This window comes from Diadema setosum, chromosome 18, assembly GCF_964275005.1.
Source record: "Diadema setosum chromosome 18, eeDiaSeto1, whole genome shotgun sequence".
NCBI classification, from domain to species: domain Eukaryota; kingdom Metazoa; phylum Echinodermata; class Echinoidea; order Diadematoida; family Diadematidae; genus Diadema; species Diadema setosum.
The window spans coordinates 6,137,520-6,281,698 of NC_092702.1; the positions used below are offsets into that span (position 1 = coordinate 6,137,520).

At 37.8% G+C, this 144,179-nt stretch overlaps 1 protein-coding gene across 1 annotated transcript; it reads left to right on the forward strand.

The window, feature by feature from the left end:
* Nucleotides 1-11,627: 11,627 nt before the first annotated feature.
* On the forward strand, nt 11,628-86,843 carry LOC140241949 (myoferlin-like). The gene is made up of 51 exons (XM_072321695.1): nt 11,628-11,721; nt 16,357-16,412; nt 22,843-22,934; nt 23,957-24,062; nt 25,329-25,398; nt 26,060-26,174; nt 26,951-27,137; nt 27,991-28,053; nt 32,494-32,694; nt 33,695-33,732; nt 34,274-34,356; nt 35,682-35,785; nt 37,178-37,246; nt 38,157-38,200; nt 38,630-38,706; nt 42,461-42,561; nt 43,097-43,300; nt 43,992-44,204; nt 45,178-45,284; nt 46,529-46,724; nt 47,567-47,722; nt 48,374-48,517; nt 49,785-49,868; nt 51,053-51,132; nt 51,903-52,020; nt 52,508-52,610; nt 53,651-53,775; nt 54,867-55,031; nt 55,720-55,783; nt 57,115-57,192; nt 58,060-58,241; nt 58,946-59,098; nt 60,329-60,427; nt 62,239-62,400; nt 62,626-62,788; nt 64,088-64,224; nt 66,165-66,194; nt 66,616-66,645; nt 69,522-69,629; nt 70,802-70,927; nt 71,572-71,733; nt 72,359-72,450; nt 73,018-73,188; nt 73,599-73,753; nt 74,209-74,437; nt 75,324-75,419; nt 78,682-78,820; nt 79,590-79,689; nt 83,901-84,106; nt 85,546-85,655; nt 86,666-86,843. The coding sequence occupies exons 1-51, from the start codon at nt 11,628-11,630 to the stop codon at nt 86,841-86,843; spliced, it is 6,165 nt and encodes a 2,054-aa protein (XP_072177796.1).
* The last annotated feature ends 57,336 nt before the right edge of the window (nt 86,844-144,179 follow it).

Here is a 144,179-nt window from a genome sequence, read left to right on the forward strand (position 1 = left end):
AGATTTTATTTTCAAGTCGTTTGGCCGTCTAGCAAAGACTTTTTTTATTTCCATGAAATAGAATTGGCATTAACAGAGACATTTTCCTACAATGTGTATAATTATCTTTAAAAAGTGGTGCACAGTCAAAGCGACTCGTAGGGAGGTACCCGAATTCATCCCTATACCCTCACGGCTCGGTACAAAACATAATTATACACACGTGAATACAGCTGTTTGAAGCGAAAAAACTCTGTGCATAACGTCCCTTTAGTTTCATTTCCATTAAAATTCAGTGGAAGTTATAGAAGAATTTTTGTTCTACAATATCTATAGGGTGAAAATGGTTCACATAAGAAGGCAACTACGTGGAGAGCGCCCAAAATTACCCCACCCAAAGGCAGTCTAAGACATGCAATAATCATGTACCAACGCAAATACATAATGATGTTCTATGGGTACATGCCTTTAAACAGTCCCTTTGGTCCTCTAGCAAAGAAACTTTTATTAAATGAAATTCAACGGAGTCAACAGACGATATATTGCTCTGCAATTTTGACTTACACTGACATAGTTAAGGGTATCATTCGAAGGGAGCGTGCTATATGGAAAGTACCCACATTAATTGCCTCTATACATGACCCTTTGTAACGCAAATATCAACGCAATTACAGTCGTTCCAAAAGTGCATGTCTAAAAAAAAAAAAAAGTTCCTTGAATTTTATGACTATCACTTGAGTTTTACGTTTATGTATAATTATCGTATGGTGCTATAATCATTGTAAATTCTTTTCATTCGACATAGTTTTACGCACCTCATTTTCTTTTACAAAGAAAGTGATGTCTCGATCTGTTCTTGTTGAAAATGAAATAAAAATGAAATTGAATTGTATTGAACTGGATTCCTGCCATATCAAGACACTTTTTTTTTTCTATAAAAGTTGCCGGGGTAGAGATGAAATAACAACATTGATCTACAATATCTATGCAGTCCAAAGGGTTCACTTGCAAAGACCACCTTATAAGTAGGAGAGGTGCTTAAAGTAACTCCATGCATCCTAAAGGCGATGAAAAACATGCAGTATACAACCGAGAAAAATGTTCCATGGTTACATACCTCTGAAAAGCTCTTTCGCCTGTGTAGCACATGCGCTTTTATGTTCGTAAAATGCTATTAAGGTGATATAGGACACGTTGCTTTACAATATATATTTTGTCAAGCCCTTGGGAAGTGCCCAGATTACCCCTACCCTGACCGTCGTGGTCCTGAAACAGATTAACAAAACATGCATTTATGCCAAAGCAAACTCACTTGTACATGCATGTAAAGTCGTTTTGCCGAGTGGCAAGTAAAGACACTTTACTTTTCATGATTTTTGAATGGTAGAGACACTGCTTTGCAATCATAGTCAAAGGGGTACACATTCAACGGCAACCGAGTGGGATGTGTTCAAAATCATCTAACCCCACGGCAATATAGAAACATGCACTAGCATATAGCACACAAATATGTTTCAATTTCCCATGCCTTCACATTTTCCCGATCGTTACGGTTGTAGAGCAATTTCCCTTTTGTTTGTAAGAAATGCAATATGATTACAAAAAGAAAAATGCTCTACATTAACTACATTGTCAAAAGGGTGAACATTCAAAAGCAATCTCTTGGGAAATCTCCAGAATTACACCGCCGCTCAAGACCCGTAATTACATCACATGGATACTATGAACGCAAATACCGACGTTCTTTCGTGCATGGTTTTAGAAGTAGTTGCAGCAATACAGCTACACACTTTTATATCACTGAATGTCGTGAAAATGATAGGAAAAGCATTGCTTCAAAGAATATCTATTTAGTGGGAGGATGCACATTAAATGCCAATCCTGTGGGATGTGCCCCCAAAGTGCACCACCCTCATGGCAATAATATTGAAAACATTGAATATCATGAACGCGAATACACTATATATATATATATATATATATATATATATATATGTTCCAAACATACATGTTTTCAAACATCGATCGTGCCGTAAATCAAGGGCACTTTTGTTTTCAAAAATACGTTGTAATTAATAGAGGAGACATTGCTCTGCAATATCCATATCGTCAAGAGGGTGAACGTTAAAAGAGAACCCCATGGGAATTGTCCAAAGTACACCTACGCCCAAGCCCCCTTAAGACAAAATATAGATATTAGCAACACAAACATCGTTGTTCTATAGCGTGGATGGTTTTAAAAGCAGTTCCGGCAATATAGCAAATACACTTTTTAACAATGAAAAGTCATGGAAATGATAGAAGAAGTTTAACTTTACAAGATCTATGCAGTGAAGATGGTGCACATTAAATGGCAACCCTGTAGTATGTGCCAAAAAATATCCCACCCTCACGGCAATATATAAGACATATGAAATCATATAATGCGAATATTATGTTCCAAACGTGTATGTCTTCAAAATGCCATCGTGCCGTACAGCAAAGGCACTTTTGTGTCCAAGAAATACAACTTATTGATAGAGGAGACATTGCTCTACAATAAATATATTATCAAAAGGGTGAACATTTAAAATTAATCCCTTGGGAAGTGTCTAAATTCACACCTAAGCTTACGCCCTCTTGTTACAGAGCACATATATTAGCAACGCAAATACCGTTGTTCTAGCGTGAATGGTTGTAAAAGTAGTCCCGGCAATACGGCAAATACAATTTTCATCGACGGGAAGCAATGGAAATGATAGAAGAGACTTAACTTTACAAGATCTATACAGTGAAGAGGGTGCGCATTAAACGGCAACCCTGTGGGATGTGCCAAAAATACTCCACCCTCACCGCAATCTAGAAAACATTGTAATATCATATAACGCAAATATAATATGTTCCAAGCGTACATGTTTTCGAAATTCCATCGTGCCGTATAGCAAAGGCACTTTTGTATCCAAAAATGCAACCAATTACTAGAGGAAGCATTGCTCTACAATAACTGCATTGTCAAAAAGGTGAACATTCAAAGGTAAGCTTTTGGGAGGTGTCTAAATTTACACCTACGCTAACAGCCTTTATTACAAAATATGGATGTTAGCAACGCAAATACAGTTGTTCTAACGTGAATGGTTTTAAAAGTAGGTCCGGCAATGCAGCAAATATACTCTTACATCAATGAAAAGTCATCGAAATGATAGAAGAAGATTTACCTTACAAGATCTACATGATAAAGAGGGTGCTTATTGAAGGGCGACCCGGTGCCGTGTGTCCCCAAAATGCCCTTTATCCTCTTGGCAATATAGAAAACATATATTATCCTATGACGCGAATATATAATATATTTCAAACGTACATGCTGTCGTGCCTAATAGCAAGGGCACGATTGTTTCCAAGAAATGCAATGTAATTAATACAGATTGTCACATAGTTCTTTTCCTCAAATGTGACATCCATCATGTCCATATTAATATATTTTGATAAACAGAATACACAAGCAAAATGACACTTGACAGATATGTTGAAATTGCGCTCTCATTCCATTGCGTAAACCTGCTTCCGAAGCTCTTTCTCGTTGCCATGGAAACAATTTCGGTGACCATGGATAGCCTTACAATGAGTTGAGTCATCTAGTGACTGGATACGTTTACTGGGCACCTGCTTATTTGAAAGTTATTAAGCTTAATTTATAACTATTTGCGTAGAAAGAATTACATCTTATCATTTAGGGGTTTTTTTCATGAAAGCGTTACCATGGCAATGACTATATTTCCCCCGTATCAACACATGAGTAAGACGGAAATTGGTTCGGCACTTCGCTGAAACCAACAAGACACATCATAAAACATATATTTAGGAATTCTTATTATATTTCAACAAATTAGATGACAATTATAAAAATTATTATGATTTTTTTTTTATTTCTACTACGTCAGTGTAAGGTTGCTATAGAAACGCTATTGGTATGCGTACAACTCACCAGCTCAACTGAAAATGAGCATAATTGATGGCTGATGACCTGAGGTACATGAGAAATAGCATTACTGTAGCTAGAATTACTTCCTTTCCGAAATATTCCATTTTTATTATTACAGGTGTCGAAGTGACAATTACTCTGGCAAAATTGCAGTTCTTAAGAGGCCATTTTGATGACGTCATTTGAGCATGTTCCGATTAGATTTCTTTGGGTAAATTTCACGTGGGATATTGTCAGGATGTATACTTTTTAAAAAAGTTAAAATTTGCTTGTTATACGATAGTTGCCAGTTGAGTCTTTTTTTCAGCCACTTTTTGGCCATCGTCTGCAGGCCTACTATTTGAGGTTTTCGAATGCCCGCGGTAGGCAGTGAATTCTATCGAACCACCCATGTTTCCCCACGGGGGGGGGGGGGGGGGGGGGGGGTTGTTCCCGGATATATCAATAATTAAAATAATAATGATAATCATCATCATAATAGTAATGATAATACTACCAATAATGATAATAATAAACAAAAAATTGTACATTTCTCGATTTTCTGAGCGCAAATTCATAAGGGACATTATGCCCTCTGTGTTATGCACTACATAAGCACTGTTAATTAATAATACAATCATAATAATAATGACAATAATAATAGTGTCACAACATCAGATCAAGCCTCTACAACGTCTTCAAAATGCTGCTGCAAGATTACTAACCTATACTGGGAAAACTGCTTACATTGTAACACTAGTGTCACGTAATCTCCATTGGCTTCCTGTTGAAAAGGGAATTACCTGTATAACCACCCCTGCAAGCTTCGATCGTATATAGTTCTTTAACATTTCAGATACCTAAAGTTAAGCATTCGTGAGAAACTCGTTCTTTTCCCCACACTGGACCAAAAGTTTGGAATAATATCCCTGTAACTGTTCGCGGAATCATTGGAATCAGTGGAAATAATTAAAACATCTCTATAAAAATACATCTGTCTGGTAAAAAGTAAAGATGTCATTTCTTTTCTTCTTCTTTTTTTTTCTTTTTTCTTCTTCTTGTTCTTCTTCTTATTATTATCATCATTGTTATTGTATTATTATTATTATTACTATTATTTATTCGACCAGGTAAAGCATATAGGATACAAATCATAAACATTACAAACATGAAACAAAAACCAGAATGAACATTACAAAGGATACACTGTACTGTACACGTTACACAAAATGAAAATGTAATGAATGGAGACTACATGAGGGTCAGGGCACACAAAAGTAAATACTTTACTATTGCCCGTAGGCATGTGAACCCACACATGTTGCCCCTAAGAAAAATTTAACAATCATTAAAGAAATTATCACTCAACCCCTGATTCCCACCCCTTAACTCCATAGTCCACATCAAACTTCAAAATATAAAAACAATACAATTCCAATGTTTTCATTTCATTTCATTTATTTTCCACATCCTGATAAAAAACATTTACAAAAAATACAGGAACGATACAAACACAGTAGGACATTGGAACAATACAAGAAAAATAAGTCCAACTTACAAGAATTTTACAACAGACAAACACAACATAAAAGCAGTTATTTCAGTTTGTGGGGGGATCAACATAGACCGTTGGTCTTTCTATGGCTGATCCCAAATGTTATAGCAAAGAATAGTTACATTGATGCAATACACACAAGAAAAACTATACTACAGAAAGTGCACAATACATATAAGAAGGCAAGAGTAATCAAAGTGTGGTGCGTGTACACTGCATAAAACTTCAAATTTATAATATATCTTTATGAACAAGAAATGATTTGTATTTTCTTTTAAATATTGAAAGTCTATTAGACAGCTTTATCATATTTGGCAAGTCGTTCCATAGAACAGGTCCCGTATATTTGAAAGTGTATCTTGAAATGCAATATTTAAAGTTTGGGATATACAATCTATTCATCGGTCTAGTATTGTAATTATTCTTATTTTGGATGAAGGAAGTATCAAGAAACCCTGGCAAAATGTTGTTTATATATTTGTACATGAAAACAGCGAGAAAAAATTTGTTCATATCAAAAATCGTCAATAAGTTATGCTCTTTAAGTAGAGGACCTGTGTGGCTAAAAAATGGTCTATTACTAATCATACGGAATGCACGCTTTTGTAAAATAGAAATACGCTGTAAAAGATACTTTGCACAATTTCCCCATACTATGTTACAGTAAGATAATCATCCAGTAATATAATCATCCAACCCTTAACTTCATTTATAAGTATATTCATACATTAATTTCAAAAACTGAAAAGATACAGCTTCAACATAAATGTAGGCGATTTCCTGGATTTCCACCCGACCCCCAACCCTAAACCTTTAACCTCTTAAAACATAATCATCGTCGTCAGCATAAAAATGAAAATGAAACACATGCGTGCAAATCGAAACTAAAACTATCACTCAATGTGCTTAATATCCCAGCAAACACCGAGAAAATAAACTCGGCTAACAAATATTATTAATTATTATCATTATTATTATCATCATTATTGTTATTCAGGGATATGTACCTACAGGTGTGGAACACGCATATCGCGAAAGGGTGTCGAAACCATGAAAATCGGAACGGGAGCATCTAAACTCAGATCAATAAAATTGCAATCATAAATGATAATTGAAACGTTTTTTATTTTTGTATTGGAAGTACAACTATGCTTACACTTGTCATGACATTAATGCCTCTGACACTACTACCTCTGACATCTTTAACTCTGGTATATGTAATCCCTGACATTTTGATCTCTAAAATTCTTACCTGTGACATTCTCACACCAAACTAACAAGAGGTAGACTGTCGTAAGAAATGCTTAAACTTAAACTGCTTAAACTTTCCTCTTGTTTGGAAGGTTTTATGATACTTTGTGTGCTCTGATCCATGAAAGTAGACTTTCGAGTTCAGAGACTAAGGCGTGAACTTAATTATCAGATACTGGGTGTGAAAGGGGACTTTTGAGTCGTCCGCAAACAGTATGAAAGAGAGAAACTAAGGAGAAAGTTTACAATGGGCCGAGTAAGCAATGTACTGGGGACACCGCAGTTTACTTCTTTGGAAAAACAGCGGTCATTAATCAAAAGAAATTATTTGACAGTTTTTAAGATATCCAAAACAAAGAAGCCCAAAGAAAAAGTTGGGAACCACCTTTTATTAAGGCCGCTTTGTTTTCTTTTTCTTTTTTGATATCTGTAATTTCAAAACCAGATTTTTATCAAATAAACATTTGAGGTCCTCTTAGAATTGTATTTTCTTTGATATTTCATAAGTGTTTTCTAACTATCTCGCAAAAATTGAAATCTGAATCCCGTATATAACGCAACAAAAACTATACCATTCATTTATAAAACACTTCTTTTTACATATGCATTTTGAGGAAAATGATTGTTGGTTAATATGTGTGTGTTTGTGTGTGTGTGTGTGTGTTTTTTAATCAAAATTACTTAGCTTTTTACATTAATGGTACATAAGTACAAAATAACCGCAACACATTGCAGCAAAGCTCATCTTTGTACACTGATAAATGGCTGACGGCCGGCAGTGTCAAACGAGCTTAGGCAGGAGACGGTCTCGCCACTGCCATTAGGGAGTTTTCGCTACACGACGGGAAGACCGAGAATACATAAAGCAATCAGTTGTGACGGTCCCCGTACTCCCGTCCCCATATCTAAGAAGTTTCGCTTTCCTGTACGACCAGGCGTCCACTAGGGCGCTGACAAGACCCGGACAAGACCCGGAATGCAAATTTGGAATTCCGCACTCCTTCGGCAACCTGTCCGCACGTTCCTGAACGTGTCCGCTCACTGTCCTAAACATGTCCGGGCGTTTCCGCACCTTCGGGAGAGAGAAACATTTCCGCGTCCAAATTTTGATCGAGACCAAAATTTGGACGCGGAAATGAACTTCCTGACACCTTCGGCGACTTGTCCTGACGATGTCCTGAGGATGTCCCGCTTGTCCGGAACCCTTCAGCTCCTTCCGCACACGCTCCGGAAAGAATCCCGCAGTGTGGGGAAGCTTCGCGAATGAAAGCGGAAGACACCAGGAATGTTTTAGGACAGCGCGGAGCCGAATACCGGAGGGGGGGGGGGGGGGGCGATGCGGATCTATATATGCAAGTGTCCGGAACCGATGCGGAAATTTTGTGATCCAGACACGAAAGTGTCGACACTTTCCGCGAGCGTCATGCCAATGAAACACAAAAAGAGCAAGAAGGGAGGCGAGGCCCCCGTGCAAATATCCCCATCACAGGCACACCTTTCGTCTAGTGATGAAGAACAGGTAAATCTAAGGAGTTCCCGGTCCCAGAAGGCAAAGAAGAAGGTAGTAGAGACTGTGCCAATAGCAACCAGAAAGAAGTGAAATCAGCCCTCCTAACCTCCTAGTAAGTTTATGTTGATTTGATCTTTTCAGAAATAATTTTTCATCTGAGTCACTTTCATGGTTCATTACTTAAATGGTACATTTTCCTTTATGTTGTTTTCTCATTTTATTTGCTGAAAAATCACAAAAGTAGGTGGAAATACACTCAGAAAAAAAAAAGCATAGAATTTTGGCTAAATGTTAATGTATTATATAAATATGAACAAGTTGTTATTCATACGGAAATGCTCTCTAATGATACAATATATTAGAACAAAAGACAAATTCATCACAATGAGAAGCATGAATTCAATTGCAAAAATATACCTGTGGTCTCATTACAATGTAATATCTTTAAAGCCCAAAATAACAATGAAAGCTAAAGATAATGGAGGAAAATGACATGAATGAAGAATTTTCTGTCAAATCAAAATTCAAGTGAAATGAGAGAAAAAGCAATGAATTATGAACTCGAAAAATTGTTTAATTTCTTTCCATCTTTTTTTTTTTGCTGAGTGCATATATTTAAGTACACTCTAATCATCACAAATCATTTCAGAAATATTCTTTATCTGAATGATTTTTGTAGTTATTACCTAATGATTTTATGTTCTCTTTGTGTTTTAGTTGCAAATAAACTCGATTGTCCAATTTGACAGCCCAGCTGAACTCCCCCCCCCCCCAAAAAAAAAAAGTAAATTAAAGTAGGTTAAAAATATTTCCCCATTTTTTACTTCATTGACAATAGGCTAGTAAGCTCTCAGCATGAAAAAAAAAAAAATTCTCGGACTTGAATCATTGCAAAATGTTCAAAAGTGATAAAGTAAGAGAGAGTTGGAGATGCACAAGGGTAAAAATGAGAAAAAGAATAGCAAATTTAATGATTAGGATCATTTTGGCATGCTCTGCAGAAGTATCAGACAAAACATATAATTATATACTTCACGAAGGATAAAGCACAGGTCTAAAAAAGGGGAATAAAGAATATATATGTATATATATATATATATATATATATATATATATATATATAGCGAAAACTTTGAGCAAAGAAAATGGGTTTTCATGGGGATTCGAACCCGAGACCTCCGGATTACTAGACCGGTGCTCTACCGACTGAGCTATTGAAAGCCCTAGATCGGTGTTCGTCCCAAACCCTTAACTCTCTTTGCTCGTGTGGTCAGAAGCTATAGTGTGTGTATGTGTGCCACACACACACACATTAACCTGACATAAACCCAAATGATGTAAATCAACTTTGGAATAAATGTGAGGGATCGCCGAAGCGATGCAGCGTTTTGTAATATGTTTTGAAACAAGGAAGGGAAAACTGACCAGAAACAATTGTAATAATAAATAGCGAAAACTTTGAGCAAAGAAAATGATGAAAACCCGATGAAAACCCATTTTCTTTGCTCAAAGTTTCGCTATTTATTATTACAATTGTTTCCGGTCAGTTTTCCCTTCCTTGTTTCAATATATATATATATATATATGGTTCAAAAAGTTTGCGAATATCATCCATGTGACTGTAGGCAGAGAAAAGATTGTTCTCCCAGATGAGACAAATAAAAAAAAAATGAATCGTCAGCCGACATGCAGACAGTCCTATTCTTCGACTTTTGGTGGTCACATTTGTAAGATAATGTTGACCAATCATATCAATATAACATCAGCAGCTACGCGGAAGCACAACAAGGAGCATCAATGACGGCTAGCAGTCAAATGAGGAAAAGTCAAAGTCAGCGCGAAATTTATACCTTTCCATTTTCCTGGTATTGTCCGCAGTTTGTCCGCATGCCTAACTTATGTTGTCCGGAAGGCATCCTGATTGTCCGCGTTCATTCCTGGTGTAATCCTAGATGTTTCCGCGCTGCCCGGCTACAATTAGCCTATTCCGAGGTATTTCGCGCTCTTCCGGAGTGATTCCTAGGAATGTCCGCAGTCAGACCGCGGACAGTCCGCGGACAGTCCGCGGACTGTCCTAGGAATGTCCCAGGACAAGTCGATTCACACACTTATTCCGCGTCTGACGCGGACAGGATGCCGAAATGACAGAATTTGCTTCCGCAATCCTTTCTGGGCTTGTCCGCGCCCAAGTGGACGTCCGCCCTACAGGACGGAGGCGTGGGAACAAGATCGCTGATTGGCTGGCTGGCTGGCTGGCTCACTCGCTGCCCAGCATCGGGACCGAACGCTATTTTGGCTGAATGCCGTACTCGATTTCCCCAGAACGGGACGTTTCTCGGATTTGATCATGCGCAGAAGCAAATTTTGCACGCGACAAGCTAAAATCCCGGCCGCGTCGTGCTTGCGAAAACTCCCTATTACTCCATAAAGATGGTAATGTACGTCCAAACTCTTTTTTTTTTTAATTGGCTCTTACTAACTAGATTTGAAAGCCGAATGTAATTTATATTTCTTCGAAATTCCTTGTTATCTTATTTTTTCTTTCTTTCTTTCCGAATCATCCTATATTCTTCTGTTGTAGGTGACTTAATTGCTTAAAAAATGACAAAGTTTTTCATCCGAGGAATCTTGCATATGTACGCAGAATAGCAAATAGCACTGAATGTATCAAACTGACTACATGTCAGAGATACAACTCCTTCCAATAAGCGACTGTACTGCTCGTGCAACGCTGCGAACAAGTAATATACCCGCACTTTAATTGTCATAGAGGAGATCAGTAGTTACAGAAGATCGCAAAATAGCACGGGCGGAACGGAGCCCGAAACACACCCCACCAGCAAAAATCCCTGGGAGTATGCACACGTCGCATTATGACAGGCTTGTCTGTCGTATTTTACGGTGGGACGAGGCATTTAGTTTGCGATATTCCGACATAATAGCACTCAAGGCCCCTCCCCCTTTTTTTCCCTAATGCTGCTGGACCGGTGATGCATGATTATAATACATGTGCTGACCCATTTGAACGAGGAAGTAGTGAAGGGCGGTTGGGTCATACTTCTTCTTTTCATACCGAAGTTAGTACAGTGAATCTTCAAGTCGACCGCCAATACAGACATTTTGATTGCGCCGAACGACCTCCTGTGGGATATCTAACGCTGATAATTTTCTTGAGAAAGGCAGCTCGGTGAATATGGCGGCAAATTGCTAGCTTCTTCACGTTTTCGAAACCGACGGAAGAGAAGAATATAAAGGAGAAGCCGTCTCATCTTCACAAAATGAGCCAGAAATAGTGAAGGGCCTCTATCTCTACGGACAACGTTGCCGATTCTCTCTCTCTCTCTTTTTTTTTTTTTCTTAATGTGAGATATGCGATATCTCCGTGCCTCATCAAAATGTCTTTGCAACTAATAGCAAAAAGCGGGAAGAATCTTCCAAACTTAGAGGTCGTTGGAAAGGTTGATCCTTACCTAACTGCCAATTTCCAAGGTAAGTGTTTTACCATTCTCCCTAGTGTGGCTGCGATTGTGTTCTTCAGATTAAGAACTACCTGACCTATGTGATGAATTACACTCGGGACTGAGTTATCCTTGCTTTATTGTGATATCCGATAGTTTGTAAAATTCGGGAATGTCTTCAAACTTAAAATGCAATATCAAACAGCACACAACACATAAACAGACTTACACAAGCACGACTGTGCAAGAAATCTGATCTGTATTATGTATATTGTGAGGCGGAAGAAACTGGAACATTGCTTTCTTCTATCTTATTCATGCATGAAGCGCTTACATACAACGTGAATGGATCTGTTCGGATTCATTTTTATTTATTTCAATTTCCAACCAAAAATAAGATTGCTCTATACAAGCATCAGGCAATAAGTAAAAAAAAAAAAAAGAAAAAGTAAAAATACATACGGCTTATTGTGAAACATTATTTTTTTTTCTACTTTTCCGAGTTAATAGTAAGCCGATGTTGAAAACATCGATATTTACATCCGCTTGAATAGAAGCAATGGGGCGTTTTCAAAACTTCACATTGTCAGGAATTCTGTCTTTTCATTAAAGTATACTCCCCATTACCATTGCTACATCATGTGTCTATATCAGTAGTAAAGATCTTGGCCATTTTGTGGTTGAAACTGGTTTCACAGCTTATGCTGGTAGTTTACCAGTAAAGCTGTCTTATGCCCCAGTCACACAGTGCTTTACGATGGATTACGTCCGCCGCGGATAGATACGAATGAGTGGACGCAGGGGGACGCAGCGTGGACGCAGGCATCCGCAGGGACGTATGTAGACGTAACTGCCCGTAACTCATCCGTAAAGAAACGCAAAATGACGTCGCCGAACCTGCGAAATTTTGAAATGTTCAAAATTTCGCAGAGGGACGCCACGGACGCAAACTTACGCAAGTAACCGTAACCAAACGTAACTATCCGTAACTGAACGTAACTACTCGTGGCGGTGACGCAGACCATCCGCAAAAAAAATTACCTCCCGTCCGTTTGCGTTCGCTTACGTCCACCGTAAGTATCCGAAATTAACCGCAAGTTAGCGCATCACAACAGTTTCGTCCGCTTACGGATATTTACGGACAGCTCCGGATGTTGCGGACAATTACATCCTTCGACGTTTTCCGTTTTCCACTCGCATGGGAACACAGAGACTCGTGGGAAGACACACAACTCCTGTTGCCAAGCTGCAGCGCCTTTACCTGGAGGAATGCTACAACACAGTCAGAGCGGTGGAGAGGCAGAACTGCATGGTCAAATCATGAAATTTCTCCCACAATTTATGGTCATTTTAAGTGGCATCCAAATACCATGTATACTCATGACATCGGTTGACTCTTGGTGCTGAACTTTTTTTCTTGTACTCTTCGAATGTATATTTTTCGAAAAAAGCAATATTTTGGGTAGGGGGTGGGTTGACAGCATTTTATTAACTTTTCTGGCCGGGAAAGGTGTGGGACAGGGGCAACTATATAAAATGAGAACGAATTTAGTATTTCTCTATAGTCTTACCCATGCACTGTACGCTCCATCGAATATGTATTACATTTTATTGATGATGATAATAATAATAATAATAATAATAATAATAATAATAATAATGATAATGATAATAATAATAATAGTAATAATAATACTAATAATGATAATAATAATAATAATGGTAATAATAAAGGACATTTATATTGCGCAGCTACTATAATAATATACTCTACTGCGCATTACAAAATGACATGCATATAAGAAATTCAAACAGAAATTACATTACTTCAAGAGATGACTTGATATTGTACTTGGGTGTGGGAGGGGTGTTTTAAGGTTTTGATGTCTTTTTTCTGTAAATTTAATAAGCATTGCTTTATCATAAATATCTCCTGAACATAACCCAGTAAGTCATGAATATCGCTGAACAACGACAGCGTAACCACAGTTTGTCTATTCCATGACTGCAAGTAATATTTTCTTACTCTAATGTTTAACTTTTCGATCTATATATTGTATTTTATTTGTGGTATGGTGATGTTATATGTGACCCTGCACCACAAAACACACAAACAGTCGCCACACATGACATTTTAGTTGGGAGCATGTTCTGAAAGAGCAGACTTTAAGCTTTAAAATGATGCATTACTCAAATCAAATGGACTCTCGTAACCTATCTAAATATTGGAAAGAATGCGCACACTCAGAAAAAGTGTAAACTGAGAAAAGAAGCTCTGAAGTACAGTGTCTATTCAAGCGCTTAATCTTTATCAAGCCGTGCTGGTTGTGCCATGAATGGGACAAAAAACAGGATGGAAACCACCGAAGTAACAACAATAAGGGGATTATCAGATTAAACTGAAATTAATAATAATAATAATAATAATGATAATAATAATAATAATAATAATAATAATAATAATAATAATAATAATAATGATAATAATAATGATAATGATGATAATAATAATAATAATAATTATAATAATGATACTAATAATATTAATAACAATAATAATAACAATAATGATAATGATAATAATAATGACAATAATAATAACAATGATAATAATAATGATACTAATAATGATAAGGCCTTATTTACCCAGGGTAGCCAAGTCAAGATCGGCTCGGTTGACCCATTTCACCTATTTTCAGTCCTCACACAAAATCAGTGTGTGCGACTTTTTGTTCGTTTTGTGATGCACGGTCACATACATTTTTTACGTTTATGACGTTTATTCATATTTGAGTTGCACAAACAAAATTCAAACTTCAAGTTCAAAATTTCATATATCTTTTATTATTGTAAAGTAAATTAAAGGATTACGATTTTTTCACAACTTGTACGTAATTCAATTTCAGTTTTCCCTGGTGTACAATGTAAGACAGTCCAAAATGTGATAACCTTGCTGTCATTATACACTGACTTAGCAGGGATCGTAAGAGAAAACCAAATTGTCCATAATTATTCATAACAATCTGTAACTATCCGTAACTATCCGAAAAAATGCGCAACTCTCCGAAAAAATGCGCAACTCTCCGCAAGTGTTCAGAACTATTATTTGCCACTTCGTAAGAATATCCGCAAGTGGACGCAAGTATTCGCATCTGGTCGTATCTGTCCGTATCGCCCGCATTTCTTGCCCGCATGTTTTGTACACATTTCTGGTGACGGCAAAGGATCCGCGGGGGTCCGCGGAAAAAATGACTTTTTTGGACGTAACGCCGGACGCAGAGCATTATGTGACTGGGGCTTTACGACTATTGGCGTCGACACGTACGTATAGCCTTGATCTTCCTTACAGTTCTGGGCTGCGTCCATCTGATGATTAATGTCTTCCATATTTCGATATGATTACATTGAAGGCCATCCAAAGAAAGTAATTGAGTGTATATGTGATCTTTTGTTTGTTTTGTTTTGTTGTCGTTGTTTTTTGTATTACACAGGAACCGTTTTACCCAATGTTTTCAGTATTTCTTTAGAGTACGCCTTTCACCTTGAGGAGAGAACGAATATCGAGTTCAAGTATTTTTTGAATGCGAAAAAACAAAGTATTCTTTCATAATTATAATTACCACAGGGTGAGACTGATACTCTCAAAACGACCGATGACCAAACGTATGATAGACAGCGTCACTATAGACATGCAGACGATACATCACACTACCTTAAGTTAACGATTTATTATTATTATTATTATTATTATTATTATTATTATTATTATTATTATTATTATTATTATTATTATTATTATTATTATTATTATTATTATTGTTATTATTATTATTATTGGGGGGGGTTGAATTTGTATTCGGCTACTGGAATGGTGCTGTAAACGGCTCAGGAAACATCTTCGTATAGGGCTACATAGAAACGTGATATGATAATATGTTGGCCAGTACTTTCAATTCAAGTGGGAAGGCAATAATTTTGATGACATCTATCTTTCACACGATGGCACGGGGTCGACACAAAAGCCCGACAATCATAAGGGTACCACAGCACGATGCTGGGGAGCTGTATAGATAAAACGTCCATTTAGTTGTTTTCCCTGTGTACTCAATGCAGCTCTCAAAGGTGGTTCTGGCGTTCAGGAGCCATTTCGACAGAAATATGAGCAGGCAACATCTGCCGCTTTCATGGATCCGGAATAAAAAGCAAACATACCCGCAATCCTGGCAATTAATTAGCATAGCGACTGTGTTTGATTGTCACGGGAATGTTTGAAAGGATTCCATGACAATGTGAAATGCCTGAGGTATTTTGCAGGTGGATTTGCCAATGAATTGGTTCCAGTTCTTGCGCGAGTTCGTCAACACAAATAAACATTCGAAACGCCACATTCGATTTAAGAAAATTAATGAGAATCAAAATGAATTTCATGCGTTATACATAGTTTGTACGTACGAGGACACATCTCGCTGCGTCCCTTACAGTATTTTGATAGGCCTATATGATGTAGTGAAGAAGAAACAAAAATAGACCTAAAAATATTGAAGGATTCAATTTTGGGCATCACAGTATGACAAACGTGATGATTGCATTTCACTGACATGTCGTCATGTCCTTAGTTATTTGTTATTCTCTTCTTTTTTTTTTCTTCTTCTATCACACTTGCCAGGCATCAAGCGAAAGACGCAGTGTGTGAAGAGCGATTTAAACCCAGCGTGGAATCAAGTAAGTATTGATCTCTGATATGCTTCTTTTCACTCATCTAAGGAAGTTTGTCTTCTTGAGTCAAAGTTTACATTTCCATTAATAGAGAATACTGTATATGAACAACTAGACATATTTGCAGCCATGTTTATGATATTATCTAATAGATGATGACCAACAGTTTGTGTTTTTTTTTCAACGACGAATTCGTTTTGATATACGATTTGGGCAATCGAATAACTGACTCCGTGAAATAAATACTGCACTACCATGGCAGTCTCACATACGCATTGTCGCGATGTGTTTGATTTTTGAGCGTATACAATAATGTCTTACATGAATCGGCTTCTATTGTCCGTTGTAATTAGAATACATGGCACATTGCATCTTCAGTCAGTGAGGAACAAAATCATCTTCTGTTCTACTGGAAAACATGTTGCTACAGAGACTGTTCCGCGGCTTTGATACTTTGCTCAGTGTACCATGACCGTGTCTCTATGACCTCTAAAGTCACTGCACTGTACGCTAGAAAAAATATGATGGCGCCAGTATATTTGTACGCCAGTAACGTTCAGTAGAGCGAGGCGAAAGGCAAGAGAATGGCCATGAGAACAATTCTTTAACACATGAAGTAACTGACATATTGTGAAGCAAGCACAGGTGTATCCAGTGGAATTAAATCGTATATTCTTAGTAACTGTAAGTGGTGTATTTATACTGCGATCAAGTAGAAGGGTGGCATGGGATAACAACTTGAAAAATAAAGAAAATGGCTTGGGGTCGGCTGTTTTTGAAAGTGCCATATAAACAGTCTGCATCCATTGTGAATTCACTCGTCCTTGCCGCTCTTTCAGCACAAATGAGTTTCATCCAGGCATTACGTTCTGTTCTGATCCACACTCTTGCCGATCAATGTTACGCACCCCTCTGTTTAGCCCGAGAATAAACCCAGCTGATCAGGCGACCGAAGTAACCGCGCTCATGCTAAAAGATGGAGCAGAATGAAGAGACTGAAGTGACACGAAAATTTCACGCTGTGTGGTCAATTGTGCGAAACCCTTCGGTCTAAGTTCACACAGTTGTTTTACCATTATTCAGACATATCTAGTGCAATTCTAGGCATATTGAGATATGTCTTCTGACCCACACTAATTACTAATATTAGAGGTACGTCATCAGTTTGTTGCGTCATTATGCAGCAGAAAGCCACATTTTGTTGTTGAAAAAAGAATTAACATTTTGCATTGTTAACGAAAAGCATTCTTCTTTTTTCATTTTCATTTTATTCCTTGATTTCATTTCCAACAGTATACATCTGAATACAAATAATGGCACGACAATGGAATGAAAAACAAACTGTGAACTGAGATACCGTGTTGTAAATTATATGGCAATTACTGGGGGGGGGGGGGGGAGTTGTTGGAAATGGAGGGGACTGCTAAAAAGCAGAGCTTATAGTTTGCAGTGCCCTCATAAAGATATCCTATTACAAAACTGACAAAACTAGGCAAATAGTATACAAAAAATACCCCAGAAAGACAGATATAAAAAATACACACATACAGACACATAAGCAAAAACGAGGCAGCTCTATTGGTATAAGTGTTCATTTCATGTCATTTAAAAATGAGGCGTTTTGAGGGTTAACAGCTTCCGCAGGCGGCCTGCAATGTTGCTAATGATGTTGACGAAAAACAGTATGTTTTTTTCTGAACTTTGATCACACGCTTCTAGTGCCCCCTTCTACCGAAAAGACAAAAAAGCCACTCCCGTGTGCAATACAAAAGACTTGTTTTGAGGGACGGAAATGCGCACCCTGCTTGCTCCGGAAATAAGTCCTATTTTCATTTTGTCACTAAAGAGAAGCGCTAGATTAAGCGTGTTATGGGAACATAATCTAGCAAAGCGGATAGCTGAGGGGGAGGCCGTAAAGGAGCTGGTACATGTCCTGAGCAGGGAAGTCGGAGAGTTAGAAATGTGTAAGGCGAGGATGAAGGAGACTTACATATGAGTGGCAGAGAATGGGAAAGTGTGGTGGTATTATTATGAGAGGGGACTGGTGGGGGGAGAGTGAGTAAAGAGGGTGAAGGTTGAGGAGGGGGTAAAAGAGGGGTGAACGTTAAGACTTGAATGGTGGAGGGTTGTTGTTGTATTTTTCAACAGCACAGGCTATGGGATCACAAGACAGCATATAGAGAATCGACTTTGCCCCCCCCCCCCTTGAATTCTTACAAAACCCCGTCTTTACATCCAGGGAGATGGGAAGAGACCCACGTCTCTGCTATATCCAAGCAGGCCAAAGTAGACCTCGACTGTTCATTACACCAAAAATTCGGCTTACACAAGGGGACCACCTGCCTATATTCGAAAGAGAAGATTGCAGAGCAAATGCAATTGTTTTTTAAATGCTACCGATATCTCTTTCGTTAAAACGTTATCAAGTACTCGCTTGATCAAACACTACCTATAGTAAATGTCTGATTTTAGAATATTTTGAAATATTCATATTCTAAAACATAAATGGGTATTTTACCTACAAAATACAACATAGCCTACTACATGAACAGTTTAGCCGTCTAAGGGAAAAAAAAACAATGTTTTAAAATGGATATGAACATTTTGCCAAAAAATTCATCTACGTACTTAGTATAGCTATCTAAGTGAAAAATGAAATATTAATATTCTAATAATATCATACATATAAGTATTTTGCCTGAAAGTACAACATATTACATAAATTACGATATATAGCCATCTAAGTGAAAAAAAAAACCACACTGATACGGTAAACGGTAAACAGAAATGCACACACATCTACATGATCCTGTCATATTGACTCACAACGTCCATTTACATAACTAAGTGTACAAAAACCTTTGCAAAATACTTCTAAATTCTCTGGTATAATTATGAATACTATACTGACTGATAGTGGACTGGTGAACCAAATAAAATTGTCAGATGAAATGATATACAGAGAGTCCCCCTTCATTACATACGATTCCTCTGAACGGAAAACCTTTATGATAATTATGATGAGTGAACAGTAGCACACATTGTATTTTACTTGCATGATGAAGTGCTCCGTCAAATGGAAAGTTTTTCTTTGGATACCATACACTGGGTTTAGCAAAACGTTGAGTGCGTATGAATACATCGTCAGATATCGAGAAAAGGACTTTGAATAACTATTGTCATGGTTTTATATCCAACAGATTATTATTGTATACTCGACTAGACTTGGGCCTACATTGTGTACTATTATAGTATTTTAATAATTTCATTGATTAAAAAAAAAAACACACAATTCAATTTGCACATACTGTATTGATGGGTTCTCTCTTCTCGAAAAAAAAAAATCAGAAATGAGCTGCATTTCACGCTTTGTTTGCAGATATACTTGGGACAATAATAACGAAAACTCTTTAGGGTTTTTGTTCTGCCATACGGAAGTTTCTATATGTATCTCAAACGATGAGAAAACCGGTCAAGCCAGCCGTATGTCTTCATTTGAGGAAACTGCTGCCTAGAGACTGTACATGCAGAGTTCGAGGATCGCTTTCTTGCTTGCCATGAAGTGATTAAATGAAAAAAAGAAGAAAGAAAGCTGAGAAGAAAATAGAACTAAACAAATATGAAACGACTTTGCTTGGTTCCTACCACCATCTGTTTGACTAATTTGATTGATGTATAGGGGTTGCCTGTGTAATGTTCATAGTTGCTATGAAAGACTTCCTCTGTTGACAAAAAACAAAAAACAACAACAACAAAATTCACTCGTGACTCGTGTCATACAGAACTGAAAAAAAAAAGGCTGTGTTATTTTAAAGTCTTACACTACCATCACATCACACTAATCATTTCACAGCATGACATCCCTGTCAACGGGGGTGGGGGTACGTGTAGGTACGGCAATTGACGCAAAGTCTATTTGGAGGTGTTGACTTAGCCATTTAATAGTCATGTAGAAAGTCTATGGACCTTGTCAAGAATACATGGAAGCCGTACTGTTTCCATGCAATACGATAGCATCATACTACAACATTCCCCCTCACGCTTGCTTTGGAACATTATTCATATTTATTGCAGGATGGCATTAGAGTAGTGCCTTGCATCCTAACATGTAATTCGAAAACGTGGTGGTGGTCTTATTTTGTTGCAGGGCATACAAGTGTATAGTGAAAATTTAATAGCAAAATTCAATGTGCGTTCCTCCACGTAGTTCAAGGTATCTTCATGTATCTCTGACACACTATTGCATAACTGCAAACTTTTTGTGTTGGTATACATGATCAAAGCAGGGATCGTTTTTCTTCCAACCCGTGCAAATATGCACATACACACAGACACAGACACACACACACACACACACACACACACACACACACACAGGGAGAGACAGAGACACAATAGTACTATGAATCTTTCAGCGAGAGAGTAATGAGCGCGTGCACAATATGCGGGCGGGTGGGAGTTGTGTTTGTTGTTATTTTTGCTGTTTTCAAGCCTCTCCGCATACTAGTACATCGAAATTGAACACTCGAATACAGCGTATATCTGTACGGTACTGTCTATGTGTGTATTATCTCAGTGCATGTATTTCTACGAACCTGCGCCTGCATGGTTCTATGTTTTGCTTTCCTTCTGTCTACCGTTCATTTCTTTTTGTCACGAGGAACGTTTTAGACCAATTTTTGGTCTTAAAATACTATTTTAACTTGTGTCAGCCACGTAACTGGAGGGCTTCCAAAGTAAGACGAAAAGATGATTCAATGGGTTATGCAATGAGTTAGGTGCATTGATATATCAGTGCATAAATCAACCATTGTTAGGCATAATTATACTGTTTTATAACCCCCCCCCCTTTATGACTGAAATATAATGTATATTAACATAATAAACAGCAGCCAAAACAAGCAGGTCTATACCATGCAGCTAGTATCTTCACAGGTTTCCCCAAATAAAATAAGTAAGATCTCAGGAGGAAATCCACTTAAAATTGTAACCATTTTTATTAGAAAGAGGCAAAAAACCCCTGCAGAACTGTGCAAAATTGGTCAAAATCAGATAAGAAATAAGGAAGTTATCACATTTTAAAATTTACAAAATTTTCGGAGAACACTTCTTGACCAGCTTTTGCAATATAAAAATCAACAAGTTGATGATGTCATGCTCTCGCAATCTCTCATGCATTTCATATACAGAAATGACAAAAATCTCAATTTTCAGATGTATAGATAGAAAACTCGCCTTAAAACCATCCAAAATAAAAAGAGCTATGTTATCTGTGATATATTTTGGTATGGGAATATGCTTTTATCTGTATTAGCTTAATAACAACACTTTTTTTTTTCTGAACATCATTACATAACATACATGAGAAATTGTGAGGGCATGAGAACATCAGCTCAGTCATTGGAATATTCATACGGACTGGTCAAGAAATGTTTTCCGAAAAAAATGTTCCTTATTTTTTATCTGATTTTTGTCATTTTCTTACACGTTTTGTAGAGATTATTTATTTTTGGGGTGGATTTCCTCTTTAGTTGCATTAACATTTGCTTATCATACCATATCATACCATATCATATCATATCATATCATATCATATCATATCATATCATATCATATCATATCATATCATATCATATCATAATTATCATATCAAACGTCATATCCGTACAGACTGCATCTATTAGGCTGTCGTTGGTAATCTCTGCTTGTAAATTGTCTTATTTCTTGTTTGCAATTGCATTAATGTCTGTTATTCATTACCAGTTATTTTCAAATTTTGATTTGTTCAATTTTTTGTCATGTTTATACGTGAAAATTATTATATGAATTATATCGAATTGCGTGTTTCAAAATTCAAAATGGTGCCTTTGTACTCTGTATATAATACTAAACAATAAGCCAGTTCACAGTTTCACTTTGCGCATGAGCGGAAAAAGGTCATTTGTAGGCCTACAATCAGGCGTGTTGCTTTCTAAATTCACCACGATAAGCATCAGGTGATCATGTGCTGATTATTCATGTGTCCTTATAAATGATGCTTGCAACACGTCCACCTGACAGCAGGCCGGGTATTTGGCATTGTCAATGCAGTCAATATAAAAACAATACAATGGATGCCCGCCGAAGATACCACTGACAGACCATTCTGGTCACCTGGTCTAGATAAGCAAGTTTATTCTTTGATTGAAGAAAAATTCCACAAATTGTTACGTTGGGCAAGCTTGTGCACTGTGCCGTTTTAAAAACGAGTAAAGTGAGAACCAACTTCAAAAAGGAAGGTCACCTGTAGGTGCATCAATATGCACATGAGCTACCTGTGAACTGGCTTATAGGACCGTGGTCAAATTGATCATCGGCGAACATAAAGTTTTTGCTATGAATAAACGTATTCTTGGTTTAAAATGCTGACATAAACATACACTTGTTCTACGCCCAGACTTTGGCATGGGACTTGGGTACGAAGCCGTTGGAACACGGAGACTTCATAGAAATTGACGTGCGGGACTGGGAACGTGTGGGCAGGCATCGGTAAGTTTCACAATGGTGACAGTCATAATTTGTGATATAGCTATAAAAGATTTCATTAATGATAGTAACAGACCGATAAATGTTTAAATTAATGGCCCTGTCGTGGTATCTGTCACCACTCACTCATTTCGTCACTATATCAGCTTTCAACTACTTTTAGTGATAGCAATAATAACAACAACACCACACAGCTACTATTACTGATGATAATGACAATGATATATTTATTTGAAATAAGAAGAGCAACTGAAGAAGAAGAAGAAGAATTACAACGAAGATAAAAGAAAGAAAAAAAAAACAGATGACGAAGAAGATTTACAAACCTGACCTGGATCCGGATGGACGCAGACTTGACAAGGTCATAACCAATAACAGTGTTTAATGCAAATGTATATTGACCTAAATAATTATGTTGATTCATGATACCCTCGACATCACTTCCATGACCAAAATAATGAGTACCTCAGCACATGTCATATATTTCATAAAAATTTTCCTACCATTTTCTTCAAATTACTTGGATACACCCACAAAAAACAAACAAAGCAAATTTTCAAACCAAGATTCTGCCATTACTGTCTGTCGACCATTACTAAATACTAATATGATTAACAAACTACGTTGAAATGCACATTTTCCTAGGCTGCGCATACATGTTCCCATGTTATCAATATGATAAATGAAATACATTGCAGAGGAAAATAGAAGAAGTTGTGCTCGGAGACCGAGAGCATATAACTTACATCTTTGCATGCATGATGCATGTATCTACTTGTCTCTAGTTCATTATTTCGTTATATAATAGTATGTATGTTTTTATTCTTTTTTATTGTTAATTTAACATTCTTGGTATAATCAAGTCATTAGCACATCGATACTTTTTTTTTGTGTGTGGAAAGATGACACTATCGAAGATCAAAATGAAGATCATCGAATGCTTAAGTCACAACTTCTGTAAGCAGTATCTGATTTAATTATCCTACCCAATTCTTGATTCCCTTCCATTCCGTCCCACAACACAGGTTAATAGGCTGCTGTAAGGTCTCGTTGAAAGACGTCATCCGGGCGAAGGAACGGGAGACCCAGACCACCATTCAGCTCCGAGATGGCTCGAACCGCGTCACGACGGTGAGTGTGAATGAGTTAACCATTCATTCAGCCGCAACCCTGAATGGTAACCCCTTAACCCTCTGTGTGCCAAGTTTACTTCACGTCCCTAGTTTTGTGTGTGGTGTGGTGTGGTGTGCTGTGGTGTGCTGTGCTGTGAAATCTGTGCACATTTGACCCGTTGGCAGAGAAAGTGTTAAGAGGCAAAAAATGTCGACGGCAGAATGTAATTTTTTTTTTAAGGTTTTTGTCCAAGCTTAACCCAAATATATATGTATGAGCATACCTAATTATATCACCTGTTCACATAATATGTGTGTCTTGACTGTGACTATTCTAAATTTATTCTTGTATACATCATTCATGTTCAATTAGCACTTTGATTGTTATTCACATGTTTATATGGTTGCTTTATAGGATGAATATAATTTTTTTTTCTGTGGAAGGTTAGGATACACGCATAGATTAATGTTCATGAGTTAAAAGCATAATTTGTTCCAAGGCGTATCAGATTTCCATGCATGAATGATTGCTTTACTATACAGAGAGAATACTGCACATAATATGAAGCCATGTCGAGTCTTATCTTTGTTCGGATATCTCCAAAAGTCTATATCATGTCTGTAACTTGACGCTGCTACTTTAGTGCGCCATATTGATCGTGGTTTTGATTTACAGTATAGGCCTGCATGAAATAACGTGGATTTTCTCTTCAAATGGAGTAGATCTGTGTCTAAGCTATCGACTGTCGACATACATCCCCTACACACGTTCCAAGTTTAAGCAGCAGCAACTCTATGGGTAATTGTGCAGACGGCCCATACAGCGCTGCAAGCAATGATTTTACAACGGTCTCTATTTTTATACGGTATCAGGATATCATGATTGTAAGATCCTTCCCCACACCATAGATAAACACAAGAACAAACAGAATAAAAAGAGAATCAAGCAGAAACAAAAGCCGTGGAAGGTGTTTGTGTTTATAACGGCAAAAATCATCATCAGAAGAAGAAAGAATCAACAAAAAGAGTAGAAAAAGGACAACAAAATGACGACAAAATGAAATAGATGAAGTGGAGGAGGATCAGGGGAAGAGATGGTGGAAGAGGAGGAGAAGGAGATGAGAAGGTATTAAAAGAAAAAGTACAAAGAAGAGGAGAAGAAGGAAGATCGAGGAAGGCGGATGACATGTGTGGGAGAGAAGGTTGAAAGTGAATCGCTGGTTCATGTCCACACAATCTATCTAACCGTTATACCTAAAAATCAATCTTTCAATTCAACGAACAGGGAGAAATTGAGCTCCATCTCAAGTACCAACCCCCGAGCACAGCCGCGTCATCCGACTTGGACGTATCAGGTAAGTCTCGATTTTCATAATTTAAAAGTTAAGAGATCCGTCAGGTGAGTGATCCCTGAAAATGTGCAGTTTGATGCGCAACAGGAAATACGTCACGACACAGCAGTGCATTATATCTTTTCATTCCATGAACTTTGGCCAGTGTGCAAAATGCTGTGCAATTTCTGTGCCAATCGGCACTGAAAGCACGCAAAGGGTTAAAGAAATAAATAAATTGTGTGGTAGAAAGACAACAACGAACCTTTGCATAGAGCTGCGTGTTTGTCTCTGCGTTTGGTTTTTTTTTTAGACGTCACTTTTTTTTTTAATTGATACATCATTCTATTGTAAGTAGTGTGTTTTGTGATCACTTAATCATCTATGTAAGGAGCTACAAACTATTTTTTTCTGCATTTGCTACGTAACAACTAAATCTCCGCATGCAACAATGATTTTTTTTTATGCTCGTAAAATGTTGTTTACATACATGTAAAGTCAATCTTTACACATCATTCATCATTTTTATTACGACAGTGCAATAGAAATTGAATATCACTCCTTGTTAAACACTCTCCCTTCCCATCTCGCACCCCTCCGCCCTCCCTCTCTCCCCCCCCCCTCCCTCCCTCCCCCCCCCCTTCCCCCCCCCCCCCCCTCCCCCCCCCCCCCCCCCTCTTTACAGAGTCTGCCCACGACCCTGCCTCCCCCGGTGCTCCTCCGCCTGCGCGTGACACCACCCCTGACGCCACGCAAACAACGGACGTTAAGGAGGGAGCGGACGCCTATGGAGGACTACGGTTGGTTGATTTTACATCAGCACTTCTTATCAAGAGCCTCTAACCCGTCAAATGTATCGATTAAATGTGCCATACGTCACTGAGAAGCATAATGTTTGCAAAGCTGTTAGTCACTGTCGTCATATCCAAGTCAACTGCGTGTATGAAATGTGTATATAATAAGCATGCGGTTTTTCTCGATAGAGAAGGGAAGTTTTATATTTATTTCTGAGTAAATATCAATATATCCTTCACGTCGTGCTGATTGAGAAAAGGAGTCATGAGGATAAAAACTTGACTTTTTTACTTAATCTGCGTCGTTGATTGAAATGCTAAATATTCTAGCATCCTGAAGGCTAACACTTAAACCGGTTTAAATGTTATCTACATCATAGTAACAGTCAAACGATGTGCATAGACAGAACGGTAGACAAGATAACAATGATATATATATATATATATATATATATATATATATATATATATACATATATATATATATATATATATATATATATATATATATATATATATATCAACGGTGAAACTCGAAGAATGTCCATCTAAAACACAATTATCATTTTACTGGATTGAATACAAGTTGATGAACTAAAACTTCAAAAATATCACCGAAATATCATAGCTGAACACTTACTTATTCAGCTACTTATTCAGCATATCAATCAAAGCATACATATTCTATTGTTAGATGTAGGTATTATCATGCATAGAGGAAGTCGACTTGAACTTGTTTATTTTCAATGTAATAAAGCCCTTTTTGTGGTTATGATTGGAAGATTAACAGGGAAGATGAGCAGAGCCACCCTTTCAACAAAGCCGACGGACTTCCAGATTCGGGTGAAGGTTTGGGAGGGGCGCCAGCTCCACGGTACGAACATCAACCCGGTTTGTCGGGTGACGATACAACACAACACCCAAGTTACCCGCGTCAAGAAGTCCACAAGTAAACCGTACTGGGACGAGGTATGGCACTCACTGGTTTGGATTCAGAAACACCTACATATTTTATTCTGTATATCCTGGCAGCAGTAGTTATGAATTTGTTTGTTTTGTTTGTTTCATTTCCATCTGAGAAGATGGCTGGATAGCCCATATTCAGCTGCAATAGCTGGTCTTCCATGGGGTCCAGTTGGATGTTAGGCGGGACCACTTCACCGGGTAAAACACCCTTCTCTTTGCGATGAATAAATAAAGCGGGGTATTTCATGTGCATGAGTTGTGACTCTTTCACAGACGGGACCTCCATTCTATGTCCTATCCGAGGGACAGAGTGTTTTTGCATTTTACTAGAGGAGACGGTCGGTATGATTACACACAACATTGCTCAGTGGGACTCGGGAATCGAACCCGGGTCCTTTGGATCGTGAGGCAGACGCGCTACCGACTGAGCTAACTCACCACCCTTGAACACTAGACCTTGCATACCCATTTCACATTAAAGTCATTGTAAGTTATTTTGTTTTCAAACTAAACTTTTCAATATCATAAATGGGTGGCAAATTCTTGTTGATTCATCTGCCTATAATTTAGAGCGAGGCCTACATTAGCTCCAAAATGTTGATTAAGATGATGCAATCGCTGGTTATCATGATCGATAAGTGTCATTGTTACGCTGTCAGCGCTTAGATTATTATTTAAGTGCTTTCATTATGAAGGCTCATGAGATACAATTGAATTCTACCACTCTTAATAAAAGTCAATACATAAACATCATCAGGGCCCCATTTCATAAAGAGTTGCTACTAAGAAAGAGGCAGTGAATGATTATGGCGTGATGTTGACACTTTTTTTTATTCTTTTCCCTTTGGTATGTCAGCTGTTCTTTTTCCAGTTCAACATGAGTCCGGCAGAGTTGTTTGATGAGATCATTCAATTCCAGGTAAAATATTTTGATTTCTCTTTCGCGCTGATGTGGTATGGTGACATAATTATTTGTTGGGGTTTCTAACACTGAAGATCCGTTTCAAAGCAATTCTACGTCAGAACTTGATAAAAACCACATTATATTTTAATGTTGACTGTCTGCCGTATTGTTGGTCATTTCCTACATGCGTACAAACAAAATAAGAAGGTTATGGAAATATTTAGCGGGCAACAGACCGGTTCTGTAATATACTCAGAATTTATGCATACTTTGTTCACAAAAGTTACCAATAACAACGACAAACCTCGCCGGCGCGGTGGTTTGCCCTACCTAGCAACAACTGAGTGAATTCCTGCCTATGGAACTTTTTAGTGTTAGTGGGAGGGAGCATGAGATGAATGAAATGCTTAATTACAAGGCTGTACGAAAAGAAACATTCATAAAATGTAACAAATTACAGAAACGGTGAATAACAAGTGAAGCAAAGCACACGGATATCTCTCCCTGTTTTGCTGTCTCACCCAGGAGAACCTGGGGAATGATGTAAAAGCCTCGCATGATATTTGTTCCACATCCCGCAATTAAGGATTGAATTCCTCCTCAGAAATTACAGAGGCGATGAGAAGGAATTTTAATCCACCGTTTGATTTATTCGTTTGCTGCCCTTTGGAATTGCGCATCGCTTCAGCGACACGACACTCTGAACTACGAAAAGAAAAAGATTACATATGCGGAGATCTGTTCACATTTTAACAGTTTACAGTTTACTCCGAAGGTTCGTTAATCTAAAATGTGAACAACAATGAAAAGAACAGGAATGAACCTTCGGAATAACGAACCATGTTTCATTTTCTGATAAACGCATATTCGGAATACCGAACCAGATTAACACACCCTTTTTCGGATTAACGAACCTTCGGAACAACAAACTATATCCCCCCAAAAAGTTCTATAACACGAAATCATTCACTTGCTCCAGTATTCATGATAATAGTGATTACGAAGATTATAAATAAGACAAGACACAATTTTGTTTTCCTGAATAGACATGTCTTTCAGCACTGTCCACACATTATTTGTACTCTTGCGACAAAGGATGTTCCTGACAGCCAGTCTTGCCCGACATAGCAACAATTAAGACATGAAAACACAATTTGTTCCAAGCATTGCAAAGGATTCACTGTGTACAGGTAAATGAAATATCGTTTCACTTGCAAAAAATAAGAATACCAGAAGAAAATACACACATATGTATACGTCAGTAAACCGGGATACCACACTATCATCAGAAGGTGGATATCATCGCATGTCACACAATCCTCTCTTTGTTCGCAGCCTACATAATCATTACTATCACATCAACCATAAGCCCAAACTGAAGTATATTTAGAAGGCAAGCCTTTCGTTTTGAATCGGCAATTATTTTTTAAGGTCTACCAGCATAATTATAGATAAGACTGCATCTGCCAAGCAGTGGGTTGGACTGGAGCACGTTTCCTGGTAGGTGTAGTCCCATTCCTTCACTGTAGGAAATGAAATGTCATGTGGTCGTTCCCACGTCAGTATGCGGTATGAAGGTCATCATAAAGATGGCGTACACGTGAAGATAGACCGGAAGTACAATAAGTGATGGTCATGTCGCTGGATCGAGTGATTAGCGATCTACCAGGATTTTACCGTTCTCTTTCCATTATTTGACAGCTTCGGGTGTATATTTTTCCATTCTTTTATCAAAACAGAAATAGATAAAGGATTACCATTCAACATTCTTCTATTAAAACAGAAATGAATAAAGGATAACCATTACAACGGCATTGATCATTCTATATTGATACATCTGTATAAGTTAAATCCATTGAGATGTGTGCAATCATTTCTTTCGCTTAGCCACAAGTTTAGAAACGTTTGGACGACAAGTTGCGTGGAGATAGAGCAGACATCCTCTCATGCCATTTAAAAAGAAATGTCAGAATGGCAAATATGGATTAAGATATTTTCCAATGTCACAGGAAAAATCGTAGTGCGACGATAACAATGACAAGGAGAAAGTCACAGACAGGAACTCCCCGTTTGTTGCACGTCTAGCCTGGCTCTGCAGTGAGGATACTCCTCAGTATTTCTCCTACGTGTTTTCGCGTTCGCTTGCTCGTCAGAATGTGGACTAAGGGCTGCACCCAAGTGGCTATGCACGGTGTCATGAAAACCACGACTAGGACAGCTTCGCTTACGGAGGTAACGAGAAACCCCCAAACAACGAAAGGTATCCAGAGGAGGTAGAAGGACAATGTCATGATGACAAGCGTTCTGATTCCTCTCATTCTTGATGGCTGGACGTTGTTTGCCGGAGAATTCGGACGGCTGGGCGGGGAGCAATTAACGGCCGTACTGTAGGGCTGAACTGCTGCTGTCCTGAGCGGCAGGTCCGTGCTGCTTACAGTATTAACTGCGTATCCCAGTGTTCCAACTGCTACCTGCCCGGGTAGAGGCATCCCTTGCAACGATGCCACCTCGCCCACTGGTTGCAGTTCAGTGCTGTCCTCCGTCTGGGCGACATGGAAGCTGGTAGAAGGGACTGCGGATCCAGTGCTGGTGGGCGCGTCGTCGTTGCTCGTAAATCCTACCGGATGAACTGAATTTCTCGTGTGCCTCCACAGGAACCAAAGCAAACCTAAGTTGGAGGCGGTGGTGAGGAGTGCCGTCAAGGCAACGGGTACCACTACGCTGGCTAATGCCGCGGTACGCACGGCAAAGTCGGACCGATTGCTGAAGAGTTCGCTTCCGCAAGAGAAACGGAAGTATTCGGACAGCGGTATCCCAGGAATAGGAAGGGTAATAAATGCAATGATGACAGTTACCGTGATTAAAACAGTAGCTAATGAGATCTTGACCCGGCGTAGGTTTACGAGGACAAGGTAGCGCAAAGGATGGGCCACCATGACAAACTTGTTGACAGCGATGAAGCACATCGTTGTCATTAAGTGTAGGAGGAGACTCAGGGAAGTCCATGGTGCCACGTTCTCGGCCACAAAGCAGCCCCAGTCGCTCGGCAGTATGGTGAGGAGAGTCAGCAGGAGCCAGATGATGCAGTAGATGATGTGTTGGTAGGAGAGGACCTGGTAGAGAAATCGCGTGACGTCGTGCATGTCTCGATCTTGGCGGAGCGCCATGAGGACCAGCACATTGAGGAAAGTAGAGAGGAGAGCGGAACACGAGTCACTGATGCAGATGGCGATCTGGGATTTGGTGTAACTGTCAGGTGGTAACGTCGTCATTTTCAGTCTTACGACAGTCAGTAATTCAACTCCTCACCGGAGAAGGATGAGAGATTTTATCTGTGAGTTAATTTGATTCAGTCACTATCTCACGCAGGACAATAATCGATCCGTTAATCAAGCACACGGGTCTTAAAAACTGGTGAAACTTGGAACATTTCTTACTCTGTTGGATAAAGAAGGACCAAATTAAAAAAAAAAAATGCTTTCCAGCAGAAATCAATTGACTTACACCACTACCTCGAAACTTCAAATGGCAGACAAGAAGGATATGTTCAACGATGATCCTGCATCTTTTTTTAATTGACTAGCGAAAAAAAAAACGCCTCTTGCTGTTCAACGATATGTCGATAATTCTAATGTACACACAATTCTCCGAGATGTTAAATCCTCTGGAGCGCCGCTCATGAATAAATTCCATTTTCACTTTCTTCATGTACACATTGCATGACTGCCACGTCGAATCCTTGGTCGTTTCAATTATCGGCTGAGCAAACACTGTTTGGTGGAACCAGTTTCGAGTCGGGAGGTGCGTGTCTTATTCAGATGAGACTTCGAGATAATTTATCTCTGTCCTCAATCTGTGATGCCATGGAAACGGTTGCATCAACAAAATATGTCTTTCGACACGAGGTGTCGAAATGTCTACATGTGGTGGTTTTACCCGCTAATCCGTGCGAGTGAGTGAGTGCTTGTGTGGAAGAAAGACGTGGAAGACAAAAGGCAAATTTTTAATGACTTGTCGAAAGCAAAGAATGAGCCATTCCAATACTGACAATTAGGTTACCAATATATATTTGCAAAAAGGATTGTACGCGTTGTTTGACCACGTAAGAAAGACATGTTACGACATGACTATGTGACGTTCTATTCATGAGTAGACGTAATGATTAACGGACGCATCTATTGTCTTTCTGTTTTGTGTGTCATTGTGATTTATTTCTTTTTATCATCCAAAATGTTGGAGATGTTGATCAAAAGAGGTTTAAGAAACTTCCACCCCAGGAAATTCGTGCACGATTTTAGGACTCATGCCATGGAAGCAATTACAACAATATTATGAGATACAAGTTTTGCAATTTTAACATATTGTGGCTAGTAAGGCATTACCATATCACCTTGGTAATAACTGTATGTACTTTGATATCGTTTTGCTGTTGATGACGTTGTTTTTGTTGTTCAGGTGCTGGATTCTCATCTCGTACGCAGCGACGCCGTGATAGGCACATTCCAGCTCGACATCGGAACAGTCTACCAGTCCGAAGACCACACACTCCACAACAAGTGGCTTCTGCTGACCGTCGTGGAAGAGTCGAAGTCGTCGGCAGCCAAGGGCTACCTTCTAGTCAGCATATCCATCATCGGTCAGGGGGACGAGGCACCGGTATTAAAGCTAGATGGTTCAAAGAGTTCACGAGGTTTTGTTTAGCCATGGTCATTGATGGTGGCCTCTTCTTTGTTATTGTATTCCTCTCTCAGATCAGTGGCGGATCCAGAAAGGGACACACCGGGCGCCTCCCTCACCCCCAATTATTGTTTAAACAAAAGAAATCAAAAGAAAAAAATGGGGGTGGAGTGCGTGCGCCCCACTCCTTTAATTTACGGAATTCCTGAATCCATCCCTGCAGATGGACCAGCATTATCATTATCCCATCATTGCCAGGCGTTTATTTACGACACATCAGTCGAAGGGACATTGTAAGAAATATCAACAACCTTGTTCAAGGATGAATGCACCTGGAAGGATTCGAACCCTAGACCTTTTGTTTACAAATCCAGAACCTTATCGAACGCACCATATAAAAAGTGATTCTGATTTCAGAGTGTTGTTTGTTGTTAATTTCAAAGTTCAGGTGTTCTTGATGAATATGCTCTGATACCATAAGTATAAAGTTCATGTTGTTACAGTCTCGTGGAACACTCGTTGGCACGTGCAGCACACAAGCTGGTCCGATGAGATTTGTAGCCACTTCTCATGGTCAATTCCTTTCCATGGATTTGCGTGTCATTCAAATCAATTATGAATATTTATGTGGTAGTTCCCCTCTGCAAATCATTTTTAGTTGAAGAAGAAAGTAAAAGTTGCACAGATCAATATGGAAGTAGCTGTGTACACTTATGTGAGTTTTATAGATGTCTACTATCGTACAAACCCGTGGGAAGAGGCGAAAGAGGAAAAATGCAAACGAGTGTCACGTGAATGAAGAGTCATCCGAAGTTGATCTAAAACGAGCGAACGAAAAACAAAAGTTATACACCTCTTTAGAAACACATATGCAGCAAACATTAGATCATGCTCTTTATACCAACATAATGAATGAACGTTGTCAGATGCGTTTCACAGTGTAAGTCAACTTTGTTTTTTGTTCCCTTTATGCTAACAGATTCTGAAGAAGGCGGACGAAGATTACGACATCGAGACGTAAGATGTCTTTTTCTACAATACATTGTACTCATCAATAGAGATTTCATTAAAAGACTCTAAAACAAAATACAATAAAACGCAGTATAATAGTTTCTCCCACTCAACTTAGCAGGAAATTAAGCCTTTCTGTGTTTGGTTTCCGTGCTCCGGTATGCTGCACAGTAAATTGATCTGTTTTACTTATCCTTAAAAAGGAGAAACAGAACGTCTCATCACATAGTAATACCTTTCTTTAAAACGCATCCGGACTTCCCTTACATCAAAATCGGAAAGTTCACGAGATAGAAGGCAGAAGAATGTGGCAATATGCCATAGAACGAGACCTTCAATAAGGAACACCTGACGTTTCACTTCAAGTTCTTGATGAAAAAATGAACCGCTCTCGTCATTTTATAGCCAGTCAAAGAAATAATGTTATACACTGAACGCATAAAGAAAGATAATACCATGATAAATAATATCGGCTTTGCCTAATGATTATGAAACTTGAGATATATTGAAATTTCTTTTCAATCTTGTCAAATTATTTTCTTGCCAGGAATCTGTTACATCCCGCCGGTATAGACATAAGGAAGGGGTGCTTCAAGCTTAGGGTCTTCCAGGCAGAAGATCTTCCTCAAAGTGAGCAAATAATTTCTTTTTTTTATTATCTGTCACTTGTACAGTGTATGTCTCTTAGTCCCCCCCCCCCCCCATTTTAACAGTACACAGAGAGCATACGTAGTTCATATTCTTAGTGTACATAGCATAAGCTGACAACTTTAAAAAGACAACTAAAAAAGGGAAGAAGTGAATGAAAACAGAGTGTCTTGCTTGCAGTTCAAAGAGATTTTGTCTCATTGTTCTATCAAGTCCCATAAATCGCATTTCTGTGCTCTGTTGTTGTTGTTGTTGTTGTTGTTGTTTTTTTTTTGGGGGGGGAAGTATCTTGTTCTTGTTTTTGTTTTTACTACTCTTTGATAGTGTTCGTAGAGTCGAGTAAAAATAATCTGTCTGATTCAAGCCCTTTGTGTTTTCAAAATGTTCGATTATTCGCGGGTGGTTTGTTGTTTGTTTGTTTTTTTTTTTTTGCCGTTTACATAGTAATTCTTCTAATTCTTCGTGATTAACAGATAATGATATTATCTAATTTATTTGGGCGAGACGTCAAGCGGGTGCAGTTTCCGTTGGTATTGAAACGACTTTTATATCGCGAAGACATGTTCAAAATAACATACCACTGCGGTATTCATCGTGACATTTTGCTGATAAGCAAATGGACTATAATGATTATTGTTATTGATAGTGGAATAATATATATCACAAAGGAAAACACACTACAGCCAGAGATAAAGAGAAACGTCGCCAAAGTGCCCTTAGTGGGTATACCCAGGGGCAGACAGGCGCGGACGCCGTAACTATGGGGAAGCGGTCGATTGGAGGATAGCAGTACTGAGGAGCTGCTTGTTGGTGGTAAAGCGCCAACTTTGTCATGAACAGCTGATAAAACTAAGACTTGTAATGATGGAAATACAATTTTATTTTTGAATTTCCGTTTAGACTTAGATTTAACCGAAACATAAACCATGTCACTATCTATCGAAAATGGACGATCATGCTGCAAAGCAGCATTGCCTGACTAGCCATGCCACGGCAGTAGAATGATACTATAAAAGAGATGGATCAAAGAAAGCATTACTACCAATGACACAACCCGAAAGCGAACCACGCATACCCGCAGCGCGTCAACCAATCAAAAACAAACATCTGGGTCCCATTTCATTAAAGATGTTAGGATGGAAACTTCCAGTAGAAACAGCCAGTCAGGAAGCTGGATTCTTGTCGTCACTATGACAATAACATTCCACCAAGAGTTGCTATTATCGACTTTTTTTTTCTGAAATGGGCCCTGATCAACATCTATTGGGGTTTCCTCAAACATCCATGTCTATCTCTGTTGTCTGTAGTGGATCCATCTTGCTTTGAGGGGGTTAAGAAAGTTCTCCGAGTGGGTGAAGAGCAGAAGGAACTGGTGGACCCGTATCTCGTCTTCACGTTTGCTGGGAAATCAGTAAGTCACAGGGGCGGATCCAGGAAATCCGTAAAGAGGGGGCACCTTTACAAAATAAAAAGGGGACGCACTCACCCCCTATTTTTTCTTTTGTTTTAACCCCCCCCCCAAAAAAAAAAAAAAGAAAAGAAAAGGGGGGGGGGGCCGCCCGGTGCCCTTCCCCTGGATCCGCCACTGAGTCATGGGGGTTAGCTATGCCTTGCTTGCGACGTTATCAATAACCCCTGACAACCCTATCTAATGTTAGAAAGCATAAAAAACGCAACAAATTATATTTCGCATTGATTGTAACAATCCTGTGTTTTAACGCAGGCCCAATGTCAAAATGTGCCCTGACTTTTATATTTTAAATCTGTATTTTTCTTCATAAAATGTGCTTATATGAAAAAGTCCAAAACCAATACATGAAATAAAATGAAAAAAAAAACACACACACCATTGCTGTTATTATATTGTAAAGATGACATATTGTACTAAATATGTTTTGGAAAGATGATTCAAATAATCTGCTAGCCATGCCTAATAATTTTAATTGAACTCGTCAAAGTTATTCGATCCTCTGCAAGATTGATCGATCATGGCTGCGAAATTGATCTGAACATGAATAGAGTGTGCATTCTTAAATTTCTTCAAGTCAATAATGTTACTTGATATAAAAAATCTGTAGAAGGAATGTTGCTTCTGTTGAATATAAAATATGTCTCATGTTTCTTTTGTTTTACATGAGTAAATGTAAGTGTGCTATATTTTGCAAACTCAAATGCAAATGTCCTCTCATATCATTTCACATTCATCTTCAAGATGTTCATTAAATTAAAAGGTACTTCTAATCTCACTGTACTCAACACCTTTAATTATTTTCTAGTTCAATATCTATGAAAATTGAGACGTTTCGTATAACAATTGAGCCCTCAGGGCTTAGCCGAAAGATAATTGAAGCCCCTTCAACAGTGGATAAAGGGAAAAAGAACGAAAGGTTGAGAGCCCTGTGTAATGCAAATGTGTTTACTTGCTCGACCTGATCTTATCAGGTATACATTACGTATGCAAGGACTGCTTGGATTAAGCTTTGTTTTCTTGAATGAAATTCAAATGGACTTCAAGAGCTTTCGAAGGACTGGTGTCTGAATCATCAATGGAGATGATGACTCCTCTGTTTTGTGATATAAAGATTAAAATAAAAAGAATATTAAGCACTTACAATAATTACTCGAGACTTATTAGTGATGTAGAATAAATTAACACACGCACACTTACTCACGCGCGCGCACACACACAAACACAAACGCACGGACAAGAACAACCAATGTACTGTAGTGACGTAAAAAGTTGTTGCTAGCATATAACAGCCGTTGTATTATGCTTTGTTTTTGCTCTGTTGTGTTCATATAGTTGAAGACAGATGTGAAGTATACCAACGATCACCCGGAATGGAATCAGGAGCTGCGATTACCCATTCGAGTAAGACTAAAAAAGAACCTCTCAATCCTTAAACGAAGATAATTCCATATAACACACCAGTATGAGATGATTCAACCTCTTGTTACTCGTATAGGCTGAATGTTGTTTATATACGTGATCGAATGAATGATAGCCAGTACATCCAGTGACGTTGCTTTCAAGTACTTTACATGTAAGTCCACTAACATTTTTTTGTCTGATGTCCCGTTCGGGCCGTTAAAATCTTTGAATCTGAAATTTGGTGGCCTGAAAAAGGATATGTAGTGACCCGAAATTAAAGCAAGGAGTAACGATTAATTTTGAATCTTAGTTGCCCAATCGGGCAACTGAAATATAAATTTGGTGGCCCGACATCAATTTTCAGTGACACCGGGCCACAGCTACCGTCGACAAAGACAATGACAACCGATGTGATAATATAAACAACAAATATCTTGCATGAACTACTGAGAGCTATTCAGCTAAGCGATAACATTTTTGTGATAACTAGGGCTGAAAACCTTGCCCTAACCCGGCACCCATTTCAGAGTCTCGTCCAATTCTGTGCGAAGCCAAATTCTGTCCTTGTATGAACTTTCAAGTCGATTGATTATGCATATACAGTATACATGTGATCATTGTGGTAAGCTTATATGACAGTATATTATGTAAAATATATCACGTCTTGAGTTTGATTCAAGCTAAACTCAATTTGGAATTTGTTGATTCGGTCGACCTATACCGTTAGCATTTGTTTTACATTTAGTTGAAAATGCTAGCTAAAAATACATGTCCGTTAAGATTGATATGAAATGTTGAATTATACAATGCATTTCTGACGTATAGGCCTAGATGTCAAAACTCGTTTCTGGACATTTTTATTAACGTGCCCAAAAAATATGCCAATTAATTTCATCATCATTACTTTCAGTTTCCTTCCATGTGCGAGCGCTTGAAGTTAACCTTGAGGGACTGGTAAGTGCTTTGATTATTGATAAGCATCTGTGATGCAGTAATCATTGATGTAGATCATACAAAAAATGGTGCGTACTAGATCATCCACCTGACAGCAACAAAGTGTTCATTAATGCTTGGTATTTAGCAAAATGTTATTTAGAAATGATTGCATACAATGCAAAACAATGAAATGGTCAAAGCGGTTTACGCAGTTTCATTCTTTGTTTGAACTTAAATTTCACACTGTTATGTCGGGTGAGCTTACACAGTCGCCTATCATGTCGCTTTGTAAACCAATGAAGTTCCTTTGCAACTGAGAAAAAAAGATTCGTACAAACGTGTGCACGACCTGATTACCAACTGGCTCTATAAGCTCTGCTGCAGACCTCTCCACATTTATCCGGAATCTGGGTCGGATGATAACCTCCATATCATCACATTTCCCAGGGACCGCCTTTCGACGGATGATTTTATCGCGACGGCATTTCTGGAAGTCGATCAGATTGGCTCTAGGGGGGACGAAGGTAAGAGCACTGCTCCCTCATCATGTTTGATAGCTATCGTGTGTTTGTTTGTTTTGTGATCATCACTTACTGAAAGAGCATGCTATATTACCGACACCCCAAGCCAATGAATACTTTTACATTAATTCTCACAAAAAAAAATGTACATTTGTATCAGTGTTTCCTATATGTTATCACAGGTTTCCCGTCCAATTTTGCATGTAAGGGTATAAATAGGTCACTCGATTTCACTAGAAGAGATGACAAAAGATTGAAAATTAGTCACTCAAAATCGCCATGTGGAGCTAAAATGCATACTGGGCATTCGAATTTACCATAGCGCAATGGTATGAGTGTAAAAAATGTTATTCATATAAGCCATAGCATAATAGGTCACCTGTGACTTGGGTGAGGTCATTCAATTTCGCCAAAGGGTATTGATATTTAGTAGTGCATTCAATCACCATTGTCACACATATTAATTGATTGTTTTTATGCTGTACTTTACTAAATCATTGATTTTCGAATGAGTGACTTCTTTGAATTTATGTTTGAAAGCTCTACACAACATGTAGCAATATTGCTGACGTTCTCCTGTATATCTGCGAGATCTAAGTCATTCATTTTTTTTTTTACATTTTTATCCCAACCTGCAACTGAGAAAGTAACTACAGTGTACATATTATACCAATATGAAAAAAGAAGGCCATTATATTGTACAAATGTTCTGATTTATGTCTCTAGATTGCACAAGAAAATTAATACATGGACTGTACATATCATGTATAGTATACGATGTTGTGCAAAACGACCGCTAGAATATATATGTAGATATTACGTTGTGATAAGTACTTAAAAGAAGGCATATAGATGCAATACATTGGACATTTCATTACATGTACCAAGTAGCACGAAAATGGTGGAGTCAGTTTACATGATATTGTTGACATCCACTTTTCTTCTTTTTTTATCGAGGATGGGGATCCCATAAATGTGATTTTCTGACGACTTAATGTAGACAAGGAATGAAAAATGATTGATTCCCTGTGAAAAGAAAAGCAGAATCAATAGGTGAAAGAAGATGTAAACAGGAGAAAGCCAACTGAATTTTAATTTTAATTTTAATTTGAATTATAATTATATAGAACACATATTTACCCGCGTTAGATTATTGATTGCCATGATTGTATAACTGAGAAGAAGTAATGAGCGAATTTGGTCAGTCGGTTGCACTATGCATGAATTCGTATGCCGATTGGCGAATTTGGTTGCTCTTATGCCGATTGGCGGTTTCGGCTGTACTGTGACGAATGATGTTTTTGACTGCCCTATCTGCGAAATTGAATGATCTATTTATATTTCTGCATGCGCTTTATAAGCGATAGAAAAGAAAAATTTATACATTTATATTAATTTCATTAAACTCATTTATGTATTCTATTTCATTGTGTATGCAGTGTGCAAGGAGCGTTGATGTAGGCCTACCACTTTGTTTAATTCCCATCAGTAAATTCTATCTAATGCAGCTTTGCTGAAACGCAGGATTAAACTCTCTGGGTGAATACGAACGAACTTAGTACATGGTACTAGCATCTTTTTACCGTGTAAGAAGGTATATTTGGGCGCAGAGATTCAGAATAAGTGAAAGTTGTTCGATATCAAAATGTCGTGTAATCCTTTTCGTTTTGGTTTAAATGTCACAAATCATTCATTGTATTCTTGTAATCCACTGAGAACGGCCTTCTTTCGTGTTTTAGTGATCAGACAACGCGATTGTCTTAAGTCATTTTGTTTTCGTTATGAGCCTATCACAATAAAAAAAGTTATCCTAATCGATACAATACAAACATCCGATTGTGGTTTTGAAGGCTGCACATGATTACCCACGAATGATGAAATATTTGTCACGACCTTTAAAAGCATGTTATCTTGCACAGCAGATCAAAACGCATCAGGAATATATGTATATAGCTTAAGTTGATTGCTGACAAGACATCCTCATTACCACCTTTGACATTTTATCTACAGTCACTAAGATGGTCGGTAAGACGATGATAATTTTGCAAAAGAAGATTTGAATAATCTGCTGACATTTCACCGCTTCGCATGTATCAGCCATAATGAAAGCAACATTGCAGTGTTGTCTTTTTCTTCTACTTCTGCGCATTTTTGAAATTTGTATTTTGTAGGTTGCCTCTTCTGCAGTCCTCACAGTCAAAGTTGATGTGAACTCACATGGCCTCATACCAAATAAAAGCAGAAACTTGTTGATATGTTTTTCTCTTCAAGTTTTGGGTGTGCTTGGTTTCATCATTGATGGTATTTCTTCAATGGAATGTTCCCTTTTTCGTGATAGAAAGAATTACAAACGCTAGTGTTCAAACGCAAATCCTCATCAAGACATTCTTGTAACAAGTATACAGGGCAGGAATGTTTGACAAAAGTGCCCGTTTTAATATGGCAACCACACTCATCTCTTCGCTTTTCAAGGTGGTAGCTACTGGGGGATGATTTTGTCATCATGACGTATGATGATTGGACAATCATAATTTCATATTGTTTCCATCGGTGTAATCATGGAGGCTACCATTTTCTCAATCTGCCTTGTCTTCTTGCTGATGCATGTAAAATTATCTCTCGCTGGTCACATGAGTGCATTTTAACGTGCATGTTAATATTGACAGAAGGAACATGTGTGTGTGCGTGTGCGTGTGTGTATGCGTTTGTATCAAATATTGTATATATAAAAAAAAAATTGGATACCGTTGGTGCGAATGAAATGCGGCGCAGGCGGGTGTATCAGGGCAATAAAATTCTACAGTGTTTGTAAGGTGTGGGATTATTATGACGGTCGTTTGTAGGTTATGTTTTGTGTGTTTGTGTGGAGGTGGGTGTGGCGGTGGCGGTGTTGAGTCCGAAAGTCTTTACTTTGGCAGCCCTGTATTTATCTTTGATTTGAAAAAAAAAAATCCTGTAATAGACGAAGAAAATTAGAAAATAGGAAATTCCACGTGTCTTCAGGGTTCTGACCTTCATTTGTGTATGAGCAATCGGATTAAAACAATCGGATTTAATTTTGTTCGAAAGTATATAGTGGAAAGGAACTATTATTTATTTACGTGACAGAATTATCATATTTATCATTATTTTCTTTTGAATTTTCCTACTTAATTCTAACATTTTACAGTAATTTCACATAAAAGCACATGCGTATTATACTGTGTACGTCCCGTTGACCAGTGGTGCTTATTGGTGGTGTGTGAAACCAAGGAGGTACTAGGTAAAACTATCATCCTTCTCACCAATAACATCTTTTTTACACTCACATCGTATTAATAGTCATGATGAAATTAAAGATGATTTTTATTTACTTCATCCTGGGTTATCATGTCATATCATCATTGATCATATATTATATATATAGTGCATAAGGCTGAATGCACTATAACAATATAAGCACCGACAAATTCTGAATTTGCCCCGAAGGTCAGTTATATTCAATGAGGCCGTAGGCCGAATTGAATATAACTGCCTGAGGGCAAATTCAGAATTTGGAGGTGCTTGGTACTTGTTATAGTGCAATAAGATGTCATGCGTATCGTTATTAGTATTACGATATCATCATTTTTATCATCATCATTGTCATCATTCAATAATTGTCAGCATTATGATTATCATAATCATTGCCCTCACTGCTATCATCACTGATATTACCATTGCTAATAGATTGTATATCGCTCTCTCCGCTCTAATTGATTAATGTGCGCTCACAAAGGATACTTGCCGACATTTGGACCATGCTTCGTGAATTTCTACGGGTCTCCCCGCGAGTTCGACTCTTTCAACGGCGACTACGATGAATTAAACAGAGGGAGGGTGAGGACTTAGATTTATCTACTTTGTCTTTATTGGTGCGATTGTTAACATTTTTATGCATGACGTGGAGTTAATACATATGGAGGAAGAAATCTTATGCATCGTCAGGCAAGTCCTTAATGAAACAAGATGTATTTCTCCCGATCATGTGACATTATATGTTACAAGAATATGCCATCATTTTGATGGTTAGGAGCCAAGCCAATCGCAAATCCATTGCATCAGTAGCAGATATAGGGAAAGATCGTGCAGTGTTGATGGATTCAATGAACGACACTGAAAGAGCTGATTAAATCATGTGTAGTATCTTAATTGTGGATACTTTCCCTTAAAAAAAAGTAATACGTACTTGTATAATGTAGCTGTTTCTACTAAATCAATTTCAATGTGTAGAATCCAGTTTACACATTTTGTTTAATAGCCCTGCGTTTGTATGTGTCAGGCAAACCTCGTGCAGGCTTTGCAGGAACAACCTCTGCTGTTGCGGCATTCGTAGAGTTAAAGCGGATTTTGCATACTCTGCATTCGTTTACAGGGTCATGGTGCTGCCTATAGGGGGCGCGTTCTGGTTTCCATGGCAACAGAACTCGGGGATCCCCCGGAAGAGCAGATTGTGTCGCTAAGCAACGCTGAGATGCAGCGACTAGACAAGTTTCGCCGACGTCGAAAGTACCATCTTTACGCAGCTTTCATCAATGCCACCATGATCAGCGAAACGGATCATCCCGTGGAATTTGAGGTGCTCGTCAAACTTATACTGTTTCCGTCATTTAGAAAGAGAGGGAAAGAAAGAAAGAGAAATAGAGAGAGGGGGGAGGAGGGAGAAGGAGGGAGTGGGGAGGAGATCCTCATTAATAATCATCGTTGAAGCAAAGAAATGATTGGGGCTATCCATAAGTTTGGTTCACAGACAGGATGTCAGATTATAACTCTTAAAGCTAACCCCGCTTTCTAATGTCGGAAGTGAACTTCGGTATCATGCAGTTGATCGTTGATGTCACTGCATACTTCAAGTTTCAATGTTACACAAAATCCAATCCAAGAAAAGTATTCCTAATTTTTCTGAGACACGCATAACATGTTCTAAGAGTAAAGATATCATTCTGTCGACAATCTTTTCTATCCTTATTAGTAAACACACAACCAAGTAGGTGCAAGTATATTATGATAATGTATACTTATGATTATAATGCAATTTCTAGATAATTGATAATGGCTAGTCCCAAACTACAAATGGGTTGGGTTTGAGCCACTATCATGAGTAATGCAATAGTGGTTCAAGCCCAACCCATTTGTAGTTTGGGACAAGCCATTATCAATCACCTAGAAATTGCATTATATCCATACTGACCTTTTTTCGCAGATCGATCCTGATAAAAAAGCAACGATGTATGAACTTTAAACTTTGAACTTTAAACTCTTGCTGACAGGTGAGCATCGGAAACTTCGGTAACAAGTTCGACGAGCGCGTGACACCGCAGCCGTCCACCACGCAACCTTCGAACGCCGTTTTCGACGGCAACCACTACTACTTCTTGCCCTGGATGGACAACAAACCCCTCATCGTCATCAGCTCCGAGTGGGAGGATATCAGCCACCGCCTCGACCCGCTCAACATCCTGATCCACATTATCGTCAGACTGGTGAGGGATTGGAATGGGGGCAGAGGGGGCGAAGAACCCCCTGTTTTTGTTTTTTTTAAGGGCTTGCAAAAACTGTAATTTTCGTCGGAGCTACTGGGGTGTTAGAGAAAACCCTGGACCCTAATGGATCCTGAGCTGAGATCCAGCTGAGAGAAAACATTCAAAGATTAAAAAAAAAAAAAAGTTGTGCTTATATTGGTCTACGTAAAATAACATATTAGTTTTTTTTACTACTACTACTACTATAATTATTATCACTGTCATTATCATTATTTTCATTATCATTATTATCATCATAATTAACAACATCATTATCATTTCTATCCTATCCTTATATAGGTAAAATGGGTAGTTGCCATGGTCGTTTAGAATTCTTAAGCTTGCAGTTGTTTGAAGATGTAAAACGGTTTCGGTCTACGAACATGCATAATAAAGTTTATTTATACCCTTACAGCAAAGGTTGTTTCTGAAGGAATCAAAAACAAAAAGAAGCATTTCTGAAGTGTTCTATGTCGAGATGATGCCTGTGATAGAACTTTTAAAAACAAGATTACATTTATATAGCACATCAATTATTGCCAATTGAATTCCAGGTCAGGCAGGTTTTCATAATAAGTATATTCATGTTAGTCGGCTAAATTATCAATATAGATGTGAAAGCCAGCTCTTCAGTGAGCCACTCTTCTGCTGACATCCAAATCGATGTTAATAAACTTTCTCTTTGTTGTTGCTGTTATTGTTATTATTATTCTTGTTATTGTTTTTATTATCATTATTATTATTATTATTATTATTATTATTATTATTATTATTATTATTATTATCATTATTGTTATCATTATTTCTTATTACTTATTCTTCAATTGCTTACACATTTTAGAAGATTAAAACCAATATATGTACATATACATATACATATATATTAATATAATATTGTTATTATCATTAATGTTGTTGTCCCGTGTTTTATCAGGAAGCAAACATCGAGTCCGTACGAACGAGCATCCGGTCCGGAGACTCCGAGAAAGACATCGCCACGCAGCTCATCACCACGATTGATCGACTCATCGAAGTGTGCAAGTAGGTCGCGGAAATGTTTTCCCAAAGCACCCTCTCGGACAAACAAACAAACAAACAAAACCGAAGATACACACAAACAATAAGAACATGCAACAAAAACTTTTCCAGAACAATTTTAAGTTGGCACTCTGTCCAGGCATTTCTTTTCTGTCATCCAATAAAAGTGCTAGGAGCGTTAAAATCGACTGTTGTAATAGATGGGTGCTTATCGATACAACATACAGCTTCAGCGTACTAAGATGAGATCAGCATTTACAGAGTTTTAAAGTTTGAAGTGTGTGTGTGTGTGTTTGTGTGTGTGTGTGTGTGTGTGTGTATGTGTGTGTTGTGATAGTGTGTTTGTGGTTTGTACATTGGTTGGGTGTTGGCCGTTGTCTCACATAACGCGCTACAATATTTGTGTTGGTATGACAAGTTGATTATTGTGTGTAACATTAGTTCTTCATCTAAAAATCGAAAGAATGTTGTTTAAACAAAAACGGCTTGCATATCTGATGGAGATAATGAAATAAGAGATTGAGAGGAAAGAAGAAAAAGGGCGCGTATGTATTGTGTGTGATTGTGGATATTGCATCGGTATATTGCGTTTTCATGTTCGTAGATAATCAGTAATTGTAACGTAATCGTAACGTGACATGCCAAATGTGAAAACTTTTTGACCATTCGAAAAACTCTGTTGTGATGAGTTCTAAGAAAAATGTTGTTTCTAAGCTAACGACGGCAGTCACTCGTTTTAGCTAATGTTAAAGGTACTGTTTACCATCGGCAGCAGTGGTTTGAAAATGTTCCAGGGCCCTGTAATATGAAGAGTTATAATTAATTATGTTTATCAATTTCGATTGTAAGTCTATGGCAGCCTGTGTGGTAAGGAAATTTATAATCAATGATATCTTTTGATAGAACATGACCCAGTTATCACATTTTATGCATAGTGTAGGTCAGTTGTATCTCAAAACATTCCACCATATGAAAAATTTCAATGAAGCCTAAAATATAAGGAGATATCACTATTTTCTCATTGAACCATGACTGTAGATGATTTTAGTCTAGAAACAATTGTATTATAACTATTGTTTATATTTTGTCTATTTAACAATACTTAACATTGATTATACTGATTAATCTTTTAATATTGGTTATTTCTATCCCTAACTCAAATTTTAGAACTATATTGAAGCACTAAAGCTAGGTTTTTGTTTCATCTGCAAATGGTAAATAATGCCTGTAACTAAACCTCTTCGTAGGACGCCGCTGCCAGATTTCGGTGCGAACAAGAACTACGCCAACGAGCTCGATCAGCGACGTTACGACTTCCGAAGACGAGTCATGCTTGACATCGTGGAGCGAGCGACGGCGCTCCGCGATCGAGCCACGGACATCGACGAAACCCTGGACGAGGTGGAGGAATATCTCATGATGCTTCAGGAACTTGCAGTCGAGGTGTGTAGGTGTGATGTTTGTCATAGTCGTGAGGTGAAATGGAATAACTGTTGTAATTATAAGACCATGAGACCTCAAGGTCTTTATTAATGGTAGGCTATCCAATATTGCCACTGCTCTACCAGAGAACCCCACTGGTATAAGAACCCCAACATTATCAAGTACACCAGTTTACACATCTCTGTCAGATGGGGCATTGTAGGGAATTCATTGTCTAAGGATGAACACATCGACGTGGGATTCCAACCCGTATCCTCCTGCTTAAGGTCCGGAGACTTATCTTATCTGCTACACAGCGGTGTTATCATTTGTATTTTGTTGACTGCGACGGGATAAGCAAAGGGCATAAAGACTGCATAGTAGATTTTTAGATCCCGAAGTAGTTAACGACGCCCAGTCAGAATATCTCTCTTCCATTATTGTAATTACATGTATTTTTGTTCAGTTGCCATGTGATATGCATTTCTTTTTTACAACAAAGTGAAGACATCGCATGTAGTTTACTACTACAAATAATTCACATGCAGAGTAGGCCCTAGTAAGTTATCTCAGTATCTCATTAATCTCTCTTCTAGGGAGCTAAATTATCACTCACTTTACCACAGTATTCGCAAAAGTATATTTTAAAAATAATTGTTATCGTCATATGGGTAGCCTTTATTTCCGCAGCAAACATAGTTAACAAAAGGCGCCCTGGGCTATGATATCACATAATTATGTTTCTTTGAAGAGGGAGGACGTTTGAAAGTTATGTTTAGAGTAGGTGATAACGCTAAGCAATAATCATAATGATATATGTATTGATTTGTCAGTTGTCGTTGCTGTTTTGCGTAAATGACTAGCCCCAGAATAGCATACCGGATGTCGTGGTGTGGATGCTGTGTGGATCCAAGCGGACCGCCTACATCCGAGTACCCGCCAACGAAGTGCTGTACTCCGCCAAGGGGAGGGACGCATGCGGTCGCTATTGTGGACGCACGTTCAGTTACTTCCTCCAGGTAAGCACCATGGAAACCAAGTCCCCAAGAGAGAAAATCAGATCAACATCTCATTTCATCTCATCTTATCTCACCTATTTCTTTTGCATAAGATAAATACTGTGGTAATGAACTTATTTATGCAGTTTAGGAAGAAGGATCATTTTATCTGCATTCGGCAATTCGAGAGAAGTATAAAAGAAGATAATTTTATCAAGTGTGAGAAATATATATTATTCGATATATCTCGATGTTCATGGATCAGACCCTATGATATGCAGTATTTTGGCAAAGTGTGGTTGGTAAATCAATTTCAAATGCCTGATGTTTTGAACATGTCCAAAGTTTTAATGATTTATGTCACACTGTCTTGTTCAATGCCATACTCTATAGTTCTGTAATTAAACATAGGAATGATTTTCAGAATGTATACATGAACCATAAAATTAACACTCTTATCGGAGTTTAACAGTTTCCAAGTGGAGAGTAAAAGATTATTTCTGCTCTTGAAACTAACATATCACTGATCTCACTGTGTCTTAACTCGGAGTATGGTAACCCCAGGGATTATCTGAGTCAAAATGATCATAATAGTCCTCTCAGAAAAAAACCCAACAACAACACGTTATTTATTCCTCTTCCTTTGATTATCAACCCGTTAAATCTTGGTAGTACGTAAAGCCGAGTTCTGCTGACGACGGTCTGTACACCATCCCCGCCATGCTGCGGCTCAAACTCTGGCTGGGCTTGGAGGAACACAGTGAAAACTTCCGCAAAGACCTCACGGATTCATCCATAGCTGTCTACGCTGAAACGGTAGGGTCAGGTTCACGTGAAGTTCTCCTCCTCCTCCTCCTCTTCTTCTTCTTCTTCTTCTTCTTCTTTTCTCTTCTTCTTTTTCTGCTCCTTCTTCTTCCTCGATCCTCCTCCTGCTCGGATCCTCTTCTCCATCCCCCTTCCTCCAGTTCGGATCCTCTTCTCTATTCACCCCTCCCCTTCTTCCTCCTCGGATCCTCTTCTCCATCTTCACCCTCCTCCTCCTCCTGCTCGGATCCTTTTCCCCATCCCCCTCTTCCTCCTGCTCGGGTCCTCTTCTCTATCCTCCTCCTCCTCCTCCTGCTCGAATCCTCTTCTCCATCCCCCTCTTCCTCCTGCTCGGGTCCTCTTCTCTATCCTCCTCCTCCTACCCCTCCTTGGATCATCTTTTCCATCTCCTCCTCATCCTCTTTCTTCTCTTCCTCCTTCTACTCCTCCTCCTCCTCTACCTATTCCTCCTCTTTCTCCTTTTCCCTCAAATCCTCCTCCTGCTCCTATCCTTCTTCTCCTTCTCTTCTCCTTGTCCTCATTTGTTTTCTCCCTCTCCCCCCTCTCTTTCCTAAACAATGTCCCTTTCCACACAGCTCCTGATTTTTTTTTCACTGTTTCTGTTTTGGTTTATAATCCTATTTCTGTGTTGCCTTTTTATCTTCCTGTCACCCCATTTCCTTCTTTGTTCAGTTCAGCGTTGTTACATCGACTCGCTGAATCCCAGTGCGCTTTAAAACATTCCTAAAGCATGAGGGGATAAAAAACAAACAAACATTAGAATTAAGAAGATAGAGTACCAAAATTTTCGACCCTTTTCCCCATCAAACCCGAGAACAAATAGATATTGTATTATTACTTCAATATAGCAACCAACCCCTAAGCGCTATCATAAAGTACACCATCTTCCTTCAATAACAATGATTTGAGAGATAAAGATAATGGTTCACGAAAGAATGATCATATTTCTTTCATTATTCCTTTATGCTGCAAACATTCAACAGAGAGGAACTTTTCAGTCCTCTTACATTGCAGCTGATTGATAGTCTTTTGATAGTTATTTCATAATACGAATTAACGTAGAATGTGAAACCACGCAAACACAACGAGGACTGCAATATTTGACTCCCTCATAGAGAGGCAACTTGTCAGTGAGCATTTTTCACTATGTGGTCTCGAAAGATTTCATTTGTTACTTGCTGTTTTCATTGACTGCCGGGATACCGTTTGAGTAGCTAAGAATTTTCCACCTTTCTGTTTTTTCCCGGCATCTGAGCAGTACGAAAACCAGCGGAACATGATGGGTCAGTGGTCCGACAAGGCACTCATTTCCCGCGCGAAGTACTCTGATGCCTCGGGCAAGGTAGGGCTGTACTCCGTCCAGTCAGATTCATACATAAATCACATTTAACCTACAAGTACTTTTTACTATAACTTTAACTTTCACCTATACCTAAATAGAAAAAGGCGGGTTTTTTTTGTTTTGTTTTTTTGTTTTTTTTTTTCAAAGACGCCCTGTAACGAGAGATGGTTCTGAAATTGCTTGTTTCTGGAAAAAAGTTGAAGAGTGACTACGCTACTGAACTGGATGCATACCGTGACTTAAGCTGTGGCCTATATATAGGAGCTTAAGTGTTATGCACAAAAGTCAGTCACGTTTGCATACTCCACCGTGCTTGCTAATACATGCAAATATTACATGATTTGTTTACGACTTGTGAAACACATCATGCGTCGAACATGTCAAATGGTTATCTGCTTTGTTAGAGGTACAGAATGTTTTGTTGTGGCAGCACGTAACTCGGAAATATATTCCCCTTCAGCTCTGGAAATATATTCTATCTCATTTCCATTCCTGGCACTTTTTCACATCATGACTAATTAACTTCAACTTATTATTGGTTTTGAGAGGTATATACGAAAATGCGGCAGATCGTTCATTTGTTAATCAAGTGCATAAAATGTGCTAAATTGACGCCTCATCGCAAACAAATACAAAAAAAAAAAAAGAAAGGGAGAGACAGAGAGAAATCATTCTAATGTGATTAAATTCGATCTAATCTACATCCCATAACCTTGTCTTTTTGGCAATGACATATACTGAAATACTTTCATGGAATTTTAAATTGAAACATAATCATTCGTAATTCGCCGACTAATAATAGAATGAAGAAAGATGTCGCATGCTTATGTATAATACTAACCTGCTGGTAAAACCACGGTTGTTTTCTTTTTCTTTTCTTTTTTGAATAATTTCCAGGTGTGAAGGCTAAACAACTTGTTATAAAATAAACACTGCTAAATTTTAAGAAAGACAAACTGCTACATTGCGACTCCCATAGTTTTGAAAACGACAGAATTCTGTGTAATGGAGTTTGAGCATACGCAATGAAAAGTTGATCACTCCTACGGACAGACAAGAGACTAGTGCTCATTGTTAAGGGGTAGGTTCCTACAGACATTCAAGATTGTGGAGCTGGGATGTAAACCAGCGATGGTAGAGCTCTCACGAGTAGTCCCGTGCCATTAATCTCATTTTCACTTCAGTTAAACCTGCCCAAGAACAAGTTCACTACGCCAAAGGGATGGAGGTGGGACGGTGACTGGTTTGTGAACCTCGATGCCAGGTAAGTTATAAACACACACACACACACACACACACACACACACACACACACACACACACACACAAAGAAGCAGAACGAAAATGCAACATAAAGACACAAGCAAACAGCTGTAAATGCATTTTGTGCAGTCTGACGTACGAGCTTTTTACGGTGCGGGAAACATTTTTTTTTTTTTTTTTATTACTGCCGCAAGCTAAATCTTCGGCCTTAAAAAAAAATAATCTCTTTATTTCTATCTGAGTGAAATAACATTATGTTTGTTTGTTGGAAATATGACCATATTTCATAAACCTCCGTGAGGTGTTCTGTTTAATGCTTTCATTCAACGATCTGATTTTGCCTTTCGGGATATTTAGCTGTTAACTGAAATTAATGTATCATTTTGTTCTTTTTCTTATAGTTGCTTCGATATGGTTTCGTATAAGATCTAAACAACCAATTCAATTTATGCTAGTTTTTCAATTACCTAGTGAGAACATATATGTTAGAACTTTATAGTAACTTCTGGTTGCAGCGTACACATCTCTCTATATTATAGTTTTAGCTAGTGTGATAAAGCTTCATCCGATTGCTTGATGTTTATCATTTATATCATACGTGCCTTAAATCACATTATCAACAAGTTTCCGTGATTTATTCCACGGCGAGTCATATTTGTCGACAGATTTCTGCCCAATCCTTTATGACAAAGTAAAACTTACAAAGTTGAAAATTAAAGAATATGAAAAACGTTATGCATTTTCTTTCTTTTTTACATATTTTCCCAAAAGTTTACTCTATGATGCAGACGCGGGACTGAAACACTTTCTTGAGGACTGCTTCGAGCAGCAGGTCCGCTTTATTCCCGGTGGCGAATGGGTTCAATCGACCACTCCCTACACCAATGTGGTAAGCTCAATTAACCAATCCAGCTCCATCGACGTTCGTCACTTCAGGAATGGACTATATTCCTTCAATGAGAGATTTAAAAAAACAAACTAGCAGTAAAAATGGTTCTCTTTAAAATAATTCACCATTACTTGTAGTACGTTTCGTGAAAAGATACAAAAAAAAGCATGTAAAAGCATACTTCCACGATGTTCGCACCGGCTTAGTGAATATCGATTTTGCTTAAACCTAAGTAATAGCTGGTCTCTATATCTCCTTACAAGGTCCATTATTGTGTACTCATCAAACAGTCGGTCACAGGGCAGAAAACGATTGATTTCAGACAGTCATACTGCTGAAAATCGATAAGTCAACACTTTTTACTGAATCATTATCATCGATTTGATTCCTGTTATCATGTTTTAATGATTCATAATATTATCATAGTGAAGTAATTGGTAACCTCTACTTCTTCTCTATTACTCATTTCACCATTCTTGTGAGGCAGAAAGGAGACCCAGTCTTACCCAGGGCCCAAATCGAATGCCCAGCCGGCTGGAAGTGGGACGATGCATGGCAGGTGGATATCAATCGAGCCTGCGACGAGGAAGGTAGGTAATAAGGGGACCAGGTCATCAGCACACTCTGCCCCAATGGCGGATCCAGAGGGGGGCGCCCCCTCTTTATTTGTTGTTAAAACAAAAGAAACTAGAAGAAAAAAATGAAACCCGGAAGTAGCGCCAGAAATAATTTGCGCCCCCCCCCCCCTTTAAGGAATTCCTGGACCCGCAGCTGATGCCCTGATTGCAATCTTACTGCAATTAACCCTGCAAGCATCTTGTCATATGCTCGCAGCTATTTGGTTGAAGCCAAGTGGTCTCCATGGTGACTTGAATTAGAGCTAATAGTTATCACTCCATGGTGCTCTGTGAAGAAAAAGCCTTGGCGATGTACTGTCAGCCTCCCATTACCCTAACGCTTCACGAATTCTGAAATACGCGTCATTAGTTCAATACCTATTCCCTGCGGTGTACCATAACAGTGTATCAAAAGAATACTTATGTTTCACGAGACTAATGTGTGGAATCGTGTTTTGATAACTTGTGTGAAGGATCATCTTAAAAAACAGAGAAAAAAAGCAGACAAAGCATGACGAGTATTCTCCGCGAAGTGGCAAAGAAACCAACATTCTGGATAAATTTTTAGCAATCTTTAGATCACTGCGGCGAGATCGCAACTTCTTGATATGCGCTTAAAGCGCAGGGCAGCCCTATTGCATGGCCGGCGGAAACGTGGGGGCCGTGGGGGCTCGGGTCCCCACACTTTTTGTGCACCATACAGGCTGTACAGAGGAATACATAAGGTGTCATCACTTTGGGCCCCCACACTTTTTTTTTTTTTACCCGGTAGTACGTAAGTGGCACTAAATATTTGCACTGAAGACCTTTTTTTTTTTTTTCCTTGTCAGCTGAAAACCCCCAGAAATGGAAGGGGAGAGATGAGCTGAGGACCCTTTTTAAAATCTTTTGTTGTTGTTGTTGTTGTTTTGCTTGTCAAGTGTGGAGGGTTTTTTTTTTTTTGTTTTTGTTTTTTTTTTTAAACATAGCACCGCTGATGCATGAAACACGTTCCTTTTCGTTTTCCACATCAGGCTATGAGTATTGCGTGGAGTCGACGTCGGCCGCGTGGACGCCGGCCAGCCGAACGTATCACTTGTGTCGCAGGAAGCGCTGGGTTCGACCCCGATCGCTGGTCAAGGAAGTCAGCGTGCAAGAGGTAGGCGATGATGGTAGGGAATTGATACAGTCCAGAAATTCAGACAAATATGCTTGGCAAGCACTCTGACACTGGAATATAAAATGTTCCCTCTGTTGACAGGGAATAGACAGACTGGCGGCCTAAATCATTTACAGTGTATGTCGATTTGTTTAGGACGACCCAAAACGTGACATTCTATAGAGAAATGGAAATAATGCTTCTTGTGCATTCCTCATAGCAAAAAGATTGCACGCTCGATTTGTTGGACAAGTGTGAATCCAAGCAATCGATATTACATAAAAATATCGTATCCCCCCCCCAAAAAAAAAGTCTTTACTAGGATGTGCTTTATCATGTCAGAATGATAAAGGTCATGAATGACTGACTGATAAGATTAGCAAATTGTGATTTTTTTTTTACTGATATAGGTTGCTTGTGCATGATTCAAGCGCAAATAACAGTACAAAACATGATGAAGTTGTTCACAATCTACCTTAGATAATAATTACAACTGTAAAAGTACAGCGTATAAGATTGCAACAAATAACTGTACAAATGTATTTTAGTATCATCGACCAGCCAGAGGATAAGATAAAGAGGAGCAAAAATGTCAGAGAAAGAGGAGATATGAACATTTACTCTTTATTGAACAATTAGCGCTCGCGTAGAATGCTAATATAGCGCCTTGATTGCAGAGAAAAAGAAATAAACTATATAATGTATAATACACATGATAGATTTAGCAGATAAAGACATATAACCTTGCAATATGCTGATACCACTTTATTTTCTAATCAAGTATGACTACACGCATGCAAGATTTTGATGTGTTGCATAGAAAATTATATACGCATACATTTGTTTACTTTTTTCCGAAACTTGCCCCTCAAAGACATCTAGTAGTAGAGACGTAATCTGCCCTAGAAAATGAAATTGAAGTTCGATCGAAATTCCCATTGAATTTCAGCGTCGTAGTGTACCAACTTGGTTTACTCGGCTTCTTAAGCGCGCTGAAATCCTTAATAGTGCATTGCTTTATGAGTGCCTTTTTATGATAAGACGCTATTTACGAGTGTGAGACCTGAACTATTTCTACCTCGACTGTACAGACGAAGGAAGATCTGAAAGCAGACGGCTGGGAGTATGCTCCTATGTTCCACATGCGCTTCCACGCCACGGAGCGAAAGATGGACATAGTCCGAAGGCGCCGATGGCATCGGAAGATGATCCCGTCCAGCGAGACCGCCGCATCCATCTTCGAGCTTCGGAGATCGGTACGGATTATTTTGATATAAAACTGATAAAGATCTCTAACCTTATACTATTTGAAATGGAAAATCCGGTGGTTAAGGCACTTGTATGATTTCAAAGACATAAATCTTGTCATTAATTTACCTTCTCGTGGGCTCAAATACAAGTCTGCAGCGACACTCATTTGCCTTCAGCAAGACCGCCTACTAAATCCTTAGCGTCATCATACACAAAATATCACGCGCTATTGTACTGATTGTCATTTAGTAGTCCAAAAAACAGGTGTTGCTTTATGTAAGTAACTGGAAATGCTTTTCAGCGGTTTTTGACATAACAGGCTAAAAGACTGCAGCGGATAGAAATATTTGTGAGGACATGAAGATGACGCACACAATTCCGCTCAAGATTTTGCAACAGGTATGGATACTATATTCCTGTGACAGTTAAAAAAAAGAAAAAGACAACAACGACAGTAATTTCCAATCTCAGTAGCAATCGAATTGACAGCAGGCCCATTCATGCAACCACATAGTACCTATGTGCAGATCATCAGTTGTTTCACTATCATCAAAGTCGGAATCCCACTTTAAACTTAAAAGATGCTTGAATTCTTTCAGCGCCAAGATCTTGCATGCTTATATACTGTACTTAGGCGAAATACTCGGCAGTGATTAACATCAAAGAGATATTGGTGATGTTCTTCCTCAATAGATGACAGAGGAAAAAACTGAAAAGGAAGACCAGGCAGTTCCGAGAATCTTCCTGGAACCCAAAGGTAAGTTATCAAAGTTACCCCATCCTCCTCCTCAGAATAGGGTCCTTACAATGTAATTGGGATTTAAATCTCCTTCCTGACTGTATTAGTATAGTTTGTGTACCGGGTGGATAATGACAACGGGTTTGTAGTAATGCTACGTACCCTGTAGAAGTTAGAAATTGGATGGTTAATACTCGTTTGTCCTTTTCTCATCACCGCTGACACAGATTAGCTTCCGGAAGTCTGTGTTTGTGAGTCTGTCTGTCTGTCTGTCTGTCTGTCTTATCTGTCTGTCTGTGTTAAAATAATAATGCCCTGTTCAACCTGATCTGCGACTAAAATTACAATCTTGTCGCATCTTTGTCACACGATTCCGAATTCGATACGAGATGACCATACGAATTAAATTTGTAATTTTCGAAGATAATACGGAGATGGCCACGAACTTGGTTGAAAGCCAATCAAGAGACGAAGCAAGTACGATGCCTACAGAAGGTCACGCGACAACACCCGGGGGGCATTTCATGAAGCATTTTGTCCGCCAAAGTTGTCTGACAAATGTGCTCTCAGCCAATCAGATGCAAGGATTTCAGTAGCTTGTAACAGTTTGTCAGAAAAATATCCGACCAAAACGCTTCATGAAATGCCCCCCCCCCCCCGGACCACGCTAGAAGGCTACATGAATATGTGAATCTTAATCATAAGTGATAAGATGAACCTTTGTAAGATCTTTGGGTATTTGTTTGCTCCACCAGCGGTCATAAGATGGCTTATATGATGCCGTCACCAATGACAAGATCCAAAGTTGAAAATTTCCTTTATCATGTGTCCATCTTTGCTCATTTTGGGACAACGTGACTCCTGCAGTACAACATGGTTACACGAAAGCTGTGGCATGATATTATTATGAAAAGAAACAAAATGAAAAAGATGACTCGGGCAACTGTAGAGAATGAAAGGAGTTAAGGAAGATGAGCAACATATTGGTTCCAGTTTAGTAAGAAACACACCTGCAGGATTGAGTAGCTCAGCCATGAGCGGCGATTCCGAGGTCAGTTAAAATGTATATGACATGTGTCACTTCTGAAATATGGCATATTATGCACGTTTGTGACTTTCCAAACATATTTTGCTGTCAAGATGATTGAAAGACATGAAGGAAATGGACATATTTGAAACGGTTTCATTCCTTATATCGTCAATCTGTCTTGTTCAATGTCCCAGATATGACGCATAATGTTCTTCAATTATTGGTGGAAATTGAGAAATGAGTTGTCAGGTCGATTGATTTGCATTTTTACCTACCTCAGAGCAACTGATGTGACTTATACATATCTGTCTGTTTGTAGAGGTGCATAAGTACCAGCTTCGGGCGTACATGTTCCAGGCGCGGAACCTCATCGCTGCCGATTCGGACAACTTTTCAGGTAAGGCTCGTATATATTGCATGGGCTGTACTATGATGGCAAATGCCGCAGTTTATGTAAACAGTTCAATGGATTCTTATGTTATGCTGATTTCAACTGACTTAGCGAAAAATGTTCATGGCCGCTGAGTGTTCATTACAAAGGTGCCACCATGCTGGCGGCAGTCACGTTACATTTCTTATTTGTTATTTGAGGTGGGCGTATAGGGGATGGGCGTCGGGGAGGAGTGTCTCTCAGCCGAGTGGTATTCATTCAGTTTTCCACCTGTTGCAGCTGCATGTGTCTTACTTGGTTAAGTAGTCCTGATTCTCAACTAGTAAAATTAGGGTATGAAGGACAAGAAAGTGAGTGTTCTTTTAATCACTTCTGAACTTTAATCTCCTACTGAAAGTTGGTATAAAAGGAAACTACAGTTTTGGAACTCTACTTTGTAAACACAACTAGAAATTAAGATTTATAGAGGGTATAGGAGTGAGTGAAAAAATTCTATACTCGTACCACGTCTTCACACTGCCAAAGCGTTAGGTATTTTTAGATCGTCTGACTTAAAGTGGTGATCTCCAGATCGCTTTCATTGACGATTTTCAAAGTAAGGGAATTGTCAAGGAACCACACATTATCAGAAGTACCTTTTGCAAAACGATGAAATGAACTTTGTAAAAGGATCGAATAAATTACTGCATCTAAGCATGAGATGATATTACGAACGCGGCATTGATCTTGCAGGTCACCATTCGGTTAGAGATGTAGAAAAATGTGTACAAAAAGGTTTGGAGGATTTCTATTTGGAGACAATTGTGACTATAAAATTTCGTTTTCGCTGCTTCGCTCACCTGCGTCCACTCGTGTTTTTCTTGGTTTATCCAGATCCGTTCGCCTTCGTCAGCATCCTCTTCCGGAGTCAGCGAACTCACTTCATCAAGCACTCACTTTCGCCGCAGTGGGACCAGACGCTGATCTTCGAGGAGATCGTCATTCACGGAGATCCGCGCTTCGTTGCTCGACATCCTCCCGACATCGTCGTGGAGATCTACGACCACGATGCTTACGTAGGTTTCCTGTTACATTGTAACAATATTGACAAGTATATTATTTCAATGATTCGTGTTTTCCCCTCTCATTTTCGACACTGACAAGTTTCCTTTCTTGTCTATATGATTGCACTTTTTTGTCTATATGATTTCATTTTCGTAGCCATACTTTCCGTAATTGTTTGTTCTAACTTTGATGCTTTTTCTAGCCTGTTTAAGGTAGAGCAAAAACTATACTACTGCACATATTTCGATATCCGGTTAATGTTGTCATTGCACTAAGTAATCAAAATAACGATAACTCATCGCAGAGTTGCAAATGAAATTGTGTTTCCAAATTAAGCATTACTTATTGTGTATTGTCGTATACTGTCGTACATGCTTTGAATCGATTGTAAGCGCTTTGGGCCTTGTGGGAAAAGCGCATTATAAATAATAGTAATAATAATAATAACATTGCGCATCTGCACAGAATGTGGACTTGAAGTCAGTGAATTATTGCTCTTTCAAGGGCACTGAATCTGCATGGAAATTTATAGCCTAATACAGACATACCAGTGAAATTTATTATTTCTTGTTGAACCTGCGAATTCCTCTCGGATGAGTGAACAGATAAATATCGTAATCTTCACTCAAGTAATGCCGTTCTTTAAAGCAAGGAAGTGATGCAATCATTACGTAAGAAGATCTTTCCCCGCACCATCACCTTGTTGTACCTTCAGAAAAATGACGAGTTCCTTGGCAGGGCAAAGATCAAGCCGATGGTAAAATTGCAGCCATCGGACCGTCGGGTGTGCCGCCTCGCCTGGCATGACCTGCAGCGGGGCCAGAGGGATGCTGGGGAGCTACTGGCATCCTTCGAGCTATTTCTTCAGGTGAGCAGAGGGGCTCCCTGTTTGAAAATATCAGCATGCTTTCTTGAGACATTCCTCATTTTATCTTACTCTATTTCATTTCATTTCAATCCGTTTTATTCCATTTCATGTCATTCCATTTCATTCCGTTTAATTTCATTTCGTTTCATTTAATTTCATTCCGTTTTATTCCATGCCATGTCATTCCATTCCATTCCATTTCATTCCATTCAATTTCATTTCATTTATCTCATACCATTTAATTTCCTTCCGTTCAGTTTAATTTCATTTCATTTCATTCCATTTCATTCAATTTCATTCCATATCATTCCATATCATTTCATTTCATTTCATTTCATTTCATTCAATTTCATTTTTTCGTCCATGATAAGAATACTTAGAAAATTAGCATCCACTGGATGGAAAAGAACAATTACGGTACAGTTATACCTACACGAGCATGTGAAATAATTAGACATGTATGAAAGAAGGGAAATTGCGCAGGTTACATTAATTCATTGAAAAATCTAAACAGTTAAGAGACAAAAGGCAAATTCCCGGGACACAGACTGATCAATATCTTAACTGAAGAAAAAAAAAAAACCCACCAAACAACCAAAAATGGATACGTTAAGAATTCGAATATACGAAATCTTCTTTATTCTGCCAAATGAAAAGAAATTTAAAAACTGTATCTGCGTCATTGAATGAATGCTAATATGAGTGCGATTTTGACAGTCACTTTGCATCTTCAAAAGGAATGGTTTATCTAATTTTTGAACACTGCTCATTATTACAAATCTATACAACCTACCCATTGGCTTGTTATCTGAGCATAAACTTGCAATACCACGTTAAACACTAAACAGACCTTCATACTGTGATACAACCTTCATTGCTGACAAATTTTCGGAAGTAATTAACACTTCCGCAAAGCCAAATTAAGTGATTACCCTCATCATCGCTAGTATCCATTGATGCTCATGCCCCTTCATTATCGTGTACCCATAATTTCATTTGAAACATATCACTTACTAAAAGTGGAAAGAAATTTAAATCTTGAAACGTTAATTTGTCGTTTGAGTTTGCTTCGTTTTAAGTTTACAAAGAGTAAACTTTAGACGAAAAATTAAAAACTCTCATTGAAATTTCTCGCGCTCTTTCCTTTCTCGTCTGTCTCTTTTCCTCCTTTGCATGTATCCTCTCTGCGCTGTACAGCAATTTATACCCCAAGTTTTCCTCAATTTGCAGAAGAATCACTCCGACCTGCCCTTCATGCCGCCCATGAAGCAGAACCGGTACGTGGTTCCCAGCGGAATCCGGCCCGTCATGCAACACACTGCCGTGGAGGTGAGTTATACGCATGCGCGTAATCACGGACACACGAACTTGGTGTCAAACCAGACTTAACATAATCCTTTGGTTTGCTTTATTTGTTTTCTCTTCTCTTTTTGTTTTCTTTTAATTTGTTTCATTATATAGGTATGGTTGGAAATGGCTGTAGTTTATTTAGCTTGTAGTGTTGTTTTGTGTGATTTCATTTGAGATGGTTGAGTCTTGCTTGATCTTATCGGAGGCCTATTCCTTTTTATTTGTTTTAATTCTGCTGATATCATGGCGACATGGTTTTCTTCTTGGATTTGCTTTGCTTTAATGTTCTGTTGCTTGTTGTATTATTTTGAATATGGTATGGTCGTGGATGCTTGTATGATTTTGTTACGTTTTGGGGATTTTTATTTGTCTGTTGAGAAAGCGCTTCTTCCTTTTCTTTAAGCAGCACAAGAACGGAAACGTAAAATGAAATCGTAGATTATCAGAAACGGAGGTAGATTATTTTATTTCATCGTCAGATGAAATATTGTTTTGCTGCATCATGGTTTTGGCTGCATATGCACTCAGGTCACGGTCTGTCTTTATCGAGAGGTATATTTGTCGAAGATTTCTTCGCTCTCCATCAATGACCAGCACATTGAAGCCTTGCAGTAGTGAACCATGACTCTAGTTACCGCAAATCAGTAAAATTTAGAAACTTTTCAGCTCCTTTAAAGCTGAATCATAGCCAAGAAAAAAGGAGTAAGAACGGAAAAGCTGACAAATACAATGTAACTCCATTGAATCGTGTGGGAACTGCTAGACAACCGGAAGCGACAAAGGAATCCCACAGTGCATCTGCGACAGGGCTCTTCAGCGAACGCAGAAGCGGTACCGAGAATTGTGAGCGCACTTTGGTCATCACGGATGGACTCAAATGTTAACCTGATGAGTTAGGATCCTCACCCATCGATTACATCCACTAACAAGATTCTTAAACCCACTATGTCCCTCTCGACCCAGGCGTGAAACTATACCTTTAAAGACGTACTGTGGAAATGAAGAATCACTTCAAATGAAATTTATATTTTGAATTCTTTTGAATACAATATTGTGTAAATTATATAATACAAAAGATAAGGACGATAAGAGAAGAGAAGATAAGAACTATACATTGTCAGGTGTCGAACCTGTGGTACCTGTACAGGTATATAGTCTATATCAAAGTATTTGAACAAAATCATCGTGTCAATTGAAAAGAAAAGCTCACGAAAAAAAAAAAAGGATAAGCTTGTCGAGATGACAATGTGTGCTACTCAATTAATTGAAAATAACAAAGGTAAAATGTATAATAGTGAGACCACACAGAAATAAGCAAGCGCTCATACACATGCACACACACACACAAAAAAACAAACAAACGAGGAAACCATGCACAAGAAATGTCGGGGAGGGACAGTTAGAGAAAGAAAGGCTAGTGGAAAGGAAGAATTAGGGGTCCGCAGTACATACAAATTGATTGCCAGACACTATCCACTGGCATTGACACAGTTTTGACGACAGAGGCCCATACAAATGAATTCATTAATGACAGGGCTCTCTGCTGTATAGGAGCAGCGCTATACCATTAAAGAGGGAGCCCTTTCTATAGAAATAAGAACCCCCCCCCCCCCCCCGGAAAAAAAAAAGGAGGAGAAAATGGTCATCACTGTTTACATTCTCTATCAATGAACGGAAATACGTGGAATAATCATACTAATTCAAAAAGAATGAATAATATGTGGGGCGTACAACCGGTATATAAAAAACAGAGAGAAATGATTGGACTTGTATGCCTTGTCTCCGCGCAGATTCTGTGTTGGGGAGTCCGCAACCTGTCCAAATTCATGCAGATGAACGTGACGTCACCCAGTGTCGAGTTTGAGATTGGCGGGAAGGTTCTGGAATCGCACGTAATCAAGAACGTGAAGACCAACCCAAACTTCGATCAGCCGATCCTCATCCTGCGAGTGGTAAGAAATAGAAAATCCTTTCATGAAGGGAGAGGGGGTATTGCTTTTGTCAAGTCTGCCGTTGCCAATCTGAGGGTGAAATGTACTATTTGACTTTCAATGCAGTTCAGATAAGGGTGAATAATGATAACAATAATGCATGGTTTCACATTTCGAAATAACATTACAACTGGGCAGTCACGATGATTTGAATGTCAAACACCTTTCTTTTTTATGGTAATGAAGGATTTGCCACGAGAAGAACTCTACACGCCCCCGATAAACATCAAAGTGCGCGATCACCGCGCGTTCGGCCGCAAGCCCATCGTGGGTATCACAGCCATCAGCGGGCTTGCCAAGTACCGGCGCATCCGATCTCTGCGGCTTTCTACAATGGATGACAGAGCTGGTAAGCTGTGCAATCTATCCTTCCAGTGGGAACGCTAAACGGCACTGTCTGATAACATTTCAGTTTGAAAAAACTAAGCTGTGTTGTCCTACTAGTGTATGCAGTATTGTGTAGAAGAGGAAGCTACGAAGGAAAGTGTAGCTGCAAACGAGTGCTAAATGCCTCAGGAAAGTGAAATCTGTTCCTGATAGGATTAATAATTCTGAACGGTAAATAGACATCACTGTCATATTAACTTATGAAGATGTTATCGGCGACTCTGCAAGGCACCAGTGATGTGTAGGCTAAAATTGTTAGAAATAATTACAATGTAACGCATTTGTTGTTACGAACTTGTGATTGATCCCTTGTCACGTGACACATAATGTGCACAAAGCTTATAATTAACCATTTTTTTTATTAGGAAAAGAATATTTGAAAGTTCATTTTGAAATCCGAGAGGGGGATGATGTGTGCGTTCTCAAAGAACTCACAGGGTCGATAGTTTCACCCATTCCATCTAACCGCAATAGAATTTACCAACCTTTGCATTATTGCTCGATTTACTTAGAATGCAACATCATGTTTGTTAATGGATGTGCATTTGCAAACATGTGGACTGTAAAAGAAAGTACACTGTATACTACCTTAAAGGGATGGTATAGTATTGGTTGATGTGAGGATTGGGTTTTTAACTTTTTGTGAAATACGAAGAAACTACTTATGAAAGAGTAAAAAGCATACAATTCTAAGAGGAATTCAAAGTTTATTTGATGAAAATCGGTTTTGGAATGGCTGAGACATCAAAAAATAAAGTAAAACAAAGCCATCGTAATTAAATTAGGGGTCCTACCTTTTATTCGGATCGCTCTGTTTTGGGTATCTCAGCCATATCAGAACCAATTTCATCTAATGAACTTTGAATTCCTCTTGAAATTACGGCTCTTCCATATTTCATAAGAGGTTTCACACTATCTAACCAAAAGATGTTAGAGACCCGAGGTTAGGTCTCCAACAAAACTAAACGAGCCCTTTAAATCATGAAAAAAAAAAAGGAAAAATTAGAATCAATTTCAGTATAGATGAAATTAGTATTAAATTGTATCAAATATTGAACATACCGGTATAATCAGTCAACCAAACAGGATAATGTCTGGACTGTTATAAGAGCACGTTTCTTCATCTTGGAAAGAAATCGAGTACCGAAGAGCAGATAAGCTTTTAATACTCAAAGCAAATTTAGTAATTCCGCACGCATTCGACAACCTCTCCGCAATAATATTCTCCGATTAAACTCAAAACATATTTCTGTACCCCAAGGCGACGTACCAGGGCTCACACTTACCCGCCCGGGCAAGAAAGAGTACGAAGTGATCGACATGCCGGATGGGGAGTCTTCCGAGGACAAAAGTCGAAAAGTAACGCTGTCTGCCGAAGACAACCAGAAGAAGAAGAAGGTAGGGATGTTGATTCGGGTACATGTCACGAGCTCGACAACCCACGAGTTACACAGCCCAAGAGTCACACAGCCCACGAGTCATACTACCCACGAGTTATACAGTTCGCAAGTTATATCCCACAAACTAGATACTAAGCGAACAAGGTCCACGAGTTTGATATCACTTAAACTTTTTAAGACCCACGAGTTATACGTTCCACGAGTTACACAAGAGGCAAATAAGACCCATAAGCTCGACACTAGGAAAGCAAGGCCCACAAGTTCGACACTAGGCAAAAACAAAAAAGGTCGACATTACATAAATTACGTAGTGTGGAGCTCGTATGCATCATGTGTCTATAGTGTCAAGCTCATAGTAGGCCTACTTATTTGCCTATAGTGTCTATAGCTCATGGGCCTGCTTTACTCAGTATTAAACAAGTGTTCCTGTTTTATGCGATGTTTAGCTCGTGGGTGGTATGACTCGTCGGTGTCGAGTTCGTGAGATGACCCCCATCACACGACTCAGCTGGAGAAGCTTCACTCAGCTTGGTGTAGTGGACAGGACTTGGGGACACTCGGGCATTAAATTCTGAATTCGAAACCCGATCGGTTCGAACATCAATGAATAAGGTTTTACATTTACCCCACTCGATCCAGTTGTGGAAATAGGCAATGGGCAATGCTTTGATAATAACAACAGCAGGAAAGTTTTGAAATAGCCGAATTCTCACTTAAAAAGGCAAAACTGGATAAAAATCAAGTCCATGATAATCATAATTATGTATTGTGATACGATGAATGTGTTTGCATACAATTCTTAATGTGTACAACAAAGTGCACGTGTGAACGTTTTATAGATGTAAGATAGAGTAATTTTTTTTCTCTCTCTCTCTCAGTCGGATATCTATTATCCTTAGGTCATTGAGTCATAGACCTCTTTATTTTTCTGGACAATGTATTAGCACTGGTGCCTACATTCACCACAAAGATTACAAGAACACTCTATATGCTATTGTCTTTAAAGATAGGGAATCCCATTTGCATGCCTTAGATGAAGAGTTGTATAAATACAGTGGTATGTTGAAGAGAGTATCATTTTAGAAACTCCCATAAAGTATTGAAAGTGGAAGGTAACATTTAGTACATTTTTATTGACCGTTAGATTTTGAATTGAATTTTTTTTTTTTCGGGGCTCACTGTAAATTCCAGTATATTACTAGGCTACCTTTGCAGATCCATGCACTGCATGTGTGTCCATCATGTATATTTTGTGAAGAAAGTTCATCAAAACTTACAAACATTTCTGTGATTATACATTCTTGCCACACACTCTATATGTTATTACATCAGCTCTTATACTCTTAGATTTGTGTTTATAGATAAAAATACAGAAGACTGCAACAAAAAGACTTAAGTGTGGTTGACACACAGAACTACTGAGTAGTTGAGTTTTGTGCATTATTCAAATTGTAGATAACTGTTGACTTCCAAATTTCTCAGCAGTTGCCTAAACAAGTCCCCTGAGGTTCATATTTAATGTTTTGCTGCATTTTGGGAGGTCTGTAAAAGGTGTCCCCTACCTTTAACATGATAAGATTGCCTAACAACATGTGTAATACTACAGCAACAGCGACAACTCTGAACACTATCGCTATTCTCTTAAGTTTTATTGCAAGTCTGTTTTGTTACATGTTATATGAAACGATACCAATAGATTAGAGCTCCACGCAAAATGGTCCCCTACTAGCTGTTCTATTACTGTATTTCAGATGAATACCCATAGCGTTATTTATTAACACAGTCATATCATAATGTCATTTCTTACGAGAATAGGGTGTTAGAAAACTACTGAATCCATGCGCCTAGAAGGCAGCAGGTTTAGACAAACGATTTTTTTCTAATATCGTTTTCTGTTGCTTCATATATACTTATTCTTTCTATCCTCTTTCTGAACAGATCAGCATGGGCGGATTAAGACGAATGCAGGTATTTGAAAAGTTTCGTCCTTTGACTCGTTAAGTTTGATTGTAATGTTCCGAGACGATGTAAATACAATGTAAATACATGTACAATGTAATTGCGATGTGAATGAAATACTATAATACTCCAAATCCTGGTGATGACATCAAAGGGTTAATTTGGCATAGAAGTTACGATATCAAACATACTCAATAATTAAAAATCTCATCATGATATTCGCAGCAGACATGGGTCAGATAGAAATGATACTCGTTAAACCCAAAAGTCTTGTTGTTGCAGACGAAACGGGAGTTCACAGTGACAAGGCATGGATGGGATGGCAGATACACCCGACTGAATGTAACCTTTCTCTCTTTTATTTTTTCTCTTTTCTTTCTTTATTTCTTTCTTTCTTTCTTTTTTTTTTCTCTTTGTTTGTTCTCAACAGTGGTGGCAGAGAACAAGATCAGTCGATCCGGTATGTCACAACTCGTCTTCATTATTACACACACCACTCTTCACACTTTCAAAGATTATGTTTATCGGTGTTCGTCATGCACTCCGTGAAGCGTTGTACATTATAGTACCCTTATACGTTGGTATGGTTGTCTTTTTGGTGGTGTCGATATTGATAGGATAAAATACATACGTGAAAACTACGAAATCATGACATGGGTAAGCATTTGTTTCTTCTTATCTGACACACTTCATCAACATCAGCCTAGTCAGTCACGTTTGGCACTAAATCATTTAACGGTTTCTAATGGGAACCTGTACCAAATTTCAAGCAGGTAGACTTTAAACAAAACATAAGCTTAACCGCAGAACATGGTTTTTCGTTTTTTTCTCTCGACTCCTTCTCCTCTCTTATCTCATTCTCTTTGATAATTGATCAACCTCTTTTCCCCATTATTCGGCTCTTATCTATCTCAACAGTTCTTCTTTTTATAACTGTAAAAGCCTTTTCATCTGCTGTTGACAGTTTTTTTTTTCTTGGTCTGCCTACTTTACAAATCCATTGTTGAATGGCAATTCTTACGTTCTCCGACGTCTCTCTCTCTCTCTCTTTTTTTTTTTTTCTGGGCAGGTACACGATTCTTACTTAATTCATTTTCGTTTTCATGACAGGATCGTGTCACACATGAACATCATCCTCAGACCCTTAAGGCACCTTAAGTTTCACCCTCTTAACTCGTTTCACAATCATCCCGGATAATCATACAACAGCTTTGACATGTAGTTTAGATGGAAATATCGCAAATATTTCTGCTTAAAGTTATCACGATATAATTTGTTTTACTGTTATGAAGCAACCAGTTTTGTTATTGAGGTTTTTGTGTGTCTACCTGCACATTCCTCTTTTTTCTTGCATAATAATTAAAACCCAATATTGAATTGGATAGAATTGAATTGAATGGAATGGAATGGAATCTAACAGTCATGGCAGTCTCGAGTGATCATCCACCAGCATCACATCTCTTGCACAAATCTCTTCTCCATGCATTTGCTCATCCATCGTCCACGACTGCACATCCACAGTGACACCAACTTCCCTCGTCTTGGTCCTACTTTTCAGTGTTCAACTTCTCTTTTAGAGACTTTCTGTTGTTTCTATAGCGCTGCTGAAATTGCATGCATGTCAGCCTTCACCATCCGGTTTTCTCTTTGCCACGATGTCCGCGTTTGGTTTCTTCTTTGCTGTCCTTTCCAGATCGATTATCTGTCAACTTTGTCATGCACAATGATCATCAACACACTGTGGTATAGCTTCAAATGTAACTTCTTATATATCACTATATCTTCTAGACTTTTCCCCTTATAGATCTAGTTCTGAACACTTCCCCCTTCAGCATTCACCGCTTCTACAATTGCATGTAATTTGTCAACAGACGCAGCTGTCAGCAATCGGCATACCCGATGTCACTGATATACTGATTTTTTAGCTCTGATTCCTTAACCCTTTGCATGCCAGATTAAATTACTGTCCATAGGTCTGTGTGTGAAATTTGTGCACACAAGACTCGTGGTCGCAGGAAGAGTTAACACTTGCACTCTCTTCAAAGGACAAGTTCACCTTCATAGACATGTGGGTTGAGTGAATGCAGCAATATTAGTAGAACCCATCTAATGAGAGTTTGAGGAAAATCGGACAATGCGTTCAAAAGTTATGAATTTTTTAAGTGTCTGCGCAGTCACTGCTGGATGAGAAGACTACTACAGTGTATGATGTCACATACGTACAACGATATAAGGAAAATAAAAAGAGAATATCACAAAACTTTATTTTTGAATAAAGTGCACATTTCTTCGACTTGTTATGACGTACATATATGTTAAGGGTCATATTATCCCCCCTGCCTTCTGAAAGAGAGAAGTCGAGTATTCTTTTGTTATGCGAGAAGTCAAGTATTCCTTTGTTATGCGAGAAAAGTGAAAATATGTTGAATTTTCTTTATTCTTTCTTTATATCGTTGCACACATGTGACATCACAAGCTATAGTAGTCTTCTCATCCAGCCGTGACTGAGAAGAAACTTCAAAAGTTCATAACTTTTTAACAGATTGTCCGATTTTCCTCAAACTCTCACTGATGTGTTCTACTAATATTGCTGCATTCACTCAACCCACATGTCTATGAATGTGAACTTGTCCTTTAATTCCTATGATTCGTAGTATTCATACAGATTATTCATACTAGGTGTTACAAAAAAACATTTCCTACTTTTGATCCTTAATAGTTCAAAAACCATACATCAAATAACACTGCCATTGATAATGAGTAAACACCTAGTATTTATGGTTTGATATTTGAAAATGAATTTGTGTACATTAAATCTCTAAATTGCACGTATTTTATCAATGTTCCTTGGGGGCAACATTGTGTGGATTCACATAAATATACGGGCAATAATGTATTTACTCGTGCGTGCCCTGACCCTCATGTTGTCACCTTCTTTACCTCTATCATTCTGTGTTACATGTATAGTATAGTGTATCCTTTTGTAATGTTTATTTATGGAGCCCCATGGTTTACTCTAGTTTTCGTCTCATGTTTGTAGTGTTTATGATATGTATAATTATGATCTTTATCTGGTCGAATAAATAATAATTGTAATTATTGTAAATCCAAGCAAGTAGTATGCATTTGAAAGATTACCGTTATTTTCTTTTTACCTTGCTTTCCACTCATAGTTGATAAACCTGTCTATCGTTTCATTAATAATTGGACGGTCACTATGTCTTAATAATCGGAATAAAGACTCCTCTTATCGTGTCCGCAATTGATAAGAATCTGTTTGTCAAATTATCGGTGACGACATCATCGTTTATCAAACTTCTGTTATCGAACTTTTAGGAGGCCGTGGCAGAGGAGGAGATCGACTGGTGGTCGAAGTATTACGCATCCATCGGTGATACCGACAAGTGTGTGTCATACTTGGAGCGCGGCTACGATACCCTTGAGGTAGATAGAGGCGTTTTATTTTCTCACTCTCCCTCTTAGTCTCTCCTCCTGGATATATATATATATATATATATATATATATATATATATATATATATATATCTAGATCTGCTCTCACCACCTATGAATATACCCCTTATGTATACATTCTATAATCATACACACTTCACAGAGTTTTGAATTTCCTTTACTGTACTCCTTTTCATACGGAAGGAAAATACCAACTAGTCGTTTACCAAAGGAACGCGTGATATGTTTTTATATTGTTTCGGAGTATTCTGTTCAGTTCGTTTTATTTTATGCAATCTGATTATCAAATATCAAATAGGAAGCTGCCCGTTCAAGAGGTTTCAGCTGTCATTTTGAATGCACGTTTGAGAGTATTTGTTTATATATTCCTTGTTCATATTTGTGTATATTCATGTTTATACAATTTGTCTATAATTTATCTTTGCAAAGCAATTCCCATGATACTGCATTCATTTCTGTTTGTGTCTCACCTACACACTAAGAAATACGGGTTCAAATTTGAACCCCAAAATTGTCGCTATACAACCACCCTATAGGGTGCAACTTTACACCCCAATAAGCAGTTTGCACCCTTAGAGGAGCAACACGCTGAATGTTGAACCTGCAGGAGTGCGAATTTGCACCCTCGGTTTTGTGCTAATCAAGGGTGCAAACATGCACCATAAACATTAATACATTGTGAATTGAAAATTTGGACCACGAGTACTAAGGTTTTACTCGTAAGATCAAACTTACACTCTGATGGATATGTCTGCATCTTTTTAGGTACGAATATAAATAATTAAGAGATTTAATTTTCTACTTGTATGATAAAAGGTGCAATTGTGCACCCACGGTGCTCCGCTAGAGACAAATACAGTAGGGTGCGAATTTGAACCTTTATTTTTTAGTGTGTATGACAAGGAAGTCAATCTTCGTACAACTGGGCGTATAAATCAAAATTCATTTTAATGAACGATGACATCTTTCTAAGAGGTCACATCAGGATGATCCGACCGGTATAGTATAGGGAGTGATAGATGAACTCTTCTATATCTTGATATTTCAGATTCCGATTATGCAATTTATTAGCTAACACAGAGTCTGATAATCACCACACTATTATACTTGCGATCATTCGTCGGGTTATTCTTCGATTCCAGCTCATTCCTTACGAACTAGAGAAGGTTCCAGAATTCAACGGCTTCTCCGATTTTTGTGACACGTTCACCCTGACTCGAGGCAAGGTGAAGGGGGACCAAGAACCGAGCAACGTGGGCGAGTTCAAGGTACGAATGGTGACATGCGGGCAGAGCATCAAAATTGCAAAATTTTTTTTTTTTAAATGAAACACGAACAAAAGAATGAAGAAGCACTTGACATAAAATTTTGACTACAAGAAAGTCATTATCAAGATAGCTATTTCCAGTTCTTACCGTAATCTCCCTTCTCTGCTGTAGACATCTCTGCCCGTTGGTGATCGCTGATACATTAAATCCTCCTCCAACCTCTCTTGTCGTAGCACGAGTGCAGCAGCATAAAACATGTTTATTGATACACGTAGAATTCCTTATAACTGGCATTTTAACTTAAAAAGGAAGCGCCATATCTGCTTCTTGCCACTATCCACAAGTCATTAATCATCTTCATCTTCATATCAATGCTGTCAAGTTGTATAACCTCTATGAAAAATCAAATTAAGAACAGGACACCGTTTCACAAAAGGATCTCCAACTATTTTTTTTTCACATAAGTTACAATATGAACAGATGCCATAGTTACAATAAACTTACTAGCAGTTGATTGGCTGCTGCGTAGCAGTTGCCATGGGAACTGCAATCACTGTGTGTCGCATGTTTTATGTATCTGAGATAGTGAGACCCATGCAGGTGACCTGAAGATTCTCTTTGCCTATAATCCCCTGTTCTTGTAGGGCTCGTTCAAGATCTACCCACTGCCTCCGGAGATGAAGGAACCCCTGGAACCAATGTTCTTCAAACAAGGCGAGCTACCTCATGTCGGGCTCGTGGAGTGCATCGTGCGCGTCTACGTGGTGCGCGCACATCAACTGTGCCCCATGGACAGAAATGGACTGGTAAGACGGCAATAGCTGCTACATTTATGTTAAATCAAAGTAATAAAACCTGTGCTTGTGCCACCCTACATGATGATAGACTTAACAAACACAACAACAACAACAACAACAACAACAGTATCAAACTCCAAAGTAGTAGGCTCGTCACACGAACAGGAGGGGATTGGGTATAAGTCAATAGATTCAAGAACACCGACTACAAATATTCGAGACACACTACCTTAGTGTTCTTGTCGGGAATGACTTGTATGACAACAGCAACTGTCGGCATGTCGTAAGAAATACGACATTTCATCGTGGTATTCCATGCATTATTAATACGACTCCAAAACACTTAGTTATCGGAAGTATTTGGGAGTCTCACAAATTCATTGTGATTGTAAACATGATTATGTAAGCTAACTTATATCTATGCACCTAATATGTTTATCGAGAAAGAGAAGTAGAGAGAGAAAAAAAGGAAGAGAGAGAGAAAAGACTAACAAATAGCTGCTATATTCTGGTTTTTTTTTTCCAATCAACGAATTCATACGCTGTATTCCTGTCAACGCCCGTTATGTAACAGTTCTGCTGCAAATTCGAATTCAGTAATTCCTTTTTGTCACTCATCAATTTTGCTCGACAGTCTGATCCCTACGTCATTGTTTCTCTTGGCAAAACGAAGCAGGATGACAATGAGAATTACGTCCCAAACACCCTCGATCCTTTCTTCGGCAGGTAACGTTAAAGAGAAATCGTGTCTATCTTGATACATTATTTCAACACACATCATTCTCGTTCATCTAAAGTTAATTTCATTCCATTTTATCTATTTAGAATGTGTATATCATCATACTTCGAAGCGGTATGATGATGTATATCATCAAACTTCCATCATCGTCACCATCACCTTCATCTTCACCATCGATACCATCTTCGTCAAAGTTATTATTTTCACTAATAGTGATTTGCTCCTTATCGTTGTGTAAGCATTTTCACTGCTCTTTTTAAAATGGGGCCGACAACGATTTTGAGTTTTCACTGAGCCTGCTTTTTCATCTCGGTTCATTTCCGCTCCGTAAAAGAAGTATTGGGTTAATTTTACATTCTGCCAAAAGGGCAAGGGTACTACTGAAAGTACTATAGCTAGATACTATGACCACTTCCAAATTACTAAACCATTTCAACTCTGCCCGTGGCAGTTACTATGGTACGTTGCTATAATGGTCATCAACACGTGATCATCTCATCGCCATCTACATTTTTTTGTACTTAAAGAAAGCTCGTTTCTCTCATTTGATCTAGATTATTTGAGATTAAGACGGTTCTGCCGATACACAAGGACCTCGTGATCACAGTGATGGATCGGGACCTGCTGAGCCGTGACGATATGATCGGTCAAACTGTCATCGATCTCGAGAATCGATTCCTGACCCAGTACCGCGCAACTTGTGGTCTGCCCCAAACGTACAACATGTGAGCACACCTCGTCATTCTTATTATGACATCGAAATATGTTGAACGTTTTTGCTTGTTTGTTTTTAAGATGATCTAGTGTAAAAAGAGTAGTCTCTTCAATGTACACTCTGCTCTCCAAGAAGGTCATACCATCATCTATTATACCATGTCATAATTTGGTACTCATTTAAATTGTTGAATTGAATTGAATTGAATTGAATTGAATTGAATTGAATTGAATTGAATTGAACTGAATTGAGTTGGGTTGAGTTGAACTAACTTGAATCAATTGAACTGAATTGAATTGAACTGAATTGAACTTTATTGAATTGAATTGAAATGAATTGAATTGATGAATTAAATTGAATATGTATATGGTCAGTGTGTAATCTTTATGGCTTCGCTGCAACTTACTACGTGAATTACAGCTCGGGACCGAACATCTGGCGGGACACGGGCACGCCCCGCCAGCTCCTGGCCGAGCACTGTAAGCGACACTCGATGGCTCCCCCGATCTTCGAGGACGCAGATCCACCTACAAGTGTCATCGTTGGAGGCGAGACCTTCAATCTGATGGACTTCGGTGAGTCTTCGTCGCCCCGTGAGCATGCTCAGAAGCCATTCGCATGATTTACGTTTCAAACAAAACAATAATATACAGTATTATGATACTAGTACTGTTTGCAATTGTTTTCTGTAATGACTAATGGTGATAGTAAAAAGGTGTACTCACATTTGTTATGATGATTATGATGATGACGTTGTGATAGTACTAGAAAACATATTCAAGTTATGGATCAAGAAGAACTAGGCCTTACAATGTATACATTCTTGAAATATTGCCTACGTCGTTGTTGCACTGTATAGTTACTAGCTCGAATGCTGTCATTTAAAATAAAAAATAATAAAAAAAAAACTTGATACAGTAAATAGTGACTAAAACGTCAGTGTATTGAAATCTATCCCAAACTCACGTAATGCCATGGCAATAACCACTCCGTCTTCCTTACCTTCGTTCTCACGAAAATCCACTCGTAGAGGCCGACAAGATTCAAAACGAGCACTGGGGACCGGCGGACCAGAGACTGGCCCTCTACGCTCTGCGGGCCCAAAACTTGGTCAGGGAGCACGTGGAGACTCGGAAGCTGTACAACCCTGTCATGCCAGACTTGGTCCAGGGCCACCTCGAGATGTGGGTAGACATCTTTCCTAGCGGTATGAGCCAGCCGGGACCGCCTTTTGACATCACGGTTCGAAAGGCCAAGAAGTAAGCTCAACTCGTGTGTAAGCCCCAGCTGCATCAATGATTACTCTTGCTTTTGAAAATTCAGCATTTAGTAGCTGTTTGAAGGGGGAATTTCGGACTGTCGATTCCAGACTACCAATACGCGGTTACATATTATGCATCTACTTGGAAACATAACTGTTACTAATTTAAAACGGACTAGTAAGGAAAGAGTACCTTCTCTACATGGAGGGGCACTACCGCTATTGATATAACGGATTCAAACCAGAGACATTAAGGTTTAGAATCCTTAATCATATTTACATAAACTTTAATAACATGTGGCATTTAACTTTTGGAATCATTTTGGGATGATTCGCTATTTAGAGAACATCTCACAACACCAAGGAATGATATCCCGATAATGGACTACCTTGAAATGAAGAAACGTCAACCATTTTCAGTACAGCGACAGAATAATGGGAAATGAAGGAACAGTGAATAGGATAAATACACAAATAATTTTGCTCACCTATACTCGGTATGTAAGCCTTATGTGACAAATCAAAGGCACATCACTAAAAACATTTGAAGAGTCTACGCAAACATGTGCGCCAAGGTCGTGACGTCTCTGACTCCACGGAACTGTGCACACTATATCTAAATAATGTTTCTGGATCCGAAACATGGTCCAAATTACCACCAAAAATATCATCTGACTCTTTTACCACTATAAACATAGCCTGAAAAATTGCATCAGCTGTCTTGTGATATTGCTAACAGGCAGACAGACAAACAAACAAACAAACTTCGGAGAATAAAAAAACAAACACAACAGAACCTCCTTGGGAGAAGTAAATATAAGTTTGAATTTAAGTGAATCCACAGAATAGTGATCATACCATAATGTATGTAATACTCTTATTAGATTTCAGCTTCGCTGCGTCATCTGGAACACAGTGGATGTGATCTTGGACGAGACTTCAATTACCGGTGAGAGGATGAGCGACATCTACGTCAAAGGGTGAGCAGAGTGTGTCCGTTTTATTTTAAAGAGATGGTCTAAGGGTGAGCAAAGTGTGTCCGTTTTATTTTGAAGGGATGGTCTAAGGGTGAGCAAAGTGTGTCCGTTTTATTTTGAAAGGATGGTCTAAGGGTGAACAAAGTGTGTCCGTTTTATTTTAAAGGGATTGTCAAAGGGGGAGCAAAGTATGTCCGTTTTGTTTTTAAGGGATGGTCGTAAGGGTGAACAAAGTGTGTCCGTTTTATTTTGAAGGGATGGTCTAAGGGTGAACAAAGTGTGTCCGTTTTATTTTGAAGCGATGGTCTAAGGGTGAGCAAAGTGTGTCCGTTTTATTTTTATGGGATGGTCTAAGGGTGAGCAAAGTGTGTCCGTTTTATTTTGAAGGGATGGTCTAAGGGTGAGCAAAGTGTGTCCGTTTTATTTTGAAGGGATGGTCTAAGGATGACCAAAGTGTGTCCGTTTTATTTTAAAGGGATTGTCAAAGGGGGAGCAAAGTGTGTCCGTTTTGTTTTTAAGGGATGGTCTAAGGATGAGCAAAGTGTGTCCGTTTTATTTTGAAGGGATGGTCTAAGGATGAGCAAAGTGTGTTCGTTCTATTTTAAAGGGATGGTCTAAGGGTGAGCAAAGTGTGTCCGTTTTATTTTAAACGGATGGTGTAAGGGTGAGCAAAGTGTGTCCGTTTTATTTTAAAGGGATGGTCTAAGGGTGAGCAAAGTGTGCCCGTTTTATTTTGAAGGGATGGTCTAAGGATGAGCAAAGTGTGTTCGTTCTATTTTAAAGGGATGGTCTAAGGGTGAGTAAAGGTTGTCCGTTTTATTTTCAAGGGATGGTCTAAGGGTGAGCAAAGTGTGTCCGTTTTGTTTTTAAGGGATGGTCGAAGGGTGAACAAAGTGTGTCCGTTTTATTTTGAAGGGATGGTCTAAGGATGAGCAAAGTGTGTTCGTTCTATTTTAAAGGGATGGTCTAAGGGTGAGCAAAGTGTGTCCGTTTTATTTTAAACGGATGGTGTAAGGGTGAGCAAAGTGTGTCCGTTTTATTTTAAAGGGATGGTCTAAGGGTGAGCAAAGTGTGCCCGTTTTATTTTGAAGGGATGGTCTAAGGATGAGCAAAGTGTGTTCGTTCTATTTTAAAGGGATGGTCTAAGGGTGAGTAAAGGTTGTCCGTTTTATTTTGAAGGGATGGTCTAAGGATGACCAAAGTGTGTCCGTTTTATATTAAAGGGATTGTCAAAGGGGGAGCAAAGTGTGTCCGTTTTGTTTTTAAGGGATGGTCGAAGGGTGAACAAAGTGTGTCCGTTTTATTTTGAAGGGATGGTCTAAGGATGAGCAAAGTGTGTTCGTTCTATTTTAAAGGGATGGTCTAAGGGTGAGCAAAGTGTGTCCGTTTTATTTTAAACGGATGGTGTAAGGGTGAGCAAAGTGTGTCCGTTTTATTTTAAAGGGATGGTCTAAGGGTGAGCAAAGTGTGCCCGTTTTATTTTGAAGGGATGGTCTAAGGATGAGCAAAGTGTGTTCGTTCTATTTTAAAGGGATGGTCTAAGGGTGAACAAAGTGTGTCCGTTTTATTTTGAAGGGATGGTCTAAGGATGACCAAAGTGTGTTCGTTTTATTTTAAAGGGATTGTCAAAGGGGGAGCAAAGTGTGTCCGTTTTGTTTTTAAGGGATGGTCGAAGGGTGAACAAAGTGTGTCCGTTTTATTTTGAAGGGATGGTCTAAGGATGAGCAAAGTGTGTTCGTTCTATTTTAAAGGGATGGTCTAAGGGTGAGCAAAGTGTGTCCGTTTTATTTTAAACGGATGGTGTAAGGGTGAGCAAAGTGTGTCCGTTTTATTTTAAAGGGATGGTCTAAGGGTGAGCAAAGTGTGTCCGTTTTATTTTAAACGGATGGTGTAAGGGTGAGCAAAGTGTGTCCGTTTTATTTTAAAGGGATGGTCTAAGGGTGAGCAAAGTGTGCCCGTTTTATTTTTAAGGGATGGTCTAAGGATGAGCAAAGTGTGTTCGTTCTACTTTAAAGGGATGGTCTAAGGGTGAACAAAGTGTGTCCGTTTTATTTTGAAGGGATGGTCTAAGGATGACCAAAGTGTGTTCGTTTTATTTTAAAGGGATTGTCAAAGGGGGAGCAAAGTGTGTCCGTTTTATTTTGAAGGGATGGTCTAAGGATGAGTAAAGTGTGTCCGTTTATTTTAAAGTTATTGTCAAAGGGGGAGCAAAGTGTGTCCGTTTTGTTTTTAAGGGATGGTCTAAGGGTGAACAAAGTGTGTCCGTTTTATGTTGAAGGGATGGTCTAAGGATGAGCAAAGTGTGTTCGTTCTATTTTAAAGGGATGGTCCAAGGGTGAGCAAAGTGTGCCCGTTTTATTTTTAAGGGATCGTCTAAGGATGAGCAAAGTGTGTTCGTTCTATTTTAAAGGGATGGTCTAAGGGTGAGCAAAGTGTGTCCGTCTTATTTTCAAGGGATGGTCTAAGGGTGAGCAAAGTATGTCCGTTTTGCTTTAAAGGGATGGTCTAAGGGTGAACAAAGTGTGTCCGTTTTATTTTCAAGGGATGGTCTAAAGGTGAGCAAAGTGTGTCCGTTTTATTTTTAAGGGATGGTCTAAGGGTGAGCAAAGTGTGTTCGTTTTTATATTAAAGGGATGGTGAGTTGTGGTTGAGACGGGGATTAAGATTTTAACTTTTTTGGGATGAATGAAAACCACATGGGGCCTACGAAGTATCAGAAAAACATAATCTAAGAAACCAATTTTTACAATCTGGCAAATATGAAAATATACTAAACATTCGATTTGTTTCATGTTTTTTATTCAGGTAAAACAACTTGTTTTGCGTTCGTCCCAACATTTTCAAAAGAAGAGGAATTGCTCACTTTTCTTGAGGACCCTTTAAGATTTGTAACTTCAATTCCCTAAATAATGAATACATCTGAACAAATGCAGTCGAACTGCAATTTATTGATATCATATCGAACTATTATATTGGTATAGAATATTCATGGCAACGTTTGATTGGGAATCTATCTGCTCATTACTCCCCCCCCCCCCCCCAAACACACACACACCCACTCGATAATTTTTGTGGGTTATCTCTGATATAACTCTGGATAGAGCTCGAAAATATGCACAGTGTTCACATGTTTGAAGCTTTAGTATAAGCTAGGTGTTCAAGAATTCACATCAGTGTCAGACAGGTGTAACAAAAAAAAAAAAAAAAAACCAATACACGAACAGAAACCGAAACCCGTTATTGATATTTTTATTCATATGGACAGTTGGCTGGCTGGTCAAGACGAGAAGCAGGAGACGGATGTCCACTACCGGTCACTCAACGGAGAGGGCAACTTCAACTGGAGATTCGTCTTTGACATGGAGTACATTCCTCCCGAGCGCGTGCTGGTGGTCAAGAGAAAGGTGAATGCAAATGCTAGAGACGCGCGCGTATGCGAACACCTCCTTGTCGATGAGGGGGTGGGGAGAGGGGGAGGGTATAAGATGTTGACCGGCGTGGGGAATCAATTTTATTAGTTAATTCTATTGGGTAGTAATTTGAATATTGAGAACGGAAAACGGCAAGTGATGGCAGTCGACCGTGCGCTCTCGGAGGAGTGGTACGGCACATAGCGAAGAAATCCTTTGTGGAAATAAATTTGTGTCTTACGTAGAAATATACCAACGAGTAAGCACGAGGATACTGGCATTATCTAGCAATAGTAACATTGAAATAGGTGTTGAAATTTGTTATCGGGAAAAAGAAAGGAGGGAAAGAGGGATTGCATTGAACAGAAAGTAGAAGACATAATGGGTGTATGGTGCCATCGAGTACTTATCCAGATACTCGAGATGTAGGTGCACATCGAAGATTTGGGTGGGGCAGGAAACCCATGAAGCAGGCTTTGTTAGGGATAGAACATGTAGCCCAGTGACAATTCTGATACAGAAATACGTAGAATGTGGTGATGGGATAGCAAACATCAGTACTATTGGCTCTCATAGGAACAGGAAGCAGTCAAGACGACGCGATCTACTGATTTTCATCATCACCGTTCATATTTTTGGTTGCATAGACGTAACAGTGATGATAAAAATCACATCAATTTTGCTATTGAATCTCAGTTCAGTCCTCACATAATTGAATTGGTCCGATTTTCATTTCTCAATGTATCTTTGTTTTTCACTTTAGGAGCATTTCTGGAGTGTGAGCGCCACGGAAATACGTGTCCCGCCCACCTTCGTCATTCAAATCTGGGACAACGACAAATTCTCCGCTGACGACTTCCTTGGTTTGTTGCTTTCGGTTGATTTTATATTTAGTCGTACACTATGTTCACCACAATGTTAATGATACTGTACGTAAAGCCGAGCCGAGAAAAAAAGAAAACCGGTAAACAATATGAATGACACTCACCCGAAGGAATTATTGATTGAATGATGAATGGGACAAATTTCATTAATAGTAAATTCGTGACATTCGATTGGGAAATTCGGCAAAGAGGAGTAAATAAATTAGTGTGTTTATTTCTCTCCCATGTCTTTCATTATGAAAAATGTCACGCGTAATGATTAAATCTGACATCACTTTTACAATGAGGGAGAAAGAGTCTGTCTCTGTCATCTGTTTGCTTGTCTGTCTGTTTTGTCTCTTTCTCTCTTTTCCTTTGCCTATCTGTTTATCTATCCATCCATCTATTGATTTATCTATTAATTAATTTATTTATCTATTTATTTATTTATTTATCTATCTACCTATCTATCCATCTGTCTATCAATCAAGCTATCAATCTATCTATCCATCTATCTGTCTGTCTATTGATCTATCTATCTATCTGTCCATCTGTCTGTCTCATACTCAGCGAAACAATATTTAGAGAAGGTTCTCACTAACGAACTGTCCATGTATTTATGCGCCAAATTCAGACGATCCGGGATTTTTTGATAATATTGTTATGTATTTGGAACATTTCGAATGTCGGTCAATAATATGGGGAGGGGATTTCAACTGTGTATTGGATGTTGATATTGATAAGAAAGGTGGGCGTTCAGTCACCCATTTTCATGCTGTTAATGTCATACAAAGTGTTTTGCAAGAATTATCTTTGATTGACGTATGGAGATTCAAGAATCCTGAAATTTAGATATACATGGCGGTCAAAATATGTGCAATGCCGATTAGACTATTTTTTGATTTCACACCATTTAGTTTCTCAAGTGAAACGTTGTGATATATTACCAGGCTATAAAAGTGATGATTCTGCTGTTATTTGTTATATCAGAGTGAATAATGTTACAAGGGGTCGGGGATTTTGGAAGTTTAATGTGTCTTTATTGCAAGATGAAACATACACTTCTCTGATTCGAGAAAATATACACATAATAAAAAGTAACCATTTGCAAGAAATGAATCCAAATATGTTTTGGGAGTATCTTAAATGTCATTTAAGATCAATTACTATTGTGTATTCTGTTAAAAACTCTAGGCAAAGATGTAATCATGAAAAATGTTTATTAAATAGACTGAAGAATTTAGAAGAACATATTTCAATCGATCTAGATTCTGATATTCAAAGACAAATTGATGAATGTAAACAAGAGTTGGAACATTTTTATGAATTTAAAACAGAAGGTTATATTATACGTTCAAGGGGTAATTGGGTCGAATATGGAGAACGAAATTCAAAATATTTCAATAACTTAGAAAAAAGAAATCAACGTTTAAAAACTATAACAACTTTATCCACTGAGGATGGTGTGATTTTGAATTCCATAAAAGATAGACTCAACGCTGAAAAAGTATTTTTTGAAAATTTATATGCCACTGAAAGCCCTCCCATTGTTGATTTAAAGGGATTTGCAATATTAAATCAAGATAATTTAACCCCCAAATTATCAGATGATTTGCAATTAAAATGTGAAGGCCCAATTTCTTTGCAAGAATGCATTGAAGCACTTAAAACTATGCCCAACGATAAGACCCCTGGAACTGATGGTTTTCCTTCTGAATTTCATAAGTTTTTTATTCAAGACCTTGGTCATTGTTTAATTCAAAGTTTTCATTATTCCTTTGCTCATAAGAAATTAACAGTTGATCAAAGGAGAGGTGTTATGAATCTCATTCCTAAAAAAGATAAAGATTTATTATATTTGAAGAATTGGCGACCAATATCAATTTTGAATACAGATTATAAAATCATTGCGAAATGTTTGGCTTGTCGCCTTAAAAAAGTTTTGCCAGAAATTATAAATCATGACCAAACCGGATTTCTTCCAGGGAGATATATTGGAGAAAATATTAGATTAACACTTGAAATGATTGATTATACGAATAAGACGAATATTCCTGGGTTCATGTTTTTGGCTGATTTTGAAAAGGCATTTGATAAATAAGAATGGAATTTTATTATTCAAATATTGCATTTTTTTAAATTTTGGACAAGAGTTTATAACATGGATTGAAATATCATACACTGATATAATGTCTTGCGTTGTAAACAACGGTCACGCTTCTGATTTTTTTTTTTTATTTACAACGTGGCGTTCGTCAAGGGTGCCCTTTAAGTCCGTTACTGTATATTTTATGTAGTGAAATACTTGCAATATGGGTTAGAAATGATCTCAACATAAAAGGTATTAATGTTTGTGGCCGTGAAATTCTTATCAGCGCTTATGCCGACGACACTACGTTCTTTTTGAAAAATCCAAATTCGTTTTTTAGGTTGTTACAAATATTGGACCAATTTAGAATTTTTTCAGGTTTAGCAATCAACCGTAATAAGAGTGAAATTGTGGCTCTTGGCTATTATAAAGCACATCCACCAGATATAAACAACTCCGGTTTCAGTTTTTCTAGTGGACCATTTTAAGTTACTCGGAATCACATTCACTACAACTTTAAATGACACGTTTGAGTTGAATTATATACCCAAGAAAAGAGAATTATTGGAGATTTTGAAATTTGGTCGAGAAGATATTTAACACCCATCGCGAAAATTGTTATGTTAAAATCTTTGGCTTCTCAATTAATTTTTCTGTTTTCGGTATTACCTTCTCCATCAGCACAATTTATAAAAGAAATAGAACAAATAGTATTTTCTTTTATCTGGGATGATAAACCCGATAAAATCAGTCGGGCCACAATAATTGGAGATTACTCTCAGGGAGGTTTAAAGATGTTTCATTTTTCATCTGTAATTTCAGGACTTAAAATCACTTGGGTGAAAAAATTATTAAATGATCAAAATAGAGGAAAGTGGAAATGTTTCTTTGAATATTATTTAGAAAACTTAGGGCACAATATGATTTGGTATTGTAATATGGCCGGAACAGAAAAGAAAATCAATTTGATACAAAATAGTTTTATACGTGAAATTCTTAAGGCTTGGTGTGATTATACCTTTTCCCACAAGTTATCTGTATAACAAGTGAAAAACAAAGTAATATGGTTTAATTCATTAATTCGTATAAATAATGAGATCGTATTTAAGAAAATGATGTTTCAAAGGGGTGTAATAAAAATTAAACAATAATTGAGTGATGATGGTTTATCTCTTTTAAATTTTTAACAGTTTCGCAATAAATACGGTGTTTGTTGTCATTTTTTAGAATATTTTTCAGTTATTCATGCAATCCCCTTAGAATGGAAAAAAATATATTGAAGAGAAATCAGTAAATGATAATGAAATAAAGACGCAACAAGAAGAAATGATATATAATTTGTTTAAAAGAATCAAGATATGTCGATATGTACATCGAATATTATGTGAGAGGATATTCAACCACCTAAATCAGAAAGGAAATGGGAAGAAATTTTTAATCAAAACTTAGACTGGACTAAAATATATAATGTTCCTTATACATCTACTTTAAATCAAAGACTTCGTTATTTTCAGTACAAAATTTTACATAGGAATATTGGTGTTAACAAATTACTTTTTGCAATGGGGCTATCTGACACACACCTCTGTACGTTTTGTTCGAGCTCCACAGAAACAATCGCACATCTATTTTGGGAATGTGACGTTACCCAAAGATTTATCGCTCAAATACAAGAAATTATGTTACAGAACAAAATTTAAATTACTAAAAGTTCCTTTATACTTGGTTCGACAGAAAATCCAAAATGTTACAACGTGGTTTATTTGTACGCAAAATACTTCGTATTTTCTGTCAAAAATAAAAAGAAATCGTTACATTTTAGCCAATTTTGTCAATTCTTAAAACAAGCAAAGAAAATAGACGAATATATTTCTGAGAAAACCAAATGTTTTGTATCTAATATTAATTGGAATCGTATCTACATTGTTTAACTGTTTCGCAGTTACCTGTCAAATTTCGATCATTTGTCTGTATGTACTGCATGTGACATTATTCTATTTTGTACCTGAATGTTTATATGAATAAATTTTCTTGGTGAAAAAAAAAAAGAACTGTCCATGGGAAAGAATAAGGAAATCAATTCCGGTCCTTCAACCACCCCATTCCCTCCCCCACTATGCAGGTACCCTGGAACTGGACCTGAACCGAATGGTGGTCCCTGCGAAGAAGTCTTACCAGTGCTCCCTGAACCAGCTACCGGGCGGGGACGGGTCAAAGAAAGGTAGCTCACGGCAGGTCAGCTACATGTCTCTCTTCGATCAGAAACGGGTCCGAGGCTGGTGGCCATGCTACTGCACGGAGGGTGATGAAGACCTACGCACTCTGGCGGTAAGTTGTCCCATTCCTTATTAGCGCAATCTATCCTACTATAGTATTTGATTTTCATACGTATGTAGGCCCTATTCCGCAAGCCTGAGCTGTGTGGTTTAAAATCCACCTGAAAAAAATAATCAAACTTCAAGAGACAGAGAAATGAAATCCCTACATAACTTTCCAGTAATAACAAAAATGGGATAAGTAACAAGAAAGACATCTTGACCAGTCCTTTTGAATATTCAAATGAGTGAGTTGATGATGTCATGCCCTCGCAATTTTTCATGTATTTATATGAAATTTGGGGAAGTCGTTATTTTCAGCTTACACAGGTAGAATATTCCCTACCAAAATATATCAGAGGTTACATTTGTTATTTTTAATTTTGGGTGGTTTTAAGGCAAGTTTTATATTCATACAGCTGAAATATGAGATTTTTGTCATTTCTGTATATGAAATCAATAAGGAATTGTGATAGCATGACATCATCATCTTGCTGATATAAATATTCATAACGACAGGTCAAGGAATGTTTTCCGAAAAATTTTTACATTTCAGAATATTGTAACTACCTTATTTCTCATCCGATTTTGATTATTTTTGCACTGTTCTGCAGGGATATTTTTCTCTCTTTCTTATGAACTTGATGAAATTTTCGAGTGGATTTTTCCAATAATAATGTTCCTGGGTTTAAGTCTGTCAGGTGCATTCATAATTAGTCGATTTTTTTTTCTCTCCAGCATTCATAGACCCAGGTTTCTAACCCTCTAAAGATAGAACTACGATTCAAAGAACACGTTTCTTTTGGGGTTATTGCGATTCGGGAGTTGCACAGCGTTGCTGCTTTGTGCCGTTTGACCCGGGAAGCAAACAAGTCAACTATACAAACACATTCTAAAAACGGCATATATTATGGTTCTCATTGCCGTTTAGAATTGGCGTTTTGTGTAATCACGAATGAAAACACGGTCCCGATTATCTATCACCGGAAATAATGTATGGAAAATGCTGAGTAAATAATTTTATGAGGTAATGACAAGCCCCCTTTGATACTGTACACTTGTTTGAAGAGCAAGCAGTCCAAAAAAATAAGATTATAAAACTACATGATATTATCAAAGCTGCCATTACTTTGCCACTTTGATACATTTGAGTGTCATGTCAACAGCCGTTGTATACTCTTTCAAACTCAGTAAATTCTAAATCGTAAGTGTTAACCTGCCAGGTGAAACATCAAATGAGGACTATAATCAGGCAAACTCCCCCGCCGTCATTTGGATTTTTTAGTCACTTGTTTATTTGTTGTTTATTTTCCATTTCACATTTATAAGAAATACACAGAAAACTTAAATCATACATAGATAATCAAAGGTTACAAAAATGGATGGATCGCCCATGCTTTGAAAGTCGCTGTTTATTCATGAGTCCTATAAAAATAACATCTCTCGCTGCAGGGGAAGGTCGAAATGGAGCTGGAAATTCTAGACGAGGGTGAGATTGAGGAGCGACCCACAGCTCCTGGAAGGGACGAACCCAACCAACACCCCCATCTAGACCCGCCAAAGTTAGTATCTTACTGATCTTATTTGGTTTTCCCATGCATAAGTTCTTTGTAGTTAAGTTTCTACGATATGTAAGCAAAGTCATCCAGCAAGTATTATCCTGTATGTCGCAAGAAGTTTTGTGTGTTTTTTTAGTTTACCTATATACTTGTACAAACCAGGGATAATATTCCAGAAGAGTTCATGCCACGCTTCAAATTCAAATACATTGTACTCCAAGGCAATTATTTCAATACGATATGCACTATGCATGGCCTGCAACTCCCTTTAAGTCAGTTGCAATATCTGTATATAAACATAGCTTACAATATCTTGGTACATAGCGTGTTTTACATTATCAAAAGGCATCAGATAAAGATAATGTGGCATGGTTTATTATCGTTTCTCCAACTGAATATCAACAATATTGACTGTAACATGTTTTGTGTACTTCATATCGCGCAGGGCGTTCCTAACATGTGTATTCCCGAAGGCATGGACCATGCTTTTGTCCACTTAATAGCTTTCCTATTGACTGAAAACTTCGAAATATGAAATAAAATGGGTGTAATATGCAGTATATTATAATTTGCGGAATGTTTCTCCTCCATCTATAATAAATAGCCACAACAGCTACATTGAATGAGAAATAGTATAATAGTGATCCAACACACAAAAAGCGCCCAATTTCTATAAACTGATATGATATATGGCAACGAGGATGTCATATCCTAACTAATCGTGTGAAATTCCCAGATGAAACTTGGCTGATGTGGCAATCCAGAATAATGGGTCTCCACGTAAATACTTTACTGTCGTTTCAGTCCAACCACGTTTGAATCTGTCACTTCAAGAGTGGGCATAAATTATCTCACAGCTTTGATTTATAAAATTGAATTTCTCTTCAAAATTATATGATTTGATTTTATGATACTATACATAGCAAATATGCCACACTGCAAGTGATATAGTATATTCTGTACAATGTCAGAGAAGTGCCTTTATATATTTTTCTGTTCTTTTTGAAACGCAGTCGCCCAGAAACTTCCTTCCTGTGGTTCACCTCCCCCTGGAAATCAATTCGCTTCATCATCTGGTACAACTACAAGTGGTACATCATCATCGGCATTCTCCTCATCCTCCTCATCATCTTCCTCATCCTTTTCATCTACAACGTGCCGGGAGCATCCGTGAACGCCGTCTTCAACTAGAACACTGCCGTCAACCATCCGCGTTGGCTTTTAACAAAGACAATTGCCGGTTACTAATGATTGTAATATTCCTACACAAGAGCATGAATCATTTAGAACAACGATGTGTTCAGACGATACGCTTTAATCAACTGCAAGTCCAATGTGGAACTACGACTGAGAGAACGTAGTATCTTCAACTCGAACACTGCCTTCCTGTAAATCGGTGGCATTCAAGTCTTCCACGAGAACCTCTGTCTTCAATTATGTAACATAATGCTGTTTGAATAATTTGAAATAGAATGTTGTAGCCAGCTAATAAACAGCGTTGTCTTAAAGCAGATCGTTAGCCATAAACCAAGACAATGTCTTCCACCAGAACGCTCGTCTCTATTTCGACTTAATGCCGTTTTCAACCTGAGCGCTCTCATAAACCGTATGGCAGTGCTTTGGACTTTATTACGACTGTCAAACCGAGTCGTTGATCTATTACTGTGTCATTTTACTGGAACATGGGCTTTCAAATGAAGTAACGCTGTCGTCAAACATGATGGGCATAAGATGAAATTATGGGCCTCAAATCAAAACCTAAGTTCTACACCTAGAGAGAGGGCTTTCTCAAGTTGAATGTCTTCCGCTACAACGCATGCCGTCAACCTCAAAATTCTCTTATAAATGAAAGGGGGAAAATCAACTGGAGACAGTATTTAATTGATTGGCGAACATTTGTATATTGTATGAATACGTAATTGGATAGGATCGAAGATGTAAAATGCTAATGTAATACACTGTTGGCTATCATAGTGCCTGGTTGTAGCCTACTTTTTTTTCTGAAGGGAATATCACGCTGTCCCCGAGTAACAATTGAGTATACGCATCACTTTCGCATCGTCAACGTCAAAGGATTTATACACTAATGGCAGTGTCTGAGAATAACGCATCGACTACTGGTTTATTATATTTGTCTCACTTACAGATCACTGCGCAGTATCCATGGAAACAAAAACTGCGCAGTTGATTAAAGTTCAAATAAGCATGATTATGACATTAGACCACTTTCTGCACTTTCGTGTTGTGTTCGCGTTAGTTGTCACATTCGACTAAGGACTATTATTTGAAAGCCTTAATAAGCCTTCACGAGCATGACAATGGAAAGAAAAGCGAAAGTTTATCAGTGTCCTCAAACTGATGAGTAGTTTCTATCCTGAGGACCTCGTTACAAGCCCTGGGTATAACTGCTTCCAATAAGTGTATTTCGATACTGGAAATCCCGTTTGCACGCGTTAGTTACTAATATGTTAGAACAACACTCTGTCAGGCTTTCTTGCCGTCACTAACATTTGTTGTAAAGGTTGTAAATTTGAATTAGTTGACAATAACGCAATAAACCTTCGTTGTGAGAGATGTCTTTGAACTGAACGATATTTCGATACAGTCGCTTTCAGTTCCACCAGTTCCTTGTTGTGAATCTTTACTGATTTCACAAAGTATACATGTAACCATTTTGAAAGTGTTGAAGATGTGTCTGACGATCTGTATATTACAGCTCATACAGTAATAGTAAATATCAACATTACTGCGTTCATATGAAATTTAGGTTTTACAAAATTATACCGCGCAGATCCGTAAATCGTGGAAGTGAACTTATTCCGGAATGTGGATTTATTGTGATTTGCATACTGAGGTGAAGTACATGTATACCTCCATATTCAGGAAAATGTGAATCTCAACGTTTGGCAATATATAGCAATGTGTATTCGTGAGGAAAACTTCCGATTTCCCATAGTTCAGTTCGTGCCTGGTTGTTAGTCTGAAGGAACGTGTCTATTCGTGTAGCAGAAAATTTGATCATTAATATATGGTCATGTGTATTCCCAGCCACATCCTTGAAGTCTGCCAATATCAACGGTTATTTATACATTCTAAAATTTTCGTCAAACGGCCGTCAACCACCAAGATTATCAGAGTTTTTTTTTATTACAGTGGCTCGGTTAATATCCGAACTTACTTCGAATTGAGCTTGCTAGTAATTTTCTGTGTTATTTTGTTGTGATAAGAAATCATGTAAACAAGACATTAGTTATTTGTATTGACTGCGTTTGTCTTGAAATGTAATAATGCATATAAATTACTTATATGACCAAAGTGTTACAAAGCTAGAGGAGTTAGATCAAAACGAGAGTGGTGGGTCAAATGAAAGTAACTTGCAAATTAAACACTTTTCCTTTAGAGTCACAGAATTACAGTGTATTTGCCAAGTACTTTATCGATACTGATATCAAATTGTTTATGACAACAAAAGAGTGATTTGCGCAATCAAGAGGATGATATGGTCTCTGAAATCAACATATTTTTTTTTAAAGCGATTTTGTCTTATTCTTGTTAATGACAAATTTAAAGATATATGTATATTCATGAATTCTCGTCAGATCATATAACATATGTACTGAATATCCATATGATTATCACTATATCATCGTAGTTCTTGTAAACACGAACTTCACCGTATGACTGTGTAATGAGCTCGTGTAGTAATAATGAGCGATGTACATAAATTATTAGTTACTAATATGAGGAGAATTCGCCATTCAACAAGTGTCGTTGTGATTTTCAAGTGAATAAACGGATCACAAGGTGTTCATTCTCTCTGTCATAGAAATGCTATCTAACTTCAAGGTAAACCAACGTTGTAAATGATGTTAAATCATTAACGCATGATATAAAAGTGATCGATTGTTGTTAGTGTAATCGGCTGCAGGAGATCTGTCGGTGCGTTTAGAAGATATACTAGTAACCATAGATTATCAACTCAACGATTTGTGTGCTTGCATGTGTGTGTGCGTGCGTGTGTGTTTGGAGTATAATAATACAATATGTGGAAACTGCATGTGAGGTGGTTGTATAGTGGTAGTGGTTTGTTTGTCTGCGTGTATACGTGTGCCTGTATGCGTACGTCTGTCTGTTTGTGTTTGTGTTTTGATGTTTGTGCGAACGAACTTTTTGAGTAGCAGGCACTACTGTGGCAATGAAAATGCCTTCAACGTGTATTAGCACGTGTTTTATAGAGTTCACAGCGGCATTGATTTCAAAATGGTATATGGGTGTGTAAATTTCAGCGGTGAGGCGGGCTAGGAAAGAGAGACCGAGAGAAAAGGCACACGAGGGAGATACCCTCCCTATGAATGTTATCTGTCTTTGTTCATTTTTTTTTTATTTGGACAAATAATCTCACTTCAACATAGATAACTCGATTATAAATCAACCCTACTAACAATTTCTTCACGAGAAATTTTTGACATGCACCAAACCTATATCCCTTGAATATATTGGATCATGTAACTCCTTCTCACTTACAAGGGCATATACATAAAACACAAATACATTATACAAATCTAGAATGAAATCATTCATAAAAAAAACCCGACCAACCCTCCCCCCCAACCGAAACAAATCTACATCTATCCTAAATATTAAATCCTACCAACATCTGTCATACCATTTATAACTATCCTTCTTCAAATCAAATCCCCATCCCACCAACCCCCGATTAACCAAAACCTAAATCATCCCACACCCAAATTCACCAACCCACATACACACACACACACACACGCACACACACACACACACACACACACACACACACACACACACACACACACAGACGAACCGATACCACCTTCCTTAAACGACTTCCCAATGTTGATACGTAAGACATAATGGACCGTATGCATAAAAGCAGCATCCGCCCGCACGCAAGCACCACTCCGAATTTAAATACAAATCCGTCAAACTCATCAAACTCAAAGCTGCTGATAAAATCAATATAACGTTTATGCCAGCAACAGCTTACCCCTCCCCACGCGCAACCAAAACACATAACAAACACATTCTTCCATAATATACAATAACACACACACACACACACACACATGCACACACACACACACACGCACGAACGGACACTCAATTATCACGTCCACGCGCACATACACACTTCCTTGAAACCTCACCGTGACTTTTTACATGGCTTGTTTGCATGGATGTAGCCATGTAAGTTATGATTTGGTATTTCAATCACTATGTCAAGAATGATATTACCCAGCAAAATGTGCTTTGAGGGCGGACTACAATATGCCGTCAGTCCTCATCATAAATTATCGCCAGACGACAATTTGTGACGGGGCGACAATTTAAGCCGCCAACTTCGTCAAAAATTGTCGCCTGTTTCAGGGGGCGACCCTTTTGGGGGTCATCCCACGAGACCGACACCCACGAGTCATACGGCCCACGAGACCGACATCAATAATAGGTTCATGAGTCATACAGCCCACGAGTTATACGGCTCAGGAGTCATACAGCCCATGAGTTCGACACTACGCACAAAAGGCTCATGAGACCGACACTAAGCAAACACAGCCCACGAGACCGACACTAAGCAATAAAGGCTCACGAGACCGACACTAAGCAAAGAAAGCCCACGAGACCGACAGTAGGCAAAGAAGGCCCACGAGACCGACCCTAAGCAAAAAAGGCTCACGAGACCGACATTAAGCAAAGAAAGCCCACGAGATCGACAGTAGGCAAAGAAGGCCTACGAGACCGACAGGATAAACAGCGCCATCTACATGTCAATAACCTGTACAGGGTGTTCCATGAACGTAAAAATAACATACTGGCGGGTGTAATTTCGTCACGCTATCAAGTGAAAGATGGTAACCATCTACATATGAACGACATCAAATATGTACTTCTACATACTTCTGGGGGGCAGGTCTGTCAGGGAGCGATATTGTTATCAATTAGAAAAATAGAATTGTATTCTTCATGTCCCTCCCCCCACCCCCAAAAAAAAGAAGACAAAAAACACAAATGAATCAATAAAAGAAGACAAGAACGATGTATGGATTAATTTTAGAGCTTTGATAATGCCATCGTGCTATTTTTAATATGCTTTTCCAGTTTTTAGCTACAAGACGGACAGGATGTACTTTTTACCTCTTCTCTTTCTTGATTCACTAGTTACTTAGGTTATATTAGATATCCTACCCTCCTGCTTAGACGTTTTGGAGTAAGATCTATTTGTAATTTTCTCTGTAACTATAATGTAATTCAACTGATTAAAACGTTTTATATCGCAGGGATTCAACTCGAATTGTGGCTTGTGTTATTCTCCTCCAAACAGTACATTTTTTCGTGAAATACAATAGATGTTTTTATGGATACATCTTGTTTTTTCCAAATCCCTAACGCTACCTTAAGAGACGATTACGGTTTTTTTTTTTTTTTTTTTTTGATTAATACTAAATCAACACCCTCGCAGGTTTATTGTGGAAAGATCTGTTGCACACTTTTACTGAATTTTGTTCATTTTTTTCACAAACACACACCCACGCAAACACAATTAAAGATCCTGATCATTTCAGGGGGTGGGGGCAACTGATGGGGTTACACCCTGGCAACTCTTCTTTTCCATCTCTCATATCTTATGCCATCATCAGGACACCCTATACAATCCATTGGTCTATAGGTGGCGCTGTTCATCCTGTCGGTCTCGTGGGCCTTCTTTGCTTAGTGTCGGTCTCGTGAACCTCTTTTGCGTAATGTCGGTCTCGTGAGCCTTGTATGCGTAGCGTCGGTCTCGTGGGCCTTTTAAGTGTAGTGTCGGTCTCATGGGCTTTAGTGTCGGTTTCATGAGCCTTTTATGCGTAGTGTCGGTCTCGTGAGCCGTATAACTCCTGGGCTTACTTTACTGGATGTCGAACTCGTGGGCTTTAATTACTCAGTGTCGAACTCGTGGGCTGTATAACTGGTGGGCTGTATGACTCGTGAGCTGTATGACTCGTGGGCTGTATGACTTGTGAGCTGTATAACTTGTGGGCTGTATGACTCGTGGGTGTCGGTCTCGTGACGTGCACCCCAATTTTTGACGGGGCGACAATTTATGTCGCAACATCATCCCTCTGCAAATGAAATTTGTTAAGATTCCGACATGTTTGTTAATTTACAGATCAGCAGTTGCGATCTTAAGAAAATTTCATTTGTAGAGGAAGACAAATTGAAAAACAAAAACAAAACTCACACCTGAACATTTTTATTGCTTAAAAAAAAAAAACCCGACTAAAATGAGGTGAAGCTCGCAAGTTTGATAGCGTATGATTTTGGGAATGATTTTCCTATTCAAGCCCCGTCTTTCAAACTAATATGAAAATGAGAAGTCAAGTGACATATTACACAAAACGTTAATATCATTCAACCTTTTCTTTCCAACAGAATGTTCAAAGTGATGATTGCAATTGGACATGAGTTTGAATAATACAACAGTAAATACAAGAACCAAATGAAATAATAACAGTATGTTCATGTTTATTATCAACTTTAAAATCACATCTTAGCACTTGCAGAGTATTCACGTTAAAAGTAACTAGTCAATGTACCCGTGGAGTGCAAGAAATCCTCTATGGGGATTCCCAAGAAATGGTCAAGGTCACTGGGTAAGGTCACTGAGGATATTTCTGGGGGAAATATGTCATACCGAGGTGCCACCGCATCTACCAATGCAGCCAAGGTAGGAAAAGTTAGAAATCAATATAGCGCCCTCTATCGGGTGTCTGATTATTACAGCTGACGAAGATTAGACGTTATTTAACCTTTGACCCCAGTGACCTTGACCTTTCAAAAAATGAAGCCCTCAAGGGCAATTTCGCGGTGAACCTGCATCCACTCACTAAGTTTGATGGAGATCGAACCAAGGACCTGGGAGGAGTAGAGGAACAAACAGACAAACGGACAAACGTTGCTCGAATTATAGTATGATGCAATCACACCACGGTTCAAATACATTTGGAAAAAGTAAGTCATATGGAAGTTGCGGGTAAATGAAATTCAAATATTATACTAGTATTCAAATATGATATATATGCAATCATGGTGACAAATGGAACCAACATTACATGCCATTGGATAGATTTGCGTAAGCTTACAGAACATGTAAGGAAAACCTTGCATGAATATCTTCACACAAAAAGGGATGGTACAGTTTCGGTTGAGATGGGGCTTCAATTTTCCACCTTTTTTGTTGATGATGACCTTCTTTTTTTAGGTAATGAGAAACCGCTTATGAAAAATAAAAGAACATGATAATTCTAAGAGAATTCAACGTTTATTTAATGGAAATCGGTTTAAAATGGCTGAGACATCCAAAACTGAGCTATCCTAATAAAGGTTAAAAGTCCCAACTTTTGTTAGGATCGCTTTGTTTACCTTTTTCTGATATCTCAGCCCTTTTAAAACAAATTTTCATCAAATAAACTTTGAATTTCTCTTAAAAATATATTTGTCTTTAACATTTCATATAATAGTGGTTTCTTATTAGCTTGCAAAAAGTTAAAGGCTGGCAATGGCGCGTAGGCTACACGAGACCGGTCTTTTTACAATGCAATTACATTACGTACTTGCAAAAATTCAATGAGCAATGTTACATGTGCATATTTACAGGTTTTCATTGATGATCATTTTAACATCATTTAACATGATATATTTTCGTAATGATTTGCAAAAAGCGTTACGCGACCATCATTTTTTTTTTTAGATCTTTTAGAAAATTCTACATATTGTACTGCCCGCATATGACGTGGATTGTTTACCAATTTATTTTTTATTGATTTTTGCTTGTTTATAATTCATATTTCAAGCCTTGTATCATAATCACACTAAATTTGAATACAATAATCAAACACATCGTGCGAAAAAATGCAATGAATTAGGTCAAATATTACTGTTCCAATTACAAATTCGTATAATCTTTGATCATCTAGCACTTGTAAATCATGAAATGAAGGACAAGTACTCTCTCTAGGTCTTTTGAAGCAGAACTAATTTCTTTTGTAACGAAAATACAGATTGTAGATATGAATGATATGTACATCCCCAAACCTCTATAGACTATAAGTCACAAGCGGAAGGATAAAGGTGTTACAAAATAGATAATTGTAAGATTTGTTTAGGCACTAGTTGTCTAATTCTAAATATGATTCTAATTATTTTCCTCATTGAAGAAGAGAAACAGTCAATATGTTTTTGCCATGATAAGTTTTCGTCTATATCAACTTCTAGAAACAAAGTATCTAATTCTGAATATGATTCTAATTATTTTCCTCATTGAAGAAGAGAAACATTCAATATGTTTTTGCCATAATAAGTTTTCGTCTATATCAACTTCTAGAAACAAAGTCGAGTGCACCTGTTGTATCATATAACACTCTGTGCTATTCCCATTCAATTCCCCGTGTATACGTTTACTTATAAAAAAAAAACGTACTTTGTTTTCTACATATTAATTGTTAATTTGTTAGCATTACACCATTTTAAAACGTCTAATGAATTAGGTTCAACCGCCTTAAAGTCAATGTTCTTAGTACCAGTGGAAAAGAATTAAATAAATGCTAATCATCCAAAAAGTTATATTATAATCTGTTGATTGTGGCAAATCGTTGATATAAATCAAGAACAGAGAGGATCCCAAAAGTCATCCTTGTTCAAAATTCCAAATACCAAATCTAATCCAGCAGCATGGATTTGTTTCAGCATTGCAATTAATTGTGTTATCTAGCACGTATTTATCTTGCGGCCAATGCTGGTATGTGGTATATCTGACAAACAGCAAGTACTTGTACCAGCCTCCATACTCGGCTTTTCTGTCTCAGGAACGTCAAGTTATTGCTCTGCATGCTGCTGTATGCATGCATATAGTATTGCTGTCTAAAACTTCAAAAATACAAACAAACAAACAAACAAACAAACTATAGACATCCCGAGCCGAATATCGAAAACCGAACATCGAATAAGTAATACACGTGTACCAAGCCACCGAGGTAATAAATAAACTACATACGTAAGCTTGAACAACTAACTGTATTATCACAAGAAGAGAATCTTCGAACTGACATCTAATCGTACCGTCAGCCCTAAACTAGAAATTATAGGAAAACAAAACCTCAATACATCAAGGGTCAGTGAAATTAGGGCACATTCCACGTGCTAAAACGCATATTCCATCCACAAATTCCACCCACAAATTCCACACGTTAAACCAACCTAATTCTCAAACACTGAACTCATATTCAAACGCAAACAAACATTCAATTGTGGAGCATGTCCCGACCCAAGTGACCCAAGCTGGAAAGAAAAACAAAAATAATAATTCATGGGCACAGAATTTGTAGCTCTTGTAGGCCTTGTCACGGCCAAAAAAAAAAAAAAAAAAAAAAAAAAAAAAATCACGGTGGTATGGTATTGTACATGCATAATATGTATTTCATACAACGCACTGCACAAAATGAATTAAACGTACCCTGAGGACAACACAAAAGAAGATATCAAAGGGGAAATCCAGTCCAAATATAAGTTAGACTGATTAGAAAGAGTAAAATCTTACGAGTTCAACGGTATAAATTTGATTGAGATCAGATGAAAAATAAGGAAATTATGACATTTTGAAGTTTCGCTTTTTTTTTGGGGGGGGGGGAGGGGAAACAGTTCTTGAACAGTCAATATGAACATGCAAATGGCAAAGTGAGCATGTCATTCCCTCACAACTTACCATATATTTTGTACATAAAATGTTGAAATTTTCGGTTTTTCATTCAAACGCAATTATGCCCGAGGCTCAAATCCTCGTATATCTAACTCTAACTGATCACTATTCTGAAGTTATTCAACCAGGAATAACGTCATGTTTCAGACTTCAATGACAGAAACATTGAATTTCTGGTTTTTTCTCTTTTTTTTTGTGCACGATCAATGGAAAATTGTGAGGGTATGACATGGTTAGCTCACTCATTTGCATATTCATACCCACTGTACAAGATTTGTTTGGAGAAACTGTCAAAACTTCAAAATTTCATAACTTCCTTATTTTTTTATCCGATTCCAGTCAAATTTCTACTCTTGAATTCGTAAAATTTTACTATTTTTTATCAGACTAACTTATACTTGGACTGGATTTTCTCTTTAAGAGGAAAACAAACCAAATGCTAATTCAACTTCCACATATTTTAAACGAAATCTCCATTTTCTAAAATGCTTAGGAAGTTTATTGTTCTGCTTAGCCAGATAATATAATATAATAATCTCCCTTTGTCTTTTAACAAATGATTTAAAGGCAGTCACATAAGGTAACTTATTTGATATCGCTAACCTCACTATTACTATGTTGTTGTCTAGTACCCTGATAATCTAGGGGGCAATTACAGCATTAAAATGTCTACCAATAATCAAAGAAGAATTATCGAATTTGCCTACCTCAGCAAGTATTTCCAAAAGAAAATCTGGGTCATGATTATTTGGGGCATAAATATTCACCAGGGTTACTGCTACATCTTTTAACTTACAATTTAAGATCACAAATCTACCACTGGTGTAAAAAAAAAAAAAAAAAAAATACCGAAATCTCGTTTACCGAAACTGGGTTTCTTATAAGAATGGCCACTCCTCTACTACTGGAAGAAAAACTAGCACAACAGGCGGATTCACTCCACTGGGATTTCCAGGAAATTTCGTCTTTTTTTTTTTTGTCAGAGTGTGTTTCTTGTAAAATTATAATGTAATGAAAAATGTTCCTCCTTTTAACGTAATCCTGTATTCCCCGGCAATTAAAAGAACTCAGCTTCGTTAATTAACATATTTGATCACGTTCCAGATCTCTCTCTCTCTCGAAAAAATAAAAATATATCTTACTGAGCAACTTACAAACTGTACAATGAATACATATACAATGCAATGATCACGAAACAAGGTTATAAAGCAAATTAAAATATTTAAGTGTAAACTATGTCTGTCACCCCTCAGAAAAGGAAAAAGAAATACATTGCCAAGAGAGAAATGAAAACAAAATACAAACAAACACTAAATACCTATTCAGGGCAAAGCAAAACATGAGCAGAGCGAAGGCGCAAGGTACACAAAAGAAACACAAACAAACCAGGTCCTCAAATCAAAGCACGGACCTGCATGAACGCGCAGTTCCAAGAAGCAATCACAGCAGCAAAGTAACTGGAGCCAAACTCCATAAATGCACATATCATATACAAAATAAAATCACTTTACTTAGGTATACATAGTTCTAAAAATGAACTGAAGGTAGGGAGTAACTTTCTTCACTTCACCACCCTCGCCCATATTCTCTAACCGCCGTCTCTCGTCCTAAAGGGATAGTATGATTTCGGTTGCTATACCTAATTTCAGGTTTCTATTTTTTTTTTCTTGTGAGAAAATGCGAATCCTCTTTGTATGAAATGTGGTGAATGCTATATAGGGACCAAACAAATAACTGTCGTAACTGTAGGTGTATACCATCATCATCATCATCATCATCAAACAAACCGTATCAGGCATTAGGGGGCTTCCATTACTCAAGAGTAGACCTACAGATGCATAAATAAGCTCCCCCACGGTTACTAATATCGATATTCTAGATGAGCAGTGCTTGTTGAAGTCCAACAAAACAGGAAAGGCTGATATCAAGGCCAATGAGCTGTTGTGATCAGTATTACTTAGAAATTACTAACAGACAGTGTCTGATAGGCAGACGACTATTACACACACAGGTCTACTTTTGCTTCTTTTATTACAAATTTCAGTACATTTTTAAGCTATACCTTCTCACCGTGCGTTGAAAGAAATTAAGTCCATAATTGTAATGATTAACATGAATTAAAATCTGTCATTACTTGATGCAATGGATGAGATCTCAAACATGATCTCGCCGAATGCTCTCAGGCACATCGTAGCCAAAAAAAGCCATGTCTGTAGAAAGCCTTTTCTTGACTTGTTCAAACTGCTCATCGGAAAGCGTGTCATAGTATTTCTTCATCTTGGCGTCATCACTGCTATTTGAAGCGTGAAGTGGATTCCATGGATGGAATTTAGAATCAACACCCATGAGCTTCAGCGACTCTGTGACATCTGCATTATATGTTTCCTGTTTTCCAATGAAATCATAGCCGAGGCAAGGGTTGCAGAACTTGTACACGTGCTGCCAATGAATGTCGGAATGGCCCGCCAAAAAATAGTCGATGAACTCTTTAAAGGTCACATTATACATCTCACTCTTTACTGACGGATCCGGCATTTCTGCCTTAGAGTGATTTCCATACTTTATGTATATTTTCTTATTGTGTTTACGACGATTACCAAGATTTATATTTGGGTAGGTCTCTAGTCGCTCTCTAAATGCAGCCAGAAGACGGGTGAATGGATTACGCACGAAGATAATCTTCGTAAAGTTGGCAGCGTAAAATTTCCGTGTATTCTTTTCTACTTTTCTCAGATATCTAATATGTTTCTTGAATAGCGTTACAGATTGCACCGCGCTCACTTTTTCGTTTTCAGAGTTAAATCCGTTAACGGTGAGGAGAAGTCTACCCCAGGCAGTGCCGCCACACTTGGGGATGAGGAGAAGCAGCGATCGCTGATTAGGGAGGACCCGAAAGTACCCACAGGCCTCTGCCAGTCGCGGGGAAGTGGTGATATTTCTCCGCAAACACTCACGCCGCAATGTCTCCTGACGAGCTGCCTGTGTGTCTTCCACTCTCACCTTGGGTGAAGTTTCCTTCAATTTATATTTGAAAGGTTAGAAATGAAACTGATTTCAATGTTGTGAATAATTAGAGGTTGCACAAGTGTCTCTGACTTGAAACCGATATAATAGTAGCTTTATTTCCTCTCCATAATGACATTGCATACATGACTCTGAAAAATACGTAGATTAATATCATACAAATGGGTATACGTAACGAGTTCAACATCCACGAGTCATACAGCCCCGAGTTATACAGCCCACGGGACATAGAGTCCATGAACCCGACACTATTGAACTTGAAAGTAAATAAGACCCATGAGTCCGACACTAGGCAAACAAGGCCCACGTTGAGTTCGACACTAAGCAAAAAACAAACAAACAAACAAAAAAAACACGAGATAGAGTAACATCAGTCTCGTTGGGTTTTTTTTCTAGTCTCGAGCTCATGGGCGATATGACTCGTGGGCCGTATGACTCATACACCTCTTTTCAACGTCGAACTCATGGGCAGTATGAGTAGTGGGTGTCGGTTTCGTGTGATGACCTCATACAAAATATGCAGCAGACATTAAGATTCTAAACCACGTAGAGATTATAAAAGCGACACGTAAGTGAATTTCATTTGATCACACGAATACAGGAAACGGATGATTCAGTTTCTACTTGTCTTTTTCGAGAAACCCTGTAAAAATATACAAAAAAAAAACCCATCAAAGCCTTTGAATTTGATGTCAATATACCAGTGGAAACCACTGTTCATCGCTAACCATTTCTGTGCCAATTAGTTTAATGTGCACTTATTCCGGACACACACCTGTGGACAGAGAATCACTGTGGCACGAAAAGGGTTTAGAAAGCGATAATAATTTTACGAATGAATTTGCTGTTTTCTGGTTCAATCATCATGCTATTGATGTCAATCTCATTTCTTCAACAAAAACCATGTTAATAGTGTTTACTACAAAAAATATTGTCTGTTCTCTATCTCAAAGTAATGTACAATGCCCAAGTCTTTTCAGCTCTCCTTATGATTAGCGGGTTTTCTTTTCAATATCATTATCTTGAAACGAATACAAGTGGTTATGATCTGATAATTGCAAAATAAAATATTTGGTGGGTAGCACAATTTTGTATTGATCACAATTTGTCATGTGTATATCATGCGATGCAAATTTCGACCATGATTTTTCCAGATAAGGATATGACATTTCATTTTTAAATGCAATTACAGGCATACATTATTCTCATCGATAAAATTAATCAATAATACGAGGGGAAACAGAATAAAACTGTTTAACAAATTGAAGATACTAATGTCATAGTATTTTTAGCTTTATTTGAAAACATACTTTACATTGTTATATAAAAATTATCACAAAGAAACGTGACCAGACCTGTAGGCGTGCGTGTATCTTGTTCTGGATCGGTTATGCACATACACCGGAACAATAGCCATTGCGCGGTATGTATTACAAGTTATCAGAATAATTGGGACGATTAAAGTATTTAAAATATTATTCTGAGACGGCAAAACCTAGGAAACTAGGTGCGGTTGTGAATTCATAAATATCTTAGGTCTTTTTTATACCTTGAGGGTAGCAGTTCATATCTGTTATATATATATATATATATATATATATATATATATATATATATATATATATATATATATATATATTACATTATGCTATGTGTTTCCCTTGACCTAGATGTAAAAATAGGTATTATGCTCAGGTTATGGTGCGTTATTTAGTGTCGTCACAAAGCAGTGCTCGAGTAAAGATGCAACAATAGATTTCTACGAAATATCGCCGCATTTCATCTATTACGTTTTCGTGTAACCAACCATAAACTGTGACTGTTCACCTGTACCTCGCTTAGAAATATCTTCTTATGCTTTACTGATCAGTGATCAAGGTGAACTAACTTTGTGTAAGCCTTTAGTGAAAGCAGACAGACCTATCCTTTTCCTTTCTACTATCCTATCTCTACGCAAGTCATCCTTCCCTCCTATTTTTTTCTATGTGTATTATGTACGAGGGCTGCACGCAAATCAAGCCACGCTTAATCTGTAGCCCTATAGTGTATTATTCATTTCACGGTTATATTGCTGATACGTTTCTGCTGTACATTGTGTAAAGCAATGAAGAAAAAAAATATTCCGTTAACAACTGATGTTTATTTATGTGTATGGCTCCAACAATGTACATGTATGTTCATGTACAATGATAATACATAAATCAATAAATCAAATCAAATCAAATCTTAAAGACCGCGATCTCATATTTTTCGATCTTTTGCCAGTGGCTAAAGTGACCGGACGACGAAAGATCACAAGGTCTTCGCGATCTAAACTCCTCGATCTTTTGCCAGTCTGACCGCTCCTATTGTGTCGTCCTGTTTCCCAACACTTCTAGTTTCTGTCATATTGTGAATATAACGTTGTTTCTGTTTTGCGGGTGCGCATTTTACAGTCAGCTTGCTCTCTGTATGCTAACTGCCGAACATCCGATTCTTGCTTTGTGCACACACTTTATTGTGAATCTTACAGTAGATTCGTCCTTGACCAGTGTAGGTGACTTGACCACTGGTGATTGCTGTATTGTCTGGAATAGAACTACTTGATATCAAGTTGCTGTCCAGTACGTAACATACTTTTGAAACAGTTCGCGCTCAGCCGCGAATAATTTTGCACATAACGTGCGGGGAGCCGGACGATTTAACTGTATGCCAATACAATATGCAAAATGAAAAATAAGTACTTTGAGTCTCTTTCATGAATGGGGATTACAAAGATATATTCAGGATCGTCAGTTTGAAAGAAACACAACGCTGTTGATATCTTAAGCCATGTATTAAAGCACGATATGATATGGAGACGTAGATTTTTTTTTAATTGCTTAGTCAACATGGTCAAACGCAACTATATCGACGCAATTCTGAAATTTCAGCTAGGATGACTATCGAGTCTACATCTTTTAATAGATTAAAGATTGCATAACATGATACTTCATGTCATTTATTCAGTGTTGAGTGCTATTGACGTTGAAAACATTTACAGGGAAGCCATTTAAAGCCGTTGCATGAGAGAGTTAAGACTTCCAAGCCAGTTGTAAAATGGAGCTTTCATTTTTTCCGTCCTTTGGGGATTTTTTGTAATGTGTAGGAAGATGAAGAAGGCAGTAAAAAAAATATTTGTTTCTCATTATTTTCTGCTTCTCCGTGAATACCTGAAAGGAAAGAGAAAGAAAAATGAGTCTCTTAAGGATGGTGGCTATAGTAATGTTTCGCAGACAACTCCTATCAAAAATAAAAAAGAAAAAAAATAGACCCTCTCCATCTCTCTCCCCTCTCTCTCCCCCCCCCCTCTCTCTCTCTCTCTCTCTCTCTCTCTCTCTCTCTCTCTCTCTATATATATATATATATATATATATATATATATATATCTTTGGTTTTCATTCGGTTAACAAGGGATTGTCAACACTAAAATCTAAGCGAATATTACCCTCACAGGAGTCTCAATGACCTGACTGGGCTGGCTGGTCCGAGTACTACATACGTGGTTCAGGCAAGGGGCCTCATCTGTATAGAGAAGAATAAACCATCAAAACCAGGCAGACGTAGACGTTGGGGACATTAAAAATGTTCTGCCCCCAAGTTCATGTTGACTTTACTTGCTCCCAGGGAAGCATTTCCGTAGCAATGCTACGGAAATGTAATTCATTTAACCAATGAATTACTTCTAATCAAAATCACGACACGGACGTTTACCAGGTCCCATTACTTTTACTAAGACATGTAAAAGGAGCTCTTTAAATTCTGGTTTGTGATACAAATATCCATTGGTAAATGAATAGAACAAATACAGGCAATTCATAACAACATACATCCATAGTTAAATAAATGGAACAAGATACACGAAATGACAACATCAAACGATATCTTAGTTTATAATCGGAAAGAGGGAATGCAAGCTTTTTGAAGGGGGTGGGTAAAATATCAGTTTAGGGTATAGCAACCATTAGTAAACACTAGGATCTTAATGTTAACAATAAAGCAAAAGAAATGCTTGTATTGCCTCATCATGCTAATCACGTATGTGATGTTTGTATTATTCCATCGTTAAGAACCTTGTAGCAATAGTTGTGTTTCAATATTACAAACAAGAACCAACTATGGTGGCATTGTCGACGTCGTAATATATCTTTCCCGTCATATTTCGTTAAAATTACATCAGATTATTAAAAGCGATATGCGATCATCCCATATCGAGCAAATATAATATAGATTCCTAAACTTATGTCCAATTTATTTTACTAGCACCCGATTCCACGATTTTCTAACAGGTGAAGAACCGAGTTTATGCAAAAGAAAAAAAAAACGCACATAAGTCCATTCAAACTCGCACCACCACCGCCTTGATGAACGCTGTTTGATTGTGTGTCTATAAAAGGATACTCAGACGAGCTTGCCAGATCGAGGTACGAGACATTTCAGGGGGAGGAAGAAACAACAGCACTATGCTGATCTTGTCAGACCTTAGCTTAACTATATACGGCAACATCACCTTCTCATTCACATCATCAACTAATAACAGTGCTTTATCTGTCATCTGTCACGATATTAAATAGTATTTTTTTTTTTTACTTTATATTGCCACGACTTAATGTTACCATCTCCATGTATAGGCCTACTCCGTTGTCAGAATGCCCAAAGTGGAAATACCTGCAGTGAAATGTCTTTGCTTTTTTTATTGTTCCGTATTCCACGTTTCAACAAATAAACCATAAACATAATATCAAAATTGCACAGGTTAATTGAACATACAATTGAACATATGAAATATGAGGAATCTACATAGAAACATTGCTAGTTATGAGGTTATGAGTCTATATCGATTTCCTTCCTGTTTATCCCCTATAAAAGACGTTTCAACCCGCTGATTTGATTCGTTATCCATTTCTTCTCAAGCTACAGGCATATTAATCTTTTTCACAACAATAAACGCAGGTCTAAAATTGTTCGGTGTAGATTCCCAGATGCTGATACGAGATGAATTCTTATTTGAAATTTGCAATTGAAAGGAAAAATATTTCTTAAGTAGGGAGATGCAGACATCGAAGAATATAAAACAGACGAAAAGACAAAAAATAAATGTCCGCAACACAAAACTTCTAGAGAGTGGTGTCATCACCCTAGTGAGGCACAAGTCAAGTACAAAATTAAAATAAAACATGCACAAAGAAGGTGAAGGAGGATAAGAAATTGCTATAGATATGACTTTAGAAAAAAAAAATGATTTAAGCTCATGCTTAGATGAATTATTAAAGAGATTGAGATTGGATTATATATCTATCAAGATCAGTCCAGAATTTATGGCCTGTGGTAGTTATTTTAGAGCAGATAAAGTCCATTCAGGAGAAAGGTGAAAACAAACTTTTTTTTTTGTCTCGTAGGGGTAAGAATGGACTTTACTATTCTTAATTAACATCGAAGAAAACACGTCGGAGAGACCCTAACTGATGCATATATGATCCAATATTAAAATATTACAAATCCTGAATCTTGAGTGTTAACTCTACTGGAAAACGATGAGACATTTCTGTGTTCCAGAGAAATTGCAAAGTTAATTATCCGTACGGCTCTATTCTGTATGAAATATAAATGAAATTAATGTTCAAACCTCTATGTTTGAGAGGCTGATTTAGGGAAGGTTATGAGTCTATATCGATTTCCTTCCTGTTTATCTCCTATAGAAGACGTTTCAACCCGCTGATTTGATTCGTTATCCATTTCTTCTCAAGCTACAGGTATATTAATCTTTTTCACAACAATAAACGCAGGTCTAAAATCTGGAAATACTAGAACATATTATATTTAACTATCGTGTCTACATTTAACCATACAATCTTGCCTCAACAGAGCAAAGGCCTTAGTTGTAGTTTCTTATTCAGTACGAAACTATTTTACCCAAATAAAGATATTTCTACATCGCCCCCAGCCCGGCCTCCCCTCGACTCATATAAATACACACATCTCCTTTTTTTTCTGGCCGGAAAGAGATTCTTTGCCACTGCTTGTATTCAGCGGCATACATTGGAATACTCACAAGTATAATTGAGGAAACCAACCACCGCGATTGCCCAGAGTGCACACGATCCCAATGCTACAAGCTTCGACGAGTGACGAAAGACCATGCTGGTAAAATGTTCTATCAATTCTTGTGGACGCGGTAATTACAACGTGAATAGAGATGACGTATTGCTTGCCAATCTGCAACAGAATCAATGCAACGAAGATATATCATATATACATACATGTATATACATATATATATGTATGTATATATATATATATATATATATATAAGTTTGTGAAACATACAATCACTGAAATGTGTTATATGAACAGGCGAACACTTACAAAGATGCACAAAGTGTACAAATAATGTATACAATCACTCACCCAGAAACGCAGTTTCATGATGATAATTTAGAAAAAAAAAAGTCTATTTTAGTTTAGCCTGATAGGACAATATTATAGGCAAAGAAAGAGTGAATGCGAGTGCATAACTGATGTTTAGATTAAAAAAAAAATAGTATTAAAACCAGTGTTTCTGTCTCTTCTCAAATTGGAAAATATGTTACATATTTCCCTGAATAGTGTGTATCTTTCATCTCTTCTATTATGGAATTGGTAGAGAAACCTCAAACCTTGACGGGTTTTAATGCATAGGCATTGATAGGGACACTTCGGTGTCATTGCATCGTCTAAGCAAAGAAACATGGGCATACAACTTGATATCAGAAATTTGATTTTTTTTTTTTTTTTTTTTTGCCTAAGCCACGAAGTGGTTGCGGAGGCATTATGTTTTCGGGTTGTCCGTCCTTCCGTCCGTCCGTAATGAAATTTGTGCACAGTGCAACTAAAAAACTTTTTGAGTCATTCACATGGAACTTGGAATGTATGTCTATTAGGAGCTGAAGTTGTGCCTATCAACTTTTGGGTGCACATGCTCAAGGTCAAAGGTCAAAAGGTCAAGGTCAAATGCTGAAAATTCACTATTTCCCCCATATCTATGCAATGCCGGAAGAAACTTAGTGTATACATGTATTACCCAATTAAGATTCTCTGGTGAAAGTTTGGGGTCATGAGGTCAAAGGTCAAAAGTAATCTAAAAATGTTAAAGATTTCATTTTTTTTTTCTCCATATCTTGGAAATGGTTGAATGTATCTTCATGGAACCTAGTATATATGCATGTACTGACTGGCAGTGATTATTTAGGGAAATTTGGGTTCATGGGGTCAAAGGTCAAGGGTAACACTTCAAAATTTTACTATTTCCCTCATATTTATGCAATGCCTGGAGGATTATTTTCTTTTAACTCTTTATGTACCACGTTCGCACCTCCGACTCAGTCGACGGCGTGCCAACTTCGCATATTCTGCTCAACAAAGCCGCCAAGACCGATCGGTAAACCGCTAATTACTGCTAATCCCGCGGCACAATGAAAGCGTTTCTCATGCCTTTGTTCCTCTCATATACGGCTTGCATTCTATGTGGTGATCAACTATCAAGCGATGTTCCCAACTAGAGTTGCTCGTACATTGTAAGTTTTTGTCACGGCTTAATGTGCAAAAGTCATGCCTTGACAGTAATGTAGCAAGTGGTCATTCAAAAGAAAAAATTGAAAATAGTCGTCATACAATTTATATCGAAACAAAGCTTGGCATTCCTCTTTAACTTTGCCTAGTGTTATGCCCATCTGAACAGAAATTTGTAGAAGTTATACAAATTGGAAAAACAGAATTCTTCCTCAAAGCATGACTACCTTCATGTCTCAGAATAACGTGGCACACAGGGGGTTTCCACCATGGCACATAAAGAGTCAAACTTGGTGTATTCATGTTTAACCCAATAGAGATTCTCTGGGAAGTTTGTTTGTTTGTTTTTTGTCAAAAAAGGTCAAAAGCTCCATATCTCGGAAGTGGCTCAAGTTATTATGAAACTTAGTACTGTACATATTTATGCATGTTCTATCTGACAATAATTCTCTTATGAATTTTAGGGTCAAAGGTCACGGGTCAAATGCCAGATGAAAATGGTAGCAATTTACTATTCAATACAGAAATTGCACTTTTTCTCCGTACCTTGAAAATTACTCAATGTATAAACTCATGAAAGGGTCAAAGTCAAGTAAAAGTCATAAAATCCCCAAATACATGCTTTCTCATTCATCTATTACAACTAGGTCAAGGAAGGTGAACATTTAACACAACTGTGACAAACATGTCATTTTAATATTTTGCCAATTTTGTGAAAATGTAATCACACATTGTCCACATGTACTGTACACCTATAGGAGAATCGTGCATTATGGTGGAGGCATACCAGTCGCCATAGCGACATTTCTAGTTTGATATCACAAAATGGAATCCATGATATCAGAAATTAACTTTACATATAAAAAGGCTTGCCATACGTTCTAAGCATGCGGTCAATGGTGCCTGATTAAACTCAAACTAGATATGTTGAGGTTTCTTTAGGTGATAATCAATTGGACTAGTGTGTATATTTGAGATAAAATTGTATACATACTATCAAATAGGGATGGGAGTTCATTGGCCTTATATTTGAACACAGACATGCATGTAAAGCCAAAAGAGTTTCAAAATTTTGTTACCCATACTTTGTAAAAAATCATAAAACCACACTCTCAGAGACAAATCATCAAGCAAAATGGGAAAATGATTTATTGTTCAACTTACAAGATTCTTTGTTATGGAAGTCATGTTTTTCTTTGATCTACAGATCATCGATAGAAAATAGAATTCGAAATTTTCAATTTAAGTTTGTACACAGAAAAATCACTACTCAACATTATCTATGTAAAATAGGTATCAGTGATTCTTCAATTTGTAATTTTTGTGACTCTCATCCACAGACATTAATACATCTATTTCTGAAATGTACCCATGTTTCATCTTTCTGGTATGAAGTATTTATTTGGCTCAAAGCTAAAAATGTCCGCAATATTATGTTTACAGATGAGGAAATATGTTTTGGAACCTTACATGTTGAAAGAGGACATTTCGTGAATGCAATTATCTATTATGCAAAATATTTCATATTTTCTTGTAAAATCAAAAATATCATTCCAACTCTAAGTCGTTTCATGTGAGCAAATGGCAAGCTCTTATACCATAGTTTTCTATGTTATTTTTTTTTTCCATAATGTACTAAAAAAAAAGAAAAGGAAAAAAAAAGACATGCATGTTTGGAAAAGGTTTTTGTATCTTTTGTTCAGGATGTACGGAGAGGACCAAATTAGGGTTTTATGTAAGACAAAGAATTGGTGTTAATGATTATACGAACTGATCGGCTTTTTTTTTTCCAGTAATATAGGTTTTCCCGGCCAATTTCGCACTTTTGTCAGTCCATTTGATAGAAGGTTCGTTCAGTTTAGCAAACCCCTCGTTATCGCACTGTCTGTCTTTCAAAATTGCAATTTGAGCGTTCAATCTAGCATTTCGATCAATGAAATTTGCACATGTAAAAAGGGCACTCAAATTGGCTGGTGCCTAATTTACGTTCATTAAAATTCGCCACCACTCGCCGAAAGGGTATTTGAGTCATTCATTTTCGCGAATGGGTAGTCAAATTTCAAACATTTTCATTCAAATTAACGTCATGTTATTTCTCTTTCGAAAAGGTGAAAACATTTAAACGTGTATTTCTATGTGACTTTTTGTTTCATTCACACATTGTTCAGCAGTAAAAGTATCACATTTTTTACCCTATATAGCTCGAATTTGTTGTTCTTTAACGCCCTTTGTTCATTCGTACATGTCATTATAGGCCTATACATGTATCAATACTACAGATCGTTTAATTTCATCTTCTTACAGTCATGACAGCACAAGTTAGATACAGACGTATATCTCAAGAAGACAGAGAAAGAATTATAGGAACATTTTAATGATCATAAACTTCACTTCCTAGAATTGGCCGACACACTTGGAATAAAGTGCTCAACGGCCAGATGAGTTGTGGCCACATGCATTATCCTCGGACTGGGAGACTCAATAAGCGCATTGAAAAAAAAAAGAACTGTTGCCAAAATCTCTAAAATGAATACGAACATATGAAACGAAATGATGCTTACAAAACAATAAATATGTTGAAAAAAAAGAAAGATCAAAGCATAAACGTATGTGGCAAATAGTCCAAAATGAATTCTAACTTGAATGAACGGATAACGAAATGGTGCTTGTTTTACGAATTTCAATGGAAAAAAAGCGTTAATTAGAATGAGGTAAAAGGTAATTTGAATGCTCCAAAATGAATTTGAATGAAGAGATCATAAAATTGAAATACCGAACATGTCATTTACGCTAAATTTTGCTAAATTCAAAGCAGCAATAAGGAATTGGACTGACAAAAGATCGAAATTGGCTGGGAAAACCTATAGTTTATTTATGTTGAACTTCAATTTTCCAAACAATGCTACAGTATGAAATATGAGACAAAACTAATTACTTAATTTTCATTTAAAGATATCCCTCTGTAAGAAGACCTTTAAAAGGATGGTATACAATATTTATGATTGAGGTGAGAATTCGGTTTTTTACTTCAGGTGAGATACTTAGAAACCACTTTATGAAATGCTAACAAGCATACAATTCTCAATGGAATTCAAAGTTTATTTGATGAAAATCGGATATGAAATGGCCGAGATAACCGAAAACAAAGCAAAACGAAACAATCCTTATAAAAGATGGGTTCCACCTTTTAATATGATTGCTTTGATTTGGATATATAAGGCATTTCAAAACCTATTTTCATAAAATAGACTCTGAATTCCTCTTAGAATTGAATGTTCTTTCACATATAATAACAGGTTTCTCATTATCTCAAGAAATCAGCATTAAGAAAAAAAAATTGGAAACCTCAAGCCTCATCTCAACCGAAATTGTACCATCCCTTTAAAGTCATAAGCATTCCATTGTTTCTGGATAGGGATCTCTGTATATTCAATATAATTCATCTTCGTTCCGGTTTACAATGTACGTTTGAATCAGTGGTAAGTCCAAAAATTGTTTGAAGTATTTTGGTAATAAAATGTTAAAGGATATATTTCACGTTCATTGGCGTTTGTTTACTTTTATATCATGAATATGGTTTGTTTTTAATGATGATCAGTGATAATACTTTAGATTTAACATTTCTAAGAGACTTTAACTACTTAGTATCTCGTAATTTTAGTCGAGTAATAAGAATTTCTATTTTTTGCTTTTCAGGTTTATTTACTGATATTGCTGGTTTGACGATAGATTAAGTAATCCTGGTTATGTAATATTACTTCATGATCATGACATATGATGAGAAGGACTAAATTTAAGAAAAAATTGTGCTTGTCAATCATTCTCAGATCATGTCAGCTCAGTGACATTTGGAACATAACAAAAAATGTTTCACTGCAAAGCAAAAAACAAAAAACAAAAAACAAAAACAAAAACAAAACAAAAACCACGAAAATTAAGAATTCGTTACAACAGGGTCAGAGGCATGGCACCCCGGGTACCTGGTGGCAACATAGTAAAACCATTTCGAGCTTAATAAACGTTATTAGGGTACATAACACTTGGTCATTAATCAAATACCAGTCTAACCGCGTATATAAGCCCCCCCCCCCCCCCAAAAAAAAAAAAAAAAAAAATGTTTGCCCTTAACTGTTCAAAACCCAAGAGGGTCGGTAGGTCTTTCTTTTTTTTAATATCCTTTTTACCCATGTAATTTTGTAACTTTGGCAGGGCATCTCGTAATACGCTCATCCTTCTGGCAGTACTTCGAGTTCTAGTTCAACTTTGTACAGGATGTTGCGCAAGTTTTATGCACTCAAAACTCTAGGGATTCATTCAAATTTACGTCTTGCTAGGGCCCGTATAGGCGAGGCAGAAACACTCAGTGACAAACACTTATAACGTTCATCTTTGGGTGCGTTTATCAACTCTTTTTCTCGGCAGAAACAGGTTTTCCAAACGGCTTTCAAGGAATTTTTACGCCAAGCTGTTTTGATTATGGGGTTCGGAAGGCCTTTTCGAAAGCCGCAAATTTGTGCTTTCAGAGACAGGTTTCCGAAACAGGTTTCCAGAAACCTGTTTCTAGAAGCCCTTTGAAGCAAGATAAACGCAAAGCTGTTTTGAAAATGCTTTGTATTGCGGTTACAGTATATGACCCCTTTTGTTAAATTTTGCAAACAGCTCCAAAAAGTACCTTCCAGTGAGTGGCAACTGAACTCCAAACAGTTGTGGTGCCATGACAGCTGGTAACGGATGCTGCAAAAGTAGTCATCTTGGCAGTCGCGCTGTGCGGCGCCGCGGCCGTTACGGTAGCTAGCTAGCTAGCGCATAACTGCGACCAGCAGCCCCTTACGCATAGCGTAATGGGGCTGCGGACTGTGGCATTCATGATCATGACAGGGTAGTATCGCGGACAAATATCAACTTAAAATCGAAAATTTTCTTCAATTTGAAGACTTACCAGTGAAGTTGAAGTATTGACAACAGGTTTCGTGCAACGTTTGGTTCTGCCAATAGTCCCTTTTTGTTCGAATTGATGACTTAATGTGACTCGGTCGAGAGGAACCTGGGAGAGCTACACTGAAGTGACGGCCAGCGCATGCGCACACATCACATGCGCACAAATTTCAAATCCATTGACTGGATAAGATGTCTGTGTGCGCATGGGAAAGGATTGTTGTAACACCTAGTATATCTACATCAATGGCAAGCAACTAGCTGTTTATCTATCTATAACTTAACATTATTGAGTATGTCTCCCCTTTTGGCAACAAAGCATTTTTTTTTCATGAGCCATTCGATCAAATCAAAGTTATACAGATCGAGCAACAGAGAAAGTTATTCTCTGTTGCTAGCAATGTGGCATATTACTAAATCTGGCCCATCCTAGTGCCTAAAATCTCCTAATTCCTAACCTTCCAGTAAAATTCCTATCCTTGTTATCCGACTACCCCCCCCCCTTTATACCTATCCAAAAATTTAAATATACCACTATCTTCCTGTCCTATGGTTACACCCATCTACTCACTCTGATATACTGGCCCCTTTCCTCTATCCTATACCTTTATAATTATTATCCTTCCCTAGCCGACTATCCCGCACCTGCCTATTGCAACTGCAATGTATAGACCGAACTATACAATGTACGCACACCCCCTTAATCCACAATGAAGCCCCAGTACTCTCTTGTCTAACTTTCACTTCTACTTTCTGCTACCTTAACTAGCCTGAACATTATGTCCTTCTTTCATCTTCTGACGGCATCATCAGCAAAAGTAAAAGGAAGTTTTGAAGTGCAGAAAAATTCATATCATTAACCTTAAGATCAAACAAAATTGAAAATCGAAAGTGAGCGTTATGATACACCACACTGATGTTTAGTTTTTAGATGTGTGCGATTGAAAGCTAACATATTGGTTTCGGTTATGCAGGTAATATAACAACCAAGATAACTCTGTCTTCTTATGGTCTATTCAAGAGCTTAATCTTACCAAGCTATGCTCTGTGCAATGAATGGGACAAAAAAAAAAAAAAAAAAAAAACATGAAAATCTCCTTAGCATCAGTAATAAAAAAAATATGAGATTAAGCTGAAATTTAGCATGCTGTATTAAAACATTCTATTCATGAATATTTATAGTCCAAAATCTCAACGCAGTAGCATCGTCTTTTCTAAAATAATTAGAGTTGAGAGTGAAGAATCTGTTAAGGGTTTTTGAGAAATGAAAATAGTCCTCTAAAGGTGCGTTTATCTACAAATTTTCTGAGCAGAATCGCGATCCTAAACGCGTTTGAAGCATTTTCCGGCAATATAGATAAACACAACCGCGTTTTCAAACGATTTGAAAAGAGATTCAAGGGGCGTTTTGAACCGCGTTTGAGACCAAGATCTCCTCTTTGTGAGAGTAGATATAAATGTATTAAATGCCGTTTTGAAACGAGTTCGTGTCTCTGAGCTGCCAAGGTTATCTTCCGTGCAGTCAGGGAGGTGTTACAGAGATGGAGTGGAGTGGCAACTCTTCGTAATTCATGCAAACACATGTTTGGGTACAAGGCGTTACAATGGGATGTCTTGCATTCCACTACGCTTTGAAATCATGCTCGGCACCGCTCTAGTTGCAAGACGAAATTCGGAGCTGACGAAGAACGCATTTCGCCTTTCGTTGAATTACAAGCTTTATTTCACCGCAAAATTTTGAATGAAATACTCGAATTATTGAGTTAGACTAGTTTAGGAAAGAATTCAATATTATAAACATGTATTTCTAGTTTCTTCGTAATTCGCAAATCGAAATGAAATGAAAATTAGGCCCTCTTTAAAACCTAATATTTTTCTATGTAATGCGCACATTTCCGCATGTTAATTTTCTATTTTTAATAAGGGATATTTTGATATTTCGAATAAAGTACTCCGCTGTAGCGTGTTCCAGCGTGTTTTTAAACTATTTGCTGTTAAAATTGTGAGTTTTACACTGCATTTTGATTCGCTGCTCCAATTCAAGGTACACAAATTCATTGTTGGCATTACATTGAAAGAGAGAGCAAATTGCAGTAGGAGCAAGTATTTCTAGATATGAGAGTGCTAGTCCCGATTATTGATGCTCTCTTTTGTCAAAGCACATGGTTAACACCCGTAGTTGAACGCATAACTTCTCGGCGGTGCCGCGCATGACTTCAAAGGAGAGCAGTAGTTGTCTCTCCTGCTCTAGCACCTCCCTGGTGCAGTGTACAACTCTCGGGTTACAACACAGTTGACCTCTGCTCCTTCGGTCGCGCAGTGACAACACTCTAATGGTGATTCGATAATGGTTGAATAACGCAGCCTGAGACATTCCTAAGCACACTGTTCTATTAAAAAAAAAAAAAAAAAAAAAAAAAAAAAGAAGAAAGAAAATCATGAAAACTGCTAAGAGCACAATTTCTCATTTCCCTTTCCCATTTACTGTGATTCAAAACTTGAAATTATGTAAAAGATTTACTATAGATAGCTTGGCCCGCTTTACCTTATAGTCCTCGCGTAAAAGTCGGGGTGTATGACTTTTTGTTAGTTTTGTGATGCAAGGTCACCCATAAACTTCTGCCATGGTCAAAAGTGTCAAATGCCCATTATATGTCCATATACATGCTCTCCATTGCGTGTTCTCTTGTTCGAAACTATATCATACAAACTTAAAATAACATAATCATTTGAGGGTTTATTTTACTTTAAACAAATGTGATAAGGAATCGAAAAATCAAAGGTAATCAAAAATTACTCAAACGTTTATGTATTATTTTTTTTTCGAAGATTTTGTATGTACCGGGTGTCGTCAATGGTATGTTTATTGCGAAGTTAAAAATTATCATCTTTTTCATAATGTTACTAACACTAGCCTAATTTGAGGAAATTTGGAAATTTACCAGTCGAAAAGAATAAATAATATGAGCATTAAAAGCTATTAGCAAGTTAATAAATGATAAAAAACATGCACTATCAAAATACTATCTTATCCCATCTTTCCCATCTATCCCAGTCTATCCCAGTATCTATCCCAGTATGTCCGACATATTTGTCGCTTGGAGAATGCGCTTTCGTTGGTTTATTTGAGGAAATGTGGAAATTTACCAGTCGAAAAGAATAATTAATATGAGCATTAAAAGCTATTAGCAAGTTAATAAATGATAAAAAACATGCACTATCATAATACTATCTTATCCCATGCATATCCCTTTGACAGCTCATAGAGTGGTTTCTGAATATCTCGCAAAACGTTAAAAGCTAAATCCTCACCTCAACCAGAACCGCACACACCCTTTAAGTTTCAGTAAAAAAGCATTCGCTTTGCTTTGCTACTGTTTGAGTTGTGCATTCATCCGCACCGCGCGCCTGTTGGTTAGCTGTTCATTCACGTTCACCATTGTTAGACTGGCCATGGAGCTACAAACGTAGCTCCATGGACTGGCTTTCCAAACTCTAAAATGCGATAGACCATCAGTGACCATGCATTCGGAAATCTAGAATATGCCTTTCCAGTGAATGCACTTATTATCTAATTTGTGTTTTAGCTGTGACACGTCGCCTGCTGATGATAGATTGGTTTATTTTATGACGTCGGTAAAACCTTCGCTGAAATTTCCTGAATTCATCCGAAGTGCTTGCATCACCACAGATTGTACGAATGTCCTCTTTGCCATGATTCCATTTCCCATTGTGGAATGAGCAAAAGTCTTACATTTTGTTCTTTCTTTATATTCTAGCATAAACACAGCATAAGATATGTTTCAAATGAAAATTTTCTTTGAACGTTCACTTTAAAGCAAAGATCCAGGTCGGATGAAGCCGCCTTCATGGGTTCGGCAAGTCGGCTACTGGGGGGTTGCTGTTAGGTCAATTTTGGCCGGCGCGGCAGGCCCGTGATGGGAGGGCAGCTGAAACCCAGTATGTCCGACATATTTGTCGCTTGGAGAATGCGCTTTCGTTGGTTTATTTCCTCTACGAATTTTATCCTTTAAGGAGGTTATTTACCTGGGATTGTCGTCATTGTTTCCAAAAGAATTTGAGTATGCATACTTATTATGTCTTCGATGATGTAATACTAGTATGAAGTGATATCCTGAGCGTGAATTCTATTTTTTATGCTCCCCGCAAGTGGTACATTGCTAGTCGTCCATTATTTCCTTTAATCAATACAATTTACCTTGAAATATAAGTTCCGAAGACGTTTCTTCAATGAATGAAATGACTGATTTACCAGCAAAATCTGTTTTTAAACTGTAGACATTGAGCAATTTGGAAAAAAAAAACCTTTGAAAGTATGATTTATGATATGCTTTGGAAAGTTACTATTGCAAATGCAGTTCGTCAAACTTGTGTTATTTGAATGGCATCTATCTTAATCTGTCCTCAGTAAATGTGAAATTGATGTGAAACGTGGGCACAAATTGTCCCCTGCTTTTTCGCAAGGATATAATATGCAGAGGGTTTTCGGGCAATCGTGTCTCATATGAACTGCTCTCTAGACTAATTGTATAGTACAACCCACTCAGCGTTTGTTATGACCCCTTTCTCATTATATTTCATACAATGATTTGACCTGTATTAATGAAAACGTTCATTCAAAGTCGTTGGGTCCGACTGCACGATTGTGATGGTTGGAAAGCAACTTTTTTTTTCTTCAGAGATCGTTTATTCGTCAGTAATTCGTCAGTTGAGGGGTGCACTCTACATTTTCTGTTTAATTACATGTCCTGATTTGAGTAATACTGCCTACCATAATAACGCCGTTAAAATGTATGTCAATATTGCTATAAAGTCTAACTACGTGTAATTCAAGAGCTTGCCGATCTATTTTACCAAATGTTGAGCCTTAAGTTGAAAGAAACCGCAGCGTTAAAATGATTAAAAACAAGGTTGTTGACATGAACAATCTGACACCTAGAAAGAGTAGTTCATTACGTAAATGGAAAGCAGAAGCATTTGTCTCACAGTGTTGGCGGTCATATAAATGTTTGTACTTTTCACAAGCCGTGATGCTACAATATAGTATCGACGCTACGTGTATTACCTTCTTAAGGTAACACGTACGAGTGAACACACTTGTTCATGTACCATGCTTTCTTTGATTTCGAAGTTAATCGCCTAACTCTAGACATTAATACTGATTTAATGCTAAAATGATATGATTGCGATAGAATTGAAATCATTCTGCAAAATGCGAGGTAGATTTACCTTTTCTGTACAGTATACTCTCCGTAAATTGTCCCTCTGAAGTGACAGGCAGTTTTTAACAAAGCACCTCCTTACAGACTTGTGTATAACAGGATTCCAAATCCACACACCAGCGCAGCTAGCCTTTTTGTGGAAAGTATTACTTACCCTACACTGCGCGTAGTATACAATAAGCCAATTCACGGTTACAGTCAGAGCATGTGCAGTAAAGGTAGTTGCAAACCATCTCTCGAAACTGACTCATAACTAAGGTATCTGAAAGCTGGATAGGTCTTTAAAAGAAGTGTTTTTATCAATGTTAATGTATGAACTAGGTGCATATCGGAGTGTGCCCTAATGGTTGATGTGTACAAGGTAGTCTTTTCAACTACTAATCAACAAAATGTTTTGTTGTTTTCCTCTACAGAGGTACTTAATTCATTCATTTAGAAAAATTCATCGAACGCAATTCATAAACTATTGAAGGAATACGTACACAAACACACACAAAAAAACCGCATTCTTCATAGGTTAAATGATCTCAGCATGTTTGTTCAAGTCCATTGATAATGAAAGCGAACTGTTCTTCTAAAGATTACGTTAGTGCTTTGCACAAAACATAGACTACCTCGTTTCTACACTCATTGTTTACTTTCGTGGTGCGAGATAAGATATACTGATTTTCTTCATGTGAATAACATACCAAATAAAGTATTGTGATACGACAGTAATATAATTTATGCTTTAACGGAAATTTTTTATATTTTGAAAAATGGCGAAAGAAATGTGTCCTGACACTTATTGGAGTAGTTGAAATGGATGTTTTGAATCCTGGGAGTGTATTTGTCGCGTTCTTAGTTTAAGTACTTTAAACTTAAAAATTGCAATTCAAAAAGTACGGATGAAGCGGATATCAGAAGTTGATAAACGTGATTACGCTTATAAAGAAAAAAAAATGTGATGATTTATATGTTATAAAGGGTGATAATTGCATCATACTATCTAAAACAAAATCGAAACAATTTCATAATTTGTTATGTGAGTGTAAGAAAGGTGATTTAACTCTATCATTATATTGGAAATAAAGATTTCATCTTAACGCTGATTTTGATTGGAATGATGTTTTGAAATGAAAATTTCGAAAACTAAGGAACAACAAAGATCTGAAATTGTCAGTTGAGGGGCGTACTGTGTATGGGCTCGAGACTATAGTGCAACACATACTCAACAAAAGCCATTTATGCAGCACTTTATTCATGCCAATTTCACTTCCTGTTGGTTGTTCCCAACTGCTCTTTAAAGAAGATTGATCCATGTTTTGAAAAGTCTGTGTTTCAGAGGTTCATTTATGCCATTGCTAACCGTGAATTGGCATATTCATTCTGAACAAGTTGGGCGGTGTTCGGCGGTTCACTTAGACCATTGCTCACTAGGCGTTTTCACATCAGCCCGATAAAAATCCAAGCTCGAGATATTTTTCGCGACCACAAATTAGCGCTCTATTTCATTTCCTATTCACATCAGTTGGGCGGTGTTCGGCGGTTCATTTAGGCCATTGCTCACTGTGAATTGGCATACTCGTTCTGAACAAGTTGGACGGTGTTGGGCGGTGGGCTGATGGTGTTCTTCTGGTTCAAAATGTTGCATATTACATTTCATATTTGTGTTGATTACGCTTGCAAATGGAGTTTGGTAATCGGAGTGTCAACGTAAAGAAAAGCGAAAATTACTGTTATTTCTGGAAATTATTATGATACACTGCACATCGTCATATTCCGACATTTCTTACCATTATTTTGAACGGAATTATTCGTAACAAAACATATTTATGTAGTTTGTATTAGCGTACTGCATGTTATTTTAGAGAAACCACATCAAAATAAAGTAAACTGAAGCTGAAGTTCAAATGACGTCATCATTATGACTACCATTATAACCACTATTATGAATAGGTAGTGTGATAGTAAGTGTGCGCCTAGCAGGCAGCCCTTAAATGTGCTCTTTATAGTTTGCACTCTTACGGCTGCATGTTATCAGATTTATTTGTTTTGAGGTTAACAGTCTGTTGAATAAGTAGTGTGGACATCACAGGACCGATTGTGGAGGAACTGGTGTAGTAATTTTCCTGCATTTTGAGAACCAAGTTTTCACGATGTTTGGATTGGACTCTGTACACACTACATGAACAGCCATCATAGCATGCCTTCCGGGGGCTCATGCTCTTTTCAAGTTCTCTCAGCCTTGGCTGATGACAATGACAATGACAATGACAATTTTTTCCCCATGTCACTCAAATATAGAGTATTGGGGAAAATCAAAACATGGCACAGAGTAATAACACGAAAGCGAAGAAAAATACAATTTATAACTACTATTTACATTATTTACAAATCAACAGCAAAGCACAGTAGATAATATACATTTGATATAATTGGCGAAAATCTTGAACGAAATGCGTTTGATAAACTATTTACATTATTTACAATCAGCAGTAAAAAAATGTATGAATGAAAATCTTGACTGAGTATGTATGTGGTTTATTAATATATCAAAGTATGCAGATGGGTTTGAAAAAAAAATATCTTAGATTAGATTGATTAAAATTTCTGCTAGGCAACACCGGGTATTCGCATTATCATTTATAATTGCTATCTGTATCGAGTTCAAGACACTGTTACAATATGAGATTGATTTAAAAAAGAGTGAAAAACAAAAGAAAACAATCCAAATGATTAAATATATATATATACAAACAAGGAAAAAAACTGACGAAACACAACTGTACAGTATATTTACACATTAATGAAATAACAGAATTAAGATGTCAAAAAGGGAACAATACTAAAGTTTTATGCTAAATGGATCTTCATTATCTGATAACTGACCATCAGCTATCTTTTGAGGAGTACCTTGCATACAGGGACAATGGAGTCACTTAGGCTGTTATCTTTTGTTCTCACTGTGCTGCTATGTGGGCACTGTGGAGAAAACACACGTCAGCCATCACGTCAGCGTTCACAATGTGTGGAATGTGGGGCCAAGCTCCTTGGTGGGGCGGAAGGTGTAATAGTTACTGTTCGTTATCATTGTGAATAATGTGAATGTCATTGTGAGTACCATTGTGAATGCTACTGGTTCTATGGGAAGCCGAAGTCTCGCTGGTTTCGGTATCTCTGAGAGTGCAAAATGATCACATTTTGAAAATTGAAAGCGTTGATAAAAATGGTCCTAAAATCATAACACATTAACCAAAATTAAAGAACTTGGTGTCATTCTATTGGAAAAAAGAATGGCCTTTCAAACAGTGTGCAAAATAATGACATATTTGCAACAATATTGCTGAAATTAAAGATCTTAGGTGTTCCGTTCTTTCTGGGCCACCCTTTAGAGATTACCTATTTGTAGTCACCGTTATGCAAAAACCTGTGTAGCCTACTTGCCACGGCAATATTGCTTGAAATTCAGTGTTATACGTTAAAGTACGTGAGATACATAACGCTTCAAGCATAATGACAAACTCTCGTGCATATACAAGTAAACCAATTACCTTTACCTAAGAATATGAGTTAACGAAAATGTTGGCTGTCAAAGTGCGGGAAGAGCATGGCTGCTCTTTCTACTTGTTCAAAGAATTCTACTTGTGTAAAGAAAATGTCCTGACATCGGGAGGAGGGGGAAGTAAAATTACATGAGGAAGAGACATTTGTATTTGTTCTGGTATGAGTTTCATTACATTATTATTATTACATTATTCTTTGTCGTGCTATCAAATATTTACATTTATTTTTTATTTTTTGGAAAAAAAAAGAGTGCAAAGCCACGCATATGAAAACATACATCTGAAAAGTCTTATCCACTATGCCACAGCGCCCCCACTATAAAGTGAACTACCATATGAATTGTGAATGGGATAATAAACCGGCGATATGAGGTGAAATTTATTTCACCTCATGCTAAATGGGGACACGAATGTCTGCAATGTTACACTTGCCAAGATTGCTTTCATGTAATTTGTTTTCGAATGAATAGATATACTCAAAAGATTTTAGAGGAACACTGTTTATACTTATGGGTGTGCTGCACTTGTGGTCTACCAAATTTCGCTTCTTCCCTCTTCGAATCCTTAGATTCGTTTAGCTTGCAATTATAATATCTATGAGCCGTTAATGAGCAACCATTCAATTAATTCTCACTTGACCATTGACTTCAGCAAACTTATATAATAGAATACGTTATGAAAAACAGTATGTTTTGATCTGAAATAAATAAACCAATTTTGTACAATTCTATTTCAAATCACAGAAATACGCGACTACAAAAATAGTTCAGTGGTATTAAACATACCAAAAGAAATTGGCTTTTCAGGAAAAAAACAAACAAGTATGTATAGTATAAATTGCGTTTCAACAACTTCAACAACTTCGACGGCAAAATCAGAGTCAGCTCATCATTTTAACAACGAATGTAATATGCAGGATTCTTAGGAAAGAACTGGTGAGTCTAATTTCTATATGGGATACCGTCTAGACTCGTACATGAAAATAAATATATAGTAATTTCCTTAAAAGAAGATTTACGTCAAGAAAACAGAAATGTGATATTTTGAATAAGATTTGATTTGAACTAAATTAAAAAACAAAACAACATACAACTCAAAAGAAAATTAAAACATAAATATTAATCTATTTCAAACAAGTTATCAGATATAGACATAAATCGAAAAAAAATCAAAATCAAACTCGTTATACGATTGCTTGTTGGAATATAGAAAATATAGCAGAATATATATTAAAAAAAAAAAGTCCATCCAAAGAATGAAAAGAACATGAAACGCATATAAACGGATATCAACGGATGCCAATGGTCCACATTCGTTTCCCGCGCGTTTGCCTTATCCGGTAAAGTGTGACAGGGGCAGTAATTAAAAACAAAGGTGTGTAAGGACTATCTTTGATATAAACAACGTTTCAAACGCCGATTCAAATCGCACAAAAAAAAAGTGCGTTTACGATCGGTGATTCTCTCTGAACATGGGAAGCAAAATCACGTATAAAGATTCTGATGTCACCTCAACTCTTTTCCTATTCACAGGAAGTAGACAGGAATATATGCTGACCAGCTTACTACAATAGGGGTTAATAGTTTTCCAACAATGCACAGTGCACATTTGAAAAATATTAGATCTTTCTCAAGCTCGAAAAAAAAAATAGCATAAACCAAACAGCACATACCTGATTGCCGCTTTGGATCAGCCTTTTCGGATAAGCATTTCAAAACGCTGATCGTGCCTTAGCAAATTGTTCACAAACACACCCTTATTTACATAATAGTATGCAAGGATATTACTTCCTTACACTACTTTTTCAAGACGATTCTGATATTATCATCATCCCAATATTGCCAGCTGTCCTGTACACATAACCTATGAGAGAAAAAGTTCTACGATCACCTGTCTCAAATATTTTCCACGAACCACCTTCGATTCAATTGACGATTTTTTTTTCTACCCTTTCATGTTTTAGTGTGACACAAACCCACCAAATTGATGGTTTAGAGTGTAACTATTGAAAGAAAACATAGAAAGAAATGGGGTAAAGAAAACACGTGATGAAAATAGCATCAAACTGTAACAATTCACAAGTAGAAAGATCTTCTGCTGTAAAGTAAACAAATATGCAAACTTCCTGAATAGAATGCTTCGGTAGATAGTGTTTTAATCATGTGGGGTACATTCACACGTACCTAATATAATTTGTAACTGCTGTTTATATGCAAAATATTGTCCCTTCTCCTTCTCCTCTCTCCCTCTCTCTCTTCCTCTATATCTCTATCTCTCTTAGTGTATTCTTTGGAACGACGAAACTAACAAAAATGTAGAAATGTCCCTTTCACTAAACAGACAAAAATGCAGCGAAATATGTCTCTTACTTCCAAAGGCATTATAGGCAATGGATTCCAGAGTACGGCTGTCATGCATGGCATTAAATAGAAAATAGTTATTTGGTATATATATTTAGTTTTGTTGTTTTTTGTTTGTTTGTTTGTTGATTTTCATTTGTTTTGGTGGGTTTTTTTTTTTTTTTGGCTTTCTCCGTTTTGTTTGTTTGTTTGTATGTTTGTTGGTTGGTTTTTTATTTCTGGGTTTTTTGGGGTTTTTTTTGCTGTTGTTTTTGTGTGTGTTTTCCACATTTTGCTCCTGACAGCTAGTTCAGTGTGTTTTGGGAAGACAATTAGGCACAAACCCTTCATAGGAAGGACTCAGGTTATGCCAAGATAAACCTTCATCTGTCAGCGAAGTTTAACACCCGAGACAAAAAGACTATAATATAGCCCACAGCATTATGGAATAGTCTACCTGACCAAACCATCAAGTGTACTTCTCTAGATTTTAAGGACGCATAGGCAGAAGGAAGAGGTGCGACATTTTCAACTCCGACACGAGGAGAGGAACAGGTTTAGCTGCACACGTAATAATTAATGCTGCACATATCTAATCAAAGCAAATATTTTCAACATACAATGAGTTCTATACATACCTGCGCCTCACACCATACCAGTAGACTAATACATTACATGGTGGCCTTTACTTTATCGAAAGAAGAAGAATGCACTCCGCTGTGTCCCTCAAATGTATTCCTTTCTAAAACTATCAAAATGTGCAAAAGAAAAGTGTTCTCTTTCTGAAATTGAATTTCCCCCCTTTGATTTGTAAGATTTGTAAGATTTTATTGACTCTATCGACCCCTCTCGGGGTATGAGAGTACAAACATATTTACAATATATGAATACAAAAATGTAAGTGACAATGTTCATGTACATAATGATATGAAAAAAACAGATAAAAATAATCATGTTTACAAAACAAGGCGTAAAGGACATTTAACTACTCTATCACTACGTGTACACACATTCACATCTACTTTACTTTCTACAAAACTACTGTCTTTCTTCTTTGGTTTCGAAGAAAACTGAAACATAATTATTCTGACAAATTTGGCTAGTTTTTTTCAAATGGCAAGCATTAGCTGAATTGAATAGTTTGGCCATATGTAATGCACTTGGTCTACTGGCCGTCAAGCTACTACGTAAATACAATAGTCTCTCTTTGTGGAAAAAGGGACAAACAAAAATATAATGAAATTCATCCCCTATATCTGCAGATGAACATATAGTACAATGCAATCCATCTTTCAGGCTTGCATCAAACCTGCCCTTATTAACGGGTAATCCATTAGATCTACATCTGAATTTACTTAAAGTAATATAATCTTTCTTACACAGGACCTGTAAATACTTCTCAAACATCAAATTATCTCTAAACATTCTATAATTTATACAAATTCTATTTGACCACGTGGCTGCTCTCCACTCTTGACTAAACGCATGAAAAAATGTAAGTTTTGAGGCGTGTGAAATCCATGCAGCACTAAATCCACCCCATTGTGCTAACCACACATTCCCTAGCCCTACATAATCAAAAATTTTTGCGATAAATAATAACCATTGTGATTTTGACGGAGAGTGTATGTCTCTTTGTAAATGCAGAAGAAATTTCAAAATTGTACATGAGTGCTTGGTTTCTTTTCCCTTAACAAATCTCAACAAAAATCCAATCATTCGACATTTAATATGGTTCAAAATTACCCCACGTCCAGTTTCACCATAAACCATACAATCAGGAATACATTTGTTTGCAAGCAAAACTTTTCTTAAGAATTTTCTATGGAAAACTTCAATTTGGTCTATGCACTCATAACCCCAGACTTTACAACCATAGAGTAAAACAGGTAAAACATGATGATCAAATAAATGACACTGTGTGTCCACAGAGAGCTGTAACTTTTTAGCCTTGACCAACAAGCTATAAAGTGATTTTCTAGCTTGTGTGACTTGCCTTTTTAAAACTACCATTATAATTAAATTTTACTCCAAGGTACACAAAGTCATCTACAACCTCAAGTGGATCAGCATAAACAAATTCAGGAGTTCTTCTAACCTTCCCAAGGGAGAAAATAACAATTCTAGTCTTGCTAGCACTAACAGTCCATGTCTGACAATAACTATCCACAGCTTAGCATCGAGAGCTTTTTGCAACTCCTCCGGAGTTTCTACTAAAATTATTGTATCATCTGCATGAAGTAAACAAGAAAGATTTAAAGCTTTTTAACATTATCAGAATCGAAGTGGTCAGAAATATCACTTTCCAAATATTTCAGTCCGCCATATGATTTTCTTATGTATTCTTGAAAATCATTTGCATAAATGGCAAATAAAGTGGGGATAGGTTTTCACCCTGTGTGATTGTAGGCTCGACGTACCGGTATAGTAAACACGAAGTTGGTTAATTGAAGGGGCACAATAATAATGCGTCTATATACCCTTTACGGCCTCTCACTATAGGATTGCGTGTCCTCAATAGTAGCGAATTTGGTGCCAAACCTCCATTGAATTTTGCCTATAAAAAAAAATTTGAAGTCCAGTCAAGCGACAAAAGCGTCCTTTCCGTGTTTCTTCCTTTGTCCTGTTGTCAAGAGCAAACATGAACGAGTTTATTTGTTTCATTTTCCATCTGATAAAATGGCCAGATAGCCCACATTATTTAGCTGCACTAGCTGCGCAAGTGACATCTTGTGCAGCTCACAGGTTTTAGAATAACGCCAACTAAAGTATTACTTTCCTGTTGATGATCAATCTCAATGAACAGTGCATCCCATACCAAGTTTATACCTGAAAAATTTGTCAGATCTCTCATTATAAGATAATGCGTTATTCAAACAAAGTGCAAAATCCCCAACTGTTCTATTACATCTACTTCTACATGGTATAGTATAATCTGGTATGTTTGTTTTGGTAGACTCGAGTCTTTCAGCCACATTTCGGAAAATCCGACATCATCTAATGAAAAGTGAAGCTACGATGTGTCTGTAATAGACTCTATATCGCCGGGTGAGATTGATAAGGGCATTAAGTTGCCACTTAAGCCATTGCGTTCGAGGCAATTATACAGACTTCTGGAGTAAAAAAAAAAATAGTGTGACTAAAAACGTATCACTCTTTGAGGGGCTATACGGACCAGTTTCTATCATTACGCATTTTTCAGATATTATACGCCTAAGGAACTATTATTTTGTTTGTTGTGACCAGTTATGAATTTTGTTACGTTCTAGAGTTATATAAAATTGAATTCCTGTATATGGTATTATTTCAATAGAAAAGTGAAAAAAATGGATGAGTACTTTTTATGATTCTATGTGTCTCCGAATTCATGTGATCAAGCAGGAATACTAGCCGATATCTGTTTTATTTTTGTTCTATATTCCACATTTTCATACACACATTTTTCATAAGTTTTGTATTCCATTTAAATTTTGATTAAAAAATACGTTTAACACTACAGTCAATTTGAGACAAAAATTGCAAATTGTATAAGGGCATATAAGTAATGTGCAATATGATGAACCTACTAAAAGTCTAAGCTTGTAGGATAGGTTCCAAAGATATAATATAAGTGTTTAGTACAATATGTCAATGACGAACAATTACGAAACATGCAAAAATGAAGTATGTCGAGAATATGATGAAGTTTACGGAATCAAGGGCGCCGGAAGTGGGGGGGGGGGGGGGGCAGGGGTGGCACTTGCCTCCCCCCCCCCCCAACAAAATGTTGGGGGGGGGGGGCAAAACGACTTCCCCCCCCCCCCAAGTGCCCCCCGTAACAAATAATTAATCACTGATTTAATAATGATAATATTTAATAATAAATAAAAAATAATAAAAAATAAAACAATAAAGGCATATTTCTTGTCTAAATGTTGTATTTTCATAACTGAAATTGCAAAAATTTTCGCCCCGTTAGGGGCGAAAATTATAATACACTAACAACATACATTATTGTATCTATACACTAATAGTAACTTATGAGTAAATTTAGTATATAGATGGTAGCCTCGTGTCCTCGAGTGTGCCCGCTGTAACATACCTTTAGTAAACCTTACATTTTCCATTTTCTTCTTTGCTTTCTAGCAGTATAAGAATATTTTTTATTGTTCGAACGATGCGATCACGTTTAAGCTTTTAATGAGTACATTTCAGATAAATTGCAAAGTGAAAGTGGTTCGCTCGTTCTGCCCTTACTTACAGTAAAATGAAAAGTTTTCATAAGTTATTATCATAGTCCTTCGGAGTGATTTCTTTACTATGTTTAATTCCTCAGAAATTTAATTTAAAATGCTCTATAAAAGCGACTTTTATACTCTGTTTTTACAAAAAGTCCCTACCCTACTTTCCCCCTCTAGGTCGCTTCGCCCCTCGACGAGGATCTCACACCATCACATAATATACCCCCGTATGTTAAGATCATAGTCCTTCCAACTGATTTTCTTTTTCAATATGTTAATTCCCTAGAAATTTGTTTTTAAATGTTCTATAAACGCGACTTTTATACTCTGTTTTTACAAAAAGTCCCTACCTTGGGAGGGGGTATCCCCCCTCCCACACCCTCCCCCCGCTCGATCGCTTCGCTCCCTTGCCGAGGATCTCGCACCATCACATTATTAATGTACCCCCGTATGCTAAGATCATAGTCCTTCCAACTGATTTTTTCAATATGTTAATTCCCTAGAAATTTGCTATAAATTCTCTATAAACGCGACTTTTATACTCTGTTTTTACAAAAAGTCCCTACCTAGGGAGTGGGTACCCCCCCCCCTCCCACACCCTCCCCCCGCTCGGTCGCTTCGCTTCCTCGCCGAGGATCTCACACCATCACATTATTATGTACTCCCGTATGTAATAATCATAGTCCTTCGCACTGATTATTTTTCACTATTTTTAATTCCTTAGAAATTTGCTTTTAAATGGTCTATAAACGCGACTATGTACCCTGTTTTACAAAAGCTTCCTATACAGTGGGGGGGGGGGGGGTATACCCCTTTCCACCCCCCCCCCCCCCGGCTCGCTCGCTTCGCTCCCGCTCGCTCGTTTCGCTCCCGCGCCGAGGATCTCACATCGTCACATAAAATGTGCCCCCGTTGAGATTTTGCCCCCCCCCCCAAAAAAAAAAAAAAAACACAAAACAAAAACAGAAGTGTTCCGGCGCGCTTGTACGGAATGTACAAAATATTATATAAAGCACTTAAGGTATCAATGCTAAGTAAAGTAACGAATTGATCACACAAATGAATTCATCCGAGCGAGGCATCAATATGAGTGCGCAGAGATATTTCAAGTGATCACGGCAAAATAATTAAACGTAGGATTAAAAAAAAAAAGAATGGCTTTAAGATTTTCCTTATAAGAACTTAGAGAACTTGATCGCAACCGAACAGAATCATTCCAGAGAGAAGGGCAGGTAGGACGTTGATGATAGGATTAACCATGTCTTTTATAAATATCACTGTTTTTAATAAACATTGAGGTAAATATACTAGGAAGATTGGCAATATTCAAATTATACATATTGATTCCAGCATGATACAAATGCAAACCAGATTTTTTTTTTTTTTTTTGCAATTTACTTGAAACAAACAATTCATTTGTATAATAAAAAAAATGTGCACGTTTATAATCCGCAAGGCCTTTTTCTGAATCAAAATTTTAGTCTTTCAGCAATTCCGCCAGACTATAATTCATCGAAGGCAATAGGAGAGTTGAATAGAGAGAATGTAATACTGACTTTGGGAAGATCAGTTTGTGTATAACAGCAACATTTTACACAACAATTTTATGTAAATATTCAACAAGTACCATCCATGAAAGATCGCTATCAATACATACACATAATACCTAAATATTTTGTTGAATCTATTTGGTTTTATCTGCAAACGCATACTGGAGGTCGTGTAGCCAGCTTGGAAAGACTGTGAGGCTTCTTTTATTCTCTCTCTCTCTCTCTCTCTTCTCTTTTCACTGCAACAGGGGAATAGAAAAGAGGGAGCAAATCTGTTCAGGTGAGCTATAAAATCTACAACAATAATGTCAGTAACCTTAGCACGAGAAATAAGTATCGTCCAAAGCAAATATGTTTTTTCTAAAGCAGTTATTACCAAAGGTTCACTTCGCAATTTAGTTGTTTGGTTACCGCCCAAATAAAAAAAAAAAGCACACACACACACCCACACACACACACACATCATTTATCATGTTTATCATGAGGTTGGGTGAGGCGATGCATCCATTCAGACACTGATTTCTGAAAAGAGAGGAGTTCGGCGTCATCGCACAATTGCATACGGCACGTCTATTCTAGAGAAGAACAAGAGCCATGCCATGGATATAGTCTATTCATTTTCAATAATGGAATATAGTACTCCCACAGGTTCTCACCAGGGTGAAATTCTAGTCGGAGGCAGTGGACAAAGAAGCAGGTCACGCTGACTTGCCTCTGTATTTGTTCAGGTTTGCGAGATGATTAGCTATAGACGGAGAGCTATACGTCATGAGCGATAGATTTACCTCTTTCAGAAGGCAAGTGGAATGACATTATTCCTAACACTAGCAGCACCCGTGGAAATCCACGGATCTGAGGGGTTCTATTTTTTTTCATATCTACAATTTTGCACCTTTTTATTGATGAAATAAAAAGAAAAGTTTTCTCATTCTTTCGTTACTTGTGCTCTCTTCTACCCATGACCACCAACCCCCCCCCACACACACACACACATTTTCACCCTCGCAGAACAAACAAACAAACAAACATTCAGGGAAAAATCACCAAAAACGCTTATGAGATTCTCCGAAAGTTCTGCCCACAGATTCTTCCCGTCTGAACGGGGAGATACTATTGACACCATGACTTTGATATTAATATACCCCCTGCTCTTGCATCCATGCAGGCACCCGAGGGAATCCACGGCTGGTCTCAAGGCCTCGCTTTTTCTTTTCATTCCTATTTCTTTTCCAACGTTATGAGAGAAATATATAATATTTTCGTCGTCAATTGCTCCCTCCTTATTGTTTTTAATCACCAAAACTTGGTTTGATAAATCATAGAACCACCCGTTTATCTGCTTCATAGACCAAACATCATCATTATTATTATCATATTATTGTCCCCGCCGAACGAGTTCGAGCAGGGGACTATGAAACGGGCTCCGTACGTGTGTGTGTGTGTCTTTGCGTCCGTCCGTGCGTCCGTCCGTGTGTGCGTCCGTGTGTGATCAAAATGTTAAATTTGCTACTTCTCTGTCATTTATGAGCCAATTTTGATTCTGTTTGCTTTATATGATAGCACTACATGGGAGCTTTGAAACTTCTACACAGAATTTCAGTTGTGATCTTTGACCTTGATTTTTGACCTATATTGTACATTTTGCTACAAAATGCTACTCCTTCGCCATTTCTAACCCGATTTCGATTCCGTTTGCTTTATGTAATGGCACTAGGTGAGGGCTTCAAAACTTCTACACAGAATTTTGACCTTTGACTTCTTTGACCTTTGACCTTGATTTTTTACCTATATTGTACATTTTGCTACAAAATGCTACTCCTTCGCCATTTCTAACCCGATTTCGAGTCTGTTTGCTTTATGTGATGGCACTAGGTGAGGGCTTCAAAACTGCTACACAGAATTTTGACCTTTGCCTTCTTTGACCTTTGACCTTGATTTTTGACCTATATTGTACATTTTGCTACAAAATGCTACTCCTTCGCCATTTCTAACCCGATTTCGATTCCGTTTGCTTTATGTGATGGCACTAGGTGAGGGCTTCAAAACTTCTACACAGAATTTTGACCTTTGCCCTCTTTGACCTTTGACCTTGATTTTTTACCTGTATTGTACGTTGGCTACAAAATGCTACTCCTTCGCCATTTCTAACCCGATTTCGATTCCGTTTGCTTTATGTGATGGCACTAGGTGAGGGCTTCAAAACTTTACACAGAATTTTGACCTTTGCCTTCTTTGACCTTTGACCTTGACTTTTGACCTGTGTTGTACATTGGCTACAAAATGCTACTCCTTCGCCATTTCTAACCCGATTTCGATTCCGTTTGCTTTATGTGATGGCACTAGGTGAGGGCTTCAAAACTTTTACACAGAATTTTGACCTTTGACTTCTTTGACCTTTGACCTTGATTTTTTACCTATATTGCACATTTTGCTACAAAATGCTACTTCCGGCGGGGACATATATTACGCACCGCGTAATTTCTACTTTTCCTTGTTATTCTTATTATGCCCCTATTGTTAAACGGATTGCGATCATAGTCATTAAGTTTTATAAGTATTAAAAACCCGTGGAAATCCATGGGTCTCGGGGCTTTGTATTCTTTCTTTAATATTTCTTCAACCACATTATGAGAGAAGAAATACACAAAGAATATTTTCATCTTCATTTGCTCCCTCATTTCTGTTTTCATAATCAAAACTTGGGTTGATGGATCTAGAACCGCCTGTTTATCTCATTGATACTGTTTATTGTTTAATATAATCATAATCATGATTATGGTTATGATTATTATTATCATTATTGTTATTGTTATTTTGAGGGAGGGGAGATCATAGTCATTCTTTTTTATTATCATTTTATATAATTCATTGACATGGAGATGACTCAAGGGAAGTAAGAGAAAAAGTTTATCGGTCAAGGATAGTGAATCTTTTTTTCCGTCATGTCAAGGTTACTCTCATGGTTACTTATTTCAAATAGCTTCATGATCATTGATATTTCATTTTAAACATTAAAACAATCCAGTACCTGTTTGCGTCTCTTCCGCCCACTCTTAGTTATGGATCATAGCGCCCCTCCCCATTCATTTACATTTGCCCATTCTCTTATTATCATTATTTCAGTGTATTATTGTTATTGTTTTAATCATTTTTATTATTATTGCTAACATTATTATTATTATTTAGGGGAGATGAGAGAGTAGAGTCATAATATAGGGATGATCAACCAAGGGAGACATACAGTATAGACGTCTAAGTATGATGGGGGTTGGGTTTCCGGACACTTAAGTTCCCGCATGAAAACTTACTTATTTTACATAGAATATGCACCCTTTACCTTAAAGACTTGATATAGACTCCTCATATAGGCCTACTAGACAACATACTCTGAAAACGGCGTGAGAATTAACCTGCTAAATCGTTGGATTTGCCCTTCGAAGTGACTCCATGTACGCGTCCGGTCCCACAACGCTTGGTCTACTGTACTGTATACGTGTATACGTACGCCACATATGTTATGCACAAGGGAAGAAAGGCCGGGTGCACGTCACGAGACCGACACCCACGAGTCATACAGCCCACAAGTTATACAGCTCACAAGTCATACAGCCCACGAGTCATACAGCTCACAAGTCATACAGCCCACCAGTTATACAGCCCACGAGTTCGACACTGAGTAAATAAAGCCCACGAGTTCGACATCAAGTAAAATAAGCCCAGGAGTTATACGGCTCACGAGACCGACACTACGCAAAAGGCTCATGAGACCGACAGTAAGCAATCAAAGCCCACGAGGCCGACACTACACTTAAAAGGTCCACGAAACCGACGCTACGCATACAAGGCTCACGAGACCGACATTACGCATAAGAGGTTCACGAGACCGACATTAAGCAAAGAAGGCCAGCGAGATCGACAGGATGAACAGCGCCACCTATAGACCAATAAATTGTATAGGGTGTCCTGATAATAGCATAGGAAGATATGAGAGATGGAAAAGAAGAGTTGCCATCTCCGGCAGGGTGTAACCCCTTAAGTTGCCCCCCCCCCCCCCCTGAAATGATCAGGATCTTTAATTGTGCTTGCACGGGTGTTTGTTTGTGAAAAAAAAATGAACAAAGTACAGTAAAAGTGTGTAACAGATCTTTCCACAGTGAGCCTGCGAGGGTGTTGAATTAGTATTAATTAAAAATGAAAAAAATAACGTAATCGTCTATTAAGGTACCGTAAGGGATTCGGGAAAAATTAGATGCATCCAGGAAAACAGCTATTGTATTTCACGAAAAAATGTACTGTTTGGAGGAGAATAACACAAGCCACAAATTGAGGTGAATCCCTGCGATATAAAACGTTTTACTCAGTAGCATTACACTATAGTTACAGAGAAAATTACAAATAGATCTTACTGCAAAACTTCCAAGTAGGAGGGTAGAATATCTAAAATAGAATAAGTACAAAAATGTAACTAGTGAATCGGGAAAGAGAAGAAGTAAAAATTATATCCTGTCCATCTTCTAGCTAAAACCTGGGAAAGCCTAATAAAATAGCACGATGGCATTATTAAAGCTCTAAAATTAATCCATACATCGTTCTTGCCCTCTTTTTAATTCATTTGTGGGTTTTGCTTTAATTTTTTGTCTCTTTTTTTTGGGGGGGATGAAGAATACTAATTCTTCTATTTTTTTATTTGGGGGGGGGGCAGAAAGAATACAATTCTATTTTTCTACTTGATAACAATGTCGCTCCCTGACACACTTGCCCCCCCCCCCCCAGAAGTATGTAGAAATACATGTTTGATGTCGTTCATAATTATGTAGATGGTCACCATCTTTCAATTGATAGCGTGACGAAATTACAACCGCCAGTATGTTATTTTTCCGTTCATGGAACACCCTGTACAGGTGATTGACATGTAGATGGCGCTGTTTATCCTGTCGGTCTCGTGGGCCTTCTTTGCCTACTGTCGGTCTCGTGGGCTTTCTTTGCTTAGTGTCGGTCTCGTGAGCCTTTTTAGCTTAGTGTCGGTCTCGTGGGCCTTTTTTGCCTACTGTCGGTCTCGTGGGCTTTCTTTGCTTAGTGTCGGTCTCATGAGCCTTTATTGCTTAGTGTCGGTCTCGTGGGCTATGTTTGCTTAGTGTCGGTCTCATGAGCCTTTTGTGCGTAGTGTCGAACTCATGGGCTGTATGACTCCTGAGCCGTATAGCTCGTGGGCTGTATGACTCATGGACCTATTATTGATGTCGGTCTCGTGGACCGTATGACTCGTGGGTGTCGGTCTCGTGGGATGCCCCCGAAAGGCCGGCCGGCGCCGGCAGCCCGAACTAGAAGTTGTTTACAGGATTGACAGCGCGTACTGTATGTATGCATTCAATTCAAAGGAGCCGCCGCGCGCACAGACGATCGGCAATAGGATTTAACCACAGTGGATTTAACACGCAGTGCGATTGGACTAGAATAACCAAAGCACACGTGACTCATTTCAGCGCTTCCTATTGGCTACATTCTTGAACCCATTTTATAAATGCCTTTCCCATCCTGGGAAAAAAAAAAATATCGCTGCCCGGAGCCGACGGCTCGGGAGGAGATAGACATTCCAGCAACGCCGGAATAAAACAGGAAATACATAAGGCCGCGACAACAACAACTTCGCGTAATTATTATATATAGATTATGCCAATAATATATTGAAGATATGTGTACTTGTCATTGAAAAATGAAATTTTATGGATTTACCTTCATAATGTGTAGATCATGATGCAATCATATTTCACCATATTATGGTACGTTACTTGCAACTAATATTGGATTTTATTGAGTGAGTTCTGTAAATAAGTAAACACGCATTTTACAAATCTTTTGCTGTTGCGCTGAACAGTAATTGTACATTCATAAGTATAGTTATACAATATATATATATATATATATATATATATATATATATATATATATATTGACAGAAAATCTTGCACATATAGACGTGGCTGGTGTTGGGTAGCACCCCTTTAATCATCGAGCTTTCGGGCGAAAAGCCTTTCTTCAGGATCTACACAGTCATTGACAACAACGTATAAATAAACCTATATAGATATTAGGTATAAAATCATACCTTATATACTATACATTTCAAAATATACTCAACATAAAACATACCTCAATTCAGCGCATTTTATAACCAAAAAGAAACCAACATACTATTACTAAATACAATCTCAAAACAAAACTTACTGTGTTGGTGCAGAGTGTGGTCTTGTAGTGTTGTCTGTGTGAAAGTTATGGTCGGGTGTATCCGATGTATTTGTGTATAGGGGGGGGGGGCGTTTCTGTACTAAGGCTCGTTCTCATTTAATCAATCATAAACTACCAATACTCAAGCTTTTTCACCATCCAATAATATATAAAACTTCCAAATTACCATTAAAATATCTACATATTAATACACCTCTTATAATACATACAAACATACATATTTGCGTACATATAATTCATACACATGAATCTAAACCTACACCCACATTACTTTAACAACAGTTCAACTTTCCCAAAAATACATATACCATTATAACATTACCGATTATATATCTACCTACATTTACATCAATCACTAATTCTATTTAACTAAAAAATATTCTAACCTTCTCAAACAATAACATATTTATCATATAATAACATTTAAATAATCTAACAAAATGACATTTTTATACACCAACATTCAATTAATCTCTTCTCATCTATCTCTATATAATACACCTTCACACATCTATTCAATACTTCCCAATGGTTCAAATAATCAACTGCAAACATAATATATATACAAACATACATACTCACATTTATTTCTACAATTACTCATACATATCTGACAATCAATTGTGTGGAATAAGAAGGTGACATTAAGATTCTATGTTAATTCCGTTTGGGTGGAGGGTCTTTAACTTGTCAATCCAAACGGATGCTCGGCGTATGTCGTGTGTGATTTGCTCTCGATAGCTTCGATGGCTGTAAGTTGTAGGTTGGATAATGAGTGTGAGGGTAGGTTGAAATGTTTGGTGTATGGGAGTGTTTTGTGATGTGGGTTGTGGTAGTTACGTATTTCTGATAGTGTGTTGTTGATTCTTGTGTACAGTGTTGTTTCTGTTTTCCCGACGTACTGTTTATGACAGAGCGAGCATGTTAAGAGGTATATGACACATGTGGATTTGCAGTTGATGTGTGAAGAGATCTTGAATTGTCTACCTGTGGTTGTGCTTTGGAATGTTGTACTTTCTACGATGTGTTGGTGAAGGTTACATTTTCGTGAGTTGCAACGGTAGAATCCGTTAGGTTTGTGTGATGGCGTGCTGGGGGAGGGGTCTTTGGCCCGAACTAAGAGGTCTCTTATTGTGCGTCCACGGCGGAAGGAGATGGTAGGGGGTTTGGGGAATAATTCCCGGGTGTTGTCAGATTGTTGTAGAGTCTGGTGGTGTTTGTGTGTGATGTGGGGTAGCTTGGCAGTGGCAGGCGAGTATGTGATTGGAAAGATGTCCTGTTCGTGTGTGTCGCCTCCCTTTCTGTAGGAGAGAAGTTCATCACGTGGTGTGTCTTGCCCGTGTTATCTGGTTGTGGACCATTTGTTTGTTGTAGCCTCGTTGGATGAAATGTTGCGCGAGTTGTTGTAGGTGGTGTTCCAGTGACTCTGTGTTTGAGCATATGCGTGTGACGCGTAGGGCTTGGCTATAGACAATACCCTTGAAAGAGTGTGCTGGCCGGGTGACAGGATGTGGGCCAGGGGAGGAGGTATGTGTGGGTGTCAGTGCGGGTTTGGTGTAAAGTTCTGTGTGAAGTTGTGAGTCCGCGTGTTTGATTGTGACGTCGAGAAAGTGTGTTTGTGCGGGTGAGGAGTCAAACGTGAATTTGATGGTTTGGTGTATGTTGTTCATTTTCTCTTGGAGTGATGCGAGGGAGCGGGGGAGCCGTTCCATAGGAAGAAGATGTCCTCAATGTAGCGTCGCCATGAAGTTTTGAGGAGAGGAGGATTTGTCAACGATAGTATGTCATGTTCTACTTTGCCCATAAAGATGTTGGCGTATGTGGGGGGCAACCGGTGTTCCCATAGCGGTCCCTTGGATCTGTAGGTAATGTTCACCATTAAATGAGAAGTTGTTGAGTGTGAGTACGAGATGGAGGAGGCGGAGGAGTTGGTCTGTCGGTGGGTGTGTATTTGTTCTGGTGTTGAGTGCTTCTTTGCATGCTTGCATGCCTTCTTGGTGGGGTATGTTTGTGTACAGCGATGTGACGTCTGCAGTGACGAGGAGTGTTCTTGAAGAGAGTGGGGTGTGATGTGTGTTGATGTCGAGGATGTGGTTCAGGAAGTGGGTTGTGCCTTTTAGATAGGATGGCAGTCGTTGTGCGAGTGGTCTGAGGTGGAAATCTAGGAACCTTGAAATTTTTGAAGTAGGGCAGGAGCAGCCGGATACGATCGGGCGCCCTGGGTTGTTTTGCTTGTGAATCCTTGGGAGGAAATACAAACTTGGGCATACTGTTTTTTTTTTGTGTGTTTTTTTTTCTTTTGTACCAGATACCTTTTTGTGTCAGAGTCTACATCTAAAGACTGAACTGCATCTTTCACTTTCTGTAAGTGTTGTGGGGTGGGGTCCGCAGGGAGTTTTTTGTATGTGGTACTGTTTGATAATTGTCTGTCTCCTTCTGCAATGTAGTCATTTGTGGACATGATGACAACCGCCGAGCCTTTATCAGCCGGTTTGATGATAATGTCCTTCTGGGACTTCGGTGCCTTCAGTGCTTCCCGTTCATCCTTTTTGTGAGATTATCATTGTGTCGCGATGAGTTATATGATTTGGCATTGTCCCCCATTTCTGACTGTATATTGCTGAGGTAGACACTCAAGTAGGGGTTGGTGATTGGAGGTGACCACATATTTGCTGGTTTTGGTGGAATGAACGTGTTTGTGTTGTCTTGTGTGCCGGGGTAAGTCTGAGGGCTGGAGGTGTTAGCGTTATCGTTTTCTTTTTCTTTTTGATCTGTGCTGAAATGGGCTTTCAGAGACATTTTCCGTTTAAACGATTCAAAATCTTTGTTGATAGATTGAACGTCAACCTGAGGAGGCGTGGGACAAAATTTCAGACCTTTGGAGAGTAGACTTGTTTCTGCTGGTGATAATTTGTGGTGCGAGAGGTTCACAATTGGCTGCCTTGGAGTTTTCGACTAAGGATTCAGGGTTCAGGATTCAAGATCCTTTATTTATACGTTGTTGTCATTGACTGTGTAGATCCTGAAGAAGGGCTTTTCGCCCGAAAGCTCGATGATTAAAGGGGTGCTACCCAACACCAGCCACGTCTATATGTGCAAGATTTGCTGTCAATAGATTTACTGTCCTTGCACCGCCCCGCCATACGTAGTGGTTAAGTCCTTTGATGTCAGTACATATATAATTATATATATATATATATATAGTGTGAGTCGTGTGTCTTCAGCTACTGAACCCCTGGGCCGTCGCATCTTTTAGAATTGTGTATAACGAGAGTAAGGAGGCGGTAGACGTTGCTTTGAATCCTCACAAGTGATTTTACTTCTAGCTTTCGGGCTTTCTGCCCTTTGTCAAGACTGAGGACAAATTGGACAAAATACAAAACATGGATATCATGTACAAAAAATAATGAAATTTTGGCACAAAGCTAATTATATTGCCAAAATGAGGATATTACCAACAAATATAGTAACACACAAATGTACATAATATACGCCTTCTTCTTATTATCATTCTTTTTCTTCTTCTGGTTAGATTTGTTATCTTTTTCCATAACCATTGATAACACTCAACACTTTGGATTTCATACAAACTATGAAACGGTAAATTCGTTTTATTGCGCTTATTTGTTTCTTGTATATTAACACAGTCAAAAATGTTGATGAAATTTCAATCAATTTACTCAACTGACAGGGAGTCAGTTGCACCATGTGCTGCAGTTCTATCAGTAGAATTCATATTTTTGCTATGGCTTATCTCTGTTTCTGAATTTCCCAAATAATTTATTTACCATGTTTGGGATACCTTCACTGTGTTCTCCGAAGAAATGATTTCTTTAAACAATTTAAAAAGTCATCATCTCAACCTGTCTAGACGCACAAACAATGTTATCCTTCCAATTCAAAGTGCATGGATAATAATCTCCTATTAAGGTCTGCAAGTAAATGCAATTCAATACATAGTATGCTCACGTACCAGAAATTCATGTGCATTAATCATGGCAAACATTCAAAGAGATGTTGACTTCCAATGACGGTGTAAAAAAAAAACCCAATAACAAGAACTTTTGAATCAGGCACAGATATTACTACGCGATCTTAATATTCCAGCATTTTTTTCCTCCCAATGTCCAAGTATTTATCCAGTTGACATTTGATTCAAATGAACATTTTGCGAGTACGTCAAATTACAAGTATTATGATTATTATTGACAGTAAGAGGTTTACTTCAGAATTTTGAAGTAAAATATGGTTCTGAAACATGGGTAAAAGATATTCCTCAGTCATTATTTTCCATTGTCAATTTACACACAACAGAAATGAAAAATGAGAGGCATAGGATTTCTATAACGAATGATTGTATAATCTTAAAACAGAAGTGACTACAAAAGTTATGTGTATATGATGTTATGACGAAATGGAATCCATTTTTCTTGATATCACTATTCCACTTCGGACAGATTTCATTTTGGGATGAAATATAGACATCTCTTATTGTAGCTCTAGTAAATTTCTTGAAACTCTCAGTTATTCTCTCAACGCCTTTCCGGTTCATAAAAGACAATAACAATATCAAGACTTTTTAGACCTACTGCTATTCCGTCCCTTAAAGGGACTGTACAGTACTGGTTGAGGTGGGGATTCATGTTTTGAACATTCATAAGTGAGATAATGAAAAGCCCCTTATGAAAAATGAAAGAGCATGTAATTTTAAGAAGGATTCAATGTTTATTTGATGAAAATTGGTTTTCAAATGGCTGAGATATCCAAAAAAGTGCTAATAATAAAAGGCGACATGCCACAACTTTATTAGGATCTCTTTGTTTCACATTGTTTTTGGATATCTCAGCCATTTCAAAACCGATTTTCATCGAATAAACTTTTGATACCCCTTAGAACTGCATGCTCTTTGACATCTCATAGAGTGGTTTCTGAATATCTCCCAAAACACTGAAAGCTAAATCCTCACCTCAACCAGAACTGTACACACCCTTTAACTCCATTGACTAGGAAACCTTTACGCCAGGCTCTGATAAGAATTTTACTTAGAGTGATGATATTTTCGTTGGTGATGTATCTAATGCTTGAACAGGTATAACAGGATGCAGAGTTCTGAAATTATTTCAAACGCTGAAAAATAAGACTTGGTTAATTGAATAAATTTGGTGTTAGAAACTGTTCACAAAGAAATCTTCGTAAATTGAAAGAGAAGTTCGGCTGTCATGATTGATGTACTTTATACATAACTATACACATTCAGGTAGATTGCGATTTTCTTCTTCTTTTTTTTTTTTTTTTTGAATTCCCAGTTCAGTTTCTTTCTCTCACGCATTGTTTAATTACTTTTATGGATAAAATCGTCAATGCAATTGGTGATTAATTTTACACTGTTAGTGTTTGATAGGAGCCGCAGAAGGTTTTTGACAAGATAAATCATCTATTATCTGATAAACACTGTATCATAATGGAATCCTTGGCCCTAGACTGGATGAAATGTTATCGGTATATCGAACATGATGACAACTTCAGGGCTTTTTACACTTGTGTTTCTTAACCCCGGACTTTCTCTGACCCAGGACTATCGTTAGTCCCGTACCAATTTTTTCAGCTTTTTACACTCGCCAATTAGTCCCGTACTATCTCTTGTCCGGGGCTAAGGAGAAAACTGACCTTTTTACACTCGTCTTTCTTAGCCCCGGACTTTCCAAACCACATGAATATTCATAATTACGCTGTGTACTGTACACGTACACGCACGCACCGGCAGCACTTGATTACCTCGTTTCTGATTGGTCAGTGAGGGTCGCACTTCGTCTCCGTCGCTTAGCCCAGGATTATTTTTTCGTTCTGTTTACACTCACTTGCTTGGCACCGCAATTGCGGTGCTAGCACCGCAATTGCGGTGCTAACCCCTGCTATTTTGCAGGGCCAGATAGTACCGTACTATCGGTGGGGCTAGCCCACTTTGGCAAAAACGAGTGTAAACAGAAAGTGGGCTAAGGATAGTCCCGTACTATCGGTGGGGCTAAGGCCCCCCCTTAGCCCCACCGATAGTCCGGGGCTAAGCAAAAATTTACAAGTGTAAAAAGCCCTTGAACTGTTATTGATGGACATAAATCTCGTCTCCGAAACATATCGTGTGGTGTTCCACGACGTCCTTGCATGGCACATTTTTTTTTTCATATTTCATGTCATTTATTTCCCTCACTCGTTTTATTCGCTTTCCTCTATCCTCTTTGCAGATGACTCTATTCTGTCGACATAGTAATCCTAAAATCCTCCTAAAGGCTGGAAACAATAAATCGAAATTTCTTCCAGGATTAGACACATGCAAATAAGCTATGTTTGAATACTAAACAAACAAAAAAAAGCAATATGTGATGCCTCAATAAGGTAATAGGCAAAGTACTTTTCTGGTCACTACAAATCAATATTTATTTACAGGAAACCGACGTGTCGGTTTCCTGTAAATCAATATTGACGGCATTAGATTTCTCTGTCTATATTTTGATAATGAATCCTCGTGGAAAATCCCGCATTAATTGTCTATGCGGTTTTTTTTTTCATGAAACACTTAGATTCCAAACAAACTGAAAGATATTTCCCTTATTCCACAATTAAAATTGAACCGAACTTTAATCAGTTCATCAGTTAATTAGTTATGCTCTTTTAGCTTTGGCAAAATTGTGCAGCATTGCAGTTTGATAGCATTCATCCTATCCAGAAACGTGCTATCAAAATCGCTAATAGTTTTTTTTTTCCCTCATAGAAAGAAATCATTCTCCTCGAATAAGAATCCAATTTAAGTTATCAAGTTTTGCATAACGCTGGTATATCCATGGACCGGTTTTCCACAAATGATCATCCTGGTGATTTCATGTTCATTCTATATCCGATAAAGCCGTTTTCACCACTTAAAATTAACTACAGCAATAACAACAACAGTTTTTGCCCCCCCCCCTCCCGTCCAACCAATAAAAAAAAAGAAAAAAAAATAAGTATCATGTTCCTAAATTCCGGAATGATCTTCCTACTAACATCACTACGAGCCGCTCCCTTCCAGTATCAAAAAGCATTGTTTTAAGCATAATTTCATGCCTTACGTCATAATAACAAGATTGTTTCTTCAACCTTTGGTGTCCAGGCAGATTGAGATATTGTGTGACTCTTTTTTGTTTCAGTTTTTTTCTCACCCCAGAGTCACAAGATGTATTCATAAAAGTGAGTCGAACATTGTACTTTTACTTTTCTGTTTTCCTTTTTGTTAACATTTGCTGTTTATTTCTAATATCAGTAAAACTGAATATCTTTACTTTAAAGGCTAATTTCGTTTTATATTACGTATTCTATGAAACGCGTTCAACAGTAAAATGCGGCCAATAATCACATCTAATATTTTTAGCTGTTTTTTTTTTTCATATTTCACACTCATTGTTATTTGCATAATCCTCTGTTCCGTCATTAACTTAAAAATACATTTGTTTTATCTATTGTATAATATAACATTGTATTTACTTTTGTAGCTATACGTTTCCACGATTAGAATTGTAATTTGAAGATTTTGATGTTGTTTTTTGTCCAGTGATATGTCTGAGAAATTAAGTGAATTCAAATTTAATACAATAAAAAAAAAATGACCATGCTAATGGACATGTTAATGATTATACCCGTGAGTTTTCGCGAATGTTGACTTTCTAGTCGGGGGCCATGCACAGTCAAAGAAGCAGGTCAAATTGAGTTGCGCTGGTACCAACGGCGTAGCCAGGATTTCATCTTGGGGGGGGGGGGGGGGCGGTTAGACTACGAGGGAGGGAAGCGACCGAGCCCGAGCGAGCGGAGCGAGCGAGGGGGGGGGGGGAGGGTGTGGGACAGGGGTGTCCCCCCTCCCACGGTAAGAACTTTGTGCATTTTGATGTTGTAATTTGATGCATGTTTTTGCGCGTTTTATCGACGTGAAACAATCCCACCTGTTTAAGGTAGCAGTATATTTTGATGTAGATTTTGCCTATAAAATGATATAATTCGAATACATTTCTTGGATCAATGGTATCAATGGTGAGAACTTTTTGCATTTTGATGTTGCAAATGGTGCAATTTGATGTATGTTTTTGGCGTGTTTTAACGAGTTGAAACAGTTCCACTTGTTTAAGGTTGCAGCATATTTTAGTGTAGATTATTATTGAACAATTTGCCTACAAAATAGTATCATTTAAATAATCTTCTTGTATTAATTCTTACACTGAATATCATAAACGCTTTCTGTTCAGCAATCAAAAAAAAAAAAATCATGCACACGAGGGTGTCGATAGGGGCATATCCCCTCCCACACGAAGGTGATTTTGCGTTTTCAGACCTGAAATTCAGTGATCTGGTGCAAATTTTTGTTGCAATACTTTTTCATCGAAGTGTTAAAATCACGGAATTTAGCTCTTATTCCGAATGTGCATCATCTGTGTGTATGTACAAAGTCTAGTGAGGTAGAGCTTAGGGGAAGGGGGATTCCCCCTCCCGCTCGCGGAGCTTTTGCGTTTTTAGAATTGAAAAAAAAAAAGCGATCTGGGGCACACTTTTTGTGGTAAATTCGGATATTGTCATTCCCAAAAATGTACTAAGTCTATAGTGGGTAACAAGCAATGAATGGGTCGCAAGATACCTCTCCCATATTCAAGGGAGCCTCTTTATTTCAGTTTTAAGCTTTTAGAACCGAAATTCAACAATCTGACGCACACTTTCGTTGAAATATCTGGAAATTTGTCAATCAGAAGAGAAGTGTAGCAAATCTGTGGAACGAGATTTTGTATGATTTTCTGATTGCAGTTAAGCGTTTTGGTGCACACATTTTGTGTCATATTTGGAAAACCGTTTATTTTCAAAGTGTAGCCACAGTCTACTTCTATGCATGGCGAGGGGGGGGGGGGGGGGGTTGGAGGGGCGGGCGAGCAGGGAGAAGGCGTGGGCGAGTGTTATCTCCACCCTTCCCTTACGATGGAACTTTTGCCTTTTTAAAGGGTGTGTACAGTTTTGGTCGAGGTGAGAATTTAGCTTTTAATTTTTTAATACTGAGAAACCACTCTATGAGATGTCAAAGAGCATGCAA

Coding starts and splice junctions, on each gene's coding strand:
- LOC140241949 (XM_072321695.1), top strand. CDS start 11,628: ATGTCTTTGCAACTAATAGCAAAAAGCGGGAAGAATCTTCCAAACTTA. Junction 42,562..43,096: donor ATGAATTAAACAGAGGGAGG/GTGAGGACTTAG, acceptor ATTCGTTTACAG/GGTCATGGTGCTGCCTATAG. Junction 74,438..75,323: donor ACGGTTCGAAAGGCCAAGAA/GTAAGCTCAACT, acceptor TACTCTTATTAG/ATTTCAGCTTCGCTGCGTCA.